Source organism: Opisthocomus hoazin, chromosome 15, assembly GCF_030867145.1.
Source record: "Opisthocomus hoazin isolate bOpiHoa1 chromosome 15, bOpiHoa1.hap1, whole genome shotgun sequence".
Taxonomy (NCBI): domain Eukaryota; kingdom Metazoa; phylum Chordata; class Aves; order Opisthocomiformes; family Opisthocomidae; genus Opisthocomus; species Opisthocomus hoazin.
Window position 1 is genome coordinate 1,351,301 of NC_134428.1, and position 142,020 is coordinate 1,493,320.

At 49.7% G+C, this 142,020-nt stretch overlaps 1 protein-coding gene and 1 long non-coding RNA gene across 4 annotated transcripts; both read right to left on the reverse strand.

Moving 5' to 3' along the window:
* Positions 1-53,056: 53,056 nt before the first annotated feature.
* Positions 53,057-98,757, reverse strand: LOC142363254 (medium-chain specific acyl-CoA dehydrogenase, mitochondrial). 3 transcript variants are annotated; one of them, XM_075436591.1, is made up of 12 exons: positions 65,308-65,346; positions 63,185-63,284; positions 62,365-62,462; positions 62,185-62,254; positions 59,881-59,981; positions 59,709-59,789; positions 58,787-58,917; positions 57,175-57,283; positions 56,667-56,807; positions 56,495-56,590; positions 55,040-55,288; positions 53,057-53,144 (listed from the first exon to the last, which is right to left on the reverse strand). In XM_075436591.1, exons 1-12 carry the CDS (start codon positions 65,329-65,331, stop codon positions 53,073-53,075), a joined length of 1,272 nt encoding a protein of 423 aa, XP_075292706.1. In that variant the 5' UTR covers positions 65,332-65,346; the 3' UTR covers positions 53,057-53,072. The 3 variants fall into 3 exon arrangements, with proteins under 3 accessions (XP_075292706.1, XP_075292707.1, XP_075292708.1); XM_075436592.1 differs by having other exon boundaries at positions 63,185-63,281; positions 65,308-65,335; XM_075436593.1 differs by lacking the exons at positions 62,365-62,462; positions 63,185-63,284; positions 65,308-65,346 and adding an exon at positions 98,752-98,757 and having other exon boundaries at positions 62,185-62,256.
* On the reverse strand, positions 79,935-81,793 carry LOC142363255 (uncharacterized). Its single transcript, XR_012765623.1, has 2 exons — positions 81,557-81,793; positions 79,935-80,500 (listed from the first exon to the last, which is right to left on the reverse strand). It is a non-coding gene; the product is annotated as an uncharacterized LOC142363255 (long non-coding RNA).
* Positions 98,758-142,020: the final 43,263 nt, after the last annotated feature.

A 142,020-nucleotide genomic window follows, 5' to 3' on the forward strand; every position in this document is an offset into this window, starting at 1 on the left:
GTGCCTCATCACCCTCAGAGTGAAGAATTTCTTTCTTATATCCAATTTAATTCTACCCTCTTTCAGTCTAAACCCTTCATTTTCTCATCTTTCCATCACTCACTCCTCATCAGAAATATCCCATTAGAAGACTTCACTTCATTTATTAGTATATTTCTTGTAGGAAAAAAACTCTAGTAGAGGTAGTAGAGATACCTTTGTAGTAGATAGGTAATGCTCTTGCAATTGTCTTGGAAAAAAACAAACCTATTTACTTAAATTGACTGATAAAACCTATTACAAGTACTCAAGGTAAGAAACTTCTCAGTGTAGAAGTACCACAATTCACCATTTTGCACATATAACGTAGAAGCACATACTTATCCTTCCCGTAAGACACTTAACACAGACTGATATCTTAATTCACACAAGTTTGACTTCAGATGCTAAAAGAATAAAGCTGGAGAAACTGCATTGAAGTTGTACCTGCATCTTCGCAATACCACTAGTCATGAGACCACTTATTTCAGGTGCTTGCATGAAAGTGTACAGAGATCAGGTATGAACTCTGTAACTGACTCAGCCTCTGGGAATAGAGAAGCCGCTACTGCTAGGTACCAGCATTTCTTGCTTTAATCTCCATTCCCTTCTCATCCAGCGCCTGGACCAAGTTCCAGAATTGCCCTCATTCAGTTCAGTTGAAGTAGGATTGCCAAGGAATAGAGTGGACAGGGCAGAAAGGCAATGCAGTTTGCTCTATGCTTTACATGGTCTTGCCACGGCCTCATACTCCTGCAGCTTTGGGCCATGGCACTGAAAGCCTTGGGAAAACTGACCTCTACTAAAGACGGAGTATTTCTCTGGGAATGGGAAATAAATCCTTGACACAAGTACTGGATTCTTCTTGCCAATCTAAAAAGAATAGGCATCTTGGAGCTTTTTCAAAGCAACTAAAATTTACTCCTCCTATTTCTCTGGAGCATTTTTGGCTTCCTCCACTAGAGGAAGTAGCAATCAGCAAGAGCTGAGCTGAAATCAGTCAATTCAAAGATACAAACAACCATAAATTTTAAAGATTCAGCCTCAAAAGCAATCCTCAGTAAATCCTTACGCAAAGCGTTGAAAATGATGACTATTGAATAGAAGTACGTGGGGGACAATCTTAACTCCTTAGCAAAAAAAGGATGAGAGGAGTTTTGAGCGGCTGATAAGTTCAGGTCAGATACTGTGACGTGTGCCAGCATAGCTGAGTCTGATACTCCTTCTTGCCTTCACACTACAAATGCATGTAACGAAAAGCAGCACCCTTGACAGACTGTCAGCAGCAGGGAAAGCAGCTCAGCTGATTTGCTGTGCCTACCTGGAGCTTAAGTAGCTGTTTGATTGCTTCATCTCGAGCCTTGTTTGCAGCTTCTATCAGACCTTCCAGGTCTTTCATATCCATCTCCATTTTCTTCTTGGCTGCCACAACAAGAGCCCTCTGTTTGCGCTCATCTTCCAGTTCTGCCTCCAGCTCTCGCACCTGTGAAATCAAGGGATTTAACAGGCTCAAGCTCCAGGAACAGAGCAAACACAAAATCCAACAAAATGGCTGATGAATCCAAAAGGCCTTTGCAGATCAGAATTAGCATTACTCGATTCGAAGAGCCTACAGAACTCAAGCTACATGGGAAGACACTGCAGACGGCAAAAAAATCCACAAACTGGAAGCAGAGATCTCTGAACTGACAAAAGGAAAATAAGGAAAAGAGCTCAGCATCTGAAGCATTTCCATTTCATCTGTTCAGCTACTTCATGATCAGCTTCTGGCCCAGTACATCTGTCTACATTTAGGTATGACTTGGGGGCAGATGTTGCTAATTCTGATCGAACCACTAAGAGGAAAATACGACATAGAATCACCACACATTCTCAAGAAAAAAAAAAAGAAATAATTCTCTTTGAAACAGATGTGCTACTAGAATGTATACACCAACAACTTTTCTTTTTTTCAAAAGAAAACAGAGAAGCAAAGTATCTAAGAAAGCAACTAACAAGACCTAAGATGAACTCATACAACAATAAAAGTGAGCCAGAAGTGCCACAGGTTACCAACATGAAGGAATATGTTTCTTTTGAATCAAGCCTCCCTCCTCATGCCAGGTCAGGAGCTCTTGTCCAGTGCAAGACAATAGCAATTCAGCATTGCAGGGAACTTCAAAAGCCTTCCAGGTCAATGCTTTTATTTATTTCTAGGAGATCTCTATACAGGTGATTCTCAGTAAGTTTTTGTTTTCTTGTGATAAATCTTGAAATATTAGGTGCTTTTTCCTTAAAGCTTTAGAAACGTTAATTTAGATCTATTTTCTCCTACAAGCATGAAATTTTAAAGGCATTTCTTTAGAATTCTAGTATCATAAAGCAGATCTGAAGAGACTCAAGTCTGGCAAATCTGGAATCTTTGCTACGTTTTTCATTTAAGAAACTGTTCACTTAATTACAGTCTTTCAGTCTATGTCGGCATCCATGGTTTTGTTGCTGTACACCAAACAGGACGGGCTTGAAGGACACCCATGCAGCAACAGCCAAATCTACTTGCATGTTGAGTGCTTTTGAGGCAAGATACAGTTGAATTGGAGGACCATCACTGGCAGACTAACATGAAGAGTGGCTAATCCACAACAAGACCTATTGTATTGTTGGTAAAGATCCGTGCTTGGGACTTCTATAGGATGGGATCTTTAAGCACAGAGTTTTATTTTCCTGGTAGCAAGTTCTCAAAGCCATAGAGCTTTGTCAAAAGATCATCACGCCCTTCCCACTATGAAGCACAGTAAGATACACACTTGTTTAACCAGCATCCTCTTTTTCTCTTCATTCTGTTCATCTCTGGCTTGCAGATCTCTCTCAAACTGGGCTTTCATAGCTTGCATGTTCACCTCCAAACGAAGTTTAGCATCTTCTGTGGCCTGCAGTTCATCTTCCAGTTCCTCAAGCTCAGTCGTCATCTCTTCAACCTGTTGCTCTAAAGTTCTTTTTGATTTCTCCAGTTCATGGACCTAAGCCACAAACGTTAATCAGACCCTCTCAAAATCAGCAGTTAACAGCAAAAGTAGACATTATATGAACTCAGTACACTACACTTTGTGATGCTCCAAACTGGACAATCAGAAGAGGGAGAGCAGCATCTCTAAGATACAGATTAGAGAACCAAACAAACATCCGTGCAGATGAATGGAGAGATGAGCTGTGCAATATTCACAGAGAAAAAGTAGTAGTAGTAAGACAAGCTCTTAAATCCAGCACAAGTGCCATTAGGCATTTGGCCAGCAACTGCTGCTCTCCAAGTCTTCACATCTTTTGAACAGGCCTCATCTTAATAGAGACCACCCTCTTGTTCTGAGCATTAATTCCTCCAGAATTTTGGGTTACAAATCAGCCTCAAAACGTTCCATATTTGTGTCAAAAACACTTCTCCAACCAGGGAATTTTCCTGTGTTGTTCCCTGTGCAGTTCATAACAAAATAGGGTCTGGAAAGTTACTTACATTTTTGCCCACATCATCTTTCGAGCTCATTAAGTCTTCCATATCTGCCCGCAACTGTTTGTTCTGTCTTTCAAACTCTTCCTTAGCTTCCAGGGCTTCTTCCAAAGCCCGAGCCAGAGACAGTGCTTTGGTTTCCTTCTCCCTTGCCTCTGCTTCAGCACGATCTCTTTCCTCTGCATATCTGGCAGAAATGTTCTTTTCTTCTGCCAGCATCTGAATATAAGAAATAATTAATCCATCTCATCAGTTCTATAATCAGGTCCTTCCTGCCTCAGAGGTGTTTTAGTCACTGAAGTGGTTAATGCTCTAAGTTTAACTGGCATTCAGAAGCTGTCTAGTCTCTCAGTCTTGATCCAAAGGCTAGTAAGAAAACAGCTACAGCTACTCTGGAATGAGGTGAGGAAAGCAAGCTACTAATAACGATGAAATAATTTTCCTATTATTTCCATCGTTCAGTCTTCACACCCTTTCTTAGTCTATCCTGAGGGATTACAATAATAGTCTGAAGTTTTTGTTCCAATAGAATTTCTTTTTTGTATAGAAAGAGCTTATTACTTGATCTAACAAGACTCCAAGATGGCATTTAGCTCACTGAAATTAGAAGCAACAAGTTACTCCTAACAAAGGCCAAGCTGCTCCCAAAAGATTTATCAATCAACACAAACAAGATGCCATTCAAAAATCATAGAAATCAGCAAGATGACAGGAAACTAGACTACCTGATCAAACTTCTTCTGCTTTTTCTCCAGGTTAGAAACAATCTGGCGCTGATGATCTAGGTCTACCATCAAGTCATCCAGCTCTTGCTGCAGGCGATTATTTGCCTTTTCCAGTTTGTCATAAGCCATTGCCTTCTCCTCTAGGCGTTGGCTTAAGGACTCCGCGTCCTTCAGTAATATCTTTTTGTTTTCCTCCAAGCCTTCAGTGGTTCCCAAGTCATCATCTATCTTTTTCTTAGCATCAGCCAACTGAAATTAAATAAAAGAAAATAATGTTCCTTGGTACATCATGAAAAGGAAAGAAAGGCAACAAGTCAAAAACACAAAACTAGGTGTTATTGCTAGCTAGAGTAACACAAAAATTATGAGCTAACAGGAGTCCAAGTAGGGGAAAGTCCTGTCCACTGCAGTTAGTTGTTTTTTTAAATGCAAAGATGGTAGTTTTCAAAAAGAACAATAAACAAATGATAAAATATCCCAACTTACAGGAATATTATGGTCCTTTCTTCCTTTATGGGAGGAAGCAACATGAGCAAGGTATGGAAAAACCTTCTTCATGTTTTCAGTCTTCCCAGCACCCGATTCACCTCTGCAAAACATTTCAGACATTTTCCTCAAAACTGATTTTCAACAACTTATGAAACCTTTGTTTAAAGCAACCTCATTTCATTCCATTTACGGCTTTGACTACACAACAGACCTTCACTGTCTAGAACAAAAAGCACTGATGTTGCAGGGAACTACATGGTGTTTGTTTAAAATACTTTCTTCATCCTAAAGATCATCTTAGCATTAAGATGTTGATACAATGCATCACATTAGTGTGATTAAAAGCTTTTTGCTATGTGCCTGAATTCCTGTGTTACCTTAAGTAACAAGAAACAGCCCTGTCCTCTGCCTTGATCACAAGTCCAGAGACAGATTTATTCAGAGTGCAGAGACATATATATTAGTTTTCTTAAAATCATTATACACACACACTTTTATATTTAGCATCATTTTAATATATTGTATATACCAGGAGCTGGTTATGAGTATTACCAAGTTGATGGAAACATTCAGTATCTTTAGAAGCCAGTTTCAAAGTACAGTAAAACATATTTTAAAGAAACAGATTCTTTGCACTGCTTATCACAGACTCTTAGCTAGTTAAAAAATATATTTCTGGCCATACGGCTACATGAATTCATTAAGAAATGAATTTATTAGTGCAGAGTGGTACAGTACAGAGATAAATAAAGACAGCAAATGCACATTTACTTCTTAAGACAGAGGTAGAGTTAAAGCAGAACGTGTTTAGACAGAATTTATTGTAGTGTTTACATACATGATATTGTAGGCAGGAAGCGTGACCAAGTTCATATCATTATAATTACAAATGATGTTACTACAGTTCTTTTTAAAAAAATAAAAATTAGGTCTTGTCTTCAGATAAGTCCAGGCACATCAATGGGATTACCAGGTCTCACTTAGCCATGATTAACTGGCAGTAAATTACTGAAGAAAGATCCCATTTCAAGCGAGACAGTGACTGCCACTGGCAACTCTGACGGGTGTGAAGCAGAAACGCATTTCATTAGAGGGATTTGTGTGGAAAAAGTCAAAGTAGTTCCATCATTCAACAGTCCTTCAGAAATTAAAGGTTGGAAACCAACTACTTTAAGAATGACAAGTGTACATTTTGCATGCTTGCATATTTCTCAGCTAAGATACTCTGAACGGCAATGTTAATTTAGCAGGGGGAGTTTAAGCACATTCTTACAGTTTTCACCTTCCTCCACCATGCTGCATACGTCAGTGTTGCAGCTAGTCTGCATTCACTTGGGTATTTAGTACCTTCAGACCTGCACTTCTTGATCAGATAGGCAGCTTAGAAGCATCCCTATCCTCACATCACACTTAACCTCTGCAAAAATGAGACAATATAGCACTTGAAATTTTAACTTTGCATATACAGAAAGGATATCACCCCAGAAAGGATATCACCCCAGAAAGGATATCACCCCAGATGTTCAAAGAGAATGGACTCTAAAACAATCTCATTTCTTCTTACCTTCCAACCCTCTCAAATGACGGAAAGCCCACGGGATAGCTGCGCTACCAGAGGTGACCTCTCGCTATGTGGTGGCCATATGTGCACTCCTCCACCCATGAGCAAGCAGCAATGGAGACTGAGGAAGTGCACTCACAGCAGCTTAGCAAACCCATCACGGAAAAGTAGCCTACAAGAGCTAGGTACAAACTTCAGGTGAAACAGCTTATCTGTTTGACCTGACAGAACAGTATCAGTCCCTAGGTTTTGCAGGAGAAAACTTTTAACTGAAAACACTAAAAAAAAAAGTTGATTCTGCAGACAAGCTATGGGATATTTATCACAGCCTCAGTTACCAAGTTGTGGCCTGCAATACTAGAGGGTTAATCAAGGCACCTGATTTTATTGATGGCATACATCAATAAAACAGACCCGCTCTCTCGGACCGCACCGGCGCCGCACGCTCCCGAATTCTCAGAAGCAACTACATCAACCTGTCCAAAACCATTTTGTTCCATTGTTCCTCATAAGACAAACATCACTGAAAAATAATACAGAATACCAGAGATTAAAAATCACTGTGCTCAATTAGTCAAAACTTTCCAGTGATTGAGAGAGTAGTTCCTTGAAACTTGTTGACTATGCTAGCTTTACTCATTGCATGGGAAAACTTGGAAGGTATTACTTGAAGTGCTGGTTACAAAGAAGATTACCCTGAGAATTAGCTAATGGATAACTCGGTTTCCTTTTTGCCAAGATACCATCGATGTGCAACACAAACTGGGTGTACTTTGGGACCGCTACAAGTGGAAGAACACACTTTGACTCTTAATGAACAATCCCATTTCTACCCAGGCCAGAGTCTCCACATACAAGACAAATGTGAAGACTGACAAGCAGGAATAAAAGACCTCAGGTGCCAATACAGTCTCCCTTTTACTACAGTGTTTACATTAACATAATTCATGACTTCAAGCAATATAATAATATAATAAAAGCAGTCTTGCTTGTTTCTAGATGTGTATTAAAATATGCTTAATGCTAAAACTATTCTAGCAGATAAGAGAAGCAAGAAGAGTAGTACAGCAAAATATACATTTACGTTTTAAAACAATACGGTTTGTTCTAACTGTCATCAGAGCTTGGGAACGCATTATTAGTTGTGCCTTTAAAACTGCACAAAATCTTTTCTGCCAAATCATAGAAACAAAGTTTATCAAAATTTAAAGGAGGAAAATCTACTCTGACACATCCAGTGACGAGAAAATAGTAGAATAAATACAGTCCAGATGTCGACTTTCTAAAAGGGCAGCACACATTGGAAGAGTCCAGTAATCAACAGGATTTTCTGGCATACGCACCAGTAAAGCTTCATACAGCACAGGAAGGTCGAAAGCTTGCAATACATTCCTTTTGCTAAAAAGCCTTTAAATCTAATAGTGATTTTTTTTTTTCCTCGAGAAAGTCTTTATGCAAGTTCTCATTCAAAAGCAACGCTAATGGATGTTATCATCCTAGTTCTCCTCTCCCTGGAGCTTACAAGTATGCCAAATATTTCCTGCAGGACAGAGTGTTAGATAGCTCTGCTGCCATATACTATAAAAGAATTAGAAGATTTAGGATTAAGTCCTTTTCATTTACAGAAATAATGACATCTGCGTACTTTAGTTCTTTCCTAGGAGTGCAAACACACAGATTATAAAAATAAATTAAAATCTACCTCTATCAACCTGCCAAAAAAAGGTAAACTTTTAGTAACACTATGTACAATATTTATGGAATGGAGATTGTATCACGAAGCTAAAGATAAACTTTTTCAAAACCTTGTTTTAATACGACTCAATTAATATGTTACCATAAATTAAACAACCAAAACCCTTGGCTGAGATCCTAGCCTTACTTCAGTCAATGGCAGCTTTGCTAATGACTTCAGTAAGGTCGTAATTTCACCTGCTTTATTTCAGTCTCAATTCCACTACCAGTAGAAACAAAACCTTACCAGCCCGAATTCAAATGCTGCATCAACTCCAGCCAGGGGCTACGGCAAACAGCGCATCCAAGCAAGCAAACCGTCCTTAGCAATAGCCTCAAGCTGGAGGTACAAGGTTATTCCATCAATTAACTGAAGGATCTCTCCATTACAAACTACGTTACAGAGACAGGTCAAGGAAAGTCTGACAGTCGCTGGTAAATTGATGCAGTATCTAGAATTAAAGCTTTTTCCCTAGAGCAGCAAAAGCTTCTGCTCTGAAGCAGCTTCAAACACATTTAAAATACAAAAAGCTCAGCTGGCATAAGCACTTTGAAGTTTCTACATGGTTTTAAATTCATTGCGTGTAAAGCTATAGAGTCCTTTCCAATAAAGGAAAGTACTTTTCAGGCAAATTTATCTCAGCTACAATTTGGTTAGCAAAAATTAGTGACTGACTTCTCAACCAGCTGCAATTTCCCCCCCAAGCAACTTGAGCCCAGATCTTGCACAGAAGTAAAAGGCATTTCCTCTGCTGAACAGATCGCCAACGAGAAAACAAGTAAAGCAAATATAGCGGGAGAAGACTCGCAGGTCATAAAGCAAATCAGCAACACGCAGGAATGGAAGCCAGTCTTCTGACTTCCAGGAGAACAGCATGCTCTTCCCATGTGGCCCACTTCTAATGGCAGTTGTTATTCCACGAACAGGTCAAACGCCTGCCTGGGAAAGACGTTGTTCTAAAGGAAAACGGTAGCAAAACAGTTGCTTTTCTTATTGTCAGGCACGTTTGCAACATCTGCACATCTTCTTGTGCAAGCTACAGTGTTTTAGTTTCAGCTGCCGCCGGCAACAAAAGCGCCACGCGACCCCCCCTCCCCCCCGCCGCGGTGTGGAGGAGAATGGAAAGAAAACAGGCAGAAAACCGGTGGGTCGGGATAAGGGCAGTTTAACAGAACAGCAAACAGAGGGAACAGGAACAACAACGATACAGATAAGGAGAAAACATGACAACAACAGACCCACTCTCTCGGACCGCACCTGTGCCGCACGCTCCCGAGCCGCGAGAGGGTTCTCGCCGAGCCGCCCCCCCCACCGGAACCCAGCGTGACGTCACAGGGTATGGAACACCGGGCTCTGTTCGGCCAGGTGGGGTCAGCCCACACCCCCCGGCTGTGCCCCTTCCTGGAGTCCGGTGAAAATTAACCCTGTCCACCACCCAGCTAACCGTTAATGTCACTAGCAGATCAGGGGCTCCGCAGAACGTGCAGTGTAGTGCTGCGAGTCACGTAGACAGAAGGACACAAAATGACACATGCAAAGAAAGCTTTAAAATTCAAAGACAGACTTCTCTTCCTCTTGCTACCTTTGCACAAAGTCTACTGCAAGCTAACAATATTTGCAAAGATAAACATCTGGAGTACATTAGGATGGTCAGATGCAGTTAGTGTCATCTGTCCCATTACAGATCATATCTGTGACTTAAATTGCTGAAAAACTGTTTCAGTTTCGGCTGCCGCCGGCAACAAAAGCGCCACGCGGCCGCCCCTCCCCCCGCAGGCGTGCGGAGGAGAATGAAAAGAAAGAGGCAGAAACAGGTGGGTCGGGATAAGGGCAGTTTAACAGAACAGCAAACAGAGGGAAAACAGGAACAACAATGATACAAATAAGGAGAAAACACAACAACGAACCGTACAACCCAGACAGCTGCTCTCCCGAAACAGGACCGGCGCTGCGTCCCCCCAAGCCGCGAGTGCCTTCCCGCCGCCCCGCCCTCCCCACCGGAACCCAGCGTGACGTCACAGGGTATGGAACACTGGGCTCTGTTCGGCCAGGTGGGGTCAGCCCCCACCCCCCGGCTGTGCCCCTTCCTGGAGTCCGGTGAAAATGAGAACACATCAGAACACATCAAAACAAAACAGAACACAGCAGAACACTACACATGTGAAGACAAGAGAACACAACAGAACAAAACAGAACACTACACACTTGAAGAGAACAGAACACAACAGAACACTTCACATGTGAACACATCAGAACACAATAGAACGAAACAGAACACTACACATCAGAACATCACAGAACCCAAGAGAATACAACAGAACACAACAGAAGACTACGGAACACAGTAGAACACTACACAGGAGAACACATCATAACAAAACAGAACACAACAGAACACTACACTTGAAAACACAACAGAAGACAACGCAATAGTACACATGAGAACACATCAGAACACAACAGAACACATAAGAACATCACTGAACACAACTCAACACTACACATGTGAACAGAACAAAACACAGTAGAACACAACAGAACACAACAGAACAGAACAATACACTTGAGAACACAAGAGAACACATCAGAACACAACAGAACACTACACATCAGAACACAACAGAACACATAATACAACAGAACACATCAGAACACAACAGAAGACGACAGAACACTACACATGAGAACACATGAGAACACAAGAGAACACAACAGAACACAACAGAACACTGCACATCAGAATATAACAGAACACATCAGAGCACAACAAAAAACAACAGAACACTAAAAATGAGAACACAGCAGAACACATCAGAACAAAACAGAACACAACAGAACACAACAGAACACAACAGAACAGAACACATTAGAACACAACAAAAAACAACAGAACACTAAACATGAGAACACATGAGAACACATCAGAACACAACAGAACACAGCAGAACACAACACAATATTACACAACACAGGAGAACACTACATGTAAACACAACAGAGCACAAGAGATCACAACAGAACACAACAGAACACTACACATGAGAACACAACAGACCACAACAGAACACATCAGAACACAGCAGAACACAACAGAAGAGAAGACAACAGAAAACAACAGAACACTACACATGAGAACACATCAGAACACATCAGAACAAAACAGAACACAACAGAACACAACAGAACACAACACATTAGAACACAACAGAACACAGCAGAAAACATCAGAACACAACAGAACACAGCAGAACACAGCAGAACACAACAGAACACAACAGAACACAACACAATATTACACAACACAGAACACTACACGTAAACACAACAGAGCACAAGAGATCACAACAGAACACAAAAGAACACTACACATGAGAACACAACAGACCACAACAGAACACATCAGAACACAGCAGAACACAACAGAAGACAACAGAAAACAACAGAACACTACACATGAGAACACATCAGAACACAACAGAACACACAGAACACAACAGAACACCACTGAACACAACAGAACACTACACCTGAGAACACATCAGAACACAAGAGAACACAAGAGAATACAACACATCAGAACACAACAGAACACATCAGAACACATCATAACACAGCAGAACACAACAGAACACTACACACCACTACAAAATGCTACATGTGAAGTAATCAGAACACAACAGAACACAACAGAACACTATACATGAGTACACATCAGAACACAACAGAACACAAGAGAACACAACAGAACACCACAGAACACTACACATGAGAACACAATAGAACACAACAGAACACAACAGAACACAAAAGAACACTGCACCTGAGAACACATCAGAACAAAACAGAACACAACACAACACATGAAGACACAACAGAACACAAAAGAACACAATAGAACACAACACAATACTACACATGAGAACACATCAGAACACAACAGAACACACAAGAACACAACAGAACATGAGAACACTACACATGTGAACAGAATTGAACACAACAGAACACAACAGAACAAAACAGAAGAGAACAGAACAGAACACTACAAATGAGAACACAACAGAACACAACAGAACACAAAAGAACACAACAGAACAGTACACATGAGAATACATCAGAACATCAGAGAACACAACAGAACACAACATAACACAGCAGAACACATCAGAACACAGGAGAATACTATAAATGAGAACACAAGAAAACATATCAGAACACAATAGAACACTACACATCAGAACACAATAGAACACATCAGAACAAAACAGAAAAAAACAGAACAGAACAAAAAAGAACACAATACATCAGAACACAAAAGAACACATCAGAACACAGCAGAACACAACAGAACACAACAGAACACAACAAAAAACAACAGAACACGAAAAATGAGTACACATCAGAACACAGGAGAACACAACACAATATTACAGAAAGCAAGAGAATACTACATGTGAACACAACAGAACAGAAGAAAGAAAGAAAACAGAATTAATTGCTTGGACAGGTTGCAAAAAAAATATATACATATTCCCTGAGGGATAGGTTCTTAGCTATGTAAACTTTTCCTATGTCCAAACAAATAATTAATTCAAATAGTGTTACATGTCATTACAGAAACTGTATATCTGATGTTTCCTTCTTCAGTAGTTATCCCTAAACACACTGTATTCTGTGCTAACCACATATGCTTCTAGTATTAGAGCATGTAGCTCGCAGCCAGAAGAGGCTAGCCAGGAAAGCTGTTGCTCAGCCTCATCTGCCCATGGCACTGCTCACATAGGAGCACAGAGACTGGGGCAGCTTGCCTGTCTTGCCACCTCAAAATTCAAACGTACCTTACGGGGTCTCTGCCAGGAGCATTTCGCAGACCTTCTCCAAAAATGCAAACATCTTCAAGTAGATCACAGCCAGAAGACGATAGCTCGGAAAGCTGTTGCTCAGCCTCATCTGCCCATGGCACTGCTCGCACAGAGGCACAGAGACTGGGCCTGCTTGCTTGTCCTGCCCCCTCAAACTTCAAACTTAGATAGGGGGTCCGTGCCAGGCGTCTCCGGTAGCCCAGCTTTGAAAATGTGAACGTCTTCAGATAGATTGCAGCCAGAAAGAGCTAGCCTGGAAAGCTGTTGCTCAGCTTCATCTGCCCATGGCACTGCTCGCACAGAGGCACAGAGACCGGGGCTGCTTGCTTGTCTTGCCCCCTCAAACTTTACAAGTAGATTTGGGGGTGCGTGCCGGGGGCTCCGGCAGTTCTGCTCTGGAAATGCGAACATCTGCTGATACCTCGCAGCCAGAAACAGCGAGCCTGGAAAGCTGTTGCTCAGCCTCATCTGCCCATGGCACTGCTCGCACAGAAACACATAGACTGGGGACTGCTTGCTTGTCTTGCCACCTCAAACTTCAAAGCTATGTTAGGGGGTCTCTGCTGGGCACTTCCAGCAGACCTGGTACAAAAATGCGAACATCTTCATGTAGATCACAGCCAGAAGAGGCTAGCCTGGAAAGCTGTTGCTCAGCCTCATCTGCTCATGGAACTGCTAACACAGAGGCACAGAGACTGGGGCTGCTTGCTTGTCTTGCGACCTCAAACTTCAAACGTATATTTGGGGGTCCGTGCAGGGGAACTCCGGCAGCCCTGCTCTGAAAATGCGAACGTCTGCAGATAGCTCGCAGGCAGAAAGAGCTAGCCTGGAAAGCTGTTGCTGAGCCTCATCTGCCCATGGCACTGCTCGCACAGAGGCACAGAGACCAGGGCTGCTTGCTTGTCTTGCCACCTCAAACATCAAACATAGCTTAGGTGGTCCGTGCAAGTAGACTCTAGCAGCCCTGCTCCGAAAATGCGAACGTCTGCAGATAGCTCGCAGCCAGAAAGAGCTAGCCTGGAAAGCTGTTACTCAGCCTCATCTGCCCATGGCACTGCACGCACAGAGGCACAGAGACTGGGGCTGCTAGCTTGTCTTGCCACCTCAAATTTCAAACGTAGCTTAGGTGGTCCGTACAGGGGACCTCCAGCAGCTCTGCTCTGAAAATGCTAACGTCTGCAGATAACTTGCAGCCAGAAAGAGCTAGCCTGGAAAGCTGTTGCTCAGCCTCATCTGCCCATGGCACTGCTCGCACAGAGGCACAGAGACTGGGGCTGCTTGCTTGTCTTGTCCCCTCCAAATTCAAACGTAGCTTAGGTGGTCCTTGCAGGGGGGCTCTGGCAGGCCTTCTCCGAAAATGCCAACGTCTGCAGATACCTCGCAGCCAGAAAGATCTAGCCTGGAAAGCTGTTGCTCAGCCTCATCTGCCCATGACACTGCTCGCACAGAGGCACAGAGACTGGGGCTGCTTGCTTGTGTTGCACTCTCAAACTTCAAAAGTATCTTTGGGGGTCCGTGCAGCGGGCTCCTGCAGGCCTGCTCCGAATATGCGAACGTCTGCAGATAGATCGCAGACAGAAAGAGCTAGCCTGGAAAGCAGTTGCTCAGCCTCATTCTGCCCATGGCACTGCTCGCACAGAGACTGGGGCTGCTTGCTTGTCTTGCACACTCAGAATTCAGACGTAGCAGAGCTGGTCTGTGCCGGGCGCTGCCGGCAGCCCTGCTCTGAATATGCGAACGTCTGCAGATAGATTGCAGGCAGAAAGAGCTAGCCTGGAAAGCTGTTGCTCAGCCTCATCAGTCCATGGCACTGCTCGCGCAGAGAGACAGATACTGGGGCTGCTTGCTTGTCTTGCCACATCAAACTTGGAAAGTAGTTTGGGATTGAGGGAGGTCCCTGGCAGGCTCCTTTCACAGCCCTGCTTCGAAAATGTGAACGTCTGCAGATAGCTCGCAGCCAGAAAAAGCTGGCCTGTAAAGTTGTTGCTCAGCCTCATCTGCCCATGGCACTGCTCCCACAGAGGCACAGAGACTGGGGCTGCTTGCTTGTCTTGCCACCTCAAACTTCAAACGTAGCTTAGGTGGTCCGTGCAGGGCCCCTCCGGTAGCAATTCTCCCAAAATGCGAACATCTGCAGATAGCTCGCAGGCAGAAAGAGCTAGCCTCGAAAGCTCTTGCTCAGCCTCATCTGCCCATGGCACTGCTCCCACAGAGGCACAGAGACTGGGGCTGCTTGCTTGTCTTGCCACCTTCAACATCAAATGTATATTTGGGGGTCCGTGCAAAGGGCCTCTAGCAGCCCTGCTCTGAAAATGCGAACGTCTGCAGATAGCTCGCAGCCAGAAAGAGCTAGTCTGGAAAGCTGTTGCTCAGCCTCATCTGCCCATGGCACTGCTCGCACAGAGGCACAGAGACTGGGGCTACTTGCTTGTCTTGCCTCCTCAAACTTGAAACTTAACTTTGGGGGTCCCTGCAGTGGGCCTGCTGGAGCCTTGCTCCGAAAATGCGAATGTCTGCAGATAGCTGGCAGCCAGAAAGAGCTAGCCTGGAAAACAGTTGATCACCTTCATCTGCCCATGGCACTGCTCGCACAGAGGCACAGAGACTGGGGCTGCTTGCTTGTGTTGCGCCCTCAAACTTCAAAAGTATCTTTGGGGGTCCGTGCAGCGGGCTCCTGCAGGCCTGCTCCGAATATGCGAACGTCTGCATATAGCTCGCAGACACAAAGAGCTAGCCTGGAAAGCTGTTGCTCAACCTCATCTGCCCATGGCACTGCTCGCACAGAGGCACAGAGACTGAGGCTGCTTGCTTGTCTTGCCCCTTAAACTTCAAATGTAGATAAGGTGGTCCGTGCTGGGCGCCTCCTTCCGCCCTGCTGTGAAAATGCGAAAGTGTGCAGATAGCTCGCAGCCAGAAAGAGCTAGCCTGGAAAGCTGTTGCTCAGCCTCATCTGCCCATGGAACTGCTCGCAGAGAGGCACACAGACTGGGGCTGCTTCCTTGTCTTTCCACCTCAAAATTCAAATGTAGCTAAGGTGGTCCGTGCAGAGGGCTACTGCGGCGCTGCTCCGAAAATGCGAACGTCTGCAGATAGCTCTCAGGCAGAAAGAGCTAGCCTGGAAAGCTGTTGCTAAGCCTCATCTGCCCATGGCACTGCTCGCACAGAGGCACAGAGACTGGGGCTGCTTGCTTCTCTTTTCCCCTCAAACTTCAAACGTATATTAGGTTGTCCTTGCAGGGGGCCTGCAGCAGACCTGGTCTGAAAATGCGAACGTCTGCAGATAGATCGCAGGCAGAAAGAGCTAGCCTGGAAAGCTGTTGCTCAGCCTCATCTGCCCATGGCACTGCTCGCACAGAGGCACAGAGACTGGGGCTGCTTGCTTGTCTTGCCACCTCAAACTTCAAATGTAGCTTTGGGGGTCCGTGCAGGGGGCCTCCGGCAGCCCTGCTCTGAAAATGCGAACGTCTGCAGATAGATCGCAGACAGAAAGCGCTATCCTGGAAAGCAGTTGCTCAGCCTCATCTGCTAATGGCACTGCTCGCACAGAGGCACAGAGACTTTGGCTGCTTGCTTGTCTTGCACACTCAAAATTCAGACGTAGCTGAGGTGGTCTGTGCCGGGCGCTGCCGGCAGCCCTGCTCTGAATATGCGAACGTCTGCAGACAGATTGCAGGCAGAAAGAGCTAGCCTGGAAAGCTGTTGCTCAGCCTCATCAGTCCATGGCACTGCTCGCGCAGAGAGACAGAGACTGGGGCTTCTTGCTTGTCTTGCTACATCAAACTTGGAAAGTAGTTTGGGAATGAGGGAGGTCCCTGGCAGGCTCCTTTCACAGCCCTGCTTCGAAAATGTGGACGTCTGTAGATAGCTCGCAGCCAGAAAAAGCTGGCCTGTAAAGCTGTTGCTCAGCCTCATCTGCCCATTGCACTGCTCCCACAGAGGCACAGAGACTGGGGCTGCTTGCTTGTCTTGCCACCTCAAACTTCAAACGTAGGTTAGGGGGTCCGTGCCGGGAGCCTCCGGCAGCCCTGCTTTGAAAATGCGAACGTCTGCAGATAGCTCGCAGCCAGAAAGTGCTGGCCTGTAAAGCTGTTGCTCAGCCTCATCTGCCCATGGCACTGCTCGCACAGAGGCTCAGAGACTGGGGCTGCTTGCTTGTCTTGCTTCCTCAAACTTCAAATGTACCTTAGGGGGTCCGTGCCCGGAGCCTCCGGCAGCCCTGCTTTGAAAATGCGAACGTCTGCAGATAGCTCGCAGCCAGAAAGAGCTAGCCTGGAAAGCTGTTGCTCAGCCTCAACTGCCCATGGCACTGCTCGCACAGAGGCACAGGGACTTGGGCTGCTTGCCTGTCTTGCCTCCTTAAACCTCAAACGTAGCTTAGGTGTTCCGTAAAGGCGCCTCCGGCAGCCCTGCCTTGAAAATGTAAACGTCTGCAGATAGCTCGCAGGGATAAAGAGCTAGCCTGGAAAGCTGTTGCTCAGCCTCATCTGCCCATGGCACTGCTCGCACAGAGGCACAGAGACTGGGGCTGCTTGCTTGTGTTGCACTCTCAAACTTCAAAAGTATCTTTGGGGGTCCGTGCAGCGGGCTCCTGCAGGCCTGCTCCGAATATGCGAACGTCTGCAGATAGATCGCAGACAGAAAGAGCTAGCCTGGAAAGCTGTTGCTCAGCCTCATCTGCCCATGGCACTGCTCGCAGAGAGGCACAGAGACTGGGGCTGCTTGCTTGTCTTGCACACTCAGAATTCAGACGTAGCAGAGCTGGTCTGTGCCGGGCGCTGCCGGCAGCCCTGCTCTGAATATGCGAACGTCTGCAGATAGATTGCAGGGAGAAAGAGCTAGCCTGGAAAGCTGTTGCTCAGCCTCATCAGTCCATGGCACTGCTCGCGCAGAGAGACAGATACTGGGGCTGCTTGCTTGTCTTGCCACATCAAACTTGGAAAGTAGTTTGGGATTGAGGGAGGTCCCTGGCATGCTCCTTTCACAGCCCTGCTTCGAAAATGTGAACGTCTGCAGATAGCTCGCAGCCAGAAAAAGCTGGCCTGTAAAGTTGTTGCTCAGCCTCATCTGCCCATGGCACTGCTCCCACAGAGGCACAGAGACTGGGGCTGCTTGCTTGTCTTGCCACCTCAAACTTCAAACGTAGCTTAGGTGGTCCGTGCAGGGCGCCTCCGGTAGCAATTCTCCCAAAATGCGAACATCTGCAGATAGCTCGCAGGCAGAAAGAGCTAGCCTCGAAAGCTCTTGCTCAGCCTCATCTGCCCATGGCACTGCTCCCACAGAGGCACAGAGACTGGGGCTGCTTGCTTGTCTTGCCACCTTCAACATCAAATGTATATTTGGGGGTCCGTGCTGTCGGGGCGATCGGCTAAGTCCTGCCCCGAGGGTCGCGAACCTGGAGAAGCGGCGGAAGAATGCAGCCGACTCAATGTGAGTGATAAGCAAGCTTCGTTTATTACAGTTTGGTTACACAATTTATAGAGTGATTAATTAGCTACTACATATTGCAAAGTTAGAGCTCATTATTGGCTAGCCAGCTAAATGTCAACTCCGCCCATACTCCCTCATTCTTCTCCAGCTGCATCTTGTTTTTCACTTTCTTGCTAACCGCAGAGTTGATTTGTTAAATTCCTTGTTCTGTCAAGGACACCGTGTGCTAAGCTTAAAATGGATTTTCTACAACAAGCAATTCGGTCGAGCCTTGCCATCCCCCCACACTTCCCCCTTTTTCTTTTTGGGCAAGCCAGACTTGACCAACTACTGCATGCACCGTTTTCTTCACACACTTAATGGCTATCCCTACCCCTAAAATTAAAACTAAGATATATAATAGCGAGCGCAAACCTTCCTTGATTAACCCCTTCAGCCATATAGGAATATTCCCAAATAACCTTTCTAACCAGTCATCCATGAACCCATGTTCCTGTTGGTAATTCGCTGTTGATCCAGTTCTCAATCTTCAGTTCTTCTCCTCATCCAATTGACACACCGGCCGAGTCCATCTGGCAGGTACCCACTTCGGGCCTACAGGAGTAATGACACACATATAACCTCTACCTATATACTGTACGGCAGCAGGGCCTAACCATTGTCCGGATTCTGGGTCTTTATACATCACCCGCATTTTGGGTAATTCTTTGGGAGCCGTTCCGGCATGTATTCTCACAGGGGGTTCCTGGTGTCCCTCAAATATACACAAATAATTAAGCACAAACAGCGTTTTGTTAACCCTCTCACTAATATCTGATACATCTCCAAATTTGTTTACATAATCCTTTAAGGTTTGATTCATCCGCTCTACGATGGCCTGACCGGTAGGTGAATGCGGAATTCCTGTGACGTGCTGAATGCCCCATTGCTGAACAAACTTTCTAATCTTTTCACTTTTATATGCCGGGCCGTTATCTGTCTTTATCTGTTTTGGTAGACCCATAACGGCAAAACAACTAGTGAGGTGCCTGGCTACATGGATAGCTTTCTCCCCCCTTTGTGCAGTGGCCCAGACAAAGTGACTGAAGGTATCAATGGTGACATGTAAATATTTCTGTTGACCAAACGACGGGACATGCGTCACGTCCATTTGCCATATTTCATTCGGGCCGAGACCTCGTGGGTTGACCCCTATCCCTAAGCCAGGACCATGATGACTACACTGTGGGCATGTTCTCACGATACCTCTTGCTTCTTCTGTTGTGATACGAAATTGCTTTTGAAGGCCTCTAGCATTTTGGTGGAAAGCATTGTGTGATTCCCTAGCTTTCACAAACTCGTTAACTGGAGCGGTAATCATAACTAACTTATCTGCTCTTTGATTCCCTTCCCCAAGGCCAATGTCCCACATATGGCTCCGTATGTGTATGACTGCATAAGGGACCCTTCCCCCTCGTATTAGTGTATGTAGCTGGCGAAAGAGCTGCCCAAGTCTGGTATTTCTAACTTCTTTAATCTGTGCATCCTCAATTCTTTGCAGCACCCCGGCCACATACAGGGAGTCAGTCACTATATTAAGTCAGTTTTCTAGCCACTTCCCCAGGGCCCACACCACCGCAGCGAGTTCTAAGGTTTGTAGCGAATCGCCACTGGCTGCCTCCAACAAGTGGTGGTGCCACTCATTGTTGACAAACCATGTGACTGCCGCCCTTTTTGACCTTTTTCCCGCATCGGTGAATACTGTTTGAGCCTCTTTCAAGGGGATTTCGCTGTACAGTGGCTGTTGAACCCATTCGTTATGACCGATCCATTGTACCAACGGTGATTTTAGGGGTGCTATTGCAATTTCCAGGCCTGTGGTCAATAATGCCTCACAAAATTCTGAGCTATTTGCCAAATACCAGTCAATGGCTTCCTTGTGCAGGGGAAGATATATTGTTTTAACCTCTTGCCCTGTAACCTGCCATATGCGTTTTCGCCCTTTCTTAATCAACTCCGCTACTGATTCTACCCTAGTCTGTATCGATTTTCTTGGCTGAAGTCTAGGAAAAACCCATTCTAACACCCGTATTTCCTCTTTCACGCCCTTGCCTTCACCCTCCACCTCCCCCTTTTTCCTTTTAAATTGCGATAGGGCTCCTAATAGATGAGAATTTGTTAAAAATACACAAAGGTCAATAGGGAGGTCGGGGTCACGACGGTGAACGAAACGTGAGGCAATCTGGTCAGCAATTTGAGAGAGGATACGCTGCTGTTCCGACGTAAGTTGCACCGGTGTAGTTGGGTCTGTCCCACGTAGTAACGGTCGAAGGCTGTCCAGCTGTGCGTTGGATATTCCGACGACAGGACGGATCCACTGGATGTCTCCCATCAGCCTTTGGGCGTCATGCAGTGTCTTGATTGACGTGTTGAGTTGCAGTTTTTGTGGGTGGATCTGAGAGTCAGAAATCTTCCAGCCTAGATATAGCCATGGCGCTTTCGTTTGAATTTTTTCAACAGCTATTATTAAGCCATTCTCTCTCAGTGTCGTATGTAATAGCTGAACTTGTTCGGCGCTGAACTCCGACTCCTGCGCGAGCAGGATATCATCCATATAATGATAAATTAACGTGTGTGGCCATAATTTCCTTAAGGGTTGTAGTGCATTGTCCACGTACAACTGGCACAGCGTGGGACTATTTTTCATTCCTTGTGGTAATACTGTCCATTCAAAACGCTGTGCTGGCGCCTCTTTGTTAACAGAGGGCAAAGTAAACGCGAAGTGTTGCATATCTTGCTCGTGTAATGCAATAGTAAAAAAGCAATCTTTTAAGTCCACTATCAACAGTCTCCAATGCTCTGGTAACATAGCGGGGTTAGGTAGTCCTGGCTGCAGCGCTCCCATCGATTGCATTTGAGTGTTAACTGCCCTTAAGTCATGCACTAGCCTAAATTTCCCAGATTTCTTCTTGATCACAAAAATTGGGGTATTCCAAGGGCTTGTTGATAATCGCAGATGTTTTTGGTCTAATTGTTCTTGCACTATTTGATGAGCGGCGGCGAGGCTTTCCTGCCTTAACGGCCACTGCTCGACCCACACTGGATCATTTGTCATCCATTGCAAAGGGATCGGGAAAGCCCAGGCTGCAGTGACCGTTACTGAAAAACCCTTTCGGTGGTTAACACTACTCCCAGCTGATCAAGAACGTCTCTTCCAATTAGGCCATTCACTCCGTTCGGGAGAGGCATGATGGTGACTGGTACGGTTGCGTGTCTGTTGTCTATGGTTATCACAATACGGTCTACGCTCCGTTGTACCGGAGTGTATCCTCCTACCCCTTCCACACCTCGCTCCATTGGTTTGGTAGGCCATGTTTTAGGCCAAAGCCTCTCCTCTACAATAGTTAAATCAGCACCTGTGTCCAATAACAGTGATAGTTGAATTTGTTGACCCCGGGCTTCTAATGTAGCCACCGTGGCCGGTCGGCGGTTCATTGACATGGTCAGGAATACTCCTGCTCCCGTTGAGCCAAATCCTCGGTCTTCCCGGGGGGTGACGTTCTTCGGAGGAATGTCCGCGGTCAGGTGCGGCAGCGGTACCAACTGAGCAATTCTGCTGCCTGCTGGAATATGTATCGGCGGAAACGATGTCTGGACAATGATGTCAATAGTTCCAGTATAGTCGGCATCAATGCGTCCTGGGATGACCGTTAAACCCTTTAGGCTTGTTGACGAGCGACCAAGCAGCAACGCTCCACACGCTTGCTTGTTGATAGTCACGGGTCCCTTCGCATTGCTGGGTATTCGTTGGGGCTTTTGATCCAAGAGGGTGACAGCTACTGTCGTTGCCACATCCAATCCGAGGCTGCCGGCGGTTGCTGGCTGTAACTGGCTGCCGATGTCGTTGCGGGCATTTGTAAGTTGGTGGCCGATTGCTGCACTGCTGGAGCGGCTACTTGTGTCGGGGCGCGACGGCTCGACGCGCTCATCCGTCCGTTTCCCGACTTGAGACATATCTCAGTATTGTGATTGTTCGTACGGCAGTTCTCTCACCACACCCTGGTGGCTTGACAATTACGTCTCATATGTCCTTCTCGCCCACATCGGTAACACTTAAAGTTTCGTGGCGGCTTCGGTCGTGCCTCCGCAGCATTAACTCGAAGGGGTTGCAGAGCGGCGAACACTTGCTGTTGGATTTGCTGTTGGGCTGTGAAGGCCTGTTGTTGGGCTTGAAGGATATCGCTTCCTAACTGTTTCATAGCCTCGACCAACATAGCTTGTGGTCCTACCGGTACCCTACTCATTCTATCCAACATTAGCTCTACTGTGGCATCAGCGGGTAAAGAACTTATGATGTTTCTAGTTTGAGTATTCGAATTCTGAATAACACACTGCCTCAGCAAAGCTGCCCTCATCCATTCCGGTACATCTGACTGTTCTATGGCACTAGTGAGGCGATCAATAAAGCTAGCAAAAGTTTCCTCCCTTCCTTGCTTAATGCCCATATAGGACGGCGAGGGCTGCGCAGTTTTGACGTGTTCAAGAGCAGCCCTAGCCGTACGCATAGCCTCCAAGCATCGCTGCGGCCCCATCTGCAGTTGTGCCCTGATTGTGACAAAAGGACCTGCCCCCATCAGTTGTTCTACTGTTACGCCTCGCAGCGGATCGCCCTGCTCCCGCGGCGTTTGAGCGGACGCTTCACAATATCGCTGCCAATGGGCCTGCCACAACAATAACTGCGACTGAGTCATAATCATTCGCATAATAACCTTAATATCCTCAGGACAAAGCACAGCACCCCCCCATATATAATTCAACATCTGCTTAGATGGCTCGCCGTGCAAACCTGATTCATTCACCGTGTTCCGTAACTGTGACAACAATTTCCAGCCTAACGGAGCATGATTACCATGATAATCCCCATGCGCATCTGCTTCAAACGCTACCGGAAAGGCCAAGGGGAGAAATTCCCCTGCCTCAGACGCTTCGTCTGCCACCTTCCTCCAATTAATACCCATCGGTCTCCTACAGGTCCCACTATCCTTTCCCGTTTCTTTATTCCCTTGCTCCCCCATTCCTTGCTCCATCCCTTGCTGCTCCACCTTCCGCCCTATCCCTAACTCCTTTTCTTCCTCAGCCTCTTGATTGTTACTAGACCCCTCCATCGTCACCTTCACTTTTTCCCAGCACGGAGGCTCCGGGACCTTACTCGTGCTAAATAACCAGGCATTGTCTCCAGGGGGTGCCGTGGTTCCACTAGAAAACGAGGAACATCCCGCCTCCGGCGGGGGGGCTGACGGCTCTACCTTTTCCAACTTCTGAGTAACAACGGCCGCAAGGTTTTTCTCAACTTTATACCTCTTAATGCAATTGATAACCTCCCGCCACGGCTTCATTAACTTTTTACCTATCTTGTCATCATCAATCACCATATCCCATAACACGTCTCCAAAATCCCTCCACTCCTTCTCCTCAAATAATGAATCTGGAGTCTTAAAAAACCCCTTGAGCTTACCGGTTGCCACTAGTCCCGCTAGCTGTTTAATACAACCAAGCTCTACTCCCCGCTTTTCTAAAAAGCGCTGTAATAACTCTAGGGCTACTTCCTTATCCATACCTTTAACAATAAGCCTTTATCCTTTAACAACAATTAAAAACATATACCTGCCGAAGCGATATCATTGCAGCCCTTAACCTGTAGCCCTTGCGGTGGCGAGCGTACGCAAAATCACGTAGTCAGGCTCCTAAGTCGACACACCACAGCGCAGTGTTCGGTCGCTTCTGCCCCCTGGTCGCTGCTCCCAGTGCCCCGCTCCTTGCCGCTGCTCCAGGTCCCTGTTCGGGCGCCAAATGTCGGGGCGATCGGCTAAGTCCTGCCCCGAGGGTCGCGAACCTGGAGAAGCGGCGGAAGAATGCAGCCGACTCAATGTGAGTGATAAGCAAGCTTCGTTTATTACAGTTTGGTTACACAATTTATAGAGTGATTAATTAGCTACTACATATTGCAAAGTTAGAGCTCATTATTGGCTAGCCAGCTAAATGTCAACTCCGCCCATACTCCCTCATTCTTCTCCAGCTGCATCTTGTTTTTCACATTCTTGCTAACCGCAGAGTTGATTTGTTAAATTCCTTGTTCTGTCAAGGACACCGTGTGCTAAGCTTAAAATGGATTTTCTACAACAAGCAATTCGGTCGAGCCTTGCCATCCCCCCACACGTGCAAAGGGCCTCTAGCAGCCCTGCTCTGAAAATGCGAACGTCTGCAGATAGCTCGCAGCCAGAAAGAGCTAGTCTGGAAAGCTGTTGCTCAGCCTCATCTGCCCATGGCACTGCTCGCACAGAGGCACAGAGACTGGGGCTACTTGCTTGTCTTGCCTCCTCAAACTTGAAACTTAACTTTGGGGGTCCCTGCAGGGGGCCTGCTGGAGCCTTGCTCCGAAAATGCGAATGTCTGCAGATAGCTGGCAGCCAGAAAGAGCTAGCCTGGAAAGCAGTTGATCACCTTCATCTGCCCATGGCACTGCTCGCAGAGAGGCAGAGAGACTGAGGCTGCTTGCTTGTCTTGCCCCTTAAACTTCAAATGTAGATAAGGTGGTCCGTGCTGGGCGCCTCCTTCCGCCCTGCTGTGAAAATGCGAAAGTGTGCAGATAGCTCGCAGCCAGAAAGAGCTAGCCTGGAAAGCTGTTGCTCAGCCTCATCTGCCCATGGCACTGCTCGCAGAGAGGCACAGAGACTGGGGCTGCTTCCTTGTCTTTCCACTTCAAAATTCAAATGTAGCTAAGGTGGTCCGTGCAGAGGGCTACTGCGGCGCTGCTCCGAAAATGCGAACGTCTGCAGATAGCTCTCAGGCAGAAAGAGCTAGCCTGGAAAGCTGTTGCTAAGCCTCATCTGCCCATGGCACTGCTCGCACAGAGGCACAGAGACTGGGGCTGCTTGCTTCTCTTTCCCCCTCAAACTTCAAACGTAAATTAGGATGTCCTTGCAGGGGGCCTGCAGCAGACCTGGTCTGAAAATGCGAACGTCTGCAGATAGATCGCAGCCAGAAAAAGCTGGCCTGTAAAGCTGTTGCTCAGCCTCATCTGCCCATGGCACTGCTCGCAGAGAGGCACAGAGACTGGGGCTGCTTGCTTGTCTTGCCCCCTCAAACTTCAAATGTAGCTTTGGGGGTCCGTGAAGGGGGCCTCCGGCAGCCCTGCTCCAAAAATGCGAACGTCTGCAGATAGCTCGCAGCCAGAAAGAGCTAGCCTGGAAAGCTGTTGCTAAGCCTCATCTGCCCATGGTACTGCTCGCACAGAGGCACAGAGACTGGGGCTACTTGCTTGTCTTGCCTCCTCAAACTTCAAACGTAACTTTGGGGATCCCTGCAGGGGGCCTGCTGGAGCCTTGCTCCGAAAATGCGAACGTCTGCAGATAGCTGGCAGCCAGAAAGAGCTAGCCTGGAAAGCTGTTGCTTAGCCTCATCTGCCCATGGCACTGCTCGCACAGAGGCACAGAGACTGGGGCTGCTTGCTTGTCTTGCCCCTTAAACTTCAAACATATCTTCTGGGGTCCATGCAGCGGGCTCCTGCAGGCCTGCTACGAATATGCGAATGTCTGCAGATAGCTCACAGCCAGAAAGAGCTAGGCTGGAAAGCTGTTCCTCAGCCTCATCTGCCCATGGCACTGCTCGCACAGAGGCACAGAGACTGAGGCTGCTTGCTTTTCTTGCCACCTCAAACTTCAAATATACCTTTGGGCGTTTGTACAGGGGGCCTCCGGCAAGCCTGCTCTGAAAATGTGAACGTCTGCAGATAGCTCGCAGGCAGAAAGAGCTAGCCTGGAAAGCTGTTGCTTAGCCTCATCTGCCCATGGCACTGCTCGCACAGAGGCACAGAGACTGGGGCTGCTTGCTTGTCTTGCCCCTTAAACTTCAAATGTATATTAGGTTGTCCGTGCTGGGCGCCTCCGGCAGCCCTGCTGTGAAAATGCGAAAGTGTGCAGATAGCTCGCAGCAAGAAAGAGCTAGCCTGGAAAGCTGTTGCTCAGCCTCATCTGCCCATGGCACTGCTCGCAGAGAGGCACAGAGACTGGGGCTGCTTGCTTGTCTTGCCACCTCAAAATTCAAATGTAGCTAAGGTGGTCCGTGCAGAGGGCTACTGCGGCGCTGCTCCGAAAATGCGAACGTCTGCAGATAGCTCGCAGACAGAAAGGGCTAATCTGGAAAGCTGTTGCTAAGCCTCATCTGCCCATGGCACTGCTCGCACAGAGGCACAGAGACTGGGGCTGCTTGCTTCTCTTTCCCCCTCAAACTTCAAACGTAAATTAGGTTGTCCTTGCAGGGGGCCTGCAGCAGACCTCGTGTGAAAATGCGAACGTCTGCAGATAGCTCGTAGGCAGAAAGAGCTAGCCTGGAAAGCTGTTGCTCAGCCTCATCAGTCCATGGCACTGCTCGCGCAGAGAGACAGAGACTGGGGCTTCTTGCTTGTCTTGCTACACCAAACTTGGAAAGTCATTTGGGAATGAGGGAGGTCCCTGGCAGGCTCCTTTCACAGCCCTGCTTCGAAAATGTGAACGTCTGCAGATAGCTCGCAGCCAGAAAAAGCTGGCCTGTAAAGCTGTTGCTCAGCCTCATCTGCCCATTGCACTGCTCCCACAGAGGCACAGAGACTGGGGCTGCTTGCTTGTCTTGCCACCTCAAATTTCAAACGTAGGTTAGGGAGTCCGTGCTGGGAGCCTCCGGCAGCCCTACTTTGAAAATGCGAACGTCTGCAGATAGCTCGCAGGCAGAAAGAGCTAGCCTGGAAAGCTGTTGCTCAGCCTCATCTGCCCATGGCACTGCTCGCACAGAGGCACAGAGACTGGGGCTGCTTGCTTGTCTTGCCACCTTCAACATCAAATGTATATTTGGGGGTCCGTGCAAAGGGCCTCTAGCAGCCCTGCTCTGAAAATGCGAACGTCTGCAGATAGCTCGCAGCCAGAAAGAGCTATCCTGGAAAGCTGTTGCTCAGCCTCATCTGCCCATGGCACTGCTCGCACAGAGGCACAGAGACTGGAGCTGCTTGCTTGTCTTGCCCCGTCAAACTTCAAAAGTATCTTTGGGGGTCCGTGCAGCGGGCTCCTGCAGGCCTGCTACGAATATGTGAAGGTCTGCAGGTAGATCGCAGACAGAAAGAGCTAGCCTGGAAAGCTGTTGCTCAGCCTCATCTGCCCATGGCACTGCTCGCACAGAGGCACAGAGACTGCGGCTGCTTGCTTGTGTTGCACCCTCAGACTTCAAAAGTATCTTTGGGGTCCGTGCCTGAGGTCTCCAGCAGCCCTGCTCCGAATATGCGAACGTCTGCAGATAGATCGCAGACAGAAAGAGCTAGCCTGGAAAGCAGTTGCTCAGCCTCATCTGCCCATGGCACTGCTCGCACAGAGGCACAGAGACTTTGGCTGCTTGCTTGTCTTGCACACTCAAAATTCAGACGTAGCTGAGGTGGTCTGTGCCGGGCGCTGCCGGCAGCCCTGCTCTGCATATGCGAACGTCTGCAGACAGATTGCAGGCAGAAAGAGCTAGCCTGGAAAGCTGTTGCTCAGCCTCATCAGTCCATGGCACTGCTCGCGCAGAGAGACAGAGACTGGGGCTTCTTGCTTGTCGTGCTACACCAAACTTGGAAAGTCATTTGGGAATGAGGGAGGTCCCTGGCAGGCTCCTTTCACAGCCCTGCTTCGAAAATGTGAACGTCTGCAGATAGCTCGCAGCCAGAAAAAGCTGGCCTGTAAAGCTGTTGCTCAGCCTCATCTGCCCATTGCACTGCTCCCACAGAGGCACAGAGACTGGGGCTGCTTGCTTGTCTTGCCACCTCAAACTTCAAACGTAGGTTAGGGGGTCCGTGCCGGGAGCCTACGGCAGCCCTGCTTTGAAAATGCGAATGTCTGCAGATAGCTCGCAGCCAGAAAAAGCTGGCCTGTAAAGCTGTTGCTCAGCCTCATCTGCCCATGACACTGCTCGCACAGAGGCACAGAGACTGCGGCTGCTTGCTTGTCTTGCCACCTCAAACTTCAAACGTAGCTTTTGGGGTCGCTGCATGGGGCCGCTGGAGCCTTGCTCTGAAAATGCGAACGTCTGCAGATAGCTCGCAGGCAGAAAGAGCTAGCCTGGAAAGCTGTTGCTAAGCCTCATCTGCCCATGGCACTGCTCGCACAGAGGCACAGAGACTGGGGCTGCTTGCTTGTCTTGCCCCCCCAAACTTCACATGTATATTTGGTGGTCCGTGCTGGGCGCCTCCGTCAGCCCTGCTGTGAAAATGCGAACGTGTGCAGATAGCTCGCAGGCAGAAAGAGCTAGCCTGGAAAGCTGTTGCTCAGCCTCATCTGCCCATGGCACTGCTCGCAGAGAGGCACAGAGACTAGTTCTGCTTCCTTGTCTTGCCACCTCAAAATTCAAATGTATCTAAGGTGGTCCGTGCAGGGGGCTACGGCGGCGCAGCTCCGAAAATGCGAACGTCTGCAGATAGTTCGCAGGCAGAAAGTTCTAGCCTGGAAAGCTGTTGCTCAGCCTCATCTGCCCATGGCAATGCTCGCACAGAGGCACAGAAACTGGGGCTGCTTCCTTGTCTTGCCACCTCAAAATTCAAATGTAGCTAAGGTGGTCCGTGCAGAGGGCTACTGCGGCGCTGCTCCGAAAATGCGAAAGTCTGCAGATAGCTCGCAGCCGGAAAGAGCTAGCCTGGAAAGCTGTTGCTCAGCCTCATCTGCCCAAGGCACTGCTCGCACAGAGGCACAGAGACTGGGGCTGCTTGCTTCTCTTTCCCCCTCAAACTTCAAACGTAAACTAGGTTGTCCTTGCAGGGGGCCTGCAGCAGACCTGGTGTGAAAATGCGAACGTCTGCAGATAGCTCGCAAGCAGAAGGGGCTAGCCTGGAAAGCTGTTGCTCAGTCTCATCTGCCCGCCCATGGCACTGCTCACACAGAGGCACAGAGACTGGGGCTGCTTGCTTGTCTTGCCAACTCAAACTTCAAACGTAGCTTAGGACGTACGTGCCGGGCGCCTCCGGCAGCCCTGGTGTGAAAATGCGAACGTCTGCAGATAGCTGTCAGGCAGAAGGTGCTAGCCTGGAAAGCTGTTGCTCAGCCTCATCTGCCCATGGCACTACTCGCACAGAGGCACAGAGACTGGGGCTGCTTGCTTGTCTTGCCTCCTCAAACTTGAAACTTAACTTTGGGGGTCCCTGCAGGGGGCCTGCTGGAGCCTTGCTCCGAAAATGCGAATGTCTGCAGATAGCTGGCAGCCAGAAAGAGCTAGCCTGGAAAGCAGTTGATCACCTTCATCTGCCCATGGCACTGCTCGCAGAGAGGCAGAGAGACTGAGGCTGCTTGCTTGTCTTGCCCCTTAAACTTCAAATGTAGATAAGGTGGTCCGTGCTGGGCGCCTCCTTCCGCCCTGCTGTGAAAATGCGAAAGTGTGCAGATAGCTCGCAGCCAGAAAGAGCCAGCCTGGAAAGCTGTTGCTCATCCTCATCTGCCCATGGCACTGCTCGCAGAGAGGCACAGAGACTGGGGCTGCTTCCTTGTCTTTCCACTTCAAAATTCAAATGTAGCTAAGGTGGTCCGTGCAGAGGGCTACTGCGGCGCTGCTCCGAAAATGCGAACGTCTGCAGATAGCTCTCAGGCAGAAAGAGCTAGCCTGGAAAGCTGTTGCTCAGCCTCATCTGCCCATGGCACTGCTCGCACAGAGGCACAGAGACTGGGGCTGCTTGCTTCTCTTTCCCCCTCAAACTTCAAACGTAAATTAGGATGTCCTTGCAGGGGGCCTGCAGCAGACCTGGTCTGAAAATGCGAACGTCTGCAGATAGATCGCAGCCAGAAAAAGCTGGCCTGTAAAGCTGTTGCTCAGCCTCATCTGCCCATGGCACTGCTCGCAGAGAGGCACAGAGACTGGGGCTGCTTGCTTGTCTTGCCCCCTCAAACTTCAAATGTAGCTTTGGGGGTCCGTGAAGGGGGCCTCTGGCAGCCCTGCTCCAAAAATGCGAACGTCTGCAGATAGCTCGCAGCCAGAAAGAGCTAGCCTGGAAAGCTGTTGCTAAGCCTCATCTGCCCATGGTACTGCTCGCACAGAGGCACAGAGACTGGGGCTACTTGCTTGTCTTGCCTCCTCAAACTTCAAACGTAACTTTGGGGATCCCTGCAGGGGGCCTGCTGGAGCCTTGCTCCGAAAATGCGAACGTCTGCAGATAGCTGGCAGCCAGAAAGAGCTAGCCTGGAAAGCTGTTGCTTAGCCTCATCTGCCCATGGCACTGCTCGCACAGAGGCACAGAGACTGGGGCTGCTTGCTTGTCTTGCCCCTTAAACTTCAAACATATCTTCTGGGGTCCATGCAGCGGGCTCCTGCAGGCCTGCTACGAATATGCGAATGTCTGCAGATAGCTCACAGCCAGAAAGAGCTAGGCTGGAAAGCTGTTCCTCAGCCTCATCTGCCCATGGCACTGCTCGCACAGAGGCACAGAGACTGAGGCTGCTTGCTTTTCTTGCCACCTCAAACTTCAAATATACCTTTGGGCGTTTGTACAGGGGGCCTCCGGCAAGCCTGCTCTGAAAATGTGAACGTCTGCAGATAGCTCGCAGCCAGAAAGAGCTAGCCTGGAAAGCTGTTGCTTAGCCTCATCTGCCCATGGCACTGCTCGCACAGAGGCACAGAGACTGGGGCTGCTTGCTTGTCTTGCCCCTTAAACTTCAAATGTATATTAGGTTGTCCGTGCTGGGCGCCTCCGGCAGCCCTGCTGTGAAAATGCGAAAGTGTGCAGATAGCTCGCAGCAAGAAAGAGCTAGCCTGGAAAGCTGTTGCTCAGCCTCATCTGCCCATGGCACTGCTCGCAGAGAGGCACAGAGACTGGGGCTGCTTGCTTGTCTTGCCACCTCAAAATTCAAATGTAGCTAAGGTGGTCCGTGCAGAGGGCTACTGCGGCGCTGCTCCGAAAATGCGAACGTCTGCAGATAGCTCGCAGACAGAAAGGGCTAATCTGGAAAGCTGTTGCTAAGCCTCATCTGCCCATGGCACTGCTCGCACAGAGGCACAGAGACTGGGGCTGCTTGCTTCTCTTTCCCCCTCAAACTTCAAACGTAAATTAGGTTGTCCTTGCAGGGGGCCTGCAGCAGACCTCGTGTGAAAATGCGAACGTCTGCAGATAGCTCGTAGGCAGAAAGAGCTAGCCTGGAAAGCTGTTGCTCAGCCTCATCAGTCCATGGCACTGCTCGCGCAGAGAGACAGAGACTGGGGCTTCTTGCTTGTCTTGCTACACCAAACTTGGAAAGTCATTTGGGAATGAGGGAGGTCCCTGGCAGGCTCCTTTCACAGCCCTGCTTCGAAAATGTGAACGTCTGCAGATAGCTCGCAGCCAGAAAAAGCTGGCCTGTAAAGCTGTTGCTCAGCCTCATCTGCCCATTGCACTGCTCCCACAGAGGCACAGAGACTGGGGCTGCTTGCTTGTCTTGCCACCTCAAAATTCAAACGTAGGTTAGGGGGTCCGTGCTGGGAGCCTCCGGCAGCCCTGCTTTGAAAATGCGAACGTCTGCAGATAGCTCGCAGCCAGAAAGAGCTAGCCTCGAAAGCTGTTGCTCAGTCTCATCTGCCCATGGCACTGCTCGCACAGAGGCACAGAGACTGGGGCTGCTTGCTTGTCTTGCCACCTCAAATTTCAAACGTAGGTTAGGGAGTCCGTGCCGGGAGCCTCCGGCAGCCCTACTTTGAAAATGCGAACGACTGCAGATAGCTTGCAGGCAGAAAGAGCTAGCCTGGAAAGCTGTTGCTCAGCCTCATCTGCCCATGGCACTGCTCGCACAGAGGCACAGAGACTGGGGCTGCTTGCTTGTCTTGCCACCTTCAACATCAAATGTATATTTGGGGGTCCGTGCAAAGGGCCTCTAGCAGCCCTGCTCTGAAAATGCGAACGTCTGCAGATAGCTCGCAGCCAGAAAGAGCTATCCTGGAAAGCTGTTGCTCAGCCTCATCTGCCCATGGCACTGCTCGCACAGAGGCACAGAGACTGGAGCTGCTTGCTTGTCTTGCCCCGTCAAACTTCAAAAGTATCTTTGGGGGTCCGTGCAGCGGGCTCCTGCAGGCCTGCTACGAATATGTGAAGGTCTGCAGATAGATCGCAGACAGAAAGAGCTAGCCTGGAAAGCTGTTGCTCAGCCTCATCTGCCCATGGCACTGCTCACACAGAGGCACAGAGACTGGGGCTGCTTGCTGGTCTTGTCCCCTCCAAATTCAAACGTAGCTTAGGTGGTCCTTGCAGGGGGCCTCCGGCAGGCCTTCTCCGAATATGCGAACGTCTGCAGATAGATCGCAGACAGAAAGAGCTAGCCTGGAAAGCAGTTGCTCAGCCTCATCTGCCCATGGCACTGCTCGCACAGAGGCACAGAGACTTTGGCTGCTTGCTTGTCTTGCACACTCAAAATTCAGACGTATCTGAGGTGGTCTGTGCCGGGCGCTGCCGGCAGCCCTGCTCTGAATATGCGAACGTCTGCAGACAGATTGCAGGCAGAAAGAGCTAGCCTGGAAAGCTGTTGCTCAGCCTCATCAGTCCATGGCACTGCTCGCGCAGAGAGACAGAGACTGGGGCTTCTTGCTTGTCTTGCTACACCAAACTTGGAAAGTCATTTGGGAATGAGGGAGGTCCCTGGCAGGCTCCTTTCACAGCCCTGCTTCGAAAATGTGAACGTCTGCAGATAGCTCGCAGCCAGAAAAAGCTGGCCTGTAAAGCTGTTGCTCAGCCTCATCTGCCCATTGCACTGCTCCCACAGAGGCACAGAGACTGGGGCTGCTTGCTTGTCTTGCCACCTCAAATTTCAAACGTAGGTTAGGGAGTCCGTGCCGGGAGCCTCCGGCAGCCCTACTTTGAAAATGCGAACGTCTGCAGATAGCTCGCAGGCAGAAAGAGCTAGCCTGGAAAGCTGTTGCTCAGCCTCATCTGCCCATGGCACTGCTCGCACAGAGGCACAGAGACTGGGGCTGCTTGCTTGTCTTGCCACCTTCAACATCAAATGTATATTTGGGGGTCCGTGCAAAGGGCCTCTAGCAGCCCTGCTCTGAAAATGCGAACGTCTGCAGATAGCTCGCAGCCAGAAAGAGCTATCCTGGAAAGCTGTTGCTCAGCCTCATCTGCCCATGGCACTGCTCGCACAGAGGCACAGAGACTGGAGCTGCTTGCTTGTCTTGCCCCGTCAAACTTCAAAAGTATCTTTGGGGGTCCGTGCAGCGGGCTCCTGCAGGCCTGCTACGAATATGTGAAGGTCTGCAGATAGATCGCAGACAGAAAGAGCTAGCCTGGAAAGCTGTTGCTCAGCCTCATCTGCCCATGGCACTGCTCGCACAGAGGCACAGAGACTGCGGCTGCTTGCTTGTGTTGCACCCTCAGACTTCAAAAGTATCTTTGGGGTCCGTGCCTGAGGTCTCCAGCAGCCCTGCTCCGAATATGCGAACGTCTGCAGATAGATCGCAGACAGAAAGAGCTAGCCTGGAAAGCAGTTGCTCAGCCTCATCTGCCCATGGCACTGCTCGCACAGAGGCACAGAGACTTTGGCTGCTTGCTTGTCTTGCACACTCAAAATTCAGACGTAGCTGAGGTGGTCTGTGCCGGGCGCTGCCGGCAGCCCTGCTCTGAATATGCGAACGTCTGCAGACAGATTGCAGGCAGAAAGAGCTAGCCTGGAAAGCTGTTGCTCAGCCTCATCAGTCCATGGCACTGCTCGCGCAGAGAGACAGAGACTGGGGCTTCTTGCTTGTCGTGCTACACCAAACTTGGAAAGTCATTTGGGAATGAGGGAGGTCCCTGGCAGGCTCCTTTCACAGCCCTGCTTCGAAAATGTGAACGTCTGCAGATAGCTCGCAGCCAGAAAAAGCTGGCCTGTAAAGCTGTTGCTCAGCCTCATCTGCCCATTGCACTGCTCCCACAGAGGCACAGAGACTGGGGCTGCTTGCTTGTCTTGCCACCTCAAACTTCAAACGTAGGTTAGGGGGTCCGTGCCGGGAGCCTACGGCAGCCCTGCTTTGAAAATGCGAATGTCTGCAGATAGCTCGCAGCCAGAAAAAGCTGGCCTGTAAAGCTGTTGCTCAGCCTCATCTGCCCATGACACTGCTCGCACAGAGGCACAGAGACTGCGGCTGCTTGCTTGTCTTGCCACCTCAAACTTCAAACGTAGCTTTTGGGGTCGCTGCATGGGGCCGCTGGAGCCTTGCTCTGAAAATGCGAACGTCTGCAGATAGCTCGCAGGCAGAAAGAGCTAGCCTGGAAAGCTGTTGCTAAGCCTCATCTGCCCATGGCACTGCTCGCACAGAGGCACAGAGACTGGGGCTGCTTGCTTGTCTTGCCCCCCCAAACTTCACATGTATATTTGGTGGTCCGTGCTGGGCGCCTCCGTCAGCCCTGCTGTGAAAATGCGAACGTGTGCAGATAGCTCGCAGGCAGAAAGAGCTAGCCTGGAAAGCTGTTGCTCAGCCTCATCTGCCCATGGCACTGCTCGCAGAGAGGCACAGAGACTAGTTCTGCTTCCTTGTCTTGCCACCTCAAAATTCAAATGTATCTAAGGTGGTCCGTGCAGGGGGCTACGGCGGCGCAGCTCCGAAAATGCGAACGTCTGCAGATAGTTCGCAGGCAGAAAGTTCTAGCCTGGAAAGCTGTTGCTCAGCCTCATCTGCCCATGGCAATGCTCGCACAGAGGCACAGAAACTGGGGCTGCTTCCTTGTCTTGCCACCTCAAAATTCAAATGTAGCTAAGGTGGTCCGTGCAGAGGGCTACTGCGGCGCTGCTCCGAAAATGCGAAAGTCTGCAGATAGCTCGCAGCCGGAAAGAGCTAGCCTGGAAAGCTGTTGCTCAGCCTCATCTGCCCAAGGCACTGCTCGCACAGAGGCACAGAGACTGGGGCTGCTTGCTTCTCTTTCCCCCTCAAACTTCAAACGTAAACTAGGTTGTCCTTGCAGGGGGCCTGCAGCAGACCTGGTGTGAAAATGCGAACGTCTGCAGATAGCTCGCAAGCAGAAGGGGCTAGCCTGGAAAGCTGTTGCTCAGTCTCATCTGCCCGCCCATGGCACTGCTCACACAGAGGCACAGAGACTGGGGCTGCTTGCTTGTCTTGCCAACTCAAACTTCAAACGTAGCTTAGGACGTACGTGCCGGGCGCCTCCGGCAGCCCTGGTGTGAAAATGCGAACGTCTGCAGATAGCTGTCAGGCAGAAGGTGCTAGCCTGGAAAGCTGTTGCTCAGCCTCATCTGCCCATGGCACTACTCGCACAGAGGCACAGAGACTGGGGCTGCTTGCTTGTCTTGCCTCCTCAAACTTGAAACTTAACTTTGGGGGTCCCTGCAGGGGGCCTGCTGGAGCCTTGCTCCGAAAATGCGAATGTCTGCAGATAGCTGGCAGCCAGAAAGAGCTAGCCTGGAAAGCAGTTGATCACCTTCATCTGCCCATGGCACTGCTCGCAGAGAGGCAGAGAGACTGAGGCTGCTTGCTTGTCTTGCCCCTTAAACTTCAAATGTAGATAAGGTGGTCCGTGCTGGGCGCCTCCTTCCGCCCTGCTGTGAAAATGCGAAAGTGTGCAGATAGCTCGCAGCCAGAAAGAGCCAGCCTGGAAAGCTGTTGCTCATCCTCATCTGCCCATGGCACTGCTCGCAGAGAGGCACAGAGACTGGGGCTGCTTCCTTGTCTTTCCACTTCAAAATTCAAATGTAGCTAAGGTGGTCCGTGCAGAGGGCTACTGCGGCGCTGCTCCGAAAATGCGAACGTCTGCAGATAGCTCTCAGGCAGAAAGAGCTAGCCTGGAAAGCTGTTGCTCAGCCTCATCTGCCCATGGCACTGCTCGCACAGAGGCACAGAGACTGGGGCTGCTTGCTTCTCTTTCCCCCTCAAACTTCAAACGTAAATTAGGATGTCCTTGCAGGGGGCCTGCAGCAGACCTGGTCTGAAAATGCGAACGTCTGCAGATAGATCGCAGCCAGAAAAAGCTGGCCTGTAAAGCTGTTGCTCAGCCTCATCTGCCCATGGCACTGCTCGCAGAGAGGCACAGAGACTGGGGCTGCTTGCTTGTCTTGCCCCCTCAAACTTCAAATGTAGCTTTGGGGGTCCGTGAAGGGGGCCTCTGGCAGCCCTGCTCCAAAAATGCGAACGTCTGCAGATAGCTCGCAGCCAGAAAGAGCTAGCCTGGAAAGCTGTTGCTAAGCCTCATCTGCCCATGGTACTGCTCGCACCGAGGCACAGAGACTGGGGCTACTTGCTTGTCTTGCCTCCTCAAACTTCAAACGTAACTTTGGGGATCCCTGCAGGGGGCCTGCTGGAGCCTTGCTCCGAAAATGCGAACGTCTGCAGATAGCTGGCAGCCAGAAAGAGCTAGCCTGGAAAGCTGTTGCTTAGCCTCATCTGCCCATGGCACTGCTCGCACAGAGGCACAGAGACTGGGGCTGCTTGCTTGTCTTGCCCCTTAAACTTCAAACATATCTTCTGGGGTCCATGCAGCGGGCTCCTGCAGGCCTGCTACGAATATGCGAATGTCTGCAGATAGCTCACAGCCAGAAAGAGCTAGGCTGGAAAGCTGTTCCTCAGCCTCATCTGCCCATGGCACTGCTCGCACAGAGGCACAGAGACTGAGGCTGCTTGCTTTTCTTGCCACCTCAAACTTCAAATATACCTTTGGGCGTTTGTACAGGGGGCCTCCGGCAAGCCTGCTCTGAAAATGTGAACGTCTGCAGATAGCTCGCAGCCAGAAAGAGCTAGCCTGGAAAGCTGTTGCTTAGCCTCATCTGCCCATGGCACTGCTCGCACAGAGGCACAGAGACTGGGGCTGCTTGCTTGTCTTGCCCCTTAAACTTCAAATGTATATTAGGTTGTCCGTGCTGGGCGCCTCCGGCAGCCCTGCTGTGAAAATGCGAAAGTGTGCAGATAGCTCGCAGCAAGAAAGAGCTAGCCTGGAAAGCTGTTGCTCAGCCTCATCTGCCCATGGCACTGCTCGCAGAGAGGCACAGAGACTGGGGCTGCTTGCTTGTCTTGCCACCTCAAAATTCAAATGTAGCTAAGGTGGTCCGTGCAGAGGGCTACTGCGGCGCTGCTCCGAAAATGCGAACGTCTGCAGATAGCTCGCAGACAGAAAGGGCTAATCTGGAAAGCTGTTGCTAAGCCTCATCTGCCCATGGCACTGCTCGCACAGAGGCACAGAGACTGGGGCTGCTTGCTTCTCTTTCCCCCTCAAACTTCAAACGTAAATTAGGTTGTCCTTGCAGGGGGCCTGCAGCAGACCTCGTGTGAAAATGCGAACGTCTGCAGATAGCTCGTAGGCAGAAAGAGCTAGCCTGGAAAGCTGTTGCTCAGCCTCATCAGTCCATGGCACTGCTCGCGCAGAGAGACAGAGACTGGGGCTTCTTGCTTGTCTTGCTACACCAAACTTGGAAAGTCATTTGGGAATGAGGGAGGTCCCTGGCAGGCTCCTTTCACAGCCCTGCTTCGAAAATGTGAACGTCTGCAGATAGCTCGCAGCCAGAAAAAGCTGGCCTGTAAAGCTGTTGCTCAGCCTCATCTGCCCATTGCACTGCTCCCACAGAGGCACAGAGACTGGGGCTGCTTGCTTGTCTTGCCACCTCAAAATTCAAACGTAGGTTAGGGGGTCCGTGCTGGGAGCCTCCGGCAGCCCTGCTTTGAAAATGCGAACGTCTGCAGATAGCTCGCAGCCAGAAAGAGCTAGCCTCGAAAGCTGTTGCTCAGTCTCATCTGCCCATGGCACTGCTCGCACAGAGGCACAGAGACTGGGGCTGCTTGCTTGTCTTGCCACCTCAAATTTCAAACGTAGGTTAGGGAGTCCGTGCCGGGAGCCTCCGGCAGCCCTACTTTGAAAATGCGAACGACTGCAGATAGCTTGCAGGCAGAAAGAGCTAGCCTGGAAAGCTGTTGCTCAGCCTCATCTGCCCATGGCACTGCTCGCACAGAGGCACAGAGACTGGGGCTGCTTGCTTGTCTTGCCACCTTCAACATCAAATGTATATTTGGGGGTCCGTGCAAAGGGCCTCTAGCAGCCCTGCTCTGAAAATGCGAACGTCTGCAGATAGCTCGCAGCCAGAAAGAGCTATCCTGGAAAGCTGTTGCTCAGCCTCATCTGCCCATGGCACTGCTCGCACAGAGGCACAGAGACTGGAGCTGCTTGCTTGTCTTGCCCCGTCAAACTTCAAAAGTATCTTTGGGGGTCCGTGCAGCGGGCTCCTGCAGGCCTGCTACGAATATGTGAAGGTCTGCAGATAGATCGCAGACAGAAAGAGCTAGCCTGGAAAGCTGTTGCTCAGCCTCATCTGCCCATGGCACTGCTCACACAGAGGCACAGAGACTGGGGCTGCTTGCTGGTCTTGTCCCCTCCAAATTCAAACGTAGCTTAGGTGGTCCTTGCAGGGGGCCTCCGGCAGGCCTTCTCCGAATATGCGAACGTCTGCAGATAGATCGCAGACAGAAAGAGCTAGCCTGGAAAGCAGTTGCTCAGCCTCATCTGCCCATGGCACTGCTCGCACAGAGGCACAGAGACTTTGGCTGCTTGCTTGTCTTGCACACTCAAAATTCAGACGTAGCTGAGGTGGTCTGTGCCGGGCGCTGCCGGCAGCCCTGCTCTGAATATGCGAACGTCTGCAGACAGATTGCAGGCAGAAAGAGCTAGCCTGGAAAGCTGTTGCTCAGCCTCATCAGTCCATGGCACTGCTCGCGCAGAGAGACAGAGACTGGGGCTTCTTGCTTGTCTTGCTACACCAAACTTGGAAAGTCATTTGGGAATGAGGGAGGTCCCTGGCAGGCTCCTTTCACAGCCCTGCTTCGAAAATGTGAACGTCTGCAGATAGCTCGCAGCCAGAAAAAGCTGGCCTGTAAAGCTGTTGCTCAGCCTCATCTGCCCATTGCACTGCTCCCACAGAGGCACAGAGACTGGGGCTGCTTGCTTGTCTTGCCACCTCAAATTTCAAACGTAGGTTAGGGAGTCCGTGCCGGGAGCCTCCGGCAGCCCTACTTTGAAAATGCGAACGTCTGCAGATAGCTCGCAGGCAGAAAGAGCTAGCCTGGAAAGCTGTTGCTCAGCCTCATCTGCCCATGGCACTGCTCGCACAGAGGCACAGAGACTGGGGCTGCTTGCTTGTCTTGCCACCTTCAACATCAAATGTATATTTGGGGGTCCGTGCAAAGGGCCTCTAGCAGCCCTGCTCTGAAAATGCGAACGTCTGCAGATAGCTCGCAGCCAGAAAGAGCTATCCTGGAAAGCTGTTGCTCAGCCTCATCTGCCCATGGCACTGCTCGCACAGAGGCACAGAGACTGGAGCTGCTTGCTTGTCTTGCCCCGTCAAACTTCAAAAGTATCTTTGGGGGTCCGTGCAGCGGGCTCCTGCAGGCCTGCTACGAATATGTGAAGGTCTGCAGATAGATCGCAGACAGAAAGAGCTAGCCTGGAAAGCTGTTGCTCAGCCTCATCTGCCCATGGCACTGCTCACACAGAGGCACAGAGACTGGGGCTGCTTGCTGGTCTTGTCCCCTCCAAATTCAAAAGTAGCTTAGGTGGTCCTTGCAGGGGGCCTCCGGCAGGCCTTCTCCGAATATGCGAACGTCTGCAGATAGATCGCAGACAGAAAGAGCTAGCCTGGAAAGCAGTTGCTCAGCCTCATCTGCCCATGGCACTGCTCGCACAGAGGCACAGAGACTTTGGCTGCTTGCTTGTCTTGCACACTCAAAATTCAGACGTAGCTGAGGTGGTCTGTGCCGGGCGCTGCCGGCAGCCCTGCTCTGAATATGCGAACATCTGCAGACAGATTGCAGGCAGAAAGAGCTAGCCTGGAAAGCTGTTGCTCAGCCTCATCAGTCCATGGCACTGCTCGCGCAGAGAGACAGAGACTAGGGCTTCTTGCTTGTCGTGCTACACCAAACTTGGAAAGTCATTTGGGAATGAGGGAGGTCCCTGGCAGGCTCCTTTCACAGCCGTGCTTCGAAAATGTGAACGTCTGCAGATAGCTCGCAGCCAGAAAAAGCTGGCCTGTAAAGCTGTTGCTCAGCCTCATCTGCCCATTGCACTGCTCCCACAGAGGCACAGAGACTGGGGCTGCTTGCTTGTCTTGCCACCTCAAACTTCAAACGTAGGTTAGGGGGTCCGTGCCGGGAGCCTCCGGCAGCCCTGCTTTGAAAATGCGAATGTCTGCAGATAGCTCGCAGCCAGAAAAAGCTGGCCTGTAAAGCTGTTGCTCAGCCTCATCTGCCCATGACACTGCTCGCACAGAGGCACAGAGACTGCGGCTGCTTGCTTGTCTTGCCACCTCAAACTTCAAACGTACCTTTTGGGGTCGCTGCATGGGGCCGCTGGAGCCTTGCTCTGAAAATGCGAACGTCTGCAGATAGCTCGCAGGCAGAAAGAGCTAGCCTGGAAAGCTGTTGCTAAACCTCATCTGCCCATGGCACTGCTCGCACAGAGGCACAGAGACTGGGGCTGCTTGCTTGTCTTGCCCCCCCAAACTTCACATGTATATTTGGTGGTCCGTGCTGGGCGCCTCCGTCAGCCCTGCTGTGAAAATGCGAACGTGTGCAGATAGCTCGCAGGCAGAAAGAGCTAGCCTGGAAAGCTGTTGCTCAGCCTCATCTGCCCATGGCACTGCTCGCAGAGAGGCACAGAGACTAGTTCTGCTTCCTTGTCTTGCCACCTCAAAATTCAAATGTATCTAAGGTGGTCCGTGCAGGGGGCTACGGCGGCGCAGCTCCGAAAATGCGAACGTCTGCAGATAGTTCGCAGGCAGAAAGTTCTAGCCTGGAAAGCTGTTGCTCAGCCTCATCTGCCCATGGCAATGCTCGCACAGAGGCACAGAAACTGGGGCTGCTTCCTTGTCTTGCCACCTCAAAATTCAAATGTAGCTAAGGTGGTCCGTGCAGAGGGCTACTGCGGAGCTGCTCCGAAAATGCGAAAGTCTGCAGATAGCTCGCAGCCGGAAAGAGCTAGCCTGGAAAGCTGTTGCTCAGCCTCATCTGCCCATGGCACTGCTCGCACAGAGGCACAGAGACTGGGGCTGCTTGCTTCTCTTTCCCCCTCAAACTTCAAACGTAAACTAGGTTGTCCTTGCAGGGGGCCTGCAGCAGACCTGGTGTGAAAATGCGAACGTCTGCAGATAGCTCGCAAGCAGAAGGGGCTAGCCTGGAAAGCTGTTGCTCAGTCTCATCTGCCCGCCCATGGCACTGCTCACACAGAGGCACAGAGACTGGGGCTGCTTGCTTGTCTTGCCAACTCAAACTTCAAACGTAGCTTAGGACGTACGTGCCGGGCGCCTCCGGCAGCCCTGGTGTGAAAATGCGAACGTCTGCAGATAGCTGTCAGGCAGAAGGTGCTAGCCTGGAAAGCTGTTGCTCAGCCTCATCTGCCCATGGCACTACTCGCACAGAGGCACAGAGACTGGGGCTGCTTGCTTGTCTTGCCACCTCAAACTTCAAACGTAGCTTAGGGGTCCGCGCCGGGCGCCTCGGGCAGCCCTGCTTCGAAAATGAGAACGTCTGCAGATAGCTCGCAGGCAGAATGCGCTAGCCTGGAAAGCTGTTGCTCAGCCTCATCTGCCCATGGCACTGCTCGCACAGAGGCACAGAGACTGGGGCTGCTTGCTTGTCTTGCCACCTCAAACGTAAAATCTAGCTTGGGAATGGGGGTGGTCCCTGCCAGGCTCCTTCGCAGCCCTGCTTCGAAAATGCAAAACTGTGTAGATAGCTGGCAGCCAGAAGGAGCTAGCCTGGAAAGCTGTTGCTCAGCCTCATCTGCCCATGGCACTGCTCGCACAGAGGCACAGAGACTGGGGCTGCTTGCTTGTCTTCCCACCTCAAACTTCAAATGTAGCGTAAGGGTCTGTGACGAGAGCCTCGGCAGCCCTATTTCAAATATGCGAAACTGTGCAGATAGCTCGCAGGCAGAAGGCGCTAGCCTGGAAAGCTGTTGCTCGGCCTCCTCTGCTCGTGGCACTGTTCACACAGAGGCACAGAGACTGGGGCTGCTTGCTTGTCTTGCCACCTCAAACTTAAATCGTAGGTTAGTGGGTCCACGCCAGACGCCTCGGGTAGCCCTGCTTCTAAAACGCGAACGTCTGCAGATAGCTGGCAGGCAGAAGTGGCTAGCCTGGAACGCTGTTGCTCAGCCTCATGTGCTCATGGCACTGCTCGCACAGAGGCACAGAGACTGGGGCTGCTTGCTTGTCTTGCCACCTCAAACTTCAAACGTAGCTAGGACGTACGTGCCGGTCGCCTCCGGCAGCCCTGCTCCGAAAATGCGAACGTCTGCAGATAGCTGGCAGCGAGAATGAGATAGCCTGGAAAGCTGCTGCTCAGCCTCATCTGCCCATGGCACTGCTCGCACAGAGGCACAGAGATTGGGGCTGCTTGCTTTTCTTGCCACCTCAAACTTCAAACGTATTTTGGGGGGTCCGTGCCGGGCACCTCCGGCAGCTATGCTCCGAAAATACGAACGTCTGCAGATAGCTCGCAGGCAGAAGGGGCTAGCCTGGAAAGCTGTTGCTCAGCCTCATCTGCCCATGGCACTGCTCGCACAGAGGCACAGAGACTGGGGCTGCTTGCTGGTCTTGTCCCCTCCAAATTCAAACGTAGCTTAGGTGGTCCTTGCAGGAGGCCTCCGGCAGGCCTTCTCCGAAAATGCGAACGTCTGCAGATAGCTTGCAGCCAGAAAGAGCTAGCCTGGAAAGCTGTTGCTCAGCCTCATCTGCCCATGGCACTGCTCGCACAGAGGCACAGAGACTGGGGCTGCTTGCTTGTCTTGCACACTCGAAATTCAGACGTAGCTGAGGTGGTCTGTGCCGGGCGCTGCCGGCAGCCCTGCTCTGAATATGCGAACGTCTGCAGACAGATTGCAGGCAGAAAGAGCTAGCCTGGAAAGCTGTTGCTCAGCCTCATCAGTCCATGGCACTGCTCGCGCAGAGAGACAGAGACTGGGGCTTCTTGCTTGTCTTGCTACACCAAACTTGGAAAGTCATTTGGGAATGAGGGAGGTCCCTGGCAGGCTCCTTTCACAGCCCTGCTTCGAAAATGTGAACGTCTGCAGATAGCTCGCAGCCAGAAAAAGCTGGCCTGTAAAGCTGTTGCTCAGCCTCATCTGCCCATTGCACTGCTCCCACAGAGGCACAGAGACTGGGGCTGCTTGCTTGTCTTGCCACCTCAAACTTCAAACGTAGGTTAGGGGGTCCGTGCCGGGAGCCTCCGGCAGCCCTGCTTTGAAAATGCGAATGTCTGCAGATAGCTCGCAGCCAGAAAAAGCTGGCCTGTAAAGCTGTTGCTCAGCCTCATCTGCCCATGACACTGCTCGCACAGAGGCACAGAGACTGGGGCTGCTTGCTTGTCTTGCCCCCCCAAACTTCACATGTATATTAGGTGGTCCGTGCTGGGCGCCTCCGTCAGCCCTGCTGTGAAAATGCGAACGTGTGCAGATAGCTCGCAGCCAGAAAGAGCTAGCCTGGAAAGCTGTTGCTCAGCCTCATCTGCCCATGGCACTGCTCGCAGAGAGGCACAGAGACTAGTTCTGCTTCCTTGTCTTGCCACCTCAAAATTCAAATGTATCTAAGGTGGTCCGTGCAGGGGGCTACGGCGGCGCAGCTCCGAAAATGCGAACGTCTGCAGATAGTTCGCAGGCAGAAAGTTCTAGCCTGGAAAGCTGTTGCTCAGCCTCATCTGCCCATGGCAATGCTCGCACAGAGGCACAGAAACTGGGGCTGCTTCCTTGTCTTGCCACCTCAAAATTCAAATGTAGCTAAGGTGGTCCATGCAGAGGGCTACTGCGGCGCTGCTCCGAAAATGCGAAAGTCTGCAGATAGCTCGCAGCCGGAAAGAGCTAGCCTGGAAAGCTGTTGCTCAGCCTCATCTGCCCATGGCACTGCTCGCACAGAGGCACAGAGACTGGGGCTGCTTGCTTCTCTTTCCCCCTCAAACTTCAAACGTAAACTAGGTTGTCCTTGCAGGGGGCCTGCAGCAGACCTGGTGTGAAAATGCGAACGTCTGCAGATAGCTCGCAAGCAGAAGGGGCTAGCCTGGAAAGCTGTTGCTCAGCCTCATCTGCCCGCCCATGGCACTGCTCACACAGAGGCACAGAGACTGGGGCTGCTTGCTTGTCTTGCCAACTCAAACTTCAAACGTAGCTTAGGACGTACGTGCCGGGCGCCTCCGGCAGCCCTGGTGTGAAAATGCGAACGTCTGCAGATAGCTGTCAGGCAGAAGGTGCTAGCCTGGAAAGCTGTTGCTCAGCCTCATCTGCCCATGGCACTACTCGCACAGAGGCACAGAGACTGGGGCTGCTTGCTTGTCTTGCCACCTCAAACTTCAAACGTAGCTTAGGGGTCCGTGCCGGGCGCCTCGGGCAGCCCTGCTTCGAAAATGAGAACGTCTGCAGATAGATTGCAGCCAGAAAGAGCTAGCCTGGAAAGCTGTTGCTCAGCCTCATCTGCTCGTGGCACTGTTCACACAGAGGCACAGAGACTGGGGCTGCTTGCTTGTCTTGACACCTCAAACTTAAATCGTAGGTTAGTGGGTCCATGCCAGACGCCTCGGGTAGCCCTGCTTCTAAAACGCGAACGTCTGCAGATAGCTGGCAGGCAGAAGTGGCTAGCCTGGAAAGCTGTTGCTCAGCCTCATGTGCTCATGGCACTGCTCGCACAGAGGCGCAGAGACTGGGGGTGCTTGCTTGTCTTGCCACCTCAAACTTCAAACGTAGCTAGGACGTACGTGCCGGTCGCCTCCGGCAACCCTGCTCCGAAAATGCGAACGTCTGCAGATAGCTGGCAGCCAGAATGAGATAGCCTGGAAAGCTGTTGCTCAGCCTCATCTGCCCATGGCACTGCTTGCACAGAGTCACAGAGACTGGGGCTGTTTGCTTGTGTTGCACCCTCAAACTTCAAAAGTATATTTGGGGGTACTTGCTGGGAGCCTCCGGCAGCCCTGGTCTGAAAATGCGAACGTCTGCAGATAGCTCGCAGGCAGAAGGGGCTAGCCTGGAAAGCTGTTGCTCAGCCTCATCTGCCCATGGCACTGCTCGCACAGAGGCACAGAGACTGGGGCTGCTTGCTTGTCTTGCCACCTCAAACTTCAAACGTAGCTTAGGGGTCCTTGCCGAGCGCCTCCGGCAGTCCTGGTCTGAAAATGCGAACGTCTGCAGATAGGTGGCAGGCAGAAAGGGCTAGCCTGGAAACCTGTTGCTCAGCCTCATCTGCCCATGGCACTGCTCACACAGAGGCACAAAGACTGGGGCTGCTTGCTTGTCTTGCCACCTCAAACTTCAAATGTAGCATAAGGGTCTGTGCCGAGAGCCTCGGCAGCCCTATTTCAAATATGCGAAACTGTGCAGATAGCTCGCAGGCAGAAAGGTCTAGCCTGGAACCCTGTTGCTCAGCCTCATCTGCCCATGGCACTGCTCGCACAGAGGCACAGAGACTGGGGCTGCTTGCTTGTCTTGGCACCTCAAACTTCACACGTATCCTGGGAACGGGAAGGGTCCCTGTCAGGCTCCTTCGCAGCCGTTCATCGAGAATGGAAACGTCTGCAGATAGCTGGCAGGCAGAAGGGGCTAGCCTGGAAACCTGTTGCTCAGCCTCATCTGCCCATGGCACTGTTCGCACAGAGGCACAGACACTGTGGCTGCTTGTTTGTCTTGCCACCTCAAACTTCCAATGTTCCTTTGAGGGTCCGTGCCGGGCGCCTTCTGCAGTCTTGCTCCGAAAATGTGAACTTCTGCAGATAGCTCGCAGGCAGAAGGGGTTAGCCTGGAAAGCTGTTGCTCAGCCTCATCTGCCCATGGCACTGCTCGCATAGAGGCACAGAGACTGGGGCTGCTTGCTTGTCTTGCCACCTCAAACGTCATATCTAGCCTGGGAATGGGGGTGGTCCCTGCCAGGCTCCTTCGCAGCCCTGCTTCGAAAATGCGAACCTGTGTAGATAGCTGGCAGCCAGAAGGAGCTAGCCTGGAAAGCTGTTGCTCATCCTCATCTGCCCATGGCACTGCTCGCACAGAGTCACAAAGACTGGGGCTGCTTGCTTGTCTTGCCACCTCAAACTTCAAACGTACCATAAGGGTCTGTGCCGAGAGCTTCGGCAGCCCTATTTCAAATATGCGAAACTGTGTAGATAGCTCGCAGGCAGAAGGGGCTAGCCTTGAAAGCTTTTACTCAGCCTCCTCTGCTCGTGGCACTGTTCACACAGAGGCACAGAGACTGGGGCTGCTTGCTTGTCTTGCCACCTCAAACTTTCAATGTTCCTTTGAGGGTCCGTGCCGGGCGCCTTCTGCAGTCTTGCTCCGAAAATGCGAACTTCTGCAGATAGCTCGCAGACAGAAAGCGCTAACCTGGAAAGATTTTGCTCAGCCTCATCTGCCCATGGCACTGCTCGCAGAGAGGCACAGAGACTGGGGCTGCTTGCTTGTCTTGCACACTCAAAATTCAGACGTAGCTGAGGTGGTCTGTGCCGGGCGCTGACGGCAGCCCTGCTCTGAATATGCGAACGTCTGCAGATTGATTGCAGGCAGAAAGAGCTAGCCTGGAAAGCTGTTGCTCGGTCTCATCTGCCCATGACACTGCTCGCACAGAGGCACAGAGACTGGGGCTGCTTGCTTGTCTTGCCTCCTCAAACTTCAAACGTAGCTTTTGGGGTCGCTGCATGGGGCCGCTGGAGCCTTGCTCCGAAAATACGAACATCTGCAGATAGCTCGCAGCCAGAAAGACCAAACCTGGAACGCTGTTGCTCAGCCTCATCTGCCCATGGCAATGCTCGCACAGAGGCACAGAGACTAGTTCTGCTTTCTTGTCTTGCCACCTCAAAATTCAAATGTATCTAAGGTGGTCCGTGCAGGGGGCTACGGCGGCACAGCTCCGAAAATGCGAACGTCTGCAGATAGTTCGCAGGCAGAAAGTGCTAGCCTCGAAAGCTGTTGCTCAGCCTCATCTGCCCATGGCACTGCTCGCACAGAGGCACAGAGACTGGGGCTGCTTGCTTGTGTTGCACTCTCAAACTTCAAAAGTATCTTTGGGCGTCCGTGCCTGAGGTCTCCAGCAGCCCTGTTCCCAAAATGAGAACGTCTGCAGATAGCTGACAGCCAGAAGAGGCTAGCCTGGAAAGCTGTTGCTCAGCCTCATCTGCCCATGGCACTGCTCGCACAGAGGCACAGAGACTTTGGCTGCTTGCTTGTCTTGCACACTCAAAATTCAGACGTAGCTGAGGTGGTCTGTGCCGGGCGCTGCCGGCAGCCCTGCTCTGAATATGCGAACGTCTGCAGAGAGATTGCAGGCAGAAAGAGCTAGCCTGGAAAGCTGTTGCTCAGCCTCATCAGTCCATGGCACTGCTCGCGCAGAGAGACAGAGACTGGGGCTTCTTGCTTGTCTTGCTACACCAAACTTGGAAAGTCATTTGGGAATGAGGGAGGTCCCTGGCAGGCTCCTTTCAAAGCCCTGCTTCGAAAATGTGAACGTCTGCAGATAGCTCGCAGCCAGAAAAAGCTGGCCTGTAAAGCTGTTGCTCAGCCTCATCTGCCCATTGCACTGCTCCCACAGAGGCACAGAGACTGGGGCTGCTTGCTTGTCTTGCCACCTCAAATTTCAAACGTAGGTTAGGGAGTCCGTGCCGGGAGCCTCCGGCAGCCCTACTTTGAAAATGCGAACGTCTGCAGATAGCTCGCAGGCAGAAAGAGCTAGCCTGGAAAGCTGTTGCTCAGCCTCATCTGCCCATGGCACTGCTCGCACAGAGGCACAGAGACTGGGGCTGCTTGCTTGTGTTGCACCCTCAGACTTCAAAAGTATCTTTGGGGTCCGTGCCTGAGGTCTCCAGCAGCCCTGCTCCGAATATGCGAACGTCTGCAGATAGATCGCAGACAGAAAGAGCTAGCCTGGAAAGCAGTTGCTCAGCCTCATCTGCCCATGGCACTGCTCGCACAGAGGCACAGAGACTTTGGCTGCTTGCTTGTCTTGCACACTCAAAATTCAGACGTAGCTGAGGTGGTCTGTGCCGGGCGCTGCCGGCAGCCCTGCTCTGAATATGCGAACGTCTGCAGACAGATTGCAGGCAGAAAGAGCTAGCCTGGAAAGCTGTTGCTAAGCCTCATCAGTCCATGGCACTGCTCGCGCAGAGAGACAGAGACTGGGGCTTCTTGCTTGTCTTGCTACACCAAACTTGGAAAGTCATTTGGGAATGAGGGAGGTCCCTGGCAGGCTCCTTTCACAGCCGTGCTTCGAAAATGTGAACGTCTGCAGATAGCTCGCAGCCAGAAAAAGCTGGCCTGTAAAGCTGTTGCTCAGCCTCATCTGCCCATTGCACTGCTCCCACAGAGGCACAGAGACTGGGGCTGCTTGCTTGTCTTGCCACCTCAAACTTCAAACGTAGGTTAGGGGGTCCGTGCCGGGAGCCTCCGGCAGCCCTGCTTTGAAAATGCGAATGTCTGCAGATAGCTCGCAGCCAGAAAAAGCTGGCCTGTAAAGCTGTTGCTCAGCCTCATCTGCCCATGACACTGCTCGCACAGAGGCACAGAGACTGCGGCTGCTTGCTTGTCTTGCCACCTGAAACTTCAAACGTAGCTTTTGGGGTCGCTGCATGGGGCCGCTGGAGCCTTGCTCTGAAAATGCGAACGTCTGCAGATAGCTCGCAGGCAGAAAGAGCTAGCCTGGAAAGCTGTTGCTAAGCCTCATCTGCCCATGGCACTGCTCGCACAGAGGCACAGAGACTGGGGCTGCTTGCTTGTCTTGCCCCCCCAAACTTCACATGTATATTAGGTGGTCCGTGCTGGGCGCCTCCGTCAGCCCTGCTGTGAAAATGCGAACGTGTGCAGATAGCTCGCAGGCAGAAAGAGCTAGCCTGGAAAGCTGTTGCTCAGCCTCATCTGCCCATGGCACTGCTCGCAGAGAGGCACAGAGACTAGTTCTGCTTCCTTGTCTTGCCACCTCAAAATTCAAATGTATCTAAGGTGGTCCGTGCAGGGGGCTACGGCGGCGCAGCTCCGAAAATGCGAACGTCTGCAGATAGTTCGCAGGCAGAAAGTTCTAGCCTGGAAAGCTGTTGCTCAGCCTCATCTGCCCATGGCAATGCTCGCACAGAGGCACAGAAACTGGGGCTGCTTCCTTGTCTTGCCACCTCAAAATTCAAATGTAGCTAAGGTGGTCCGTGCAGAGGGCTACTGCGGCGCTGCTCCGAAAATGCGAAAGTCTGCAGATAGCTCGCAGCCGGAAAGAGCTAGCCTGGAAAGCTGTTGCTCAGCCTCATCTGCCCATGGCACTGCTCGCACAGAGGCACAGAGACTGGGGCTGCTTGCTTCTCTTTCCCCCTCAAACTTCAAACGTAAACTAGGTTGTCCTTGCAGGGGGCCTGCAGCAGACCTGGTGTGAAAATGCGAACGTCTGCAGATAGCTCGCAAGCAGAAGGGGCTAGCCTGGAAAGCTGTTGCTCAGCCTCATCTGCCCGCCCATGGCACTGCTCACACAGAGGCACAGAGACTGGGGCTGCTTGCTTGTCTTGCCAACTCAAACTTCAAACGTAGCTTAGGACGTACGTGCCGGGCGCCTCCGGCAGCCCTGGTGTGAAAATGCGAACGTCTGCAGATAGCTTTCAGGCAGAAGGTGCTAGCCTGGAAAGCTGTTGCTCAGCCTCATCTGCCCATGGCACTACTCGCACAGAGGCACAGAGACTGGGGCTGCTTGCTTGTCTTGCCTCCTCAAACTTCAAACGTAGCTTAGGGGTCCGTGCCGGGCGCCTCGGGCAGCCCTGCTTCGAAAATGAGAACGTCTGCAGATAGCTCGCAGGCAGAATGCGCTAGCCTGGAAAGCTGTTGCTCAGCCTCATCTGCCCATGGCACTGCTCGCACAGAGGCACAGAGACTGGGGCTGCTTGCTTGTCTTGCCACCTCAAACGTAAAATCTAGCCTGGGAATGGGGGTGGTCCCTGCCAGGCTCCTTCGCAGCCCTGCTTCGAAAATGCAAAACTGTGTAGATAGCTGGCAGCCAGAAGGAGCTAGCCTGGAAAGCTGTTGCTCAGCCTCATCTGCCCATGGCACTGCTCGCACAGAGGCACAGAGACTGTGGCTGCTTGCTTGTCTTGCCACCTCAAACTTAAATCGTAGGTTAGTGGGTCCAAGCCAGACGCCTCGGGTAGCCCTGCTTCTAAAACGCGAATGTCTGCAGATAGCTGGCAAGCAGAAGTGGCTAGCCTGGAACGCTGTTGCTCAGCCTCATGTGCTCATGGCACTGCTCGCACAGAGGCACAGAGACTGGGGCTGCTTGCTTGTCTTGCCACCTCAAACTTCAAACGTAGCTAGGACGTACGTGCCGGTCGCCTCCGGCAGCCCTGCTCCGAAAATGCGAACGTCTGCAGATAGCTGGCAGCCAGAATGAGATAGCCTGGAAAGCTGCTGCTCAGCCTCATCTGCCCATGGCACTGCTCGCACAGAGGCACAGAGACTGGGGCTGCTTGCTTTTCTTGCCACCTCAAACTTCAAACGTATTTTGGGGGGTCCGTGCCGGGCACCTCCGGCAGCTATGCTCCGAAAATACGAACGTCTGCAGATAGCTCGCAGGCAGAAGGGGCTAGCCTGGAAAGCTGTTGCTCAGCCTCATCTGCCCATGGCACTGCTCGCACAGAGGCACAGAGACTGGGGCTGCTTGCTTGTCTTGCCACCTCAAACTTCAAACGTAGCCTGGGAATGGGTGTGGTCCCTGCCAGGCTCCTTCGCAGCCCCGCTTCGAAAATGCGAACCTGTGCAGATAGCTGACAGGCAGAAGGAGCTAGCCTGGAAAGCTGTTGCTCAGCCTCATCTGCCCATGGCACTGCTCGCACAGAGGCACAGAGACTGGGGCTGCTTGCTTGTCTTGCCACCTCAAACTTCAAACGTAGCTTAGGGGTCCTTGCCGAGCGCCTCCGGCAGTCCTGGTCTGAAAATGCAAACGTCTGCAGATAGGTGGCAGGCAGAAAGGGCTAGCCTGGAAACCTGTTGCTCAGCCTCATCTGCCCATGGCACTGCTCACACAGAGGCACAAAGACTGGGGCTGCTTGCTTGTCTTGCCACCTCAAACTTCAAATGTAGCATAAGGGTCTGTGCCGAGAGCCTCGGCAGCCCTATGTCAAATATGCGAAACTGTGCAGATAGCTCGCAGGCAGAAAGGTCTAGCCTGGAACCCTGTTGCTCAGCCTCATCTGCCCATGGCACTGCTCGCACAGAGGCACAGAGACTGGGGCTGCTTGCTTGTCTTGCCACCTCAAACTTCAAACGTAGCATAAGGGTCTGTGACGAGAGCCTCCGCAGCCCTATTTCAAATATGCGAAACTGTGCAGATAGCTCGCAGGCAGAAGGGGCTAGCCTGGAAAGCTGTTGCTCAGCCTCCTGTGCTCGTGGCACTGTTCACACAGAGGCACAGAGACTGGGGCTGCTTGCTTGTCTTGGCACCTCAAACTTCACACGTATCCTGGGAATGGGAAGGGTCCCTGTCAGGCTCCTTCGCAGCCGTTCATCGAGAATGGAAACGTCTGCAGATAGCTGGCAGGCAGAAGGGGCTAGCCTGGAAACCTGTTGCTCAGCCTCATCTGCCCATGGCACTGTTCGCACAGAGGCACAGACACTGGGGCTGCTTGTTTGTCTTGCCACCTCAAACTTCCAATGTTCCTTTGAGGGTCCGTGCCGGGCGCCTTCTGCAGTCTTGCTCCGAAAATGTGAACTTCTGCAGATAGCTCGCAGGCAGAAGGGGTTAGCCTGGAAAGCTGTTGCTCAGCCTCATCTGCCCATGGCACTGCTCGCATAGAGGCACAGAGACTGGGGCTGCTTGCTTGTCTTGCCACCTCAAACGTCATATCTAGCCTGGGAATGGGGGTGGTCCCTGCCAGGCTCCTTCTCAGCCCTGCTTCGAAAATGCGAACCTGTGTAGATAGCTGGCAGCCAGAAGGAGCTAGCCTGGAAAGCTGTTGCTCATCCTCATCTGCCCATGGCACTGCTCGCACAGAGTCACAAAGACTGGGGCTGCTTGCTTGTCTTGCCACCTCAAACTTCAAACGTACCATAAGGGTCTGTGCCGAGAGCCTCGGCAGCCCTATTTCAAATATGCGAAACTGTGTAGATAGCTCGCAGGCAGAAGGGGCTAGCCTTGAAAGCTTTTACTCAGCCTCCTCTGCTCGTGGCACTGTTCACACAGAGGCACAGAGACTGGGGCTGCTTGCTTGTCTTGCCACCTCAAACTTTCAATGTTCCTTTGAGGGTCCGTGCCGGGCGCCTTCTGCAGTCTTGCTCCGAAAATGCGAACTTCTGCAGATAGCTCGCAGGCAGAAGGGGTTAGCCTGGAAAGCTGTTGCTCAGCCTCATCTGCCCATGGCACTGCTCGCACAGAGGCACAGAGACTGGGGCTGCTTGCTTGTCTTGCCACCTCAAACGTCAAATCTAGCCTGGGAATGGGGGTGGTCCCTGCCACGCTCCTTCGCAGCCCTGCTTCGAAAATGCGAACCTGTGCAGATAGCTGGCAGCCAGAAGGAGCTAGCCTGGAAAGCTGTTGCTCAGCCTCATCTGCCCATGGCACTGCTCGCACAGAGGCACAGAGACTGGGGCTGCTTGCTTATCTTGCCACCTCAAAGTTCACACGTAGCCTAGGAACGGGCAGGGTCCCTGCCAGGCTCCTTTCGCCAGAAGGAGCGAAGTTAGGGAATGGACGGGGTGTGCAGCAGGACTACTTAATCATGTGCACAGCAAAGATTTTGAAGGAAAAGGTGTCTTTCCACGCCCTTCTGTCTTGAGAAACGCTCCCAGATCCTCTTCCATTAGAACACAGAACACTTCATCCACACCAGGCATGCCTGAAACGTTTCTTTAAGCCTTGTATTTGCCGATATGTTCCCGGGCTATGATCATCCTTTGAATCTGAGCAGTTCCTTCATAAATCTGAAAAGAAGAATTACAATAATGTTAACTGATTTTTGTTTTGTGTTGTTTTTAATATTTTAACAGATCTTTCTACACGTGTAAACCTTCATAGCACTACCCCTGTGTGGGTTAGGGCGTGCCAAAAGACAAAGAAAACTGAATAAAATTCCAGTGTGTCTGGAGTAACTATAGCGGGCTGAATGCAATAAATCCCACACGAGATCCCAAGTGACCGTCTTGTTCTCTCCGATGCGCTCAGCAAAACTCAGTAAGGTTCTCATGGAATTAACAGAGGTAGTGAGTAAAGAAGGATGGGGGAAATGTCTTCTCTGGGGAAGAAAATACGTAACTTAGGCTTCACAAAGCGGGTTTGGAAACGGTGGGTGGAGGGGAGGAGGTGACCTGTGCTGGAAGTGCTGCATTTCCTTTGACTAGCCTTTCAAGGCCATAGCAAACGGTCCCTTTCATCCATTTATTCCCACTACTCTTTCTGAACTAATACTGTCTTCAACACACTATTACCTCCTTTTTTTCTTGAGCATGTATTTTTACATTTTCCTCCAGAAACAGAGCTCAGGGGCTGAAGTCTTTCAGCTCCCAGCTCTGCCAAAGCGAATCTTTGGCAGATTGCTCAGAGGTATGGAATTTCACTTTGTCTGTAGTCATAAAACGGGGATAATCCTCCCCAGAACCTTAGGCAGCTTCGCAGAAATAAAGACGCTGTAACCTGTGGTCACATTAGGGTGGAGCCTGACAGCAAAAAAGCCCAATCATGACAAATTCAGTTACTCATTCATTTCCCCAGTTGCAGGAGTGTGATTAATACGAAGAACCTTTAGATTCCAAACCAGCAGTTTTCTGTCCTTAGACAGAGAAAAATTCTCAGCTAGTGAGAATAGTTTTGAAGTCAGCAATAAACGAAATTTCAACTACCTAGAATCTTCAGAATGACACCTGTTACAGCGCTGCGGGTCACGGCCCACATGCATTTCTTGTTGTCCTCTATTTCGGTGTGTTTTTTTCTAGTCATTATTAATGTCAGGAAGATGTGAAAAGATAAAAGATTCCTGGTTTTCCTGAACATAATTCAATCATTCTTTCCGAATAAAGAACTGTAGCATAGTATATGCTACAAGAAGAATTATGATGGGGAATAATTTCTTGGTAATAACGCTGAAGAAAAAGATCTGGGGATTATGAGCGACTATGGGCTAAATATGAGTAAATATGAGAACATTTTGTTGGGGGTTTTGTTCTGGGCTTTTTTTTTTTTTTTTTTAAGGCTAATCACTGCAGGCTGTGCCACACTTCTGTTAATGAACACACACAAGATAACTAACACGTGACACTCAGTGCTGGTGGTATCTCAGGTGAAGTAAAGCCCAGCTTACGACACCAGAGTTTCAGGCGGAAGGTTCAGAGCACAGCAAGAAGTGATGCAGAGCCTGGGAAGCAGAAAGGAAAAAAAACCAACCCCTAAACCAACCCCCACCGTGACTGATGAGGAATGAGGCAGAAGCTGCTGGAGTGTTCTCCTCTAGACTCAACGAGGAGGGAGGCAAGCGGCACACTCGGTGCAGCCACCGCGTGTCGCTTGTTCTGTGCGCCCGCTTTGGGTGTGACAAGGCACAGGATGCGATTTCCAGCGACCGCTCTCTGCACCAGGTATGGGGCTGAGGGGAAGACTCAGCTGTTCCTCTTGGGCAGGTTAAGCTGTTGATCTCATGCACACAGAGTTTTGTAGGCAAGAATTTGCCTGATTTGCATGCCCTTTTTTTAAATGGAAGGATTATTGCTCTCAGCCTCAAAACTTCTATGTGTGTGCACGTCACCATTTCAAATAAGTAGCCATTAGTGTATTTTATATAAAATGTATGCATGACTATACAGATTGCATCCTCTCTTTTACTCACCTGGTAGATTTTAGCATCTCTCATGAGTTTTTCCACAGGATATTCAGTATTAAATCCATTTCCTCCAAAAATCTGCACTGCGTCCGTAGCTACTTGGTTCGCAATATCACCGGCGAAGGCCTTTGCGATGGAAGCGTAGTAGGTGTTCCTGCGGCCAGCGTCGACTTCCCACGCAGCCCTCTGGTAAGCCATCCTGGCCAGCTCCACTTTCATGGCCATTTCAGCAAGCATGAAAGACACTGCTTGGTGCTGCGGTTGAGGAAACAAACCACGTTAACGTTGCCTGCCTAAAACCCTCTGACTTCCAAGCAGAATAAAGTCTTCTTAATATCTTAATTTGCAAGCTCAACGTGCTCAGGAAATCATACTTGAGTTCTCCAGAATTTGGATCAGGCTCTCAAAATCATGGAATCATGGAATAGAATCATGGAATAGTAAGGGTTGGAAGGGACCTTAAAGATCATCTGGGTCCAACCCCCTGCCATCAGCAGGGACCCCTCCCACCAGCCCAGGGTGCTCAGAGCTCCATCCAACCTGGCCCTGAGCCCTGCCAGGGAGGGGGCAGCCACAGCTTCTCTGGGCAGCCTGGGCCAGTGCTTCACCACCCTCAGAGGGAAGAATTTCTTTCCTGTATCTACTCTAAATCTGCCCTCTTTTAGTTTAGAGCCGTTCCCCCTTGTCCTATCACTGCACCCCCTTGTGAAAAGCCCCTCTCCATCCTTCCTGTTGGCCCCTCCAGGCACTGGCAGCTGCTCTAAGGTCACCCCGGAGTCTTCTCTTCTCCAGGCTGAGCAGCCCCAGCTCCCTCAGCCTGTCCTCGGAGGAGAGGTACTCCAGCCCTCCAGTTATCACTTCACATTTTGATTCCCCTTTCCATCCCTCGGTGTAGCACACCGGTTCACCTCAAGCCCCGTTCCTGGACCGTTTGGGCCGCCCAGACTTTTAAGTTTTTAATTCTAAAATCCACTTAGTCACAGGGATTAAGTATTGATTGATGAAGATGTGCTTTCCTTTTTATGAGATCTGTATTTAGTCGGATGTTTATGGATATTTCTTTAAGTCAGGAAAACAGTGTGATTGGCAATGTGTTCCGTTAGTATTAATACTGTGAGTCTTGTGTCCCTGCCTCAGGGAGATTTCCTCCTTCCCTGAAAATCCCTGCTCATGAGCATTGAAGAGCTTCAGTGTGTCCTGACAGTTTCAGGGTTTTGGGTGGAGTTTTCTTTGTGATTTTGCTATTATCATCAATAAATTACTGAAGAATCCCAGGAGTTACGGCATAACTAGATTTACTCAGATAGCGCTGACCTATATACTTGAAAAGCCAAGCAGTGGCAGAGATACCATAAATCACACGTCCTGAATGTAAAGGAACAACGCTGAAAATTCACTCGTAGTACATCAGGTATGAAAACGTAGCTTTTGGATATACTTATTTTTATATATTTAACTTACTTCAACAATTGGTTTCCCAAAGGTTTTTCTTTCCAAGGCATATTTGGTAGCTTCATCAAGCGCTCTTTTTGCTAACCCAACAGCACCAGCTGCTACCTGAATTAAACACAGCACAGCATGAAAATCGGAAAATATAAAGGGAATTTCTAAGTAACTTCTTTCTGATACTTACGGGTGGTCTGGTCTTATCAAAAGCTCCCATTGCGATTTTAAAGCCAGCTCCTTCACCTAGTAATACATTTTCTTTTGGAACTCTGACATCTTCAAAGACAATCCCTCTTGTGTCGGAGCAGCGCTGGCCCATGTTCATTTCCTGTACAGGGAAGTTGACAGAGGTGCAACTCAATGGGATTCTGCCAAAGTGCAACACATTTTCATTCTTCAGTTTACTCAAAGCATCAGGTAATTTTTTTTTTCCCCCAAACACTTTGGCTTTGTCTAAAAATCATCACGTACACAACAAACACTAGCTTTGCATTTACAGACCGCCATGCCCGTAATTTGTCCAAGCGGTTTCCTGTCTCTGTGAAATCGATTCTGCAGCCGTAATCATTCGTTTGTCTTTCTTTCCCCAAAGAGAAATAGCCCAGGGTCTCCAGTGTGAACGGCAGATTGTTGCGTTACCGCTTTAGAAGCAAATGAGAATTCCTGGCTTGTCAAAGCAGAGGTACGCTCCTCACCTTTCTTCCGACTTGGATTCCAGGGCTATTCGCTTCCACAATGAATCCAGTAAAGGCTTTGCCTGCGGGAGCTTTTGGGTCTGGATCGGTACGCGCTAGCAGAAAATACCTGGTGTAAAACAGAGACGAGGGCAGTCCGTTTCTCCTCGCAATTAACGATCAGGTACTTTTTTAGCTAACACATGGGATGCTTTTATGTGTCTTTCTACCATATAATAGATCTGCCACTCAGTTAACAACCCTTTGGCCCTGCCAAAAATAAACGGAGAGGCAGCGAGAGAGAGGAAGTGTCAGTGCGTCTCTTACCGCCAAAGTCCAGATTTACTACAGTCACCTCAGGTCAGCACGCAAAGGTCCTTCACCTTTTCCATGTATTTTAAGTCTTAACATTCCCATCGGCTTCACGCACAGTACAACAGAAACCGATTCACAGCACGTACGTAAAAATCAGGAATTACAGTACTGCGTGCAGAACCTTCAAGTTATCAGCTGATTTCGAAGATCTCAGTTTTGTTCTGCTAAGTATAAGCTATAAAGGAGTTTTTTTCCATTAGAAATCACAGTGCTAAATCACACTGATGGTGCTCAGTAACATCAATGAGAGCTGGTTGGTTGGCAAGCTCTTTCCAGTGGTGCCCCGCGACAGGACAAGGGGCAACGGGCACAAACTGAGGCACAGGAAGTTCCGTCTGAACACGAGGAAGAACTTCTTCCCTCTGAGGGTGCCGGAGCCCTGGACCAGGCTGCCCAGGGAGGCTGTGGAGTCTCCTTCTCTGGAGATATTCCAGACCCGCCTGGACAAGGTCCTCTACAACCTGCTGTTGGTGACCCTGCTTTGGCAGGAGGGTTGGACTAGATGACCCACAGAGGTCCCTTCCAACCCCTACCATTCTGTGATTCTGTGATTCTGTGGTAGATTCTCCTTGAGGGGTCTGCCTTGAACAAAGAAATAAATAACAAGAAAATGCAGCTTTAGACATAAATGTGTCAAGTTTTTCCTCTTGAATTCAAAAGAATCTGTGTGGTGGGGATGAGCATGCTCTTGTGTGAGACGTGATGAAGGAGGTCTGTGTTGTAAAGCACCTCCACAGACGCCACAGCAAAACCTGGATCCGTTGGCACTGGGCAAATGTCTTCCCTTAGCAAAATAAAAGGTCACACCACAATGCTGGCATTTTTCTGTCTTCACTGGAAGTGAGAGACGTTTCCAGCAGAATCAGAAGCACCTGATCTCGGCCACCACAGCCACAGAGCAAGGTCCCTTGTAACAGGAGCCTCTTGAGCACTGGGCCAGTTAACTCTGACTGGTGCTACCCTTCCCGGAAGAGACAGCGGAACTGGTTTTGTTTGACAGCAGCAAAAATTGAGAGGCCTTCTTGAGCGGAGTCGTCCCGTCATCGCTCAGTGTCCATGTGAGACGCTGCACGGCCCTGCCTCACACCTTGCCCTGACGAACTGGTCACAGGTCCAAGGGCAGCGAGATGCACCATGACGAAGGCTCAGCTTTGTACCAGACCTTCAGAGAACCGCTGGTGTCTAACTGGGGGGTGTGGGGGGCACCTCAGGTCGGAACAGAGTAACAGAATGGGACGCCAGTCAAAAGCCAACACACCAGTTTGCTTTCCCACCGTTTGTGATCCACATCTTCTGACCATTGATGACATATTCGTCTCCTTTCTTCTCAGCCTTGGTTTTTATACCGGCCACGTCAGAGCCTGCGCCAGGCTCGGTTACACAGTAAGCCTAGAAGAAAAGAAAATGCCAAATATTGAGGAATAAAACTCTGGTTCTAAGCAATCAGAAATTATTGCAGAATCACGTGCACCAAACTGATCTGTAAAAGTCTTAAGTGGGCTGTGTGGAAAACCCCAAAATACTACATCGAAAAACCCCAATAGCTGTCTGAGCAAGAGTCCAAGCACATAGGGTTAGTTCTCCTTATAAGTCCATAATAATAATTGGAATTATCTTCTAATGATAACCAGAACCATTCTGTAACTTTTAATAAGTCACCCCCCTCCCTTATGCTTCACAAACTCTGATACGAAAGCTGACGATCTTTGAAATCTGAAAGTAAGAGCACAGAGTAAAATTTTATGGGAACCATGCTCTTCATTTCATGAGGCTTAGTTTCTCCCATTTTAACGCACTGCACATAAATCTTTACATCTTTCTATGTGACAAGTTCTGCTTAAATATCACCTGACATCCCTAAGTGCAGTTTAATGCCCATCTGATTGCGTTTGTGCTCCTACAAACCTTGCATTTTCCTTACACCCCTGCAGCTTCCCTTGAGAGTGAATTCAAAGGCGTTAATTTCCTGGAAGCGACTTCGGATGCTTTTCCAGGCAGTATCTTCTGTTTGCTTCCTGCTTACATCTAATTCAGTACTCCCTGGCTTTCAGTAAACGCCACGGTTTGTTTAAAAACCAACACAGGCTAAGTTGTGAGTAGATATCAGTGTTTTAAACAGCCCCAAAAACCCAATGAATGTAATTTCGGAACATTCTACAGTGTTCCCAGGTCCTACTTACACACATAAGTGGTTCCTCTATCATTCTTCCCAAGTATTTCTTCTGCTGCTGCTCATTTCCCGCAATGATTACTGGCATTTCCTGAAAGAAAATTAAATATTTAGAGCATTAAGCCACCTTTCTAAAGGGCACGGACTCCAGCTGAAAGGAGGCAGGAAGGGACAGCGCTTACCCCTAGGGAGTTCCCCTCAATGGCAGTCTGAACCCCCGTGCATCCGTACGCTAACTCTTCCGTTATAAGGCAGGACTCAAAAGTGCCGAGGCCCAGACCACCTACAGTTCAAATATTTCACTGACTAAAACGAGGCTGAAGTGGAACACATCAGTGAGCGACAAAAATTAATTAACGGAAACACATTCCCCCTCATGCATCTGATTGTGCCCTGTGTTCGATCAGACATTCCCATGCAAGACTTCTAAAGAGAAGTTTTCGCAATTAGTAACAGATGACTTAAAAATCACATTTCTCCGTTCCAGGGTGACGGGCTTGATGTGGGACAACTGCGAGAATGCACTGCCAAAGCCTTTCAACTACCTCACATCTGAGAATCTTCTGAAGAGTTCTTAGGAAGCAGAGGAAGGGCGACACGGGCTCCTGAGCTACCACAGCACTCAGGAATACAAAAACCAAGCATCGGTCAGAAAACCAACCCGGTAATCTGCTCCCAACAGCAGCCAGCACTTTGGCAAGTGGATAAAAACGCAGTAACGATACAGCTATACGTCCTCAGAATATTTTCCTCAGCCTTCAGGTGACTTCCTCAGCCAGAAGTTTCCTTGGTCTCTCTGTCAGCCAGCCCCTGACAAGACATTTCTTCTGGGGATTTGCCCGCTCTCTTTTTGCCCCCACATACAATTTGAGCACCGGTATCATCCAGGGGTAACGAGCCGCACAAATTAACTCTGCACTTAGTGTGGAGCCACCTCCTTTCACTTGCTCTGGCCCTGCTGCCTTCGGGTCGCACCGAAGGGATGGTGAGCTAGCGGTCCCTTCTCAGACGCCCCACCACACTGACGGCTGCGGTGTTTCTCACTCAGCAGCTGTTCTGTACCTTTTACCATCTTTGTCACCTTTTTAGGAATCTCCTCCCTTCCCACGACGCCCTTTCCAGGTGGCAGGATCAGGCTGCTTAAAGAACTGCAGAGGCAAGCGCAGTTTGGATTCAGGCAGCAGCAGAATTATGCCTTCTGCTTTTTTCATCATTCTCTTCTTAATTTCTGACCTGAAGTTTATGGCTTTGACCACTTGTGGGCATTTTGCTGACATCTTCACAACACTTTATATTCTAACCCCCCAAATCTTGTTTTTTTTTTCCCAGAGGCACTAACTTGCTCAGACGACACCATTTGCTCTGGGAAGCTTGGATTGCTTCTTTCCTTTCCTGGGTGCATCTTTTTTCCTGTTCTGATTTTCGTCTGCCATTTTAACAGTCGCCCAGTTTCACAGCCTTCCCCTGCAGCTCTTCACACCTTTTCGACACGGAGTAACTCGGTATTCCCAGCTAACTCTGTGACCTCCCTGGGGACACCCTCTCCCCGGTTCTTCAGCCCAAGCGCCAGCCAGTCTGTGCTGCTGATTTTTCCGCTATGAAACCAGCTGATTGTTCACATTAATTTCCAAAGTTTGAGCATTTTATACCACCCAGGTGTTCACAGGCTTATCAGCTCCTGCAGCAAACTCCATTTATTTTTTGTGCCCTGACTTCCTTTTAGGAAAACCCCACGGCGTGCCAGAGGCGTGTCTGCTCCACTGTACTTCATCGTGTTCTTAATTTACACGGTGCATCAGGCTGACTGGGGTGCATTTTCCCCGCTCTCCCTTGCAGACCTTGTAAAGGAATGGCGTCCAGTTTGTCCCTTCTAAGTTTTAATTTAATGGTCTTTCAGCCTCGAGTTTCCCTAGAATTTGTGGCTGCTCCTCACAATTACTCCTTTTGTCTCTTTCTTCCTTATTAATTAAATTATTGATAAAAGGTCCACCCTCCGCTGACTTCAAAAATACAGGCTCTGCTAGGGACAATTCCCCAGCTTCGTTTTCAGGTAATATAAACGCAAAAGGAAAATCTCTTTCTTTCCAAGGTCAGTCACACACCGAAGCGCTGCCGTACCGCACGGCACCTAAACTGGAACACCGTCCTTCCGAACTAAACTCGGAAATTGCTCCAGCCTGCGTCAGAAACGAGATCAAAACGCGATCTTCTGACCCCTCCGCCCCACCAGCGGCCGCGCCGCGCCAGGGGACCGTCGGGCAGCTGTCGCCACGGTAGAAAACCTGGTCACAAATTAGGAAATCGTGATCTGCCCAGTTTGTGGCCAGACGACGTCCGCCCCCGGCACCAGCTGCAGGCGCCAGCCTGCCTGCTGAGGAAGTTTAGAGCGTCGAGTGGGCGACTGTTCGTTTTATACGGAACATATAAATCTCCTCAAAGGCCTTTTCTTTGTTTTATTTTACAGATGAAAAAGAATGGTTACTTACCGCAGCTCTCCGGTATGTGCGAATTCATAAGACCAAGCTCCCAAGCTCGTTTTATGAGCGGCAGAGGATACTGGAACAGACAGGCAGAATCACTTCCGGATTCGTCACCATTAACATTTTAAATTTGACACAGATTAAGATAAAAATCGACTTTTTCCCCCCTACTCTATGGTAATTTACCTCTCCAGTTTTGTCGTACTGTGCAGCAACAGGAAAAACTTCTTCCACAGCAAATTTCCGAGCAGTGGCTTGAAACTCTTTCTGTTCATCAGTCAGTTCTAGCAAAAAAAGAACGTAAAAAAAACCCACCTCGCAAATTCCGTACTCTTTTTCATTCTGCCAGTTGTCAGGTGACGAGAAAAGAAGAACCAAGCATGAGTTCCTCCCAGGACAACCCAGACCGCGCGGACCCGCCTCCCCGCGCCTCTCCAGCAACCAAGCAGCTCGACCACCTCCTTCGCTCCAGAGAAAACCCGCGCTGATCTCTGACCGACTCATCCGCACGCCAGTGGCGACGCAGCGGGGAGCGCTGCGTAACGGAGGAGGAGACGGAGGCAGAGCGGCGTTCCTCATCTGGTGGTTCTGGCTACTCGCTCCAAACATCTGGCTGCTAAATCTGCTCTTACCTACGTACCAGGCCTAATCGGGGGTGAATTTCTTTACAACCGCGTTCCACTAAGACTACAGACAGTTATTTTAACATTGTAAAAGCCAACTTGAGATCATTCTTCAAAGCTGAGGGAACTCTGGCAATGAAAAAGCTGAAGACAGACATCAGTTTGAAAAAGAATAAAACCCCATAAACATCACAAACATGCCCGGCTTTCCTCAGCTGGAGATGAAAGTGATTTTGGTTTTCAAATGATTTTTTAAAAGAGGACAGAAATCTACTCAGAAGAAACCCCTTGTAAATTCCCACCAAACCGCAGCGCGGCTGGCTTTCCTCCTAACTCTGATTTGTCCGTAACGCCGTATTCCTCCCCAAACCTGTCATACTTACCAAAGCTGAAGCCAGCCCCGGGCCTGCTGGCGTGCGCGCTGGGAGCGGGTTTGCTGGAGCGCGGCCTCCACCCGCGCCCCACCACGGCTCGCAGCATCTGCTGAGGAAGCAAGCAGACGGGTGTGAGATCTCCGCCGCTCCCGCATGCCGCAGCGGGGAGAGCACAAGGCAGGACCAGGGGGAGACGAGGCGTTTCCAGAGAAAACGGAAAACGTCTGCGAAGGTAAAGGGTGATGAAGCGCAGGCCGGCCGCTGCTGGGCACGGCACCGCCGATGAGGGCATCGTAGTTCGGGACCGTGCTTGCCAGCAGGCACTGCGTTGCGCCTGGACCGCTCACCACCGCCAGCCGCTGCGGCACGGTGCGTCACAGGATGGTCGGAGTTGGAAGGGACCTCTGGGGGTCACCCAGCCCAACCCCCTGCCCAAGCAGGGTCACCCAGAGCAGGCTGCACAGCACCGCGTCCAGGCGGGGCTGGAATATCTCCAGAGAAGGAGACTCCACAGCCTCCCTGGGCAGCCTGGGCCGGGGCTCCGGCACCCTCAGAGGGAAGAAGTTCTTCCTCACGTTCAGACGGAACTTCCTGTGCCTCAGTTTGTGCCCGTTGTCCCTTGTCCTGTCGCTGGGCACCACTGGAAAGAGCTTGGCCCCATCTTCCTGAACCCCACCCTGCAGATATTTACAGGCATTTCTAAGGTCCCCTCTCAGCCTTCTCTTCTCCAGGCTGAACAAGCCCAGCTCCCTCAGCCTCTCCTCGCAGGAGAGATGCTCCAGTCCCCTCACCATCCTCGTAGCCCTGCGCTGGACTCTCTCCAGTAGCTCCTCATCTTTCTTGACCTGGGGAGCCCAGCACTGGACACAGCACTGCAGATGGGGCCTCACCAGGGCAGAGCAGAGGGGGAGGAGAACCTCCCTCGACCTGCTGCCCACACTCCTCCTCATGCACCCCAGGGTCCCATTGGCCTTCTGGGCACCCAGGGCACACTGCTGGCTCATGGTCACCCTGTCGTCCCCCAGCACTCCCAGTCCCTCTCCACAGAGCTGCTCTCCAGCAGGGCCGCCCCAGCCTGTACTGGTGCCTGGGGTTGTTCCTCCCCAGGTGCAGGACCCTGCCCTTGCCCTGGTTGAACCTCATCAGGTTCCTCTCTGCCCAGCTCTCCAGCCTGGCCAGGTCGCTGCCTTCCCCCAGCCCCACCTGCCCGGCTGAGCATTCTCCCCTCGCTGCGGCCGCTGTCGCGCGGTAAAACCAACGGGATCAAACAGCTCCGACCAACTGCTGCAAAGAGCTGGATCCCCCCAAAACATTTCACACCTTATTTTATCCGGAAGCCGGCAAGAAGCAGATGGGGCTGAGAAAAAGCCAGGTAATTGTCATAATTTTTGCCACCAGAAAGCTGGGCCTGAAGCAGCCAAAGTCCAGAGCTCGGCGGCGATGCCCAATGCGGAGGCAGCTGCCGAGGTCGTGCCAGAGAACTCGCGCGGCGTTCGCGCCCGAGCGGCGCGCAACGTCGTTCCTGCGGGTTACAGCCGGGAACCCGCCGCTCCCGACATCTGGGGGTCCGGCCGACCCCCGCCCACTCAGCTGGCCGCCCCGCTGGCCAGCTCGGTGGGCTGGGCGCTGAGGCACCCGCAGCCATGCTCACGCCCAGTGCCTGCCGCGTCCCAATGCCACCAGAGCCACCGAGGCCACCCGAAGCCACCACAGCCAGCAGAACCACCAGGGCCAGCAGAGTCACCAGGGCCAGCAGAGCCACCAGGGCCAGCAGAACGTTCCACCAGGGCCAGCAGAGCCACCAGGGCCACCAGAACCACCAGGGCCACCAGAGCCAGCAGAACCACCTGGGCCAGCAGAGCCACCAGGGCCACCAGAGCCACCAGGGCCAGAAGAACCGCCAAGGGCAGTGCGACGCTGGCGAGGCCCCAGGGCGATGGCCGCCCGTCCCGCCGCCCTTCACCCTTCACCCAGTTGGGAGCGCAGGGCCGGGGCGGCGGGGGAGGGGGGGCCGCCCCGCGTCCAGCTGCCCGGCGGGGGGACCCCGGCGCCTCAGCCCGCGGCTGCTCCCGCCGCCCCCCGCCCCGCGGCCTCCCGCCCGGCCCAGCCCGGCCCGGCCCCCCCCCGATCACCCGGCCGGCTCTGAAGGCCGACATCTTGCCCAGGTGACCCGTGGCGGCTGCCGGCGCTGTCCGGCTGGGGAGGCGGTGGGGCCGGGGCCTGGCCTCGCTCTGGGCTCTGACCGGGGCTGAGGGCGGAACGGGGCCGGTCGCTATGTCACAAAGACACGGGGGGGGGGGGGGGGGAAGGGCCCTCTGTGGGTCACCCAGCCCAACCCCTGCCCAAGCAGGGTCACCCAGAGCAGGGGGCACAGCACCGCGTCCAGGCGGGGCTGGAATATCTCCAGAGAAGGAGACTCCACAGCCCCTCTGGGCAGCCTGGGCCAGGGCTCCGGCACCCTCAGAGGGAAGAAGTTCTTCCTCGGGTTCAGCTGGAGCTTCCTCGGCTCCAGTTTGTGCCCGTTGCCCCTCGTCCTGTCGCTGGGCACCACTGGAAAGAGCTTGGCCCCATCTTCCTGAACCCCACCCTGCAGATATTTAGAGGCATTTCTAAGGTCCCCTTGCAGCCTTCTCTTCTCCAGTGTGAACAAGCCCAGCTCCCTCAGCCTCTCCTCGCAGGAGAGATGCTCCAGTCCCCTCACCATCCTCGTAGCCCTGCGCTGGACTCTCTCCAGTAGCTCCTCATCTTTCTTGAACTGGGGAGCCTAGCACTGGATGCAGCACTGCAGATGGGGCCTTATCAGGGCAGAGCAGAGGGAGAGGAGAACCTCCCTCGTCCTGATGCCCACACTCCTCTTGATGCACCCCAGGATCCCATTGGCCTTCTTGGCACCCAGGGCACGCTGCTGGCTCATGGTCACCCTGTCGTCCCCCAGCACTCCCAGTCCCTCTCCGCAGAGCTGCTCTCCAGCAGGTCCGCCCCAAGCCTGTCCTGGTGCCTGGGGTTGTTCCTCCCCAGGGGCTGGACCCTGCCCTTGCCCTTGTTGAACCTCATCAGGTGCCTCTCTGCCCAGCTTTCCAGCCTGTCCAGGTCACGCTGAATGGCAGCACAGCCCGCCGGTGTGTCCACCACTCCTCCCAGTTTGGTGTCATCAGCAAACTTGCTGAGGGTATATTCTAACTCTTCATCCAGGTCGTTGATGAAGAAGTTAAACAAGACTGGGCCCAGTACTGACCCCTGGGGCACACCACTGGTTACGGGCCTCCAACCAGACTCCGCACCGCTGATGCCAACCCTCTGAGCTCTGCCACTCAGCCGGTTCTCAACCCACCCCACCGACCACTTGAGAGATGTTCTGCTGTGATAGCAGTAAGCCTTGAAATGCACGTTGACAAATCACCAAACCAAACCTCAGATTATCGACATCCTGCTGAGCAAACGAGCACGAATCCGTCCTGCTTCGTGCTGGACCAGCAAGACCAAATGAGAAAAGAAACTGATCCACAACGCGGAGGAAAACTACGACCTTCATTCTCACGACCCCCAGAGGGACCAGGATGACCCCCTCGCAACAGTACGTGCAGCCGCAAAAAAAATATACCAGGATGTGCCACATAGAGCCCGGAACCACTAAACTATAAAAAGAGACTCTGCTGGGGGGTGGGGTGTGGACCGTTGGCGGAGCAGGAGGCTCCCCGGCCGCCCAGCGCTGTTTTGCCTGCTTCATCGCTTGCTTAAATAAATTCTATTGCTAATAAGTTCACAACTGATTAATTAACAATTGGCTGCTCAATTTGAATTCGTCACGGGAGGCGAGCTTCTATAACAGGTATAAATGTTTTACAATTTATTTTTTTGAATATTACAAACTGTGTTCTAGCATTTGCTGCTGAGCCGGTGTTTCAGCGAGGGCAAGGGCCGGAACGTCACGCAGGGGCTGATGCAGCGCAGGTCACTGAAGCTGCTGCCGCGAAAGAACATCGCAAAATTCCATAAAAATATTGCCAGGTATGTTTTCAGCTTGTTTCATTCCTGACTATCGCAATCGTTACTTCATTTCAAATTTTCAGTCTTTTTTTCTTTTTCTTTTAATTCTAAAGCCGTATCTGCTCAAAGGCTCAGGGCTTTTAATTTGGCTGCTGTATGTAAACACATCAAATACTTTGTGCAACTGGGTTACATCTCTACAGCTGCCGAACGGGAGCTGTGAAGAAACAGGCGGGGCAGACGCTGCACACGCTGTATCGTCTCATCGCATCTTTTTTAACCTGTCTCTTAAAACCTCGTCTGAGCTCTGCGTAACCTCCCACTCGGGGCCATGCGCGTGCCGCAGGGACGAGTGCCAGCTCTGGCAACACCTCCCTGCCCCTCACTGGAATCCGGTGCCAGCAACGGGAGCCAGACCCAGGGCGTGGGTGCCCCGGGCTGGGGGGCAGTGGGAGTGGGGTCCCAGTGCTGCTGCTGGGGCCGGTGGTCTCCCCGTGCAGCTGTGGGAGCAACTGGGGGTCTTTAGCTTCCAGCCACTGCAGCAGGGACAGTCTGGGTCCCCAAAACCAGCTGCTGGGGGGGACTGGCGTGAGTGAGGGGCTCTGTGCCTGGGGCCGGGGGGCGAGGGTCCGCGTCCCCCCGAGGCAGCGGGGCGGGGGCTGCAGGGGTACTCACCGGGGAATCGGTACCCGGGCTGGGGTACCGGTCGGGCAGGGTCTGTGCCGGCAGCAGCCGCATCCCCCGCCCTGGGCAGAGACCGCGGCTCCTGGGGGTCCCGGGCCGGCTCTGCTGGAGGCGGTGGCAGCTCCCGACAGCCCGCGGCGTCCTGCTCTGCAGAGCTATAAATTATCTGTCTGCATTGCTGTCATGGCTGCCACAAAGACACGATTTCGTTGCCTGTGGCAGGATACAGGGCAGCAGCACCTTCTGTTCGCTGCCCTGCTGTGCGCTGAGCGGGCGTAACGGGGGAGCACACAGCTGAGATCAGGCCATGCCAACATCTGCCTTTCTTTGCAGAGCATTCGGAAACCTCGAGGTACCCTAAAAGTTCGTATAAATAACAAAACAACTCTAAATATCCTATTATTTATGGAAAGTTTTTGATTTTTGCCTGACAGCTCCTTCCAACACCGACATGTCAACAAGAATCTGTATGGCTTTGTTGCCCCCCACCCTGTTTACCACCTGCATCCCGCTTCCCTCTCTGAGAGCAGAAACGGGTGCAGGGACGGAGTGTTCGCACAACCCCCCAGCTCTGCCCGGGTGCTCGGGCACCAGCGCAGCTCCCGCCGGGCAGGGCTGTCTCCTCCGCAGCACCGGCCCCGCTCCCTCCCCGGCCGCCCTGCTGGATGAGACCCCTACGGGATCGTCCCTGGGCATCAGTGGGGAGCGGGATGGCGCGGGCAGAGCCGCAGCACACAGCCCTCGGCACCAGCTCCGTCCCGCTGGCAGGGCCAGGTGCCATCGAGGTGGCGGGGACGGCTGCGGGCCGTGACACCGGGGCTGAGAGCAGCCCCGGCTCGGGGATGGCCGCCATTCCTGCTCTCCACACACTCCTTCCTTCGCCCTGCCTGCACATCACACCCAGGTCACTGCTCTGAGTCGCACAGACTGGTCCCAGCCCCGCGCAGACCGGCTCTCCCGTAGCTGACCCCCCGGGGAGGCACTGCTGGAGGAGTTTGGCTTTTGCTGCCACCGAGCGCAAGCGCGAGGAGGGGCCTGAGGACGGGCACGTCCGCCCAAGCGTGGTCACTGGCTCGCCGGCTCTGAGAACGGGCTCGAGGTCGCTTCTCCGCAGGGACAACGAACGCAGGGCGGCAGCTGCTCCGACAGACTCCTCCTCAGCTGTTCTGGAGGCAGAACGAGGAGACTTGCTGGCGGGGACGGCACTGGCACCCACACGCGCAGAGCAGGAGAGACGAGCAGCCCGTGCACCCCCCACTGTCGCACCCCAGGAGATCCCGCTCAGCGTGGCCCAGCTGCGGCTCCCCAGCCCCTCTGCCAGGCAGGGGCTGGGCTGGGACAGACCCAGACCACCAGCAGCACAACCAGTCAGCCTGGGGCTGAGCCCCCCGGCCTTCGGCTGTCGGGTTGGCGGGCACTCCGAGCCCAGGAGCCCCTCCTTCCCGTCCCCTGTCCCCCCCAGCTGCTGCACCTCGCACTTGGGGACTCTGCAAACGTAAGAAAAAGCTTGTTACTGTGCACGTGATCAAGCGTCAGACCTGGCTGCCCGGAGAGGCTGCAGCTTCTCAGTCCCTGGGGGTACTCAAGACCCGAAGGGACACGACCGAGGCAAGCTGCTCCAGCCGACCCAGCTCGAGCAGGCGGTTGGGTCCTGCCCAGCCCAGCTATTCTGCCGTTCTCTGCTTCCACGAATCCTCGCCCCAGCGCCGTCAGGGACGCCCGCCTCGTCCGCGTGGTTACAGGCACAAACTGCTGTGCATTCACGGCGAAGTCCCCTCGCGTCAGAACCGATCCGTGATCCCGTCACTACACACGCACAGGAACAGCCAGGTGGGAGGAGGAAGGACCTGGACGGGTATTTTCAGGGATTTCCTGGGAGGTCAAGGGAGTTCACAGCAGAGGGCGTCTCTGCAGCTCAGGGAGCTCCTGCTTTGCCACTGCGATGTTGTTGTTGCTCGTGGACTGAAAACCAGACCCGGAAAGATTTCATGGCTGGCGTCCCTAGGGATCGTCTGGCACTAGGAGAGTCCAGAGGCTGGCACCGGCTACAGGAGGGGAGGAAAACCTCACAACCTAAGGAGATCCCCGAGCCAGGCCCCCTTTGCAAAACCAGAAGCAGTTCTCCGGCATAAAAGCAAGACAAACAAAAGAGACAGAAGCAAGCTCCTCTGAAGCTGTCAAATCAGAACTATCAAAATCTTCATCCATGGGCCCTGGGAACAAGAAAAACACCCGCCCTGACATACAGAGCTCCCAGAAACTTCAAGCAGGAGGGCCTACACTCCTCTGTCTGCACCCTCAGCGCCGTTCTTCTACATCCCTGCCCTAAGTCCCTCTGCCTGCCTCGCGCCCTAACGGGGATCCGGACAGGACCCCTTCGAGCTGCCGTCGCGCCCGAGCAGAACTCAGTCCCCAGCAGCATCTCCCGCCCTCGTCACGACAGTCAGCCAAGACTGCAGCCACGTCCCGACCAGAGACGCTGGTAACCCCTTTCTGGCATTAAAGGGAATATCCATAAATGCTACAAACATCCCCTCAGCCCTGCCTCACTTTTGGTGTTCAGCCTGTCTCTGTGAGAGCACCATGAGGCCAGGGACCTCGCCCTGCTCCAGAAATGTGCAATTTATTCTACCTTGGCTTTTTCTCTTTCAGAGAGCCAGCTTCTGCTGCGTCCCTTCATTAATCCAGATCTGATCAACCTTTGGAGAGAAGCAGAGAAGAAGAACTCTTAAATCCGCCTGGCACTGACCACTGCCTGACACCCCAGCACACTGCACGACTGGGCACCAGCAGCACCTCTGCTTCACCCCCTCCCACTCCCGAGCGCCTGCCAGAGCGCCTGCCAGAGCCCCCCTCGCTGTCCTCCCCACTCCCCAGCTGCTGCTCTCCCTGCCCGGGAGCTGGCACGGGGCGGGGAGCGGGGAGGTTAATGGGCTGAGCTGGTCTGAGGATTTCTGCTCCCCTGAGGACCCTTCATCGAGGCCATTCCTCTCTGTCCAAAGCACGCAAGCCCCAGCCAGCTCACCCTTCGCCCAGGTCACTGAGACTCAGCCGGGCTTCAGGCAGTGGAAACCAGCAGGACGCCCGTCTTTGCTGATTCTTCAGCCAAAGCAGCACAGCGCAAGACCTCGCGGACTTGGGAAAAGTCCATCAGCAGCCCCACATACGACTCTGGTCTGACAGAGCCCGCCCTTCCTTCAGAAGGAGGACCTTGGTACCAGAACCCTTCTTCCGCTGAGAGGAGGCACGACCCACCCATGCGCGCAGCGCGAAGATCTCCCGGTGTCGGAGAGGTGGAGTCTGCTCCATTCTGGCTGGGGACAGGACAACCACTGAAGTCCAACCTCAGGTCTTCCACCACGAAACAGCAATGTCGTTCAACCTCTCAACAGCCTTAAGAAAGAGGTAAATCTTGGAGCGGCAATTCTAGAAACGGGATACGACCCTCCAGGCAAGATACTAACATGGCCAGGAGTTGACTGGACGTGGCTGGACCAAAGCAATGGCACAGTTAGAGCTACCAGCGAACTTCTTCAGGCGTTGAGTGAGAATCCACCCGCTCTGCCCCACAAGGCTCACCTGGAAGCCACCCCAGGGGTGTAGGACCCAGGGAAAGGGAAGAAGGTGCCTGGAGGGACACACTTTTACGGTCCCCTCTTGCTCTGCGGGTGGGCAGGCAGGGAGCATGGGATGTGCAGGGACCCACGGCAGCCTCTCCCCGTCCCCGCCGGCAGCAGCTGCCCAGCCCCAGCCCAGACCTCACCAAGGGCTGCCCCGAGGAGCCCTGGGTCCCTCACCCCATGATCTCCAGCGGGCAGGTGGGTTGCTTCAGCCCCTCGCACAGCAGCTGAAGTCCGGGGTCTCCAACGTCACCATCACCCAGGTCCAGCTCCTGCAGACTGGGGCTGAGCGCAGCGGCCAGGTCCCCGCAGCCAGCGCTGGTCAGCTGGAATATCGCAGCCTGCAGGGGAGACACACCAAAGGGACCATCAAAACACGACTCAAGGCCCTCACTGTCACCAGAACAGACGTCACCACCCAGCAGGCTCTCAATGGGCCGATGCCAGCATGCCACAGCCAGAAACCCTGCCCACACTCATGGGATCCAGTGCTTGGCCACGAGCTCGGTGCTGGAGCCACAGCTTGCTCCAAGCCCATCCCTCGGCGTCCTCCAGGCCCGTTTCTCCCCAGAAGGCAACAAAAGGCTCTTCTCAGCAGAGCAGAATGGAAGGACGTTGAGGTGCTGGAGCGTGTCCAGAGCAAGGCCATGAGGCTGGAGAAGGGTCTAGAACACACGTCTTATGAGGAGCGGCTGAGGGAGCTGGGGTTGTTCCGTCTGCAGAAAAGGAGGCTGAGGGGAATTTATCGCTCTCTGCCGTTGCCTGAACACAGGCTGTAGTGAGCTGGGGGTCGTTCTCTTCTCCCCAGTGACAGGCAATAGGAGGAGAGGCAATGGCCTCAAGTCGCACCAGGGGACGCTTAGATTGGACATTAGGAAAAACGTCTTCACTGAAGAGTGGTCGAGCAGCGGAACCGGCTGCCCAGGGCAGTGGTGGGTCACCATCCCTGGAGGGGTTCAAAAACCGTGTGGACGTGGCACTTCAGGACATGGTTGAGCAGGCATGGTGGGGTTGGGTTGACGGCTGGACTTGATGACCTTCGAGGTCTTTTCCAACCTTAAAGATTCTGTGATTCTATGAACAGTTTTCTCACCCGAGTGTCTTCAACTTGCTCCTCGGATTCCCTACAGCTTGACGAAGCAGGGACAGAGGTGATGACTGTGACTGCTCTGCCTGGGCTGGCTGCCTGGAAGAGGGACCGAGGAGATGCTCTGCATGAGAGGTGGCACGCCGGATCCGTCACTAGTTGACAGACATCAGGACAGCACGTCAAGGAGCATCACCCGCCCAGGATGGTGTGCACTCCCACTTTGTTGCAGGTCATCTGAAAACCAGACGTGGCTCACGCCCTGCAGCGCTGGCTCAGACGTTCAAGGCATCGAGAGTCCTCACCAACGCGGCGCGCAGCAACCGTTCACCCGACTTCTGCACAGCTTCTGGCGCAACACGTGGCTCTCACCGAGGCCCGACGCATGCTGGTGTTGTACTGAGGAATATGTAGGTAATTTTGTAAAGCCCTACCCTTAGCATAGTTAAGTTTCATAATCTTGTAAGTTTAAAATTCACCACAGAAACTAAGAAACAGGATTTTGAAGAACGTGTTACTGTTTCATGGAAGGATGAAGCTGTCCAAAGCAGAACCCCAGCGCGACGAATCGTAAGCGTAGCTAACGAGCTGTGAAAAGCTGCGGGGAATGCCAAAAGGAACAGGGACCTCGGGGAAAGCCAACTGCGGCACGGGGAGATCGCGGCCACCGACTCACGGACCACCTGCTCCAGTTCGACCCCGCACTCCAAGGCTGAAGAAACTCAGCACGCCTACTAATTTACACGCTGCGCAAAGAGACTCAAACCAGTTAGGTTAACAGGATCACAGGGCACGTGTGTTAGGAAGAGGACTATGGCAATGCGAAGAGCATCAATGGCTGTCGGCTTGTGAACGAGGGCTGCTACCTCGGGACAGACACCCGTATCTGCGCAGACACGCAGCCAAACCCCTCTGCTCGGAGCGCACATTGGCGTCCTGCACACCGGGCAAACCAACCCCGAGTTTGGGACACCACCGGCAGCAGCACCGCTAGGTCCAAGTGCGAGCAGCACGCTCACAGGGCACGCTGGGCACGCACTGGGGTGCAGCAGCACTCCCACCATTGGTTGGGTAACTCTTGCCCTCTCGGACACGCAGCCAGAGAATCTGCAAGATTCTGGAGAACACAGAATCACAGAGTAGTAGGGGTTGGAAGGGACCTCTGTGGGTCATCTAGTCCAACCCTCCTGCCGAAGAAGGGTCACCTACAGCAGGCTGTAGAGGACCTTGTCCAGGCGGGGCTGGAATATCTCCAGAGAAGGAGACTCCACAGCCTCCCTGGGCAGCCTGGGCCAGTGCTCTGTCACCCTCAGAGGGAAGAAGTTCTTCCTTGGGTTCAGCTGGAGCTTCCTCTGCTCCAGTTTGTGCCCGTTGCCCCTTGTCCTGTCACTGGGCACCACTGGAAAGAGCTTGGCCCCATCCTCCTGACACCCACCCTGCAGATATTTGTAAGCATTTATAAGGTCCCCTCTCAGCCTTCTCTTCTTCAGGCTGAACAAGCCCAGTTCCCTCAACCTCTCCTCGTAGGGGATATGTTCCAGTCCCCTCATCATCCTCGTAGCCCTGCGCTGGACTCTCTCCAGTAGCTCTTCATCTTTCTTGAACTGGGGAGCCCAGAACTGGACACAGTACTCTAGATGAGGCCTCACTAGGGCAGTGTAGACGGGAAGGAGAACCTCCCTCGCCCTGCTGGCCACACTCTTGTTGATGCACCCCAGGATCCCATTGGCTTTCTTGGCAGCCAGGGCACACTGCTGGCTCATGGTCAACCTGTCGTCCCCCAGCACTCCCAGTGCCTCTCCACAGAGCTGCTCCGAGCAGGTCCACCCCAAGCCTGTCCTGGTGCACGAGGTTGTTCCTCCCCAGGTGCAGGACCCTGCCCTTGCCCTGGTTGAACCTCATCAGGTGCCTCTCTGCCCAGCTTTCCAGCCTATCCAGGTCACGCTGAATGGCAGCACAGCCTTCTGGTGTATCTACCACACCTCCCAGTTTGGGGTCATCAGCAAACTTGCTGAGGGTACATTCTAACTCTTCATCCAGGTCGTTGATGAAGAAGTTAAACAAGACTGGGCCCAGTACTGACCCCTGGGGGACACCACTTGTTACCAGCCTCCAATTTGACTCAGCGCCGCTGATGACAACCCTCTGAGTTCTGCCATTCAGCCAGTTCTCTATCCACTTCATCGACCACTCATCCAGCCCACACTTCCTCAGCTTCCCTAGGAGGATATCATGGGAGACTGTGTCGAAAGCCTTGCTGAAGTCGAGGTAGACAACATCCATGGCTCTCCCTTCGTCTACCCAGCCAGTCATGTCATTGTAGAAAGCTATCAGATTGGTCAGGCATGATTTCCCCTTGGTGAATCCATGCTGACTACTCCTGATAACCTTCTTTTCTTCCACTTGCTTCATGATGGCCTCCAGCATAAGCTGCTCCATCACACACCAGGTATTTGAGAAGGTGCAGCAAATTCACAAGTTAATGAATTAGAGAATTCACACGGCAGACTCATCTGTACAAAGGGGACTAAGCCTTTGCTTGATTGTTTTTTTTTTTTAACCAGAGGAGCTTGCGAAATAAATCTGAATTTACAAAGTGCGTTGTCCTGTAAATTTGAGAGATCGACACGAACCGGGACACTTACCCATGCACAGACTGTTGCCATCCACACACAAAGACTGTGCTTGCTTTGGTCAGCTTTGGAGGAGGGGTTCCCAGGGAAAGCAAGCTGCTGCCTTTCACTCGGACCAGCAAGCCCTCGAGGAGCGGAGCACTGGGCTGCCTGGACACGGGACGGGGCTCTCCAGGACCACCTCAGCCTCCAAACAGATTCAAAGGTTTCTCTGGAATTCCAGGAACAGAGACGCTTGCGAGAACTGAAACTGCCCCGCAACAAGAGCGAACGACCCATGTCCCTGTGCAGGGGACGGGAACAGGAGCACATCCGCAGCCCTCATTTGCACTGCCAACCCTTTCCTTCATCAGCTGCAGACCCTTTCCGAGCATTAACCACTGCTGCTGGGAAAAGGGCGACTGCGCTCCCCACTGAGCACACAGCTCCCACGGGGAAAAGCCCCAGGGACCAAGCCCAGCCACGTGAAGACGGCTGGTGCCATGAGCAGGCGCCCAGCGCCCTGGTAGGAGGGCAAGGAGCTGCCCCAGGGAGGTTGCCTACGGGATACAGCCCTCGAGGGGCTGCATCTGGACGGGTCTGAGAACGCTCAGAGCCACGGCTGAACCAGAACCGGGGTGGCCATGGTGTTTGGGGGTACCCATGCACCACAGAATCACAGAATGTTCAGGGTTGGCAGGGCCCTCTGTGGGTCCCCCAACCCAACCCCCTGCCCAAGCAGGGTCACCCAGAGCAGGCTGCACAGCACCGCGGCCAGGCAGGGCTGGAATATCTCCAGAGAAGGAGACTCCACAGCCTCCCTGGGCAGCCTGGGCCAGGGCTCCGTCACCCCCAGAGGGAAGAAGTTCTTCCTCGGGTTCAGCTGGAGCTTCCTCTGCTCCAGTTTGTGCCCGTTGCCCCTTGTCCTGTCGCTGGGCACCACTGCAAAGAGTCTGGCCCCATCCTCCTGACCCCCACCCTGCAGATATTTAGAGGCCTCCCCCACCCACAGCAACGTCCGCACCTCGGCGGTAGCCCACGCACCCAGCAAGCGGACTGCGGCACCAGGTTCCTCAAGCCAACCCCCGGGGCAGACGCTGCGCGCCTTCAAAGTCCACGCGCCACCCTCGACGCCTGAACTTCTCACCCACAGCGAGATCCCTCAGCACCTCCACGAGGAATCCCGGGGCTTCGCCTCCCGCGCCACGGGGCGATGCTGCAAACGCCCCGGGAAAAGGGGTCGGGATTCACGCCGCAACGCCGGCCTGAGACCGCAGCGCTGCCCGGAGCCGCTGCCGCAGCCGTGGGGCGGACGGGTCAAGCACAGCAGGGACCCAGCTGGGCAGAGCTCAGCCCTGTCCCCTCGCCCCAGGGCTCAGCCAGCACCACCCTGAGCTCCAGCCCCGGCGTTGTACTGAGGAATAAAAAGGGGAATCAAAATGTGACATGATCATCGAAACAGCTGGGCTATTGCTGCTGTAGGTAGTTTTGTAAAGCCCTACCCTTAGCATAGCTACAGTTTCGTAATCTTGTAAGTTCAAAATTCACCACAGAAACTAAGAAACAGGATTGTGAAGAACGTGTTACTGTTTCATGGAAGGATGAAGCTGTCCAAAGCAGAACCCCAGAGCGATGAATCGTAAGCGTAGCTAACGAGCTGTGAAAAGCTGCGGGGAATGCCAAAAGGAACAGGGACCTCGGGGAAAGCCAACTGCGGCACGGGGAGATCGCAGCCACCGACTCACGGACCACCTGCCCCAGTTCGACCCCGCACTCCAAGGATGAACGTAAAAGTGCCTGTATTGGGCGCAATCAGCAGGGTTTTGGTAGCGGGGACCCGCAGGGATGACACTTTGGAGGTGGCTGCGGGCTGCCCCGCACCAGGCACAGAGCGGGGCCGAGACTATGACGTACGGCCTCACGCTCCAGTCTGGAGCTGCTTCAGGGTTTTCCTACAAGGAGACAAGACCTGCCCACCCCCTGCGCCTGCTGCCGGCCCACCACGTACCGGGGCACGAGTGACCTCAGAAGCACTTACCACCATCCACAGGCTGAGAGCCACAGAATCATGGGTTGGGTTGGGAGGGACCTTCGGGGATCACCCAGTCAGAACATCCTGCTGAGACGGGCAGAGACATCTTCCACGAGACGAGGCTACCCAAAGCCCCTGTCCAACCTGACCTGGAACGTTGCCAGGGATGGGACCTGCACAGCTTCTCTGGGCAACCTGTTCCACTGTCCCACCACCCTCCTCCGAAAAAAATGCCTTCCTTAGATCTGATCTACATCTACCCTCTTTCAGTTTAAAACTGCTATCCCTTGTCCTGTCACAACAGGCTCTGCTGAAAAGCCTGTCCCCAGCTTTCCTACAGCCCCCCTTTAAGTACTGGCGGCCGCAACAAGGTCTCCCTCTCTCCAGTATCGCCAGTGTCCCTCGTACTGAGGCACGGGTTCTTCTTAGGCACATCACAATTTGCTCTCCTTCCCTTCAGCGAGCGACTTGCGACGGGGAATGAAGGGCTCAGGCTTAAAGGCAGCCCAAGACAGGGTAGAGGCACTCGAAGAGCAGAATGGGAAGAATTTTAACCCAAGGTTTTCCCTGTCTTTTCCCACTCGTGTCTGCAAGCAGCACCCGGCAGCTGTTGCAAATCCCTGCTGAACGGCCCCGTGCGGAAAGCCGCCAGCGAGCGGCTGCTTGCTCACTGAACGGGGGAACTTGGGAGCGCAGATCTCCGCCGAGACCCCCAGGAAAGGCAGCGTGTAACAGAGGTTTCTGGGCAGAAACACTGGCAGGCTGTGACAACTGGGAAATGCCTCCATTTGCAGAGGTCGGGGAGCATTCACGGGGTGGCAATGCCGGCAGCACAGCTCTGCTTCACCCTCCGTGATTCCGGGTGGGCTCCCGAGGGGTCCGAGAGCTGCCTGGGGGCTCTGCCGCGCCGCTGTGCCCAGACTGACGCTCACGTCCAGCTCCAGCCCCAGCCCTGGAACGTCAGGTGAGGGCGCGGGGCGTCTGGAGAGCAGGAATGGCGGCCATCCCCGAGCCGGGGCTGCTCTCAGCCCCGGTGTCACGGCCCGCAGCCGTCCCCGCCACCTCGATGGCACCTGGCCCTGCCAGCGGGATGGAGCTGGTGCCGAGGGCTGTGTGCTGCGGCTCTGCCCGCGCCATCCCGCTCCCCGCTGATGCCCAGGGACGATCCCGTAGGGGTCTCATCCAGCAGGGCGGCCGGGGAGGGAGCGGGGCCGGTGCTGTGGAGGAGACAGCCCTGCCCGGCGGGAGCTGCGCTGGGGTCCTGGGACCCGGGCAGAGCTGGGGGGTTGTGCGAACACTCCGTCCCTGCACCCGTTTCTGCTCTCAGAGAGGGAACAGAGGGTGGGGGGCAACATAGCCATACAGATTCTTGTTGACATGTCGGTGTTGGAAGGAGCTGTCAGGCAAAAATCAAAAACTTTCCATAAATAATAGGATATTTAGAGTTGTTTTGTTATTTATACGAACTTTTAGGGTACCTCGAGGTTTCCGAATGCTCTGCAAAGAAAGGCAGATGTTGGCATGGCCTGATCTCAGCTGTGTGCTCCCCCGTTACGCCCGCTCAGCGCACAGCAGGGCAGCGAACAGAAGGTGCTGCTGCCCTGTATCCTGCCACAGGCAACGAAATCGTGTCTTTGTGGCAGCCATGACAGCAATGCAGACAGATAATTTATAGCTCTGCAGAGCGGGACGCCGCGGGCTGTCGGGAGCTGCCACCGCCTCCAGCAGAGCCGGCCCGGGACCCCCGGGAGCCGCGGTCTCTGCCCAGGGCGGGGGACGCGGCTGCTGCCGGCACAGACCCTGCCCGACCGGTACCCCAGCCCGGGTACCGATTCCCCGGTGAGTACCCCTGCAGCCCCCGCCCCGCTGCCTCGGGGGGACGCGGACCCTCGCCCCCCGGCCCCAGGCACAGAGCCCCTCACTCACGCCAGTCCCCCCCAGCAGCTGGTTTTGGGGACCCAGACTGTCCCTGCTGCAGTGGCTGGAAGCTAAAGACCCCCAGTTGCTCCCACAGCTGCACGGGCAGCCCACCGGCCCCAGCAGCAGCACTGGGACCCCACTCCCACTGCCCCCCAGCCCGGGGCACCCACGCCCTGGGTCTGGCTCCCGTTGCTGGCACCGGATTCCAGCGAGGGGCAGGGAGGTGTCGCCAGAGCTGGCACTCGTCCCTGCGGCACGTGCACGGCCCCGAGCGGGAGGTTACGCAGAGCTCAGACGAGGTTTTAAGAGACAGGTTAAAAAAGATGCGATGAGACGATACAGCGTGTGCAGCGTCTGCCCCGCCTGTTTCTTCACAGCTCCCGTTCGGCAGCTGTAGAGATGTAACCCAGTTGCACAAAGTATTTGATGTGTTTACATACAGCAGCCAAATTAAAAGCCCTGAGCCTTTGAGCAGATACGGCTTTAGAATTAAAAGAATAACAGATTGAAAATTTGAAATGAAGTAACAATTGCGATAGTCAGGAATGAAACAAGCTGAAAACATACCTGGCAATATTTTTATGGAATTTTGCGATGTTCTTTCGCGGCAGCAGCTTCAGTGACCTGCGCTGCATCAGCCCCTGCGTGACGTTCCGGCCCTTGCCCTCGCTGAAACACCGGCTCAGCAGCAAATGCTAGAACACAGTTTGTAATATTCAAAAAAATAAATTGTAAAACATTTATACCTGTTATAGAAGCTCGCCTCCCGTGACGAATTCAAATTGAGCAGCCAATTGTTAATTAATCAGTTGTGAACTTATTAGCAATAGAATTTATTTAAGCAAGCAATGAAGCAGGCAAAACAGCGCTGGGCGGCCGGGGAGCCTCCTGCTCCGCCAACGGTACGCACCCCACCCCCCAGCAGAGTCTCTTTTTATAGTGTAGTGGTTCCGGGCTCTATGTGGCACATCCTGGTATATTGTTTTTGCGGCTGCACGTACTGTTGCGAGGGGGTCATCGTGGTCCCTCTGGGGGTCGTGAGAATGAAGGTCGTAGTTTTCCTCCGCGTTGTGGATCAGTTTCTTTTCTCATTTGGTCATGCTGGTCCAGCACGAAGCAGGAAGGATTCGTGCTCGTTTGCTCAGCAGGATGTCGATACTCTGAGGTTTGGTTTGGTGATCTGTCAACGTGCATTTCAAGGCTTACAGCTATCACAGCAGAACATCGCTCAAGTGGTCGGTGGGGTGGGTTGAGAACTGGCTGAGTGGCAGAACTCAGAGGGTCGGCATCAGCGGCGCGGAGTCTGGTTGGAGGCCGGTAACCAGTGGTGTGCCCCAGGGGTCAGTACTGGGCCCAGTCTTGCTTAACTTCTTCATCAACAACCTGGATGAAGAGTTAGAATGTACCCTCAGCAAGTTTGATGATGACACCAAACTGGGAGGTGTGGTAGATACACCAGCAGGCTGTGCTGCCATTCAGCGTGACCTGGATAGGCTGGAAAGCTGGGCAGAGAGGCACCTGATGAGGTTCAACCAGGGCAAGGGCAGGGTCCTGCACCTGGGGAGGAACAACCCCAGGCACCAGGACAGGCTTGGGGCGGACCTGCTCGGAGCAGCTCTGTGGAGAGGGACTGGGAGTGCTGGGGGACGACAGGGTGACCATGAGCCAGCAGCGTGCCCTGGGTGCCAAGAAGGCCAATGGGATCCTGGGGTGCCTCAGGAGGAGTGTGGGCAGCAGGTCCAGGGAGGTTCTCCTCTCCCTCTGCTCTGCCCTTGTGAGGCCCCATCTGCAGTGCTGTGTCCAGTGCTGGGCTCCCCAGGTCAAGAAAGATGAGGAGCTACTGGAGAGAGTCCAGCGCAGGGCTACGAGGATGAGGAGGGGACTGGAGCATCTCTCCTGCGAGGAGAGGCTGAGGGAGCTGGGCTTGTTCAGCCTGGAGAAGAGAAGGCTGCGAGGGGACCTTAGAAATGCCTCTAAATATCTGCAGGGTGGGGGTCAGGAGGACGGGGCCAGACTCTTTCCAGTGGTGCCCAGCGACAGGACAAGGGGCAACGGGCACAAACTGAAGCAGAGGAAGCTCCAGCTGAACACGAGGAAGAACTTCTTCCCTCTGAGGGTGACGGAGCCCCAGCCCAGGCTGCCCAGGGAGGTTGTGGAGTCTCCTTCCAAACCCGCGTGGACAAGGTCCTCTACAACCTACTGCAGGTGACCCTGCTTGGGCAGGGGGTTGGGCTGGGTGACCCACAGAGGGCCCTTCCAACCCCAACCATTCTGTGATTCTGCGGCTCAGCAGCAAACGCTGGAACACTGTTTGTAATATTAAAAAAAGAATAAATAGCAGAACATTTATAGCTGCTACTAAAAAAAACCACACTTCAGCCCAGGTTAGCGTTGCTGACTTTAAGGAATGAAACCCGTTTTGTGACGGGATGTTCTTACCGCGTTGACGAGCTAATTTGTGGCTGTCGGTAACCAGCGCCAGGCACCGCGGCGGTCGGGGCAGAAGGGAGGGTTCGAGTCCGACACGTCCAGGGACTGCGCGGTTCATCGCATCACCACCCCCCCCAGGGCGGGAGGCGCGGCTGCTGCCGGCACAAACCCTACCCCACCGGTACCGCAGCCCGGGCCCAGCGCCATTCCGCGCTGAGAGCCCTCCCGCCCCGCCGCCTCCCGCCTCGCCTTGCCAGCCAGGACCCCTCCCGCCAGGACCCCGCCGGAGCTGCCCGCGCCGCTCGCCTGACCCGCGCCGGCGCTCCGAGGCGGCGCCGCACGCAGGCGATGGGAATGGGCACCCCGCGGCACGGAAGGACCCCGCGAGGGGGGGCAGCGCCCGTGAGGGGAGCCGGGCCCGGGGCTGCGCGGCGGGAGCAGGGCCCTCGCTCCCCGGCGGACGGGCGCGGGGTGGAGCCGGCAGCGCTGGGAATCGCCCGCCGGGGGCCGCCCCAGACCCAAAGCGCCGTGTGTGCACTGTGCGTCCCCCAGCTTCTTCTTGTTGAGGACAGGGTGGGAGGCCACTGGAGCCAATCCTGAGGGGAGAAGAGGCTAAAGGCATTTGTGGGGCACAGAGAAAGACAGAGGGAGGGCTCTGGGTGTCACCGAGGGCAGACGGAGAGCTGTGGGCTGCACCAAACGGCACCCGTAGAGCTGCAAGCCACACCAGAGGGCAAACAGAGCGGCTTGGAAAGCACAAAAGGAGAAATGGAGGTCCTTGGGAGGGACCAAAATACCCTTTTGCAGCTGCTCGTTTGTCCCGAAAGGCCCACGCCAGTCCTTAGGGCACATGGAAAGGCAAAGACACATGCCTCATCTGCCCATGGCACTGCTCGCACAGAGGCACAGAGACTGGGGCTGCTTGCTTGTCTTGCCACCTCAAACGTTAAACATGGACAGCGAATTGCAGGGGTCCCTGCCAGGCTCCGTCTGGCAGCCTTGCTCCGAAAATGCGAATGTCTGCAGATAGCTGGCAGGCAGAAAGGGCTAGCCTGGAAAGCTGTTGCTCAGCCTCCTGTGCTCATGGCACTGCTCACACAGAAGCACAAAGACTGGGGCTGCTTGCTTGTCTTACCACCTCAAACTTCACACGTAGCCTGGGAACGGGGAGGGTCCCTGTCAGGCTCCTTCGCAGCCGTGCTTCGAAAATGCAAACGTGTGCAGATAGCTGGCAGGCAGATAGGGCTAGCCTGGAAAGCTGTTGCTCAGCCTCATCTGCCCATGGCACTGCTCGCACAGAGGCACAGAGACTGGGGCTGCTTACTTGTTTTGCCACCGCAAACTTCAAACGTAACTTTGGCGATCTGTGCAGGAGGCCTTCACGCAGGACTGCTCCCAAAATGCGAACGTCTGCAGATAGCTTACAGCCAGAAAGAGCTAGCCTAGAAAGCTGTTGCTCAGCCTCATCTGCCCATGGCAGTGCTCGGAACTGAGTTACAGAGACTGGGGCTGCTTGCTTGTCTTCCCACCTCAAACTTCAAACGTAATTTTGGGTCCCCGTGTCGGGTTCCACCGGCAGCCCTGCTTCCAAAATGCGAACGTCTGCAGATAGCTCTCAGGCAGAAAGAGCTAGCCTGGAAAGCTGCTGCTCAGCCTCATCTGCCCATGGCACTGCTCGCACAGAGGCACAAAGGCACAGAGACTGGGGCTGCTTGCTTGTCTTGCCACTTCATATGTCACACATAGCTTAGTGGGTCCGTGCATGACGCCTCCGGCAGCGCGGCTCCGAAAATGCGAACGTCTGCAGATAGCTCGCAGACAGAAAGAGATTGCCTGGAAAGCTCAGCCTCATCTGCCCATGGCACTGCTCGCACAGAGGCACAGAGACTGGGGCTGCTTGTTTGTCTTGCCACCTCAAACTTCAAACGTAATTTTGGTGTCTGTGCGTGGGGTCTCCAGCAGACTTGCTTAGAAAATGCGAACGTCTGCAGATAGCTGGCAGGCAGAAGGGGCTAGCCTGGAAAGCTGTTGCTCAGCCTCATCTGCCCAGGGCACTGCTCGCACAGAGGCACAGAGACTGGGGCTGCTTGCTTGTCTTGCCACCTCAAACTTCAAACGTAGCTTTCAGGCTCCGTGCAGGGTGCCGCTGGCAGCCCTGCTCCTAAAATGCGAACGTCTGCAGATAGCTCGCAGGCAGAAGGGGCTAGCCTGGAAAGCTGTTGCTCAGCCTCATCTGCCCATGGCAGTACTCGGAACTGAGGTACAGAGACTGGGGCTGCTTGCTTGTCTTGCCACTTCATATGTCACACGTAGCTTAGTGGGTCCGTGCATGGCGCCTCCGGCAGCCCGGCTCCGAAAATGCGAACGTCTGCAGATAGCTCGCAGGCAGAAAGAGCTAGCCTGGAAAGCTGTTGCTCAGCCTCATCTGCCCATGGCACTGCTCGCACAGAGGCACAGAGACTGGGGCTGCTTACTTGTCTTGCCACCTCAAACTTCAAACGTAGCTTAGGTGGTCCGTGCCGGGCACCTCCAGCAGCCCTGCTCCGAAAATGCGAACGTCTACAGATAGCTCGCAGCCAGAAAGAGCTAGCCTGGAAAGCTGTTGCTCAGCCTCATCTGCCCATGGCACTGCTCACACAGAGGCACAGCGACTGGGGCTGCTTGCTTGTCTTGCCCCCTCAAACTTCAAACATAGCTTTGTGAGTCTGTGCAGGGGGCCTCTGGCAGTGCTGGTCTGAAAATGCGAACGCCTGCATGAGTTTTTCTTCACGCTGACTGCTGGCTTGTCTGTTTTTTTTACTAGGATATGAAGAAAGAATTTGCAGCCTTCTCGCGCACACAGTGACACTGGATTTCAGCATACTTGACTTCAGCTCTGGAAGGTGTTCTTTTCGTGACGCACTGTTTGTTATCTGCAGAATTCAATAGATTACTTGTACATATTTATTTATACAGATACCAAATATATATTAAAATTTATTAAGAAAGCTGAAGACGTTTGGCTGCATTTATTTGATATTTTCGTCCGACAGCTAGGTACATATTTTTATGAGACATCTCGCTGTGATTGCCTTTGGAACGCTGCAGACCTGAACATCTCCCAGAGGTTTCAGTCCCTCTCTTTAGAAGAAGACGATGGAAAACTTGATGAACTTTTATCATTGTTTCCAGCTTGTGGCGACAGAGTTTTCTGAAGTGGTCTGTGGTGCTGGACAGTCCACTGCATATTAAATCAAAGTTTTCAAGCCATCTCGTTTAGGCGTGTGAAAAGTCAATGCTTTAGAAACCTCTTCATGCAGTTCAGAGGTGATTTCTTTTAATGACCTGGTAGCACCTCAGGTGGCTTTCACAGAATCCACCATCTCAAGACGGGATCTCGGAGAAACCCTTTTTCCACAAACAGAAGAGCTTTTGCGATGGCATATTTTTGCCTGTCAGAACAACCGGACTTGAAACAAAGCGAGACTGACTGCTGTAACTTTCTGAGGTAAAGATGAGTCTTGCTTGTAACGGTGACAATCTTCTTGATGCTGGAGGATCGTGATAACTATATTTAAGTCAAAGCAAAGCAGTACGCTGTTTTGAAGATGTCTGCATGCCTCTTGAGCAGAGAAAATGTCTCTCAGTTCATTTGACAGTTATTTTTTTTTTAAATTGATAACAGCATAAGAAAAGTTGAATTTTATGAGAATCAAATTTTCTTTCAGTTGCCATAAACTGTGTGGCAGGATCCATGGCTGTTCCGTTGGGCCACCTCCCATATGTTGCCTTCATATGCGTGGCGACCTGGTTCAGGAACGGCATGGCAACCTATCCCCCAGCCGCTTGGGCCATCAGCTCGCAGACACCAATGTGGTGGACAGCAAATGGTGTTTATTGATAAGTAGCACAGCATTATATAGCTTAGGTTTACAGCGTCACTTCCGTCTGCTTACTTCATTGGCTAAACGCTACTGGCTATCAGGAGAGGAGGGGGGGTCCTACCTTTCCGTACAGCGCGACATCTTCCGACCGCCAGGCCCTAACTATCCACACCCATACGCAAGGTGCGGTGACGCTGAATGCCAAACTGTGCAATCCCTCCGTGTGGGCTTGGTTTTGGAGGTGTGTTTCCGTTTTCTTTGCTTCTGCCTCATGTGTTTGTCCAAACATTCGTTGTCAAAACTGAATGTTTCAATGGACACTGTTTAAGATCAATGAGAAAAAGCATGCCACCCTGTACAGACTCTAGCTTTGACAAAAGCATGGAAATATTAAGTGAAAATGTCCAGCAAAGACACTTTACAAGGTATTTCTAAGTGTTTAATCTCTGTTGGATTTATAGAATGAAAAGGAAAAGCGAAAGCGTGCCCAAGGATTCACATGGTGATAAATCTACAGCTAAAACTCTGCAGGGGAGTACGATTATGTTAACATCAGTGCCAGTGTCTCGGAACGAGAATCACTGTTCTTCATCAAAATCTTGTGCTTGTATAAAAAACATGCATCTTCTCCCAAGTGCTTGGAGATCTCTCCACCACTTTGGGTACCGAGATATTACTTGCCCTGTTGAGACTGGAAGACACGCAGGTTGGGGAATGTCTGTCCTGAGAAAACTTTGTGTGTGTGGTACGCAGCAGACTTGGGATCTGAACCCTCTTTGTTGTCTCCAGGCTTTTCTTGGGATGACCTGGAGCACCGGGTTGTAAACTTGGTGAAGTTCCCAGCCTTAAGGGGGAACTATGCAATGCAATACAGCATGATGCGATAGAATACTTCTGTACAAGAATTCTTTTCTCCTTTCCTCTGTCCTCTTTCTTCATGTAGGCAGTTGACAAAGCTGAAATCAGGCCAAGAAAAAGAAGACTATCGAGAAGGTAAGTAGTGGTAATTCCTTAGGGATTGCCTTTTCAACCTGGTTTCTGAGAAGGGCTGCGTTTGGTCACTGTGTGTTTAACTTGGCCCTCAAAACTGCTGAACTCATCAGCCAAAATCAGCTGAAGTGGTGAGAAGAGAGAATCTTCACCAAGGTAGTGCATTTCCCGCGAGTTTTATGAAAAGAGGTCAGTGCGAATAGCAGGCTAGGCTATGAATTCCTTGCAGGCTTGAGGAGAAGGCAGTGTGAGTTCCAGCCTGCTCATAAGCACAAGAAAACCTGCTCCTTAGGTCGGGTTTCGTCGTGACGTGGACTTTCTGGAGTGTGCAGGACACAAGAAAATTGAAAATGTTGTTTTGGAAACAGGAGGTGATACTGCAGCATTACAAACTACATTGTATGTGAGTTAAAAGGTAATTCAGTAGTGAGATGCGCGGAGGCTGGGGAGGTGTCGCGGGAGTTCTGTGGCTTGACTTGGAGCCAAATCGCCTTGCGGAGTACGCAGGCAGGCTTGGTGCCACGGGGCCGCTTGCTGTCGGCCGGGAAAACCCGTTCATTCCTGGTTCCAGGCAGCATCCTGCCAGCCACAGGCTGGACGCGGGAAGGGGCCTGAAATGCAGCTTGTGCCCTGTAAATCTAGTCCTAATTGCACAATGCAAATCGTTACTTGCTGAGCCCAAACTTCGTGTCATCGTTAGTTGTGGCGACACGCCACAAGAAGTTACGGCAGTCACAAGGCAAGCAAAAGCAAACAGAAGCAGCAGCAGAAGCACTGTAATGGCTAATCATAACATTTTTATATCCCCTTGTTCCCCACGCCCAGATTCTCACTGGTGAGGGTCTTTTGGCATGTCGCTCCTTTGTTCTTCTGATTGGTCATCATGTGTCCGTTCACATGACCTTCTCGCTTATCAAAGAGGTGGGTTTTCCCATCCTGTTTCTTCGCTCCTTTCCTCCTGTTTTTCAACCACAGATGTGCAAAATAATTAGCTCAGAGAGATGACTCTATTCCATCAAGACCATCAAGGCCGCCCTCGGCCCAGCTGACTCCCGCGAGGAGAGGTTTCACACAGAATCACAGAACCACAGAATAGTAGGGGTTGGAAGGCACCTCTGTGGGTCATCTAGTCCAACCCTCCTGCCGAAGCAGGGTCACCTACAGCAGGCTGTAGAGGACCTTGTCCAGGCGGGTCTTGAATATCTCCAGAGAAGGAGACTTTTTTCGGTTGGCTATTAGGAAAACTGTCTTCCCCAAAAGGGTTGCCAAGCATTGGAACAGGCTGCCCAGGGAAGTGCTTGAGGCAGCATGCTTGCAGGTATTTGAAAGTTGTGTGGACGTGGCGCTTTGGGACACGGTATGGTGATGGAGTTGGCAGTGTCGGGTTTGCGGTTGGACTCGATGATCTGAAGGATCTTTTCCAACCTAAATGATGCGATGGTTCTGCGATTCGATGATCAAACTTAAGGTTGCCTTGTGTGGACTCAGGGGTTGGACTCGGAATCCTCGTGGGTCCCTTCCAACTCAGAATATTCTATGATTAGGAGATTCCGAGTGGCAGGCAGGTGATAACATCTCCAGAATGAAGCATAGTGCAAGCTCCTGTGAAGAACATGATCTGCAGGCCAGCCTCAACCAGTACACCAGGGCAGCTGTGGGTCGCTGAGCCGGGGTGGGGCCAATGGCCGGCGGGCGAGACTGTGATGCGCTAAGAGACCCGTGACATCACAGGGGACGCGTCACAATGGGGGTGGATATAGAAGGGTACCAGCCAACAGCACTGCCCCAGTACAGTCTTGGCCAGCAGTGAGTATGCGTCCGGGGGGAGGCTGGGGTGGGCGAGGGATGCATTAGGTGGAGTGTGGCCAGCAGGTCGAGGGAGGCTCTCCTTCCCCTCTACACTGCCCTAGTGAGGCCCCATCTAGAGTACTCTGTCCAGTTCTGGGCTCCCCACTTCAAGAAAGATGAGGAGCTACTGGAGAGAGTCCAGCGGAGGGCTACGAGGATGGTGAGGGGACTGGAGCATCTCTCCTACGAGGAAAGGCTGAGGGAGGTGGGCTTGTTCAGCCCGAAGAAGAGAAGGCTGCGAGGGGACGTAATATATGCTTATCAATATCTAAAGGGTGGGTGTCAGGAGGATGGGGCCAAGCTCTTTTCAGTGGTGCCCAGTGACAGGACAATGGGCAACGGGCACAAACTGAAGCAGAGGAAATTCCGTCTGAAGATGAGGAAGAACTTCTTCCCTCTGAGGGTGACGGAGCCCTGGCACAGGCTGCCTAGGGAGGTTGTGGAGTCTCCTTCTCTGGAGACATTCAAGACCCTCCCTGGACGCGGTCCTGTGCAGCCTGCTGTAGGTGACCGTGCTTCGGCAGGAGGGTTGGACTAGATGACCCACAGAGGTCCCTTCCAACCCCGACCATTCTGTGATTCTGTGGTTCTGTATTTGTGTGTGTGTGTGAGAGGAAGGGATGGGACAAAATGAGTAGGTATTTTTTTGAAATTTTTTGGGGAAACAGTGAAACGTTCTACCTTCCTAAGAAAAATTAAGTTTTGTTTGTTTAAATGTTTGCGGACAGAGACACAGAGTCCACAACAGTGGCTCCACATCCTCTTCCTCATGTGATGATGAAGAGCATTTGGAGAGGCGCAGGAAGCGCAGCCGCAGCAGAGTTTTGAGGAGGTTCATGAAACTGGAGAACAGGGGAGGGAGGGGTCTACCTGGGAGGAGCTTGCATCTGCCTAACCCTGTGTGTTATTCTCTTCCTCTTGTACACTTTCCTCTTGTACACTTTCTACACTGTGGCAATATTTAATCATACCTGTCAGCACTGACAGCTGTAACTGGACTCTTTACAACTGGATTTTTAGAATTGATTGATAATCAGCAGTTTGATTGATAAGTGGCAATAGGGGGAGGAAAACGTTTATGTAGTTTTTTAATGTGAAATTCTACTGCTCCTGTGCTTTAGATTGAGTTTGTTCAGAAAGAAGACCACCATAACAGAAAATGTGATAGAGGAAATGATGGAGGTTTTGTTACTTAACAAATGCTCTAGAAAAAGTATGTTGATAACAGACTTAACAAAGAAGCTTTCTGGCTGATGTCTCTGACGTGTGTCCCCTGGCACACACACCCCAGAGTTCTCAGGACGCACCAGCAGTGCTTGGCAGCCTGTACGATATTAATTCGCATGAAAGAAGTATCCACTCGGGCTGTAACTTTTTGAATGGAGGAGCAAAAAATCTTTAAAAGATGTCGGTGTGTTTTGGGGGGGGTTCTTCCATCACACAAAGCAATGTCAGTTCACGGTCTCCGCATCCGGAAGAACTTGTTCTAAGCTTGCATTCATGCGTGTACTGTGCTGACTAGCATGGCTATTCGTGTTAAAATCATTAACTCAGTTTAATGTCTGGAGCAATTTTATTTTCTTGTATTTACTCATGGACATTAAATGCAAGAGAGTCTGAAGGTATTTTGAACTATTTGGGAAGTTTATGCTCATTTATAAGGTCTTCTGCATTCCCTTGCCATGATGCTGAAAGCAAAAATCTGAAGTTAGAAAGTGCCTTTCTCTTTGTCCTTCATTGAAATCAGGTGTCTTCCACTTAACTTTGGGGAAGAGGAGTTAAAGGGAATTCACCAGGATCAAATGGAAATCGGAGCAAGTCTGGCTGATGTGGATCCAATGAAAATAGATCGTTCGGTAAGTATTTCTAGTTCATTGTGTCAGTGTTGGTGAAAGCCTTCAGTAGCGTGCTGCCTACAGATGCCTTGGTTTACAGTTTTCTCTGGAGCAATTTGGAAATTGCCCAGGACATTTCCTTTGTGCTGACAGATAATTTCTGATGCAACCTTATCGAGGTTGCAGCTTTCTTTAACTTATCCAATGTGTTCTGTTGAATTTATCTTTAGGTACGATTTGATGGCGTGGGTGGCCTTTCTGACCACATTTCATCTCTAAAAGAGACGGTCGTTTTTCCCTTGCTTTACCCGGAAGTCTTTGAGAGATTCAAACTTCAGCCTCCAAGGTAACAGAGATTGTTTAAAACTGAAAATTCTAATTGGAATTATCTCCTGGTAGTCAACTGTAATTGGTTTCTTCGAAGTCCACTTGGCTCTCCCACCAACTCTGTTTTTGAAGTGTGGAAGTATCAGTTTTCCAATGGATAGGACCTTGTAGTGTTTGTTGTGCTTGGGTTGAGTAGGATTGAGAAACTCAATCACGGTATATGGAGATGCAACTTTAAATTCTTTGCTTTCAGTAACATTCAAAGTATTGCAAATAACAGTGAAATCTGTGTTTTCCTCTGTTATTGGTTGAAATGCTCTTTGAAACAGCAGTGCATTGGCTTTTCCAGTTTATGGCTATATTTATCTGGAAATGCAGAATACCTTCCCAGTTTTAGAATTCCGCGGAAACCAAATCCAGCAACTTCAAGGTTTTCAAGGGAGAATTCAATGCTTCGCTATCAGATCTTGCCTTTTGTGACACACGAATGAATGGGCAGTGTCTCGCTGAAGAGTGAGCTGCTGATTCGCGAGTTAGCCCAGTCTCCGATTCTGTGCTGCCGTTTGTTCCTGTTTGGCTCCGCGGTGCTGTAAGCACCCCTGTTAGTTTGTCAGCAGCTCTGGAAGGGTCCTTCTGGGACACTGCCATCTATTCTCGAGGTTTTCTACATCTGCCTTGTCCTCTGTGCTCTTTTTGTTTGCTGCCTTCTTGAATTGTGTAGGAACACAAAACCTCCATCTGTTTTGACTTTTCTCACACTTGAGCTGCTACCACTGTCTAATGCATGAAGTGCTTCGGTTAGGAGAGAAGAGTTGGGTGTTTTAGGGGTGGAGGTAGTAAGAGCTACTTTTCCACAAGGCTTTTTTCCTAGGTGAATCTTTTTTCTTTCAATTGCAGAGGCTGTCTATTCCATGGCCCACCAGGGACTGGAAAGACACTGGTTGCTCGTGCCCTTGCTAATGAATGTAGCCAAGGTGCCAGGAGAATAGCCTTTTTTATGAGAAAAGGTGCCGACTGCCTGAATGAAGTGGTGGGAGAATCTGAACGACAGCTTCGTTTATTATTTGATAAGGTAAGGCCAAAATGCGCTGTGTGTTCTGTCCAAGTCGTAACTGTCCTTTTCTGTGGTCAGTGTTTTTAAGGAGAACTCACTCATTTTTTGTGTTTTTCCGGTTCTTGTCACTGAAAGGGGATTGTCAGGGTTTTGTTTTTCAGTGAGTTCTTAGGGGCTTGAAATCTCCAGATGTATTGGGAAAGGTTAATAAAACCAATGAGAAAACCTCGCAAAGCAACCCCCTCCCCCAGCCACAAAATAACCCCAAACCAACAGTCCAGCCACAAAAAAGGCTGCAGGAGGCAGGAGATGGTGGCCTTAGATCAGAGGGAAAGAGATGCAGGCTAAAAGCAGGGTTGTTTGGTTGCTTCCAGAAGCTGTAATTGAATGAAGTCCCGGCTCTGTTCTCGGCGGTTGCCAAATGGCTGTAAGAACTGCTGGTGTGATTTGCTCCCTGTCACCCCATCTCAGCGGGCTGACAGAGGCTGCTGTCTTGTGTTACTCGTGCCACTTACTGCATTAGCTCAATGAGTAGAGATCCCTGATGCTAGTGTGAAAAATCTAGCTCCAATGACTTTCCAACCATCATGTATTCTATGCATTTTCTCTTTCAAATGGCGCTGTTTTACTGGAGTCGATATTCCTGTGTTTTCCTTCTAGGCCTACCAGATGCGACCTTCCATTATTTTCTTTGATGAGATAGATGGTCTTGCTCCGGTGCGGTCCAGTAGACAAGACCACATTCACAAGTAGTACATTTTATGTATCTACACAGAAGCTGCTTGATCTTTGTGAAAAGAAGCCCCCAACCTATTTAGCTTAATGTGACCCACTCGTTTCTCCTGAAAACTAGTAACTGAGTGCTACAAAATGTCAGATGATTTTTAAGCAATAATTGAACACAATTCACTAAGCTTGATAACAGCATGCGCTCTGTGTTACCTTGTCTGGTTTTTTCAAGTGCTAAAATGAATCTTTCACTAATCAGCGTCTCATCAATAAAAGCTTGTCATTTTTGAGAGATCACTGGAGAAGGTGGTGTGTAGAACAGAACAAAATTTACTAAACTAGTAATTTTTCTGTTAGTTCTATTGTATCAACACTTCTGGCACTTATGGATGGTGTAGACAGCAGAGGAGAAATTGTGGTCATCGGAGCCACCAACAGACTGGATTCTATAGATCCGGCTTTGCGAAGACCCGGACGCTTTGATCGAGAGTTCCTCTTCAGATTTCCGAATAAAGAGGTCAGAACTTCAGCTCAGCCTTAATGCTGACGTGGCCAAGTCCACCTTTATGCTAGAGCTACCTGACAATGCAGTATCATGGAGCAGTTAAAGTCACTATCAGTGTTGCGCAACTTGGGCAAAGGAGGGCTATCTGGAGAGACGGTGTCGTACTGTGGAGGGCAGATCTGGTACTGAGTATGTAGGATTCAGCTGATTTCAACAGGGAGTTGGTTTTAGAACTAGTTTTGGTTTGATTGGGACCAGCCAGGAAAATGGGATGCTGCTAGTCCCTGAAATGTGTAAGTAAGGATGAATGTCTGAATTAGCTATCAATTACTGCAGTCTCATCTTGAAAATGAAAGGCGTGGTGTGTGCACAAGTATTCCTTTTTGCTGACAAAGAACTCTTCTTGAGGCTGGTGCTGGAGCAAATTCAAATTTTTCATTCCCCAATCACGTATTGTCGGATCTGACCTTCTCGCTGGCACTTCCTAACAGGGAGTTGGAGAAGGATGCGGTACACTGCCCAGGTGCAGGGTTTGGGAAGCTTCTAGTTCAATGGCGACAGCTAAGCAATGAAAAAATATGTATCAAGCAAGCAAAAAATACGTGTGGGGGAGAAGATACTGTGCGAAACCGGAACCCTGTTTTTGTGGTTATTCTCTGGCTGTCACTGCTACTTGTTTTACTACCGCTTGTTGGGTTGAAGGCCAGTAGAAGTGCACCAAGGAGTGTATTTAACACAAACCTTTGTCCCCGGCTTTTATCTGGTTTCCGGGACAGCAGAGGAGGTGCCATGAAACAGATGTAGTAGTGTGATTCCCTGCTGGGGAGGAATTCTAGAAATCTGCCATAATTATTCTGTGTAGCAAGAAATCCTTCAGTGAAAGTCTTGTTAAGATCAGAGAAATGTGAGAGAATTTTCTGTGAGGAAAAACCGCTGATTGCAGAGAAGCTTTTGACTACAGTTTTTTTTCCTCAGGATCATTAAGTTTGATACCTGTGGAAACGAAATTTTATGGAAGCTATAAATGCCTTTTATTTGGCTGCAGGCCCCCAGGAAAAAAGTTGACTGTAACAAGTTTAGAATGATTGGATTTGAAGGGAAAACTTAGGACAAGCTCAAAGGCAACCATTTTGTTTCCAGGCTAGAAAAGATATTTTCAAGATTCACACACGAGACTGGACCCCTAAACCTTTGGACACGTTTCTGGAAGAGCTAGCTGAAAAATGCGTTGGTAAGTTGGAAAACCAAGTGAGTCGCTGCGCGTGACTTGAGTCCTCGGGAACCTGAGCTTCTACCGGGCAGCCCCCGAGCTCTTGTGCCTTGCCGCAGGGCGAGGCAGTGAGGCAGCTGGCTCGCCCTGCGGGCAGACAAAGTCAGATGCTTCTTTTCTTTTCATTTTCTTTGTCTCTCAGAACATTGAATGGGTTTTGGGCATCTTCCTCAGGAGCAGAGCTTTGCTTAGGAGGCTGCTTCCAAGGTGCTGGGTCTCAGGCTGCGAGCCCCGTAACAGAACTTCTCTGCAGTGCAGTAACTCTGTCAGTTCTCTCTGAACCTCTCAATTTGTGGCTGCATACAGAATCTTTCAGTGTTTCACTTGGGCAACCTTGGCTTCTGTGTTGCCTGAGACCAACGTAACCTTTGATTCCTGTTTTGTTGATTAGGATACTGTGGCGCTGATATTAAAGCCTTGTGTGCTGAAGCTGCCCTGTGTGCTTTGCGCCGGCACTGTCCTCAGATCTACCAAAGTCGTGAGAAACTGCAGGTAGATGTCGCTTCTATTGAAATAAGAGCGAAGGATTTTGTGATGGCGATGCAGAAGACTGTTCCAGCTTCACAGAGGGCTGTGGCTTCAGCTGGGCGAGCGCTACCACCTATGTCAAAACCACTGCTGGAAAACACACTAGCAAGAATTTTAGAAGCCTTGCAGAGAGTATTTCCTCACACAGAGCTTGCGCTAGAGAAGAACCAACAGCAAGGTAGACCAGTAACGTCCACTTCTTTCAAATTCTGCCAGAGCAAAAACTTCTGACTGGTGCAACTGACATACACAAACCTCCCAGGCGCGATGACAGTAGAATTCTATCGCGTGCGTGTGCACGCCTTTATTTCAGGAACACCGTGCGTAGTTTTTGTGCTGGATTCTGCACTGAAGTGCTGGGTGGGAGCTGTACATGCCTCGCAAAAAGCAGCAGAGAAGGATGCGTTCTGTGCTAGAGCACCCTGTTTCTGACAGCAGCTGAGATGTATCATTTGTAGAGAGGGATTTAAGGCTTCATGTAGGAGAGGCACCTCCTTCAAAACAAATACCTAAATTGGGGGGGAGAAGGGCATCTTTCCAGGAATACTTCTAATTCCTGTCTGGAGAATGTCAGGACCACAATACAAATCTAAATGGCTTCAGCTAAATACTGTTTTAGCTCTCATGATTTTTAACGACATTCTCGTCGTTTAAATGTTTGTGGATCACACTGTGCACTTGCATGTGAGCTCCAAATGTTTTAGTAGTGCGTACTCTGGGGCTTGGCTTGCATAGCACATGTGAGTTCACGCTCCTAACTGCATCAGCCGGGATCAGGTTTAGTCTGTCTGTTGGTGAGAGCAAATAAGTTGTTTAGCTCACTCCACTGCTGATTAATGGAGATCCCTGAGGAGTTCTGATGCTGATCCCTTGAGAATATCCTACCAGTGTCAACCGCAGTAGAGCTGGGAGACAGGTTTGCGTTGGTAAAAGAGAGGCAGAAATCCACCAGCAAAATAAAAGCAGAGAGGCCGGCGGATTGGTAACTGTGTCCCCTCTCCGTTGTCCGCCTTCCGTTATCTCCCTGCCCGGTGATCTTTGAGGAGCCTTCTTTAGAAGATGGGTTGGTCTGTATGTTCTGACTCACCAGTCGCAGACAAATGGAAGTCTGCGGCCACCACCTTCACTTAATTCCCCGACTTCCAGTGGGCGAGCCTGCTCCAGAAGGAAGTGGCCTTGTGGAGTTTTTCAGGTGTCTAGGAACTACAGACCTTGTCCGCAGTCATTTTTATTCTAAGGAAGAATCCTCCAAGTTTTCACCACCAGCGAGATACACCTTAAGCAAATCACGGGATGCAGGACAGCTTTGTGGAGACTTGTGCAATCTCCTTAGATCTGTGGTAGGATGAACTCTTCAGTAATCAACATGTGCCCTCAAATGAAGAACTACAAGCTAAGGGGTCTCCAGCACCGACTGAGAAGCTGTATTAATGCAGGAGCCAGATACAGACTATTCAGGAAAGTTAACCAACCTCTCTTGTCTTTCAGACACTTTCCATGATGTTTTAAGAAACGGTGCAGTTGACAGTGATGAGAAATCACCATCAATCTTTGAAGGTCAGGCAACACATCAAGTGCCTGGTACACAGCAGAAAAAATGCCTCCATTTTAGCAGGTAAAGGTTTGTCAGCTATATGTTTCCATTTGAAAGATGGCTGGGTCTGAAAGCAGTTTTGGTGTGATGGGTGGTAGCTGAAGGAGTAAAATGTGTGCGTGTGCGTTGATCACTATTTGTAAGAAGTAAGTGTGGAGATCCAGCTGGGTGCTAACGTTCTAATGGAGTACATGGCCAGAAACCATCCAAGTGAACGGCCCAGCCCTCTCCTCCGAAGTCAGAGTGGTCCACAGACCATTCTAACGTGTTGATTTGATCCATGGTATTCCTTGAAAGACTCAAGACCAAAGAAGTGCGCTGTCTGTCCTTTTAACGATAAAAGCTGTATGGATTTGTGTAGCCATCTTTTGCCCTTCTGCCTCCCAAGATCGTTGAAGCATTCATCAATTCTGTAGCAGAAACAAAATAGAGAAATGGTTTGTTACAACAGCGTGAGAAAAACCTAAACCATGTCTGTGGTTTGTGCCTTTAGCCTCCTAAGCTGATGTTAATCTTTTGACATTTTACTGTGGAAGTCATATAAGCCAAGGGTTGAAGAAATAGAATGTTGTCATCACTGTTGGGTCAGTTCTTTTTCTCAGTATCTATTGCTGTGCTGTCCAGAAAATCTTCTGACGTGCAGAGCTTGAATAGGTCTGTAGGATCTTGGATTTCAGCCAGCAAATGTCCAACAGTATTGTGGTGGAAAAAACAAGTGCTCTTCACAAATGTGTTTCATGCTAGTCGAGCAAGAGGAGTAGGAAATGAATACACGCTTCAAAGATTAAGCAGTTAGAATTTCTGACTGAATAGATATAAGTCTTCTGCCTATTTAGAGTACTGCTCAAATTCAACCAATCCATTTGTGTACTTCTTCAGATACAGCAAACGTGTTTCAGTGCCCACGGTGATTTTTCTCTAGAAATGTTGTTCTGCTCCTTGCGTCCCACTAGCTCCATGGCCAAATTTGAGCTACACTTGACAGGTGTAGAGATCTCACAGTTACTTCAGCTCACGACCTACTGAAAATTGGTGTGTACGGGCGGTGAAGAGATCCAGATTGGGGTGTGTTGAGAGAGAGAGAGAGAGTTGTTATTCTTGCCCATCTCAGGCTCCTGACCGCTTGTCGTGTGTGTGTTTAGCTGGACAATCCCCCTGTGTGATTTGAGAGCTGTTACTTCACCCAGGCAGGATTTCTTCGGGGAGGTATGGTACAAGTTTGTAACAAAATGGGCTCGGATAGTCGTCTGGATATTAATATGGTGCTGGAATATGGAGAGTATTTCAATAGATAGATAGATAGATAGATAGGAAAAACATTTGAAGATCTGTGTGCCTATTGATCACTTCCACTTCATTTTTAGACGTATTTTCTTGTTGTTGTTCTAGAAACGCTAATTACCAGCCAACGTCCTGGAAGCCACGGTTCTTACTAGTTGGAGAGGCAGAATATGGGCAAGCGTCTCATCTGGCACCTGCAGCAATACATGCCCTGGAGAAGTTCCCCGTTTATACGCTAGGCCTATCCATTTTGTTTGATAGCACCACATCACCGGAAGAAACATGTGCACAGGTATCTTTTTTTCTCTCTTTAATCCCATGGGATGAATGAACTGTCTGTAGAGTAAGGAAAAGTCATTGTTCATGGAGTTGGCCTGGTTTGAGTGTGCTGTTAGGTTTAGTCCTGGGAATCCGCTTATCTTCTAGACTGAATGACACCCAGTAAGGATGCTTTACATGCGCATTTTTTCCATTCCAAATGAAACGGTGAGGATGCTGCTAGCAGCTCAGGAAGCTGGGAGGTGCTGCTGATAAACCGCTCTTCATGGGCAAGAAATGCTGCCCATCCTGTTGGGACCCAGCAGGTTGTTTTCATTGCTTTTTAAGGCTCTGTGCTCCCAGTAGATGGCTGTGCATCAGCCTGACTGCGGTGCGGGTCAGGCACTTCTGGTAGCCTTCTTTTTTGTTGTATTTCTAAGGCAATGAAGGTTCTGGGGAAAAGAAGTGTTTCTTATCTGAACACTGTACAGCTGGTATTGCTGCAGTATATGCAGTAGATGCATTAAAACTGATGGGCCTTTTGTACACTAGTGTGTTTTTCTTAACTAGGAAAGGGAAATCGAAGCAGAATTAGTGCTGTCTTCTTTTTTCCTGTTAGGCAGGAAATGCATTTCCCTGGATGGCATCACTGTATTCAAATATTTTGACCTGTTGTAGCAGCATTTGAGAGCTGTACGAGTAAGGACAGACACATGACATGGCTGGATACTCTTTTTGTCACACAAAGGAGTAATCCCTTTTCTGTTCTGTGATGCTTGCATCTGCGGTCATGTAACTACCACGTCTAGGTCTTGCTTAAGGGTCAGTCTTGTCCTTTCAGGCAGACCACCACACCGGCTGAGTTGTGAGGCTCTCCAGGAGTTATCTTCCTCCTAAGCAGTTTTGAAACCAGGCAGAGATTCAGGTCTGACCGATACGTAGGTCCTGTTCTACACGGTTTAGTGTTCTGATCCAAGCTTTCATTTTCCCAGTTGATGCGAGACGCTCAAAGAACGACACCAAGCATAATTTATATCCCCCATATCGATTTGTGGTGGGAGGCTGTTGGAATTGCACTCAGACCTACTTTTATGACACTACTGCAGAACATCCCGACTTTTGCTCCAGTTTTGCTGCTTGCAACATCTGATGTGTCTCACGCAGATCTCCCAGAAGAGGTGTTTCTGTCGATACTTTTCTTGCTTTTTTCTTCGACTTCCTGTTAGTGGAGAAATACTTTAAGTATTGGAGTACAGTGCACTCTTCAGCAAATTCATGCTGGTATTACTCAAGCACCCTCACCAGGTCTTTTCAAATTTCCGTAGACAAAAGAGTGCTGAAAGCGTGTGTCTGAAGTGTTTTCTGAGTCAAGAGATTGGCTTTGACCCAGCTTTCTCCCCTTCTCACACCATCATGCTTAGGAGACAAATGTCTAAATTGACTTGAGACAGTAATTGCAGTGACCTCAAGGTGGTTCGGTATGTACTTAGGAATATACGGTATATTTGGACCGAAAACATTGTTTCTGAAAAGTGAAAGATACGTTAGCTTAACTTTCTGCAGAAGTTTTTCATGCTGCTAATAAATGCCTTCTCAACTAAGTACTGGAATTCCTTCCAGACCTGATGGTAGTAGAGATTGAAAAATGGGAGTAAAACTTGGAAGTATGTAACTTCAGACACATCATTTTAAGTAATTCATTGAAAAAAAGAAAAAACAAAGCCCAGACCAAAAAGCCACCTTACCAAAAGGCCCTGGCACTTGTTTGAAGCCTGCCTCTTCCCTCTGTAGCTGCCATAACGATTGAAACGAAAAGACAGCGAGGCAGGTAAACACAAAATAAGCAGTCTTGGAGGTGGTGACTGTCACCACTTCCTCAGTGTATGATAAGGTCCCTTCTCAGAGCAGCGTGTTCTCTTGAGGTGTTCCTTTGAGAAGATATTTTAATTCACCTTTTGAGGCCAAGAAGATAACTGTTCCCAGTTTGTCTTATCCAGATGTTTATTCAGCTTAACGTAGAGAGATACTGATCTTTTTGGAATAGAATATGAATTTGTGTGGCCTTCTATCTGAAATACATTTTCTCCTCATGCTTTAGATCAAAGAATTGTTTTTGGATGCTTATGGACAAGTTTTCAAAATCCAGCTGCCTACCAAGGAAGAAAGAAGAATGTTTTTTGAGGACATCATTATCAATCAAGCTGCTAAAAGTCCTGCGTCAAAAAGCAACGCAGGTGAGGGTATTCCACGTATAAAACTTTGCTAATGATGACTTAACAGCTAGAAAGTACATGCTTTGGTGGTAATCAATACTTTTTCATATGCTTGTATCTGAGTACCGTAAGTTGACTAAAAGTTTCAAAATGTGAGGTAAAGCCCCAGAGGCGATTCATTCCAGATGGTTATGAAGTTCAAGTGCCGTGGTTGCTTTACGGTGTGAGACCCTGGCCTTGACGGCCTAGCTGACTTTTAAAGGCTTCTAAATTGATGAGTTACCATAGATGAGGATGGTGGATTTTGAAGGAAGGACTGTTTTCGTAATGTGATGGCTTACTTTTTCTGATATCTCTTTGTAGATAGGTCAAAAAGAAAGCGCAGAATGAACAAAAGATCTTCAGGTATTACAGCAAAGAGGAGGAATTTTCAGTTCAAGAAAGAGAAGAATGTTCCGGAAGACCAAAATGAAGCCGAGAGTCAGGACGAACCTTCAGAAAAACATGTTCCTAAGACCACTTTCACTGAAGGTGGGTCCACCCAGGATTCCTCTCTGGAAGAAAATGGAAACGTCCTTCAAGCAGCAGTGTGGGTCCAGAGTCACCTGTGGAATAGGAGACTTATGTCCACACGGTTGCAGACGGGGTCCTGTGCAGCCTGCTCTGGGTGACCCTGCTTCGGCAGGGGGGTTGGACTAGGTGACCCACAGAGGTCCCTTCCAACCCCTCGCATTCTGGGATTCTGTGATAGGGTGTGTCTCCTAACCGAAATTACCTTGGAGTTTTACCATGCAGTGCTGTAATGGCAACAGGACTGTCTTTTTTTTTCCTGGTTTTGCCCTGCCTTTTTCTCTGGTGGGTTTTCTTTTGTGTCCGAGTTTGGAATTTTGATGGAACAGGGACTTTTACCAGAAAGAAAGTACAAGTCAGGGATTTCTCAGTGGAAAAAAGTGGTCTCTGTCTGTCATTGCAGAGAGAGACTGCATTCCAGGTGCAGGACACTTCACTGATGCTGTACGGCAGAGAAACAAAAATCCCTGCCTAAGAGCTGTGTGTCGTTCCAGACTCGTGGGTACGCTGTGTGGCTCGGGCGAGACGTTCTTGCATGAAAGAGCAACATGTGATGGGTGTGGAGAAAGCACAGGGAATTCTCACCCAGCTGAAAGTAAGTCTCATTTCAATTTTGTTAATACTGAAGAATGTTTTCTTGCTCCATGGAGAGTTGTAAATGAAGTCAGTTGTTAACCAATGCCATTTAAAACAGTGTATGGGAAGGATATAGAGCTTGTGAAAGAAGTCAGCCTGTAATGGCCTATGAGTGTTGTGTTTGCACACCTGGTGCAGACTGCTGTTGTTGCTTTTGGAGAACTACATTTGAGGAGACTGGGTTGTCTTGCTGATTGTTAATTTAGAAGGGCTTGTTGAATTTTCAAAGAGCCCACTGACAGCCTAGTAGTACTAGTAGTGTTGGTTATTAATGTGGTGACAGTTTTTATGACGGCTTTGAGGGTTTAGGTTGGGTTTTGCGTGTTTTCATGTATTGAGAACCTGAAAAGGGCCTTTATTTCTAGCAGTGGTGACTTCAACGCTGAAGTCAGCAGGAGAAAATACTGCTATCTCCTTTTCTGAAATTCTTTCAGAATCCAGTGTTAGAATTTTGCATTGGAGAAATGCTACGGTAGAGCCCGTATTATATATGTTTCAGCTTCTATAGCTTTCAGCTCTGAGCAGAGCTACAGTCAGGAAACGCGGCTTTTAGAAAACTTTGCTCATTAACATGGGTGCCGCTGGAACTAGCTGCTCGTACCAGACAGCCTCTTTGGAACTTGCCTGCAGTGAATAAGCGAGGTGAACCTCCCAAAATGGAGCTGCTTGGTTGTTTTTTTTTGGGGGGGGGTTTGTTTGTTTCTTTTCTTGGCAGTAGGACTAGAACTTTAGGAAGATAGAGAAGAGCATGCGGTCGTCTGTGTGGCAGCAGTTAGAACTAGTTTCCTGTGGGACGTTGACCATACGCCTCTGTCACAGCCTGCCTTTTCTGTTTGCAGCAGCTGAAAGCACGCTGCGTGTTTTGTGTGCGTCTTAACCTGCATGTTGTGTAGAAGGAAGCTGAGGGGAACACTCAGGTTCTGTGCTGGCTGATGTGAGGGAGGCAGAGTTTGATGACAGGCAGCGGCGAGGCAGTAATATTTTCCTTTGGAGGGGCTGCTCTCTTGAGCTCCGTCTTTACGGCCTCACACAACACGTGGCCACTGCACAGCGGTTGCAGTGGAAGCAGGTGCTGCCGCTGGCTTGTTGGGGTTGCTTTCCCAGAGGCGATACCATTCACAGCTTTGGGCCCAGAAAGGACTGTGTGACAGCTGGTGATCTGCTACAGGCAGAGCCGCTCTGCCGCTGTATCCACTCGGCAGGTGAAAGGTAGGAGCTGACTGATCCAGCTGTGCCTCCCGACCTGCCTCAGCCCCTTGGGTGGTGCGTTCCGCTAGCAGAGCTGCAGGCACGGGACGCGCTCCGCTCCCGGGGAGCGGGGAGCACCTACGGATGCTTCCGTTTCCAGCCAGCACAGCTGTAGCTAGAGGATGTGTAGCCTCCCTCCCAAAGATCCCTTTGACGGTGCCCTGCGTTGCAGCAGCAGTGACTCCAACGAAATTCAACAGTGGCTTTGCTGTGGCAGCGACTCTACGACCAAGTGGGTTGTGTCATTGCCTGCTCTTCTGGCAGCCATTGATTTGCAGGGACGATGCTTGATGTGATTGATTGATTTGTAATGAAATATTGTCTGCAATTTAAGCCATCCTTTTCTCTGAAGTACGAAAAATGAACGCATTTTCTCCCGTTACATCTTGTGAGAGGTTTCATCTGTTCTCTGAAGTGTCACTCCTATTTTATTTAGCAATATAAGAAAGCAGGATGTCCCTTGTGTTGTACTGTTATTGTTTAGCTTTGGAAAACATGACGAGCTTGTTCAAAGGATCCTGTGCTATTCTAAACTTGCAGTTTCCATTTTTCTTTCTTCAGCAACTGCTGCATTTTGTCACTGAGACAACAAACAACTTCACTCTAGTTCAGTTGGAAAGACTGTACACTATTCTCAGTCAGTGCATTTACCGCCATCGGAAAGATGATGACAAAACCGAATTGGTGAAGGTAAATTTTTTTTGTCTTCTAGCCCTTTCCATCACTGTGACGCATGTGTGTGTTACGGGTATGTACGCGTGCGCTCCGCACGTCACGCCTATGTAGCGTTCCTCTGTACTGCTCAGGTGCCTGTGTTTCAAGACTTTCTCATTGCAGTCTGGAAGAAGTTGGTCCCTATTGCAAAACCATGCCGCTTTAATGCTGATGAGTCAAATGCTGGGATCTCTTCCTGTAAGAGAGGATTTCTGAGTTGTCAGAACGCGGCAGAAATCTTGCAGAGGCACCTGTGGTCCCAGTCGGGCATTCCCAGTACTGAGTCGATTTAGATGGGTTGGATCTTCGGCCTTCCGATTCAGGATCCTCAGATCCTTGACTGCGCAAGTCGCTCAGGGGCAAGCTCTAGCGTACAAAGAGAGAGACTTGAACAAGTCTCTCTTATTATTATTCAGAATGCAAAAAACAGAATTTCCAGCTTTTAGCTGTGGCTTTTCAGGAACTGGCTCCTCTTTCCAATTGTTGAAGCCACTGCTGATACAGATCCCTCCACTCCCTCTGGCCTGCTCTCTAGTTTGGATGCATAAGGACGCGTTTGAAGCTAGAGAGACGCTGGAAGGACACTGTGCTGGTGGTGGGAGTACATGTATTTGCTAAATGCTCCTAACAGTTGTATGTATGTACAGACTTTCTATTCTTTTGATGAAGAAATAAACAGGGTGCTTGAGCTTTTCTTCACGCTGACTGCTGGCTTGTCTGTTTTTCTTACTAGGAAATGAAGAAAGAAATTGCAGCCTTCATGAGCAAACAGTGACAGTGGATTTCAGCAGACTTGACTTCAGCTCTGGAAGGTGTTCTTTTCGTGACGCACTGTTTGTTATCTGCAGAATTCAATAGATTACTTGTACATATTTATTTATACAGATACCAAATATATATTAAAATTTATTAAGAAAGCTGAAGACGTTTGGCTGCATTTATTTGATATTTTCGTCCGACAGCTAGGTACATATTTTTATGAGACATCTCGCTGTGATTGCCTTTGGAACGCTGCAGACCTGAACATCTCCCAGAGGTTTCAGTCCCTCTCTTTAGAAGAAGACGATGGAAAACTTGATGAACTTTTATCATTGTTTCCAGCTTGTGGCGACAGAGTTTTCTGAAGTGGTCTGTGGTGCTGGACAGTCCACTGCATATTAAATCAAAGTTTTCAAGCCATCTCGTTTAGGCGTGTGAAAAGTCAATGCTTTAGAAACCTCTTCATGCAGTTCAGAGGTGATTTCTTTTAATGACCTGGTAGCACCTCAGGTGGCTTTCACAGAATCCACCATCTCAAGACGGGATCTCGGAGAAACCCTTTTTCCACAAACAGAAGAGCTTTTGCGATGGCATATTTTTGCCTGTCAGAACAACCGGACTTGAAACAAAGCGAGACTGACTGCTGTAACTTTCTGAGGTAAAGATGAGTCTTGCTTGTAACGGTGACAATCTTCTTGATGCTGGAGGATCGTGATAACTATATTTAAGTCAAAGCAAAGCAGTACGCTGTTTTGAAGATGTCTGCATGCCTCTTGAGCAGAGAAAATGTCTCTCAGTTCATTTGACAGTTATTTTTTTTTTAAATTGATAACAGCATAAGAAAAGTTGAATTTTATGAGAATCAAATTTTCTTTCAGTTGCCATAAACTGTGTGGCAGGATCCATGGCTGTTCCGTTGGGCCACCTCCCATATGTTGCCTTCATATGCGTGGCGACCTGGTTCAGGAACGGCATGGCAACCTATCCCCCAGCCGCTTGGGCCATCAGCTCGCAGACACCAATGTGGTGGACAGCAAATGGTGTTTATTGATAAGTAGCACAGCATTATATAGCTTAGGTTTACAGCGTCACTTCCGTCTGCTTACTTCATTGGCTAAACGCTACTGGCTATCAGGAGAGGAGGGGGGGTCCTACCTTTCCGTACAGCGCGACATCTTCCGACCGCCAGGCCCTAACTATCCACACCCATACGCAAGGTGCGGTGACGCTGAATGCCAAACTGTGCAATCCCTCCGTGTGGGCTTGGTTTTGGAGGTGTGTTTCCGTTTTCTTTGCTTCTGCCTCATGTGTTTGTCCAAACATTCGTTGTCAAAACTGAATGTTTCAATGGACACTGTTTAAGATCAATGAGAAAAAGCATGCCACCCTGTACAGACTCTAGCTTTGACAAAAGCATGGAAATATTAAGTGAAAATGTCCAGCAAAGACACTTTACAAGGTATTTCTAAGTGTTTAATCTCTGTTGGATTTATAGAATGAAAAGGAAAAGCGAAAGCGTGCCCAAGGATTCACATGGTGATAAATCTACAGCTAAAACTCTGCAGGGGAGTACGATTATGTTAACATCAGTGCCAGTGTCTCGGAACGAGAATCACTGTTCTTCATCAAAATCTTGTGCTTGTATAAAAAACATGCATCTTCTCCCAAGTGCTTGGAGATCTCTCCACCACTTTGGGTACCGAGATATTACTTGCCCTGTTGAGACTGGAAGACACGCAGGTTGGGGAATGTCTGTCCTGAGAAAACTTTGTGTGTGTGGTACGCAGCAGACTTGGGATCTGAACCCTCTTTGTTGTCTCCAGGCTTTTCTTGGGATGACCTGGAGCACCGGGTTGTAAACTTGGTGAAGTTCCCAGCCTTAAGGGGGAACTATGCAATGCAATACAGCATGATGCGATAGAATACTTCTGTACAAGAATTCTTTTCTCCTTTCCTCTGTCCTCTTTCTTCATGTAGGCAGTTGACAAAGCTGAAATCAGGCCAAGAAAAAGAAGACTATCGAGAAGGTAAGTAGTGGTAATTCCTTAGGGATTGCCTTTTCAACCTGGTTTCTGAGAAGGGCTGCGTTTGGTCACTGTGTGTTTAACTTGGCCCTCAAAACTGCTGAACTCATCAGCCAAAATCAGCTGAAGTGGTGAGAAGAGAGAATCTTCACCAAGGTAGTGCATTTCCCGCGAGTTTTATGAAAAGAGGTCAGTGCGAATAGCAGGCTAGGCTATGAATTCCTTGCAGGCTTGAGGAGAAGGCAGTGTGAGTTCCAGCCTGCTCATAAGCACAAGAAAACCTGCTCCTTAGGTCGGGTTTCGTCGTGACGTGGACTTTCTGGAGTGTGCAGGACACAAGAAAATTGAAAATGTTGTTTTGGAAACAGGAGGTGATACTGCAGCATTACAAACTACATTGTATGTGAGTTAAAAGGTAATTCAGTAGTGAGATGCGCGGAGGCTGGGGAGGTGTCGCGGGAGTTCTGTGGCTTGACTTGGAGCCAAATCGCCTTGCGGAGTACGCAGGCAGGCTTGGTGCCACGGGGCCGCTTGCTGTCGGCCGGGAAAACCCGTTCATTCCTGGTTCCAGGCAGCATCCTGCCAGCCACAGGCTGGACGCGGGAAGGGGCCTGAAATGCAGCTTGTGCCCTGTAAATCTAGTCCTAATTGCACAATGCAAATCGTTACTTGCTGAGCCCAAACTTCGTGTCATCGTTAGTTGTGGCGACACGCCACAAGAAGTTACGGCAGTCACAAGGCAAGCAAAAGCAAACAGAAGCAGCAGCAGAAGCACTGTAATGGCTAATCATAACATTTTTATATCCCCTTGTTCCCCACGCCCAGATTCTCACTGGTGAGGGTCTTTTGGCATGTCGCTCCTTTGTTCTTCTGATTGGTCATCATGTGTCCGTTCACATGACCTTCTCGCTTATCAAAGAGGTGGGTTTTCCCATCCTGTTTCTTCGCTCCTTTCCTCCTGTTTTTCAACCACAGATGTGCAAAATAATTAGCTCAGAGAGATGACTCTATTCCATCAAGACCATCAAGGCCGCCCTCGGCCCAGCTGACTCCCGCGAGGAGAGGTTTCACACAGAATCACAGAACCACAGAATAGTAGGGGTTGGAAGGCACCTCTGTGGGTCATCTAGTCCAACCCTCCTGCCGAAGCAGGGTCACCTACAGCAGGCTGTAGAGGACCTTGTCCAGGCGGGTCTTGAATATCTCCAGAGAAGGAGACTTTTTTCGGTTGGCTATTAGGAAAACTGTCTTCCCCAAAAGGGTTGCCAAGCATTGGAACAGGCTGCCCAGGGAAGTGCTTGAGGCAGCATGCTTGCAGGTATTTGAAAGTTGTGTGGACGTGGCGCTTTGGGACACGGTATGGTGATGGAGTTGGCAGTGTCGGGTTTGCGGTTGGACTCGATGATCTGAAGGATCTTTTCCAACCTAAATGATGCGATGGTTCTGCGATTCGATGATCAAACTTAAGGTTGCCTTGTGTGGACTCAGGGGTTGGACTCGGAATCCTCGTGGGTCCCTTCCAACTCAGAATATTCTATGATTAGGAGATTCCGAGTGGCAGGCAGGTGATAACATCTCCAGAATGAAGCATAGTGCAAGCTCCTGTGAAGAACATGATCTGCAGGCCAGCCTCAACCAGTACACCAGGGCAGCTGTGGGTCGCTGAGCCGGGGTGGGGCCAATGGCCGGCGGGCGAGACTGTGATGCGCTAAGACACCCGTGACATCACAGGGGACGCGTCACAATGGGGGTGGATATAGAAGGGTACCAGCCAACAGCACTGCCCCAGTACAGTCTTGGCCAGCAGTGAGTATGCGTCCGGGGGGAGGCTGGGGTGGGCGAGGGATGCATTAGGTGGAGTGTGGCCAGCAGGTCGAGGGAGGCTCTCCTTCCCCTCTACACTGCCCTAGTGAGGCCCCATCTAGAGTACTCTGTCCAGTTCTGGGCTCCCCACTTCAAGAAAGATGAGGAGCTACTGGAGAGAGTCCAGCGGAGGGCTACGAGGATGGTGAGGGGACTGGAGCATCTCTCCTACGAGGAAAGGCTGAGGGAGGTGGGCTTGTTCAGCCCGAAGAAGAGAAGGCTGCGAGGGGACGTAATATATGCTTATCAATATCTAAAGGGTGGGTGTCAGGAGGATGGGGCCAAGCTCTTTTCAGTGGTGCCCAGTGACAGGACAATGGGCAACGGGCACAAACTGAAGCAGAGGAAATTCCGTCTGAAGATGAGGAAGAACTTCTTCCCTCTGAGGGTGACGGAGCCCTGGCACAGGCTGCCTAGGGAGGTTGTGGAGTCTCCTTCTCTGGAGACATTCAAGACCCTCCCTGGACGCGGTCCTGTGCAGCCTGCTGTAGGTGACCGTGCTTCGGCAGGAGGGTTGGACTAGATGACCCACAGAGGTCCCTTCCAACCCCGACCATTCTGTGATTCTGTGGTTCTGTATTTGTGTGTGTGTGTGAGAGGAAGGGATGGGACAAAATGAGTAGGTATTTTTTTGAAATTTTTTGGGGAAACAGTGAAACGTTCTACCTTCCTAAGAAAAATTAAGTTTTGTTTGTTTAAATGTTTGCGGACAGAGACACAGAGTCCACAACAGTGGCTCCACATCCTCTTCCTCATGTGATGATGAAGAGCATTTGGAGAGGCGCAGGAAGCGCAGCCGCAGCAGAGTTTTGAGGAGGTTCATGAAACTGGAGAACAGGGGAGGGAGGGGTCTACCTGGGAGGAGCTTGCATCTGCCTAACCCTGTGTGTTATTCTCTTCCTCTTGTACACTTTCCTCTTGTACACTTTCTACACTGTGGCAATATTTAATCATACCTGTCAGCACTGACAGCTGTAACTGGACTCTTTACAACTGGATTTTTAGAATTGATTGATAATCAGCAGTTTGATTGATAAGTGGCAATAGGGGGAGGAAAACGTTTATGTAGTTTTTTAATGTGAAATTCTACTGCTCCTGTGCTTTAGATTGAGTTTGTTCAGAAAGAAGACCACCATAACAGAAAATGTGATAGAGGAAATGATGGAGGTTTTGTTACTTAACAAATGCTCTAGAAAAAGTATGTTGATAACAGACTTAACAAAGAAGCTTTCTGGCTGATGTCTCTGACGTGTGTCCCCTGGCACACACACCCCAGAGTTCTCAGGACGCACCAGCAGTGCTTGGCAGCCTGTACGATATTAATTCGCATGAAAGAAGTATCCACTCGGGCTGTAACTTTTTGAATGGAGGAGCAAAAAATCTTTAAAAGATGTCGGTGTGTTTTGGGGGGGGTTCTTCCATCACACAAAGCAATGTCAGTTCACGGTCTCCGCATCCGGAAGAACTTGTTCTAAGCTTGCATTCATGCGTGTACTGTGCTGACTAGCATGGCTATTCGTGTTAAAATCATTAACTCAGTTTAATGTCTGGAGCAATTTTATTTTCTTGTATTTACTCATGGACATTAAATGCAAGAGAGTCTGAAGGTATTTTGAACTATTTGGGAAGTTTATGCTCATTTATAAGGTCTTCTGCATTCCCTTGCCATGATGCTGAAAGCAAAAATCTGAAGTTAGAAAGTGCCTTTCTCTTCGTCCTTCATTGAAATCAGGTGTCTTCCACTTAACTTTGGGGAAGAGGAGTTAAAGGGAATTCACCAGGATCAAATGGAAATCGGAGCAAGTCTGGCTGATGTGGATCCAATGAAAATAGATCGTTCGGTAAGTATTTCTAGTTCATTGTGTCAGTGTTGGTGAAAGCCTTCAGTAGCGTGCTGCCTACAGATGCCTTGGTTTACAGTTTTCTCTGGAGCAATTTGGAAATTGCCCAGGACATTTCCTTTGTGCTGACAGATAATTTCTGATGCAACCTTATCGAGGTTGCAGCTTTCTTTAACTTATCCAATGTGTTCTGTTGAATTTATCTTTAGGTACGATTTGATGGCGTGGGTGGCCTTTCTGACCACATTTCATCTCTAAAAGAGACGGTCGTTTTTCCCTTGCTTTACCCGGAAGTCTTTGAGAGATTCAAACTTCAGCCTCCAAGGTAACAGAGATTGTTTAAAACTAAAAATTCTAATTGGAATTATCTCCTGGTAGTCAACTGTAATTGGTTTCTTCGAAGTCCACTTGGCTCTCCCACCAACTCTGTTTTTGAAGTGTGGAAGTATCAGTTTTCCAATGGATAGGACCTTGTAGTGTTTGTTGTGCTTGGGTTGAGTAGGATTGAGAAACTCAATCACGGTATATGGAGATGCAACTTTAAATTCTTTGCTTTCAGTAACATTCAAAGTATTGCAAATAACAGTGAAATCTGTGTTTTGCTCTGTTATTGGTTGAAATGCTCTTTGAAACAGCAGTGCATTGGCTTTTCCAGTTTATGGCTATATTTATCTGGAAATGCAGAATACCTTCCCAGTTTTAGAATTCCGCGGAAACCAAATCCAGCAACTTCAAGGTTTTCAAGGGAGAATTCAATGCTTCGCTATCAGATCTTGCCTTTTGTGACACACGAATGAATGGGCAGTGTCTCGCTGAAGAGTGAGCTGCTGATTCGCGAGTTAGCCCAGTCTCCGATTCTGTGCTGCCGTTTGTTCCTGTTTGGCTCCGCGGTGCTGTAAGCACCCCTGTTAGTTTGTCAGCAGCTCTGGAAGGGTCCTTCTGGGACACTGCCATCTATTCTCGAGGTTTTCTACATCTGCCTTGTCCTCTGTGCTCTTTTTGTTTGCTGCCTTCTTGAATTGTGTAGGAACACAAAACCTCCATCTGTTTTGACTTTTCTCACACTTGAGCTGCTACCACTGTCTAATGCATGAAGTGCTTCGGTTAGGAGAGAAGAGTTGGGTGTTTTAGGGGTGGAGGTAGTAAGAGCTACTTTTCCACAAGGCTTTTTTCCTAGGTGAATCTTTTTTCTTTCAATTGCAGAGGCTGTCTATTCCATGGCCCACCAGGGACTGGAAAGACACTGGTTGCTCGTGCCCTTGCTAATGAATGTAGCCAAGGTGCCAGGAGAATAGCCTTTTTTATGAGAAAAGGTGCCGACTGCCTGAATGAAGTGGTGGGAGAATCTGAACGACAGCTTCGTTTATTATTTGATAAGGTAAGGCCAAAATGCGCTGTGTGTTCTGTCCAAGTCGTAACTGTCCTTTTCTGTGGTCAGTGTTTTTAAGGAGAACTCACTCATTTTTTGTGTTTTTCCGGTTCTTGTCACTGAAAGGGGATTGTCAGGGTTTTGTTTTTCAGTGAGTTCTTAGGGGCTTGAAATCTCCAGATGTATTGGGAAAGGTTAATAAAACCAATGAGAAAACCTCGCAAAGCAACCCCCTCCCCCAGCCACAAAATAACCCCAAACCAACAGTCCAGCCACAAAAAAGGCTGCAGGAGGCAGGAGATGGTGGCCTTAGATCAGAGGGAAAGAGATGCAGGCTAAAAGCAGGGTTGTTTGGTTGCTTCCAGAAGCTGTAATTGAATGAAGTCCCGGCTCTGTTCTCGGCGGTTGCCAAATGGCTGTAAGAACTGCTGGTGTGATTTGCTCCCTGTCACCCCATCTCAGCGGGCTGACAGAGGCTGCTGTCTTGTGTTACTCGTGCCACTTACTGCATTAGCTCAATGAGTAGAGATCCCTGATGCTAGTGTGAAAAATCTAGCTCCAATGACTTTCCAACCATCATGTATTCTATGCATTTTCTCTTTCAAATGGCGCTGTTTTACTGGAGTCGATATTCCTGTGTTTTCCTTCTAGGCCTACCAGATGCGACCTTCCATTATTTTCTTTGATGAGATAGATGGTCTTGCTCCGGTGCGGTCCAGTAGACAAGACCACATTCACAAGTAGTACATTTTATGTATCTACACAGAAGCTGCTTGATCTTTGTGAAAAGAAGCCCCCAACCTATTTAGCTTAATGTGACCCACTCGTTTCTCCTGAAAACTAGTAACTGAGTGCTACAAAATGTCAGATGATTTTTAAGCAATAATTGAACACAATTCACTAAGCTTGATAACAGCATGCGCTCTGTGTTACCTTGTCTGGTTTTTTCAAGTGCTAAAATGAATCTTTCACTAATCAGCGTCTCATCAATAAAAGCTTGTCATTTTTGAGAGATCACTGGAGAAGGTGGTGTGTAGAACAGAACAAAATTTACTAAACTAGTAATTTTTCTGTTAGTTCTATTGTATCAACACTTCTGGCACTTATGGATGGTGTAGACAGCAGAGGAGAAATTGTGGTCATCGGAGCCACCAACAGACTGGATTCTATAGATCCGGCTTTGCGAAGACCCGGACGCTTTGATCGAGAGTTCCTCTTCAGATTTCCGAATAAAGAGGTCAGAACTTCAGCTCAGCCTTAATGCTGACGTGGCCAAGTCCACCTTTATGCTAGAGCTACCTGACAATGCAGTATCATGGAGCAGTTAAAGTCACTATCAGTGTTGCGCAACTTGGGCAAAGGAGGGCTATCTGGAGAGACGGTGTCGTACTGTGGAGGGCAGATCTGGTACTGAGTATGTAGGATTCAGCTGATTTCAACAGGGAGTTGGTTTTAGAACTAGTTTTGGTTTGATTGGGACCAGCCAGGAAAATGGGATGCTGCTAGTCCCTGAAATGTGTAAGTAAGGATGAATGTCTGAATTAGCTATCAATTACTGCAGTCTCATCTTGAAAATGAAAGGCGTGGTGTGTGCACAAGTATTCCTTTTTGCTGACAAAGAACTCTTCTTGAGGCTGGTGCTGGAGCAAATTCAAATTTTTCATTCCCCAATCACGTATTGTCGGATCTGACCTTCTCGCTGGCACTTCCTAACAGGGAGTTGGAGAAGGATGCGGTACACTGCCCAGGTGCAGGGTTTGGGAAGCTTCTAGTTCAATGGCGACAGCTAAGCAATGAAAAAATATGTATCAAGCAAGCAAAAAATACGTGTGGGGGAGAAGATACTGTGCGAAACCGGAACCCTGTTTTTGTGGTTATTCTCTGGCTGTCACTGCTACTTGTTTTACTACCGCTTGTTGGGTTGAAGGCCAGTAGAAGTGCACCAAGGAGTGTATTTAACACAAACCTTTGTCCCCGGCTTTTATCTGGTTTCCGGGACAGCAGAGGAGGTGCCATGAAACAGATGTAGTAGTGTGATTCCCTGCTGGGGAGGAATTCTAGAAATCTGCCATAATTATTCTGTGTAGCAAGAAATCCTTCAGTGAAAGTCTTGTTAAGATCAGAGAAATGTGAGAGAATTTTCTGTGAGGAAAAACCGCTGATTGCAGAGAAGCTTTTGACTACAGTTTTTTTTCCTCAGGATCATTAAGTTTGATACCTGTGGAAACGAAATTTTATGGAAGCTATAAATGCCTTTTATTTGGCTGCAGGCCCCCAGGAAAAAAGTTGACTGTAACAAGTTTAGAATGATTGGATTTGAAGGGAAAACTTAGGACAAGCTCAAAGGCAACCATTTTGTTTCCAGGCTAGAAAAGATATTTTCAAGATTCACACACGAGACTGGACCCCTAAACCTTTGGACACGTTTCTGGAAGAGCTAGCTGAAAAATGCGTTGGTAAGTTGGAAAACCAAGTGAGTCGCTGCGCGTGACTTGAGTCCTCGGGAACCTGAGCTTCTACCGGGCAGCCCCCGAGCTCTTGTGCCTTGCCGCAGGGCGAGGCAGTGAGGCAGCTGGCTCGCCCTGCGGGCAGACAAAGTCAGATGCTTCTTTTCTTTTCATTTTCTTTGTCTCTCAGAACATTGAATGGGTTTTGGGCATCTTCCTCAGGAGCAGAGCTTTGCTTAGGAGGCTGCTTCCAAGGTGCTGGGTCTCAGGCTGCGAGCCCCGTAACAGAACTTCTCTGCAGTGCAGTAACTCTGTCAGTTCTCTCTGAACCTCTCAATTTGTGGCTGCATACAGAATCTTTCAGTGTTTCACTTGGGCAACCTTGGCTTCTGTGTTGCCTGAGACCAACGTAACCTTTGATTCCTGTTTTGTTGATTAGGATACTGTGGCGCTGATATTAAAGCCTTGTGTGCTGAAGCTGCCCTGTGTGCTTTGCGCCGGCACTGTCCTCAGATCTACCAAAGTCGTGAGAAACTGCAGGTAGATGTCGCTTCTATTGAAATAAGAGCGAAGGATTTTGTGATGGCGATGCAGAAGACTGTTCCAGCTTCACAGAGGGCTGTGGCTTCAGCTGGGCGAGCGCTACCACCTATGTCAAAACCACTGCTGGAAAACACACTAGCAAGAATTTTAGAAGCCTTGCAGAGAGTATTTCCTCACACAGAGCTTGCGCTAGAGAAGAACCAACAGCAAGGTAGACCAGTAACGTCCACTTCTTTCAAATTCTGCCAGAGCAAAAACTTCTGACTGGTGCAACTGACATACACAAACCTCCCAGGCGCGATGACAGTAGAATTCTATCGCGTGCGTGTGCACGCCTTTATTTCAGGAACACCGTGCGTAGTTTTTGTGCTGGATTCTGCACTGAAGTGCTGGGTGGGAGCTGTACATGCCTCGCAAAAAGCAGCAGAGAAGGATGCGTTCTGTGCTAGAGCACCCTGTTTCTGACAGCAGCTGAGATGTATCATTTGTAGAGAGGGATTTAAGGCTTCATGTAGGAGAGGCACCTCCTTCAAAACAAATACCTAAATTGGGGGGGAGAAGGGCATCTTTCCAGGAATACTTCTAATTCCTGTCTGGAGAATGTCAGGACCACAATACAAATCTAAATGGCTTCAGCTAAATACTGTTTTAGCTCTCATGATTTTTAACGACATTCTCGTCGTTTAAATGTTTGTGGATCACACTGTGCACTTGCATGTGAGCTCCAAATGTTTTAGTAGTGCGTACTCTGGGGCTTGGCTTGCATAGCACATGTGAGTTCACGCTCCTAACTGCATCAGCCGGGATCAGGTTTAGTCTGTCTGTTGGTGAGAGCAAATAAGTTGTTTAGCTCACTCCACTGCTGATTAATGGAGATCCCTGAGGAGTTCTGATGCTGATCCCTTGAGAATATCCTACCAGTGTCAACCGCAGTAGAGCTGGGAGACAGGTTTGCGTTGGTAAAAGAGAGGCAGAAATCCACCAGCAAAATAAAAGCAGAGAGGCCGGCGGATTGGTAACTGTGTCCCCTCTCCGTTGTCCGCCTTCCGTTATCTCCCTGCCCGGTGATCTTTGAGGAGCCTTCTTTAGAAGATGGGTTGGTCTGTATGTTCTGACTCACCAGTCGCAGACAAATGGAAGTCTGCGGCCACCACCTTCACTTAATTCCCCGACTTCCAGTGGGCGAGCCTGCTCCAGAAGGAAGTGGCCTTGTGGAGTTTTTCAGGTGTCTAGGAACTACAGACCTTGTCCGCAGTCATTTTTATTCTAAGGAAGAATCCTCCAAGTTTTCACCACCAGCGAGATACACCTTAAGCAAATCACGGGATGCAGGACAGCTTTGTGGAGACTTGTGCAATCTCCTTAGATCTGTGGTAGGATGAACTCTTCAGTAATCAACATGTGCCCTCAAATGAAGAACTACAAGCTAAGGGGTCTCCAGCACCGACTGAGAAGCTGTATTAATGCAGGAGCCAGATACAGACTATTCAGGAAAGTTAACCAACCTCTCTTGTCTTTCAGACACTTTCCATGATGTTTTAAGAAACGGTGCAGTTGACAGTGATGAGAAATCACCATCAATCTTTGAAGGTCAGGCAACACATCAAGTGCCTGGTACACAGCAGAAAAAATGCCTCCATTTTAGCAGGTAAAGGTTTGTCAGCTATATGTTTCCATTTGAAAGATGGCTGGGTCTGAAAGCAGTTTTGGTGTGATGGGTGGTAGCTGAAGGAGTAAAATGTGTGCGTGTGCGTTGATCACTATTTGTAAGAAGTAAGTGTGGAGATCCAGCTGGGTGCTAACGTTCTAATGGAGTACATGGCCAGAAACCATCCAAGTGAACGGCCCAGCCCTCTCCTCCGAAGTCAGAGTGGTCCACAGACCATTCTAACGTGTTGATTTGATCCATGGTATTCCTTGAAAGACTCAAGACCAAAGAAGTGCGCTGTCTGTCCTTTTAACGATAAAAGCTGTATGGATTTGTGTAGCCATCTTTTGCCCTTCTGCCTCCCAAGATCGTTGAAGCATTCATCAATTCTGTAGCAGAAACAAAATAGAGAAATGGTTTGTTACAACAGCGTGAGAAAAACCTAAACCATGTCTGTGGTTTGTGCCTTTAGCCTCCTAAGCTGATGTTAATCTTTTGACATTTTACTGTGGAAGTCATATAAGCCAAGGGTTGAAGAAATAGAATGTTGTCATCACTGTTGGGTCAGTTCTTTTTCTCAGTATCTATTGCTGTGCTGTCCAGAAAATCTTCTGACGTGCAGAGCTTGAATAGGTCTGTAGGATCTTGGATTTCAGCCAGCAAATGTCCAACAGTATTGTGGTGGAAAAAACAAGTGCTCTTCACAAATGTGTTTCATGCTAGTCGAGCAAGAGGAGTAGGAAATGAATACACGCTTCAAAGATTAAGCAGTTAGAATTTCTGACTGAATAGATATAAGTCTTCTGCCTATTTAGAGTACTGCTCAAATTCAACCAATCCATTTGTGTACTTCTTCAGATACAGCAAACGTGTTTCAGTGCCCACGGTGATTTTTCTCTAGAAATGTTGTTCTGCTCCTTGCGTCCCACTAGCTCCATGGCCAAATTTGAGCTACACTTGACAGGTGTAGAGATCTCACAGTTACTTCAGCTCACGACCTACTGAAAATTGGTGTGTACGGGCGGTGAAGAGATCCAGATTGGGGTGTGTTGAGAGAGAGAGAGAGAGTTGTTATTCTTGCCCATCTCAGGCTCCTGACCGCTTGTCGTGTGTGTGTTTAGCTGGACAATCCCCCTGTGTGATTTGAGAGCTGTTACTTCACCCAGGCAGGATTTCTTCGGGGAGGTATGGTACAAGTTTGTAACAAAATGGGCTCGGATAGTCGTCTGGATATTAATATGGTGCTGGAATATGGAGAGTATTTCAATAGATAGATAGATAGATAGATAGGAAAAACATTTGAAGATCTGTGTGCCTATTGATCACTTCCACTTCATTTTTAGACGTATTTTCTTGTTGTTGTTCTAGAAACGCTAATTACCAGCCAACGTCCTGGAAGCCACGGTTCTTACTAGTTGGAGAGGCAGAATATGGGCAAGCGTCTCATCTGGCACCTGCAGCAATACATGCCCTGGAGAAGTTCCCCGTTTATACGCTAGGCCTATCCATTTTGTTTGATAGCACCACATCACCGGAAGAAACATGTGCACAGGTATCTTTTTTTCTCTCTTTAATCCCATGGGATGAATGAACTGTCTGTAGAGTAAGGAAAAGTCATTGTTCATGGAGTTGGCCTGGTTTGAGTGTGCTGTTAGGTTTAGTCCTGGGAATCCGCTTATCTTCTAGACTGAATGACACCCAGTAAGGATGCTTTACATGCGCATTTTTTCCATTCCAAATGAAACGGTGAGGATGCTGCTAGCAGCTCAGGAAGCTGGGAGGTGCTGCTGATAAACCGCTCTTCATGGGCAAGAAATGCTGCCCATCCTGTTGGGACCCAGCAGGTTGTTTTCATTGCTTTTTAAGGCTCTGTGCTCCCAGTAGATGGCTGTGCATCAGCCTGACTGCGGTGCGGGTCAGGCACTTCTGGTAGCCTTCTTTTTTGTTGTATTTCTAAGGCAATGAAGGTTCTGGGGAAAAGAAGTGTTTCTTATCTGAACACTGTACAGCTGGTATTGCTGCAGTATATGCAGTAGATGCATTAAAACTGATGGGCCTTTTGTACACTAGTGTGTTTTTCTTAACTAGGAAAGGGAAATCGAAGCAGAATTAGTGCTGTCTTCTTTTTTCCTGTTAGGCAGGAAATGCATTTCCCTGGATGGCATCACTGTATTCAAATATTTTGACCTGTTGTAGCAGCATTTGAGAGCTGTACGAGTAAGGACAGACACATGACATGGCTGGATACTCTTTTTGTCACACAAAGGAGTAATCCCTTTTCTGTTCTGTGATGCTTGCATCTGCGGTCATGTAAATACCACGTCTAGGTCTTGCTTAAGGGTCAGTCTTGTCCTTTCAGGCAGACCACCACACCGGCTGAGTTGTGAGGCTCTCCAGGAGTTATCTTCCTCCTAAGCAGTTTTGAAACCAGGCAGAGATTCAGGTCTGACCGATACGTAGGTCCTGTTCTACACGGTTTAGTGTTCTGATCCAAGCTTTCATTTTCCCAGTTGATGCGAGACGCTCAAAGAACGACACCAAGCATAATTTATATCCCCCATATCGATTTGTGGTGGGAGGCTGTTGGAATTGCACTCAGACCTACTTTTATGACACTACTGCAGAACATCCCGACTTTTGCTCCAGTTTTGCTGCTTGCAACATCTGATGTGTCTCACGCAGATCTCCCAGAAGAGGTGTTTCTGTCGATACTTTTCTTGCTTTTTTCTTCGACTTCCTGTTAGTGGAGAAATACTTTAAGTATTGGAGTACAGTGCACTCTTCAGCAAATTCATGCTGGTATTACTCAAGCACCCTCACCAGGTCTTTTCAAATTTCCGTAGACAAAAGAGTGCTGAAAGCGTGTGTCTGAAGTGTTTTCTGAGTCAAGAGATTGGCTTTGACCCAGCTTTCTCCCCTTCTCACACCATCATGCTTAGGAGACAAATGTCTAAATTGACTTGAGACAGTAATTGCAGTGACCTCAAGGTGGTTCGGTATGTACTTAGGAATATACGGTATATTTGGACCGAAAACATTGTTTCTGAAAAGTGAAAGATACGTTAGCTTAACTTTCTGCAGAAGTTTTTCATGCTGCTAATAAATGCCTTCTCAACTAAGTACTGGAATTCCTTCCAGACCTGATGGTAGTAGAGATTGAAAAATGGGAGTAAAACTTGGAAGTATGTAACTTCAGACACATCATTTTAAGTAATTCATTGAAAAAAAGAAAAAACAAAGCCCAGACCAAAAAGCCACCTTACCAAAAGGCCCTGGCACTTGTTTGAAGCCTGCCTCTTCCCTCTGTAGCTGCCATAACGATTGAAACGAAAAGACAGCGAGGCAGGTAAACACAAAATAAGCAGTCTTGGAGGTGGTGACTGTCACCACTTCCTCAGTGTATGATAAGGTCCCTTCTCAGAGCAGCGTGTTCTCTTGAGGTGTTCCTTTGAGAAGATATTTTAATTCACCTTTTGAGGCCAAGAAGATAACTGTTCCCAGTTTGTCTTATCCAGATGTTTATTCAGCTTAACGTAGAGAGATACTGATCTTTTTGGAATAGAATATGAATTTGTGTGGCCTTCTATCTGAAATACATTTTCTCCTCATGCTTTAGATCAAAGAATTGTTTTTGGATGCTTATGGACAAGTTTTCAAAATCCAGCTGCCTACCAAGGAAGAAAGAAGAATGTTTTTTGAGGACATCATTATCAATCAAGCTGCTAAAAGTCCTGCGTCAAAAAGCAACGCAGGTGAGGGTATTCCACGTATAAAACTTTGCTAATGATGACTTAACAGCTAGAAAGTACATGCTTTGGTGGTAATCAATACTTTTTCATATGCTTGTATCTGAGTACCGTAAGTTGACTAAAAGTTTCAAAATGTGAGGTAAAGCCCCAGAGGCGATTCATTCCAGATGGTTATGAAGTTCAAGTGCCGTGGTTGCTTTACGGTGTGAGACCCTGGCCTTGACGGCCTAGCTGACTTTTAAAGGCTTCTAAATTGATGAGTTACCATAGATGAGGATGGTGGATTTTGAAGGAAGGACTGTTTTCGTAATGTGATGGCTTACTTTTTCTGATATCTCTTTGTAGATAGGTCAAAAAGAAAGCGCAGAATGAACAAAAGATCTTCAGGTATTACAGCAAAGAGGAGGAATTTTCAGTTCAAGAAAGAGAAGAATGTTCCGGAAGACCAAAATGAAGCCGAGAGTCAGGACGAACCTTCAGAAAAACATGTTCCTAAGACCACTTTCACTGAAGGTGGGTCCACCCAGGATTCCTCTCTGGAAGAAAATGGAAACGTCCTTCAAGCAGCAGTGTGGGTCCAGAGTCACCTGTGGAATAGGAGACTTATGTCCACACGGTTGCAGACGGGGTCCTGTGCAGCCTGCTCTGGGTGACCCTGCTTCGGCAGGGGGGTTGGACTAGGTGACCCACAGAGGTCCCTTCCAACCCCTCGCATTCTGGGATTCTGTGATAGGGTGTGTCTCCTAACCGAAATTACCTTGGAGTTTTACCATGCAGTGCTGTAATGGCAACAGGACTGTCTTTTTTTTTCCTGGTTTTGCCCTGCCTTTTTCTCTGGTGGGTTTTCTTTTGTGTCCGAGTTTGGAATTTTGATGGAACAGGGACTTTTACCAGAAAGAAAGTACAAGTCAGGGATTTCTCAGTGGAAAAAAGTGGTCTCTGTCTGTCATTGCAGAGAGAGACTGCATTCCAGGTGCAGGACACTTCACTGATGCTGTACGGCAGAGAAACAAAAATCCCTGCCTAAGAGCTGTGTGTCGTTCCAGACTCGTGGGTACGCTGTGTGGCTCGGGCGAGACGTTCTTGCATGAAAGAGCAACATGTGATGGGTGTGGAGAAAGCACAGGGAATTCTCACCCAGCTGAAAGTAAGTCTCATTTCAATTTTGTTAATACTGAAGAATGTTTTCTTGCTCCATGGAGAGTTGTAAATGAAGTCAGTTGTTAACCAATGCCATTTAAAACAGTGTATGGGAAGGATATAGAGCTTGTGAAAGAAGTCAGCCTGTAATGGCCTATGAGTGTTGTGTTTGCACACCTGGTGCAGACTGCTGTTGTTGCTTTTGGAGAACTACATTTGAGGAGACTGGGTTGTCTTGCTGATTGTTAATTTAGAAGGGCTTGTTGAATTTTCAAAGAGCCCACTGACAGCCTAGTAGTACTAGTAGTGTTGGTTATTAATGTGGTGACAGTTTTTATGACGGCTTTGAGGGTTTAGGTTGGGTTTTGCGTGTTTTCATGTATTGAGAACCTGAAAAGGGCCTTTATTTCTAGCAGTGGTGACTTCAACGCTGAAGTCAGCAGGAGAAAATACTGCTATCTCCTTTTCTGAAATTCTTTCAGAATCCAGTGTTAGAATTTTGCATTGGAGAAATGCTACGGTAGAGCCCGTATTATATATGTTTCAGCTTCTATAGCTTTCAGCTCTGAGCAGAGCTACAGTCAGGAAACGCGGCTTTTAGAAAACTTTGCTCATTAACATGGGTGCCGCTGGAACTAGCTGCTCGTACCAGACAGCCTCTTTGGAACTTGCCTGCAGTGAATAAGCGAGGTGAACCTCCCAAAATGGAGCTGCTTGGTTGTTTTTTTTTGGGGGGGGGTTTGTTTGTTTCTTTTCTTGGCAGTAGGACTAGAACTTTAGGAAGATAGAGAAGAGCATGCGGTCGTCTGTGTGGCAGCAGTTAGAACTAGTTTCCTGTGGGACGTTGACCATACGCCTCTGTCACAGCCTGCCTTTTCTGTTTGCAGCAGCTGAAAGCACGCTGCGTGTTTTGTGTGCGTCTTAACCTGCATGTTGTGTAGAAGGAAGCTGAGGGGAACACTCAGGTTCTGTGCTGGCTGATGTGAGGGAGGCAGAGTTTGATGACAGGCAGCGGCGAGGCAGTAATATTTTCCTTTGGAGGGGCTGCTCTCTTGAGCTCCGTCTTTACGGCCTCACACAACACGTGGCCACTGCACAGCGGTTGCAGTGGAAGCAGGTGCTGCCGCTGGCTTGTTGGGGTTGCTTTCCCAGAGGCGATACCATTCACAGCTTTGGGCCCAGAAAGGACTGTGTGACAGCTGGTGATCTGCTACAGGCAGAGCCGCTCTGCCGCTGTATCCACTCGGCAGGTGAAAGGTAGGAGCTGACTGATCCAGCTGTGCCTCCCGACCTGCCTCAGCCCCTTGGGTGGTGCGTTCCGCTAGCAGAGCTGCAGGCACGGGACGCGCTCCGCTCCCGGGGAGCGGGGAGCACCTACGGATGCTTCCGTTTCCAGCCAGCACAGCTGTAGCTAGAGGATGTGTAGCCTCCCTCCCAAAGATCCCTTTGACGGTGCCCTGCGTTGCAGCAGCAGTGACTCCAACGAAATTCAACAGTGGCTTTGCTGTGGCAGCGACTCTACGACCAAGTGGGTTGTGTCATTGCCTGCTCTTCTGGCAGCCATTGATTTGCAGGGACGATGCTTGATGTGATTGATTGATTTGTAATGAAATATTGTCTGCAATTTAAGCCATCCTTTTCTCTGAAGTACGAAAAATGAACGCATTTTCTCCCGTTACATCTTGTGAGAGGTTTCATCTGTTCTCTGAAGTGTCACTCCTATTTTATTTAGCAATATAAGAAAGCAGGATGTCCCTTGTGTTGTACTGTTATTGTTTAGCTTTGGAAAACATGACGAGCTTGTTCAAAGGATCCTGTGCTATTCTAAACTTGCAGTTTCCATTTTTCTTTCTTCAGCAACTGCTGCATTTTGTCACTGAGACAACAAACAACTTCACTCTAGTTCAGTTGGAAAGACTGTACACTATTCTCAGTCAGTGCATTTACCGCCATCGGAAAGATGATGACAAAACCGAATTGGTGAAGGTAAATTTTTTTTGTCTTCTAGCCCTTTCCATCACTGTGACGCATGTGTGTGTTACGGGTATGTACGCGTGCGCTCCGCACGTCACGCCTATGTAGCGTTCCTCTGTACTGCTCAGGTGCCTGTGTTTCAAGACTTTCTCATTGCAGTCTGGAAGAAGTTGGTCCCTATTGCAAAACCATGCCGCTTTAATGCTGATGAGTCAAATGCTGGGATCTCTTCCTGTAAGAGAGGATTTCTGAGTTGTCAGAACGCGGCAGAAATCTTGCAGAGGCACCTGTGGTCCCAGTCGGGCATTCCCAGTACTGAGTCGATTTAGATGGGTTGGATCTTCGGCCTTCCGATTCAGGATCCTCAGATCCTTGACTGCGCAAGTCGCTCAGGGGCAAGCTCTAGCGTACAAAGAGAGAGACTTGAACAAGTCTCTCTTATTATTATTCAGAATGCAAAAAACAGAATTTCCAGCTTTTAGCTGTGGCTTTTCAGGAACTGGCTCCTCTTTCCAATTGTTGAAGCCACTGCTGATACAGATCCCTCCACTCCCTCTGGCCTGCTCTCTAGTTTGGATGCATAAGGACGCGTTTGAAGCTAGAGAGACGCTGGAAGGACACTGTGCTGGTGGTGGGAGTACATGTATTTGCTAAATGCTCCTAACAGTTGTATGTATGTACAGACTTTCTATTCTTTTGATGAAGAAATAAACAGGGTGCTTGAGCTTTTCTTCACGCTGACTGCTGGCTTGTCTGTTTTTCTTACTAGGAAATGAAGAAAGAAATTGCAGCCTTCATGAGCAAACAGTGACAGTGGATTTCAGCAGACTTGACTTCAGCTCTGGAAGGTGTTCTTTTCGTGACGCACTGTTTGTTATCTGCAGAATTCAATAGATTACTTGTACATATTTATTTATACAGATACCAAATATATATTAAAATTTATTAAGAAAGCTGAAGACGTTTGGCTGCATTTATTTGATATTTTCGTCCGACAGCTAGGTACATATTTTTATGAGACATCTCGCTGTGATTGCCTTTGGAACGCTGCAGACCTGAACATCTCCCAGAGGTTTCAGTCCCTCTCTTTAGAAGAAGACGATGGAAAACTTGATGAACTTTTATCATTGTTTCCAGCTTGTGGCGACAGAGTTTTCTGAAGTGGTCTGTGGTGCTGGACAGTCCACTGCATATTAAATCAAAGTTTTCAAGCCATCTCGTTTAGGCGTGTGAAAAGTCAATGCTTTAGAAACCTCTTCATGCAGTTCAGAGGTGATTTCTTTTAATGACCTGGTAGCACCTCAGGTGGCTTTCACAGAATCCACCATCTCAAGACGGGATCTCGGAGAAACCCTTTTTCCACAAACAGAAGAGCTTTTGCGATGGCATATTTTTGCCTGTCAAAACAACGGGACTTGCAACAAAGCGAGACTGACTGCTGTAACTTTCTGAGGTAAAGTTGAGTCTTGCTTGTAACGGTGACAATCTTCTTGATGCTGGAGGATTGTGGTAACTATATTTAAGTCAAAGCAAAGCAGTACGCTGTTTTGAAGATGTCTGCATGCCTCTTGAGCAGAGAAAATGTCTCTCAGTTCATTTGACAGTTATTTTTTTAAAAAATTGATAACAGCATAAGCAAAGTTGAATTTTATGAGAATCAAATTTTCTTTCAGTTGCCATAAACTGTGTGGCAGGATCCATGGCTGTTGCGTTAGGCCACCTCCCATACGCAAGGTGCGGTGACGCTGAATGCCAAACTGTGCAGTCCCTCCGTGTGGGCTTGGTTTTGGAGGTGTGTTTCCGTTTTCTTTGCTTCTGCCTCATGTGTTTGTCCAAACATTCGTTGTCAAAACTGAATGTTTCAATGGACACTGTTTAAGATCAATGAGAAAAAGCATGCCACCCTGTACAGACTCTAGCTTTGACAAAAGCATGGAAATGTTAAGTGAAAATGTCCAGCAAAGACACTTTACAAGGTATTTCTAAGTGTTTAATCTCTGTTGGATTTATAGAATGAAAAGGAAAAGCGAAAGCGTGCCCAAGGAGTCACATGGTGATAAATCTACAGCTAAAACTCTGCAGGGGAGAACGATCATGTTAACATCAGTGCCAGTGTCTCGGAACGAGAATCACTGTTCTTCATCAAAATCTTGTGCTTGTATAAAAAACATGCATCTTCTCCCAAGTGCTTGGAGATCTCTCCACCACTTTGGGTACCGAGATATTACTTGCCCTGTTGAGACTGGAAGACACGCAGGTTGGGGAATGTCTGTCCTGAGAAAACTTTGTGTGTGTGGTACGCAGCAGACTTGGGATCTGAACCCTCTTTGTTGTCTCCAGGCTTTTCTTGGGATGACCTGGAGCACCGGGTTGTAAACTTGGTGAAGTTCCCAGCCTTAAGGGGGAACTATGCAATGCAATACAGCATGATGCGATAGAATACTTCTGTACAAGAATTCTTTTCTCCTTTCCTCTGTCCTCTTTCTTCATGTAGGCAGTTGACAAAGCTGAAATCAGGCCAAGAAAAAGAAGACTATCGAGAAGGTAAGTAGTGGTAATTCCTTAGGGATTGCCTTTTTAACCTGGTTTCTGAGAAGGGCTGCGTTTGGTCACTGTGTGTTTAACTTGGCCCTCAAAACTGCTGAACTCATCAGCCAAAATCAGCTGAAGTGGTGAGAAGAGAGAATCTTCACCAAGGTAGTGCATTTCCCGCGAGTTTTATGAAAAGAGGTCGGTGCGAATAGCAGGCTAGGCTATGAATTCCTTGCAGGCTTGAGGAGAAGGCAGTGTGAGTTCCAGCCTGCTCATAAGCACAAGAAAACCTGCTCCTTAGGTCGGGTTTCGTCGTGACGTGGACTTTCTGGAGTGTGCAGGACACAAGAAAATTGAAAATGTTGTTTTGGAAACAGGAGGTGATACTGCAGCATTACAAACTACATTGTATGTGAGTTAAAAGGTGATTCAGTAGTGAGATGCGCGGAGGCTGGGGAGGTGTCGCGGGAGTTCTGTGGCTTGACTTGGAGCCAAATCGCCTTGCGGAGTACGCAGGCAGGCTTGGTGCCACGGGGCCGCTTGCTGTCGGCCGGGAAAACCCGTTCATTCCTGGTTCCAGGCAGCATCCTGCCAGCCACAGGCTGGACGCGGGAAGGGGCCTGAAATGCAGCTTGTGCCCTGTAAATCTAGTCCTAATTGCACAATGCAAATCGTTACTTGCTGAGCCCAAACTTCGTGTCATCGTTAGTTGTGGCGACACGCCACAAGAAGTTACGGCAGTCACAAGGCAAGCAAAAGCAAACAGAAGCAGCAGCAGAAGCACTGTAATGGCTAATCATAACATTTTTATATCCCCTTGTTCCCCATGCCCAGATTCTCACTGGTGAGGGTCTTTTGGCATGTCGCTCCTTTGTTCTTCTGATTGGTCATCATGTGTCCGTTCACATGACCTTCTCGCTTATCAAAGAGGTGGATTTTCCCATCCTGTTTCTTCGCTCCTTTCCTCCTGTTTTTCAACCACAGATGTGCAAAATAATTAGCTCAGAGAGATGACTCTATTCCATCAAGACCATCAAGGCCGCCCTCGGCCCAGCTGACTCCCGCGAGGAGAGGTTTCACACAGAATCACAGAACCACAGAATAGTAGGGGTTGGAAGGCACCTCTGTGGGTCATCTAGTCCAACCCTCCTGCCGAAGCAGGGTCACCTACAGCAGGCTGTAGAGGACCTTGTCCAGGCGGGTCTTGAATATCTCCAGAGAAGGAGACTTTTTTCGGTTGGCTATTAGGAAAACTGTCTTCCCCAAAAGGGTTGCCAAGCATTGGAACAGGCTGCCCAGGGAAGTGCTTGAGGCAGCATGCTTGCAGGTATTTGAAAGTTGTGTGGACGTGGCGCTTTGGGACACGGTATGGTGATGGAGTTGGCAGTGTCGGGTTTGCGGTTGGACTCGATGATCTGAAGGATCTTTTCCAACCTAAATGATGCGATGGTTCTGCGATTCGATGATCAAACTTAAGGTTGCCTTGTGTGGACTCAGGGGCTGGACTCGGAATCCTCGTGGGTCCCTTCCAACTCAGAATATTCTATGATTAGGAGATTCCGAGTGGCAGGCAGGTGATAACATCTCCAGAATGAAGCATAGTGCAAGCTCCTGTGAAGAACATGATCTGCAGGCCAGCCTCAACCAGTACACCAGGGCAGCTGTGGGTCGCTGAGCCGGGGTGGGGCCAATGGCCGGCGGGCGAGACTGTGATGCGCTAAGACACCCGTGACATCACAGGGGACGCGTCACAATGGGGGTGGATATAGAAGGGTACCAGCCAACAGCACTGCCCCAGTACAGTCTTGGCCAGCAGTGAGTATGCGTCCGGGGGGAGGCTGGGGTGGGCGAGGGATGCATTAGGTGGAGTGTGGCCAGCAGGTCGAGGGAGGCTCTCCTTCCCCTCTACACTGCCCTAGTGAGGCCCCATCTAGAGTACTCTGTCCAGTTCTGGGCTCCCCACTTCAAGAAAGATGAGGAGCTACTGGAGAGAGTCCAGCGGAGGGCTACGAGGATGGTGAGGGGACTGGAGCATCTCTCCTACGAGGAAAGGCTGAGGGAGGTGGGCTTGTTCAGCCCGAAGAAGAGAAGGCTGCGAGGGGACGTAATATATGCTTATCAATATCTAAAGGGTGGGTGTCAGGAGGATGGGGCCAAGCTCTTTTCAGTGGTGCCCAGTGACAGGACAATGGGCAACGGGCACAAACTGAAGCAGAGGAAATTCCGTCTGAAGATGAGGAAGAACTTCTTCCCTCTGAGGGTGACGGAGCCCTGGCACAGGCTGCCTAGGGAGGTTGTGGAGTCTCCTTCTCTGGAGACATTCAAGACCCTCCCTGGACGCGGTCCTGTGCAGCCTGCTGTAGGTGACCGTGCTTCGGCAGGAGGGTTGGACTAGATGACCCACAGAGGTCCCTTCCAACCCCGACCATTCTGTGATTCTGTGGTTCTGTATTTGTGTGTGTGTGTGAGAGGAAGGGATGGGACAAAATGAGTAGGTATTTTTTTGAAATTTTTTTGGGAAACAGTGAAACGTTCTACCTTCCTAAGAAAAATTAAGTTTTGTTTGTTTAAATGTTTGCGGACAGAGACACAGAGTCCACAACAGTGGCTCCACATCCTCTTCCTCATGTGATGATGAAGAGCATTTGGAGAGGCGCAGGAAGCGCAGCCGCAGCAGAGTTTTGAGGAGGTTCATGAAACTGGAGAACAGGGGAGGGAGGGGTCTACCTGGGAGGAGCTTGCATCTGCCTAACCCTGTGTGTTATTCTCTTCCTCTTGTACACTTTCCTCTTGTACACTTTCTACATTGTGGCAATATTTAATCATACCTGTCAGCACTGACAGCTGTAACTGGACTCTTTACAACTGGATTTTTAGAATTGATTGATAATCAGCAGTTTGATTGATAAGTGGCAATAGGGGGAGGAAAACGTTTATGTAGTTTTTTAATGTGAAATTCTACTGCTCCTGTGCTTTAGATTGAGTTTGTTCAGAAAGAAGACCACCATAACAGAAAATGTGATAGAGGAAATGATGGAGGTTTTGTTACTTAACAAATGCTCTAGAAAAAGTATGTTGATAACAGACTTAACAAAGAAGCTTTCTGGCTGATGTCTCTGACGTGTGTCCCCTGGCACACACACCCCAGAGTTCTCAGGACGCACCAGCAGTGCTTGGCAGCCTGTACGATATTAATTCGCATGAAAGAAGTATCCACTCGGGCTGTAACTTTTTGAATGGAGGAGCAAAAAATCTTTAAAAGATGTCGGTGTGTTTTGGGGGGGGTTCTTCCATCACACAAAGCAATGTCAGTTCACGGTCTCCGCATCCGGAAGAACTTGTTCTAAGCTTGCATTCATGCGTGTACTGTGCTGACTAGCATGGCTATTCGTGTTAAAATCATTAACTCAGTTTAATGTCTGGAGCAATTTTATTTTCTTGTATTTACTCATGGACATTAAATGCAAGAGAGTCTGAAGGTATTTTGAACTATTTGGGAAGTTTATGCTCATTTATAAGGTCTTCTGCATTCCCTTGCCATGATGCTGAAAGCAAAAATCTGAAGTTAGAAAGTGCCTTTCTCTTTGTCCTTCATTGAAATCAGGTGTCTTCCACTTAACTTTGGGGAAGAGGAGTTAAAGGGAATTCACCAGGATCAAATGGAAATCGGAGCAAGTCTGGCTGATGTGGATCCAATGAAAATAGATCGTTCGGTAAGTATTTCTAGTTCATTGTGTCAGTGTTGGTGAAAGCCTTCAGTAGCGTGCTGCCTACAGATGCCTTGGTTTACAGTTTTCTCTGGAGCAATTTGGAAATTGCCCAGGACATTTCCTTTGTGCTGACAGATAATTTCTGATGCAACCTTATCGAGGTTGCAGCTTTCTTTAACTTATCCAATGTGTTCTGTTGAATTTATCTTTAGGTACGATTTGATGGCGTGGGTGGCCTTTCTGACCACATTTCATCTCTAAAAGAGACGGTCGTTTTTCCCTTGCTTTACCCGGAAGTCTTTGAGAGATTCAAACTTCAGCCTCCAAGGTAACAGAGATTGTTTAAAACTAAAAATTCTAATTGGAATTATCTCCTGGTAGTCAACTGTAATTGGTTTCTTCGAAGTCCACTTGGCTCTCCCACCAACTCTGTTTTTGAAGTGTGGAAGTATCAGTTTTCCAATGGATAGGACCTTGTAGTGTTTGTTGTGCTTGGGTTGAGTAGGATTGAGAAACTCAATCACGGTATATGGAGATGCAACTTTAAATTCTTTGCTTTCAGTAACATTCAAAGTATTGCAAATAACAGTGAAATCTGTGTTTTGCTCTGTTATTGGTTGAAATGCTCTTTGAAACAGCAGTGCATTGGCTTTTCCAGTTTATGGCTATATTTATCTGGAAATGCAGAATACCTTCCCAGTTTTAGAATTCCGCGGAAACCAAATCCAGCAACTTCAAGGTTTTCAAGGGAGAATTCAATGATTCGCTATCAGATCTTGCCTTTTGTGACACACGAATGAATGGGCAGTGTCTCGCTGAAGAGTGAGCTGCTGATTCGCGAGTTAGCCCAGTCTCCGATTCTGTGCTGCCGTTTGTTCCTGTTTGGCTCCGCGGTGCTGTAAGCACCCCTGTTAGTTTGTCAGCAGCTCTGGAAGGGTCCTTCTGGGACACTGCCATCTATTCTCGAGGTTTTCTACATCTGCCTTGTCCTCTGTGCTCTTTTTGTTTGCTGCCTTCTTGAATTGTGTAGGAACACAAAACCTCCATCTGTTTTGACTTTTCTCACACTTGAGCTGCTACCACTGTCTAATGCATGAAGTGCTTCGGTTAGGAGAGAAGAGTTGGGTGTTTTAGGGGTGGAGGTAGTAAGAGCTACTTTTCCACAAGGCTTTTTTCCTAGGTGAATCTTTTTTCTTTCAATTGCAGAGGCTGTCTATTCCATGGCCCACCAGGGACTGGAAAGACACTGGTTGCTCGTGCCCTTGCTAATGAATGTAGCCAAGGTGCCAGGAGAATAGCCTTTTTTATGAGAAAAGGTGCCGACTGCCTGAATGAAGTGGTGGGAGAATCTGAACGACAGCTTCGTTTATTATTTGATAAGGTAAGGCCAAAATGCGCTGTGTGTTCTGTCCAAGTCGTAACTGTCCTTTTCTGTGGTCAGTGTTTTTAAGGAGAACTCACTCATTTTTTGTGTTTTTCCGGTTCTTGTCACTGAAAGGGGATTGTCAGGGTTTTGTTTTTCAGTGAGTTCTTAGGGGCTTGAAATCTCCAGATGTATTGGGAAAGGTTAATAAAACCAATGAGAAAACCTCGCAAAGCAACCCCCTCCCCCAGCCACAAAATAACCCCAAACCAACAGTCCAGCCACAAAAAAGGCTGCAGGAGGCAGGAGATGGTGGCCTTAGATCAGAGGGAAAGAGATGCAGGCTAAAAGCAGGGTTGTTTGGTTGCTTCCAGAAGCTGTAATTGAATGAAGTCCCGGCTCTGTTCTCGGCGGTTGCCAAATGGCTGTAAGAACTGCTGGTGTGATTTGCTCCCTGTCACCCCATCTCAGCGGGCTGACAGAGGCTGCTGTCTTGTGTTACTCGTGCCACTTACTGCATTAGCTCAATGAGTAGAGATCCCTGATGCTAGTGTGAAAAATCTAGCTCCAATGACTTTCCAACCATCATGTATTCTATGCATTTTCTCTTTCAAATGGCGCTGTTTTACTGGAGTCGATATTCCTGTGTTTTCCTTCTAGGCCTACCAGATGCGACCTTCCATTATTTTCTTTGATGAGATAGATGGTCTTGCTCCGGTGCGGTCCAGTAGACAAGACCACATTCACAAGTAGTACATTTTATGTATCTACACAGAAGCTGCTTGATCTTTGTGAAAAGAAGCCCCCAACCTATTTAGCTTAATGTGACCCACTCGTTTCTCCTGAAAACTAGTAACTGAGTGCTACAAAATGTCAGATGATTTTTAAGCAATAATTGAACACAATTCACTAAGCTTGATAACAGCATGCGCTCTGTGTTACCTTGTCTGGTTTTTTCAAGTGCTAAAATGAATCTTTCACTAATCAGCGTCTCATCAATAAAAGCTTGTCATTTTTGAGAGATCACTGGAGAAGGTGGTGTGTAGAACAGAACAAAATTTACTAAACTAGTAATTTTTCTGTTAGTTCTATTGTATCAACACTTCTGGCACTTATGGATGGTGTAGACAGCAGAGGAGAAATTGTGGTCATCGGAGCCACCAACAGACTGGATTCTATAGATCCGGCTTTGCGAAGACCCGGACGCTTTGATCGAGAGTTCCTCTTCAGATTTCCGAATAAAGAGGTCAGAACTTCAGCTCAGCCTTAATGCTGACGTGGCCAAGTCCACCTTTATGCTAGAGCTACCTGACAATGCAGTATCATGGAGCAGTTAAAGTCACTATCAGTGTTGCGCAACTTGGGCAAAGGAGGGCTATCTGGAGAGACGGTGTCGTACTGTGGAGGGCAGATCTGGTACTGAGTATGTAGGATTCAGCTGATTTCAACAGGGAGTTGGTTTTAGAACTAGTTTTGGTTTGATTGGGACCAGCCAGGAAAATGGGATGCTGCTAGTCCCTGAAATGTGTAAGTAAGGATGAATGTCTGAATTAGCTATCAATTACTGCAGTCTCATCTTGAAAATGAAAGGCGTGGTGTGTGCACAAGTATTCCTTTTTGCTGACAAAGAACTCTTCTTGAGGCTGGTGCTGGAGCAAATTCAAATTTTTCATTCCCCAATCACGTATTGTCGGATCTGACCTTCTCGCTGGCACTTCCTAACAGGGAGTTGGAGAAGGATGCGGTACACTGCCCAGGTGCAGGGTTTGGGAAGCTTCTAGTTCAATGGCGACAGCTAAGCAATGAAAAAATATGTATCAAGCAAGCAAAAAATACGTGTGGGGGAGAAGATACTGTGCGAAACCGGAACCCTGTTTTTGTGGTTATTCTCTGGCTGTCACTGCTACTTGTTTTACTACCGCTTGTTGGGTTGAAGGCCAGTAGAAGTGCACCAAGGAGTGTATTTAACACAAACCTTTGTCCCCGGCTTTTATCTGGTTTCCGGGACAGCAGAGGAGGTGCCATGAAACAGATGTAGTAGTGTGATTCCCTGCTGGGGAGGAATTCTAGAAATCTGCCATAATTATTCTGTGTAGCAAGAAATCCTTCAGTGAAAGTCTTGTTAAGATCAGAGAAATGTGAGAGAATTTTCTGTGAGGAAAAACCGCTGATTGCAGAGAAGCTTTTGACTACAGTTTTTTTTCCTCAGGATCATTAAGTTTGATACCTGTGGAAACGAAATTTTATGGAAGCTATAAATGCCTTTTATTTGGCTGCAGGCCCCCAGGAAAAAAGTTGACTGTAACAAGTTTAGAATGATTGGATTTGAAGGGAAAACTTAGGACAAGCTCAAAGGCAACCATTTTGTTTCCAGGCTAGAAAAGATATTTTCAAGATTCACACACGAGACTGGACCCCTAAACCTTTGGACACGTTTCTGGAAGAGCTAGCTGAAAAATGCGTTGGTAAGTTGGAAAACCAAGTGAGTCGCTGCGCGTGACTTGAGTCCTCGGGAACCTGAGCTTCTACCGGGCAGCCCCCGAGCTCTTGTGCCTTGCCGCAGGGCGAGGCAGTGAGGCAGCTGGCTCGCCCTGCGGGCAGACAAAGTCAGATGCTTCTTTTCTTTTCATTTTCTTTGTCTCTCAGAACATTGAATGGGTTTTGGGCATCTTCCTCAGGAGCAGAGCTTTGCTTAGGAGGCTGCTTCCAAGGTGCTGGGTCTCAGGCTGCGAGCCCCGTAACAGAACTTCTCTGCAGTGCAGTAACTCTGTCAGTTCTCTCTGAACCTCTCAATTTGTGGCTGCATACAGAATCTTTCAGTGTTTCACTTGGGCAACCTTGGCTTCTGTGTTGCCTGAGACCAACGTAACCTTTGATTCCTGTTTTGTTGATTAGGATACTGTGGCGCTGATATTAAAGCCTTGTGTGCTGAAGCTGCCCTGTGTGCTTTGCGCCGGCACTGTCCTCAGATCTACCAAAGTCGTGAGAAACTGCAGGTAGATGTCGCTTCTATTGAAATAAGAGCGAAGGATTTTGTGATGGCGATGCAGAAGACTGTTCCAGCTTCACAGAGGGCTGTGGCTTCAGCTGGGCGAGCGCTACCACCTATGTCAAAACCACTGCTGGAAAACACACTAGCAAGAATTTTAGAAGCCTTGCAGAGAGTATTTCCTCACACAGAGCTTGCGCTAGAGAAGAACCAACAGCAAGGTAGACCAGTAACGTCCACTTCTTTCAAATTCTGCCAGAGCAAAAACTTCTGACTGGTGCAACTGACATACACAAACCTCCCAGGCGCGATGACAGTAGAATTCTATCGCGTGCGTGTGCACGCCTTTATTTCAGGAACACCGTGCGTAGTTTTTGTGCTGGATTCTGCACTGAAGTGCTGGGTGGGAGCTGTACATGCCTCGCAAAAAGCAGCAGAGAAGGATGCGTTCTGTGCTAGAGCACCCTGTTTCTGACAGCAGCTGAGATGTATCATTTGTAGAGAGGGATTTAAGGCTTCATGTAGGAGAGGCACCTCCTTCAAAACAAATACCTAAATTGGGGGGGAGAAGGGCATCTTTCCAGGAATACTTCTAATTCCTGTCTGGAGAATGTCAGGACCACAATACAAATCTAAATGGCTTCAGCTAAATACTGTTTTAGCTCTCATGATTTTTAACGACATTCTCGTCGTTTAAATGTTTGTGGATCACACTGTGCACTTGCATGTGAGCTCCAAATGTTTTAGTAGTGCGTACTCTGGGGCTTGGCTTGCATAGCACATGTGAGTTCACGCTCCTAACTGCATCAGCCGGGATCAGGTTTAGTCTGTCTGTTGGTGAGAGCAAATAAGTTGTTTAGCTCACTCCACTGCTGATTAATGGAGATCCCTGAGGAGTTCTGATGCTGATCCCTTGAGAATATCCTACCAGTGTCAACCGCAGTAGAGCTGGGAGACAGGTTTGCGTTGGTAAAAGAGAGGCAGAAATCCACCAGCAAAATAAAAGCAGAGAGGCCGGCGGATTGGTAACTGTGTCCCCTCTCCGTTGTCCGCCTTCCGTTATCTCCCTGCCCGGTGATCTTTGAGGAGCCTTCTTTAGAAGATGGGTTGGTCTGTATGTTCTGACTCACCAGTCGCAGACAAATGGAAGTCTGCGGCCACCACCTTCACTTAATTCCCCGACTTCCAGTGGGCGAGCCTGCTCCAGAAGGAAGTGGCCTTGTGGAGTTTTTCAGGTGTCTAGGAACTACAGACCTTGTCCGCAGTCATTTTTATTCTAAGGAAGAATCCTCCAAGTTTTCACCACCAGCGAGATACACCTTAAGCAAATCACGGGATGCAGGACAGCTTTGTGGAGACTTGTGCAATCTCCTTAGATCTGTGGTAGGATGAACTCTTCAGTAATCAACATGTGCCCTCAAATGAAGAACTACAAGCTAAGGGGTCTCCAGCACCGACTGAGAAGCTGTATTAATGCAGGAGCCAGATACAGACTATTCAGGAAAGTTAACCAACCTCTCTTGTCTTTCAGACACTTTCCATGATGTTTTAAGAAACGGTGCAGTTGACAGTGATGAGAAATCACCATCAATCTTTGAAGGTCAGGCAACACATCAAGTGCCTGGTACACAGCAGAAAAAATGCCTCCATTTTAGCAGGTAAAGGTTTGTCAGCTATATGTTTCCATTTGAAAGATGGCTGGGTCTGAAAGCAGTTTTGGTGTGATGGGTGGTAGCTGAAGGAGTAAAATGTGTGCGTGTGCGTTGATCACTATTTGTAAGAAGTAAGTGTGGAGATCCAGCTGGGTGCTAACGTTCTAATGGAGTACATGGCCAGAAACCATCCAAGTGAACGGCCCAGCCCTCTCCTCCGAAGTCAGAGTGGTCCACAGACCATTCTAACGTGTTGATTTGATCCATGGTATTCCTTGAAAGACTCAAGACCAAAGAAGTGCGCTGTCTGTCCTTTTAACGATAAAAGCTGTATGGATTTGTGTAGCCATCTTTTGCCCTTCTGCCTCCCAAGATCGTTGAAGCATTCATCAATTCTGTAGCAGAAACAAAATAGAGAAATGGTTTGTTACAACAGCGTGAGAAAAACCTAAACCATGTCTGTGGTTTGTGCCTTTAGCCTCCTAAGCTGATGTTAATCTTTTGACATTTTACTGTGGAAGTCATATAAGCCAAGGGTTGAAGAAATAGAATGTTGTCATCACTGTTGGGTCAGTTCTTTTTCTCAGTATCTATTGCTGTGCTGTCCAGAAAATCTTCTGACGTGCAGAGCTTGAATAGGTCTGTAGGATCTTGGATTTCAGCCAGCAAATGTCCAACAGTATTGTGGTGGAAAAAACAAGTGCTCTTCACAAATGTGTTTCATGCTAGTCGAGCAAGAGGAGTAGGAAATGAATACACGCTTCAAAGATTAAGCAGTTAGAATTTCTGACTGAATAGATATAAGTCTTCTGCCTATTTAGAGTACTGCTCAAATTCAACCAATCCATTTGTGTACTTCTTCAGATACAGCAAACGTGTTTCAGTGCCCACGGTGATTTTTCTCTAGAAATGTTGTTCTGCTCCTTGCGTCCCACTAGCTCCATGGCCAAATTTGAGCTACACTTGACAGGTGTAGAGATCTCACAGTTACTTCAGCTCACGACCTACTGAAAATTGGTGTGTACGGGCGGTGAAGAGATCCAGATTGGGGTGTGTTGAGAGAGAGAGAGAGAGTTGTTATTCTTGCCCATCTCAGGCTCCTGACCGCTTGTCGTGTGTGTGTTTAGCTGGACAATCCCCCTGTGTGATTTGAGAGCTGTTACTTCACCCAGGCAGGATTTCTTCGGGGAGGTATGGTACAAGTTTGTAACAAAATGGGCTCGGATAGTCGTCTGGATATTAATATGGTGCTGGAATATGGAGAGTATTTCAATAGATAGATAGATAGATAGATAGGAAAAACATTTGAAGATCTGTGTGCCTATTGATCACTTCCACTTCATTTTTAGACGTATTTTCTTGTTGTTGTTCTAGAAACGCTAATTACCAGCCAACGTCCTGGAAGCCACGGTTCTTACTAGTTGGAGAGGCAGAATATGGGCAAGCGTCTCATCTGGCACCTGCAGCAATACATGCCCTGGAGAAGTTCCCCGTTTATACGCTAGGCCTATCCATTTTGTTTGATAGCACCACATCACCGGAAGAAACATGTGCACAGGTATCTTTTTTTCTCTCTTTAATCCCATGGGATGAATGAACTGTCTGTAGAGTAAGGAAAAGTCATTGTTCATGGAGTTGGCCTGGTTTGAGTGTGCTGTTAGGTTTAGTCCTGGGAATCCGCTTATCTTCTAGACTGAATGACACCCAGTAAGGATGCTTTACATGCGCATTTTTTCCATTCCAAATGAAACGGTGAGGATGCTGCTAGCAGCTCAGGAAGCTGGGAGGTGCTGCTGATAAACCGCTCTTCATGGGCAAGAAATGCTGCCCATCCTGTTGGGACCCAGCAGGTTGTTTTCATTGCTTTTTAAGGCTCTGTGCTCCCAGTAGATGGCTGTGCATCAGCCTGACTGCGGTGCGGGTCAGGCACTTCTGGTAGCCTTCTTTTTTGTTGTATTTCTAAGGCAATGAAGGTTCTGGGGAAAAGAAGTGTTTCTTATCTGAACACTGTACAGCTGGTATTGCTGCAGTATATGCAGTAGATGCATTAAAACTGATGGGCCTTTTGTACACTAGTGTGTTTTTCTTAACTAGGAAAGGGAAATCGAAGCAGAATTAGTGCTGTCTTCTTTTTTCCTGTTAGGCAGGAAATGCATTTCCCTGGATGGCATCACTGTATTCAAATATTTTGACCTGTTGTAGCAGCATTTGAGAGCTGTACGAGTAAGGACAGACACATGACATGGCTGGATACTCTTTTTGTCACACAAAGGAGTAATCCCTTTTCTGTTCTGTGATGCTTGCATCTGCGGTCATGTAACTACCACGTCTAGGTCTTGCTTAAGGGTCAGTCTTGTCCTTTCAGGCAGACCACCACACCGGCTGAGTTGTGAGGCTCTCCAGGAGTTATCTTCCTCCTAAGCAGTTTTGAAACCAGGCAGAGATTCAGGTCTGACCGATACGTAGGTCCTGTTCTACACGGTTTAGTGTTCTGATCCAAGCTTTCATTTTCCCAGTTGATGCGAGACGCTCAAAGAACGACACCAAGCATAATTTATATCCCCCATATCGATTTGTGGTGGGAGGCTGTTGGAATTGCACTCAGACCTACTTTTATGACACTACTGCAGAACATCCCGACTTTTGCTCCAGTTTTGCTGCTTGCAACATCTGATGTGTCTCACGCAGATCTCCCAGAAGAGGTGTTTCTGTCGATACTTTTCTTGCTTTTTTCTTCGACTTCCTGTTAGTGGAGAAATACTTTAAGTATTGGAGTACAGTGCACTCTTCAGCAAATTCATGCTGGTATTACTCAAGCACCCTCACCAGGTCTTTTCAAATTTCCGTAGACAAAAGAGTGCTGAAAGCGTGTGTCTGAAGTGTTTTCTGAGTCAAGAGATTGGCTTTGACCCAGCTTTCTCCCCTTCTCACACCATCATGCTTAGGAGACAAATGTCTAAATTGACTTGAGACAGTAATTGCAGTGACCTCAAGGTGGTTCGGTATGTACTTAGGAATATACGGTATATTTGGACCGAAAACATTGTTTCTGAAAAGTGAAAGATACGTTAGCTTAACTTTCTGCAGAAGTTTTTCATGCTGCTAATAAATGCCTTCTCAACTAAGTACTGGAATTCCTTCCAGACCTGATGGTAGTAGAGATTGAAAAATGGGAGTAAAACTTGGAAGTATGTAACTTCAGACACATCATTTTAAGTAATTCATTGAAAAAAAGAAAAAACAAAGCCCAGACCAAAAAGCCACCTTACCAAAAGGCCCTGGCACTTGTTTGAAGCCTGCCTCTTCCCTCTGTAGCTGCCATAACGATTGAAACGAAAAGACAGCGAGGCAGGTAAACACAAAATAAGCAGTCTTGGAGGTGGTGACTGTCACCACTTCCTCAGTGTATGATAAGGTCCCTTCTCAGAGCAGCGTGTTCTCTTGAGGTGTTCCTTTGAGAAGATATTTTAATTCACCTTTTGAGGCCAAGAAGATAACTGTTCCCAGTTTGTCTTATCCAGATGTTTATTCAGCTTAACGTAGAGAGATACTGATCTTTTTGGAATAGAATATGAATTTGTGTGGCCTTCTATCTGAAATACATTTTCTCCTCATGCTTTAGATCAAAGAATTGTTTTTGGATGCTTATGGACAAGTTTTCAAAATCCAGCTGCCTACCAAGGAAGAAAGAAGAATGTTTTTTGAGGACATCATTATCAATCAAGCTGCTAAAAGTCCTGCGTCAAAAAGCAACGCAGGTGAGGGTATTCCACGTATAAAACTTTGCTAATGATGACTTAACAGCTAGAAAGTACATGCTTTGGTGGTAATCAATACTTTTTCATATGCTTGTATCTGAGTACCGTAAGTTGACTAAAAGTTTCAAAATGTGAGGTAAAGCCCCAGAGGCGATTCATTCCAGATGGTTATGAAGTTCAAGTGCCGTGGTTGCTTTACGGTGTGAGACCCTGGCCTTGACGGCCTAGCTGACTTTTAAAGGCTTCTAAATTGATGAGTTACCATAGATGAGGATGGTGGATTTTGAAGGAAGGACTGTTTTCGTAATGTGATGGCTTACTTTTTCTGATATCTCTTTGTAGATAGGTCAAAAAGAAAGCGCAGAATGAACAAAAGATCTTCAGGTATTACAGCAAAGAGGAGGAATTTTCAGTTCAAGAAAGAGAAGAATGTTCCGGAAGACCAAAATGAAGCCGAGAGTCAGGACGAACCTTCAGAAAAACATGTTCCTAAGACCACTTTCACTGAAGGTGGGTCCACCCAGGATTCCTCTCTGGAAGAAAATGGAAACGTCCTTCAAGCAGCAGTGTGGGTCCAGAGTCACCTGTGGAATAGGAGACTTATGTCCACACGGTTGCAGACGGGGTCCTGTGCAGCCTGCTCTGGGTGACCCTGCTTCGGCAGGGGGGTTGGACTAGGTGACCCACAGAGGTCCCTTCCAACCCCTCGCATTCTGGGATTCTGTGATAGGGTGTGTCTCCTAACCGAAATTACCTTGGAGTTTTACCATGCAGTGCTGTAATGGCAACAGGACTGTCTTTTTTTTTCCTGGTTTTGCCCTGCCTTTTTCTCTGGTGGGTTTTCTTTTGTGTCCGAGTTTGGAATTTTGATGGAACAGGGACTTTTACCAGAAAGAAAGTACAAGTCAGGGATTTCTCAGTGGAAAAAAGTGGTCTCTGTCTGTCATTGCAGAGAGAGACTGCATTCCAGGTGCAGGACACTTCACTGATGCTGTACGGCAGAGAAACAAAAATCCCTGCCTAAGAGCTGTGTGTCGTTCCAGACTCGTGGGTACGCTGTGTGGCTCGGGCGAGACGTTCTTGCATGAAAGAGCAACATGTGATGGGTGTGGAGAAAGCACAGGGAATTCTCACCCAGCTGAAAGTAAGTCTCATTTCAATTTTGTTAATACTGAAGAATGTTTTCTTGCTCCATGGAGAGTTGTAAATGAAGTCAGTTGTTAACCAATGCCATTTAAAACAGTGTATGGGAAGGATATAGAGCTTGTGAAAGAAGTCAGCCTGTAATGGCCTATGAGTGTTGTGTTTGCACACCTGGTGCAGACTGCTGTTGTTGCTTTTGGAGAACTACATTTGAGGAGACTGGGTTGTCTTGCTGATTGTTAATTTAGAAGGGCTTGTTGAATTTTCAAAGAGCCCACTGACAGCCTAGTAGTACTAGTAGTGTTGGTTATTAATGTGGTGACAGTTTTTATGACGGCTTTGAGGGTTTAGGTTGGGTTTTGCGTGTTTTCATGTATTGAGAACCTGAAAAGGGCCTTTATTTCTAGCAGTGGTGACTTCAACGCTGAAGTCAGCAGGAGAAAATACTGCTATCTCCTTTTCTGAAATTCTTTCAGAATCCAGTGTTAGAATTTTGCATTGGAGAAATGCTACGGTAGAGCCCGTATTATATATGTTTCAGCTTCTATAGCTTTCAGCTCTGAGCAGAGCTACAGTCAGGAAACGCGGCTTTTAGAAAACTTTGCTCATTAACATGGGTGCCGCTGGAACTAGCTGCTCGTACCAGACAGCCTCTTTGGAACTTGCCTGCAGTGAATAAGCGAGGTGAACCTCCCAAAATGGAGCTGCTTGGTTTTTTTTTTTGGGGGGGGGGTTTGTTTGTTTCTTTTCTTGGCAGTAGGACTAGAACTTTAGGAAGATAGAGAAGAGCATGCGGTCGTCTGTGTGGCAGCAGTTAGAACTAGTTTCCTGTGGGACGTTGACCATACGCCTCTGTCACAGCCTGCCTTTTCTGTTTGCAGCAGCTGAAAGCACGCTGCGTGTTTTGTGTGCGTCTTAACCTGCATGTTGTGTAGAAGGAAGCTGAGGGGAACACTCAGGTTCTGTGCTGGCTGATGTGAGGGAGGCAGAGTTTGATGACAGGCAGCGGCGAGGCAGTAATATTTTCCTTTGGAGGGGCTGCTCTCTTGAGCTCCGTCTTTACGGCCTCACACAACACGTGGCCACTGCACAGCGGTTGCAGTGGAAGCAGGTGCTGCCGCTGGCTTGTTGGGGTTGCTTTCCCAGAGGCGATACCATTCACAGCTTTGGGCCCAGAAAGGACTGTGTGACAGCTGGTGATCTGCTACAGGCAGAGCCGCTCTGCCGCTGTATCCACTCGGCAGGTGAAAGGTAGGAGCTGACTGATCCAGCTGTGCCTCCCGACCTGCCTCAGCCCCTTGGGTGGTGCGTTCCGCTAGCAGAGCTGCAGGCACGGGACGCGCTCCGCTCCCGGGGAGCGGGGAGCACCTACGGATGCTTCCGTTTCCAGCCAGCACAGCTGTAGCTAGAGGATGTGTAGCCTCCCTCCCAAAGATCCCTTTGACGGTGCCCTGCGTTGCAGCAGCAGTGACTCCAACGAAATTCAACAGTGGCTTTGCTGTGGCAGCGACTCTACGACCAAGTGGGTTGTGTCATTGCCTGCTCTTCTGGCAGCCATTGATTTGCAGGGACGATGCTTGATGTGATTGATTGATTTGTAATGAAATATTGTCTGCAATTTAAGCCATCCTTTTCTCTGAAGTACGAAAAATGAACGCATTTTCTCCCGTTACATCTTGTGAGAGGTTTCATCTGTTCTCTGAAGTGTCACTCCTATTTTATTTAGCAATATAAGAAAGCAGGATGTCCCTTGTGTTGTACTGTTATTGTTTAGCTTTGGAAAACATGACGAGCTTGTTCAAAGGATCCTGTGCTATTCTAAACTTGCAGTTTCCATTTTTCTTTCTTCAGCAACTGCTGCATTTTGTCACTGAGACAACAAACAACTTCACTCTAGTTCAGTTGGAAAGACTGTACACTATTCTCAGTCAGTGCATTTACCGCCATCGGAAAGATGATGACAAAACCGAATTGGTGAAGGTAAATTTTTTTTGTCTTCTAGCCCTTTCCATCACTGTGACGCATGTGTGTGTTACGGGTATGTACGCGTGCGCTCCGCACGTCACGCCTATGTAGCGTTCCTCTGTACTGCTCAGGTGCCTGTGTTTCAAGACTTTCTCATTGCAGTCTGGAAGAAGTTGGTCCCTATTGCAAAACCATGCTGCTTTAATGCTGATGAGTCAAATGCTGGGATCTCTTCCTGTAAGAGAGGATTTCTGAGTTGTCAGAACGCGGCAGAAATCTTGCAGAGGCACCTGTGGTCCCAGTCGGGCATTCCCAGTACTGAGTCGATTTAGATGGGTTGGATCTTCGGCCTTCCGATTCAGGATCCTCAGATCCTTGACTGCGCAAGTCGCTCAGGGGCAAGCTCTAGCGTACAAAGAGAGAGACTTGAACAAGTCTCTCTTATTATTATTCAGAATGCAAAAAACAGAATTTCCAGCTTTTAGCTGTGGCTTTTCAGGAACTGGCTCCTCTTTCCAATTGTTGAAGCCACTGCTGATAC

What these genes read in the sequence shown, in the direction of transcription:
- LOC142363254 (XM_075436591.1), bottom strand. Translation starts at nt 65,331, where the DNA reads ATGTCGGCCTTCAGAGCCGGCCGG. An exon ending in AGTACGACAAAACTGGAGAG is followed by an intron (nt 62,255 to 62,364) that starts GTAAATTACCAT and finishes TGTCTGTTCCAG; the next exon opens with TATCCTCTGCCGCTCATAAA. An exon ending in GAATCCAAGTCGGAAGAAAG is followed by an intron (nt 56,808 to 57,174) that starts GTGAGGAGCGTA and finishes TTCCCTGTACAG; the next exon opens with GAAATGAACATGGGCCAGCG.